This window comes from Rhyacophila brunnea, unplaced genomic scaffold (genome assembly GCF_057557595.1).
Source record: "Rhyacophila brunnea isolate RB1 unplaced genomic scaffold, BYU_Rbru_1.0 scaffold_9, whole genome shotgun sequence".
Taxonomy (NCBI): Eukaryota; Metazoa; Arthropoda; class Insecta; order Trichoptera; family Rhyacophilidae; genus Rhyacophila; species Rhyacophila brunnea.
The window spans coordinates 11,728,297-11,872,475 of record NW_028233361.1 but is presented as its reverse complement, the minus strand read 5'-3'; the positions used below and the strand labels follow the sequence as shown (position 1 = coordinate 11,872,475).

Sequence of the window (144,179 nt, the reverse complement as noted above, 5' to 3'; positions counted from 1 at the left end):
AGTATAATATATATACAGCGGATAAGATAGGTATATGCATTACAAAGAATTTAAAATATTAGACAAAGGGCGCGAAGCACGTGTCATTTTTTATACATTTTCGGTGATATTATTTTAATTAGTTTATTGACGTCTTGTGTGTGATATCCGGCGTAACTCCATATTCCATTGACCGTCTCTGCCCTACATTTGTGTTTATCAAGCTAAAATATTTTGTAGGTACTGCATCATATTAAACTATTATTGTTTATGAACCCTTATAAACTTGCCAAGTTTGGTTGGTATAACCAACTCTGAAACTTGGGATGTTATATAACAGTTCGGTCCTTTTCCATTCGTTTAACGACGTGGATATTAAAGAAGTTGCGGATTTTAGCTTCATATTTTATTACAGTGAAGAAAAAACTGTCATCGCTGCAATTTAAAACATGTCATTCCACTGCTGATTGAAGATATCCCGTAGCTACCTCCACCCTCCTCGGTTTCTAATTCTTTTCGATAAGGAGTGTCCGCCACTAAAAGAAGTTTCAATAAATGTATTACGACAAAATAATACAATTAAATTAATGTAATGCAATCTACAAATAAATATATTTGACTATAAAACAAAATCATACTATCAAATACAAATAAATGTAATCTAGCTTGTTGGCTTAGTTATTTCATCAACACGTTGCAGTGATGTTATTATGCTAATTTCTAGCTTTGATAAGCTAGACACACATTTTGATAATACTAACTAAACACACACAATGCTAGTCTTCATTGTTTGCTTTTGAAACAGATCTAAACAGTGCAGAGGATTTGGTTCACCTAAATCTGTTCACAGGGCTTCCCGTAACATATTGCGTAATACTCTATTTATCAAAATAATTATTATAAACATAATTTATGTTATTTATAATATATATCTAAAGTACCTAAATACAACGCATTGTAGTTACAAAATACACATATTTAACAATGATATTATAATATCTATATATATATAAAAATCAAACTACGTTTTTTTTGCTTTCCTTTTCCTACTTGGCCTCAATTTGCACCTATATATAATTATAAAAAATACAACGCTTGTTTGTACAAATTAGATGTACTGCCAATTCAAATAATAAATTTTCACGACAGATAAAGAATCCATATTTTGGATTAGTTTTTAATTTCTTTTGTTTAACTTGGCTGTCATAATTATTTTCATTTTGACATATTCTTAGATACATTTTTATTTAATATTGAAGAATCTAATTATTATTGTTATACCCCGTTTACACATGCATAGGTTTAATGTTGGCAGTAAGTATTATCAAGGCCATATCAAGACAATGTATGAGTAAACATGTATTATCCTGCAGTTGCAAGCTTGCATGCATGAACGAAAAAAGTTTCGAAGCTTCTGAATTTTCATGCGACAGTAGGATTTTGTTTTTTCGATCTGCGTCTGCACAGTAGAACGATAGTGGTGAGCATGCCGGCAAAAAAATTAACTACGAACGAATTTTCAGGTTGACCGATTTTCGCTACTTGTCAAATATTACGAAATAGTACTATCAAATGACAACATCACGTCTCGCTCACTCTTAAAGAATAGGATTCGAGAGACAGTCAGCACTTTTACATGTAAACGGTTAGTGTCACAATAGTTTAAAATACTCACTATTACTGCCAGTGAATCCACGCACGTGTACAGGCGCTAATATGTTTTTTTTAGAATTATTAATAACCATGTCCTTGTTTTTTCGTATAAGGTGGTTGTTAGTAATTTTGAACAATCACAAATACCAAGACTTTGAGAAAAACACATAAATATTGTGTGTCCTGACCGGGAATCGAACCCAGCAACTTTCGAGTGGAAGGCAAGCGCATTACGTACTGCACCACCATTATGTAATGTAAGATAAATTTACATTGATCAATGATTCGACCTCGTCCGAAGCCGGGTACTTGACAGTTTGATATAATACATTATTGGTTAGTTTCTAATAATTATTAGTTAGAAAACAGCTTTCCAAAATTCCATTTATAATATTTAATGAATTATAAAACACACTTCAATAATAAATCGGTGAAAAATAACATTGACTTTTCAGGAAGAATTACGAAAAATGTTTTGATACACAATACAACTTAAAATATTGTTTTCCCTTTTATTCAGTATTTAATTTTGAAGTAAATATAATTATTTACAAATTTAGAATAATTGTCTTAAACTGAATGAATTCTGAAGCTAAGAAGAGCAACAAAGCTAATCGTTCAGCTTTTCTAAGCGACGTAGAGGGTCTCCGACTTGCTACGCCACGTAGAGCTCTTAAGCTCATCACGACAAGCATTATGCGTGCTTTCCAGTGTCTTCCTTTGTTTGTTTGTTTGTAGTTACGTAGCTGAATGTAATATAAACGTATAAAATAATAAATGTTTTATGTATTGTTACATGAAACGCTAAAAGCTAGTTCTGGATCATTCAATGAATGATGTAGAAATGTGTAACAAATAAATTCTTGTATTTATAGTCTCAGTTTAACCTAAATCATTATACTGACGAAAGATATCTTCTATTTCTATCAACGTCCAGCTTCATTTATAGCAAACGAATTGTTTATCACAGAGACACAGGTGACAAAAAGGATTGGATTCAAGGCCTAAACAAAAACGAACCATAAGTGCGAGTAAGAAAGCATTCAGCACGCTTACATCTCAGTAATATGCGTCAGAGTAAGATAGAATTTTAGGGCTGAATTAAATATTTTATACACGTCGCCGGTAAATATTGATTTAGAAGACTACGTTCATTTAAAAACTGCTAACACGTGTTGTTGAAATTTATTGTTTTTATGTTAAATATAAAGTTAGTGGTAATTTAGTTAATTTAGTTGAAAATATGGTTAACTATATTGTGTATAAATTAAGTAGCCGCACTGAAAAGCAACATGATGGTATAACGTGTCATAGTTAAGTTAATAATAATAAAATTGAGTATCTACTCTGCGTTACACGCAAGAAGCACAGCTTTATTTTGCCGAACAATACCCACTCTCCATATTATTACCTACAGAAAATAATTGAAATTACCATGAATCATGAATAATAATTCAAAATTCTCTATCTCCAGATAAGACATTGATAAAACGCCAAACCAAAAATTTGATTTTTGCTACCAAGCAATAAGTTTTCTGTAAAAATAAACGAACGGAACTCGCGCAAAAAAACTGATATTAATTGTAATTTTGACTTCCAATAATTACTTTACCCAATGCTTCTCATTTTCTATTATTTATATCATGGACGCATGCTGTTTTCGTTTCATTCATTCTCTTGGTCGATAACCGCAAAAACAACAACAGTTTCGATCTTCTCTTCCCAATCCGAAGAAATACTTGAGTTGACACTTTCCATAATTGAATTGACATATTATAATACTAGGTACTCATTCAAAATGGTAATCAGAGAAAACAGAACGTGACAAAACAGAACGGCCAGAGGAAAAATAAAACATTCATTTATGAGGAATCTATTTATTCAATAAATAGACGAATTATATTATTTAATAGTTTTTAAATTTTCAATTTTTAAGTGAAATCATCAATTGTTTATTATTTACAAAACCGATATTTTAAAAATATTACATTTTTTTATATAGAGTATATAAAATTTTGCATGATAAGGAAGCTGATGACGCAGAAAGAATATTGGCAATTATTGGGAATGGTGATCTGCTCTCAGAATTAAACTAATTGCTATTTATGGAGACGGAACATTTGATAAAGCGCCCAGCATGTTTTATCAGGCATGCCAAGATTGGAAATTCATATCCTCCATGTAGGGATTTATTTATAATATAATGTAAAATAATAGTATACAATGTATATCTACCTAATAAACAGTTGATGATTTCACAAAATATTAAATATTTATATATATTTCGTTTATAAACTTAAGTTTATAAGTATTTAATTAATAAATAGATTCTACAAAAATGAATGTTTTATTTTTTCCCTAGTTATATTCTTTTGTCACAGTTCTGTTTTGTCATGGAACCATTCAAAATTTCGTAACGATGAAATCAGCGGCGACTCCTCTAATACCATCGAAGTGGCACGCACTGCCTGCATTTTTGAAGACATCACTCAACTTTTCATTGTTATTCGTGTATCACTCACTTCGCGAAGTAGAACATGTAGCAGTATTATCAAGACACCGGTCATGAGCGCAAAGCGATTGCGTCCAAATGGATTTTTAGTTTGCACAGGATTACAATAAGGCCATTGTATACTTCTTAAGCGGTAGTCCAATGTTCCTGTGGTAGCGTTTTGTGTAGCATTTTTTATACACTTTATGATCGGCGCATGAAATTAGGACTCTAGAAACAAAAACACCAGTTTTTGTTTTATAACAATGTTGGCGAGTTAATTTTTAACAATTTCACATTTAAGATTTAATGAATCGCCAAACTTTTACGAAAATACAAACTGCCGCATTTATTTCTAAACCACTCAAATACATTCAATATAATAAAAAAAACACAGCAGCACTACATGAGTAGTAGGCCGTAGCTGAATAATAAATAAGAACGATAATATAAGAGAAGCATACTTTTAATGACGTATAAATACATCAGAAATAAATCTGAGCTTGAAGAAACGCTGATTTACAATATAAATATTACCCACAAATGTTAGTTCATTTTATAATTTTACATAAATTAATAATAATGTGAAATTTAAGAAATAAACATACTGCACTATTAATAAAGTGACCTAGCGTACGTCTCCGTTTTTACGACGGTTCATATTTGGCTGACGCATTCATTGTTCGGAGCATAAAGCCATAAACCGTGACATTTATTTTTCTTTATTGATATTAAATCAATCTGTTTAAAAACTTTTTTAAGAAATAGAATAAATAAACAAAGACATTTTTAATTTACCTTTTGAGAAGTTCGACGTTTCAGTCATTGTACACTGAGATATTATCATCTTAGCTTATTGACACGGCAGCCTTCGGTGATTAAGGTAATCATGAAGAGACGCTTTACGATCTTTACGTGGCTAGGAGAAGTGTTCCTGATGCCGCCAAAGAGTGTGACACGTCGTACCCTTATGACACAGCCTCAAGGGTTCCGTTGCCATGGCCGGCCCTCTCTTACCCTGCAGCGGTACTACAAAAGCGATCAACGTGCTGTAGGTCTGACATGGCGGGAGGCGTAAGAGTTGGCGTTGGACCGAGGGAAGTGGCGCGAACTTGTGTTTGCCCTATGCTCTAATGCTGAGTATAAAAGGTAAACCATTGCGCACTACCAGAAAATGCTATTTTGAAGACCACTTACCGCCACTGGATGAAATCATTGACTGAATTTATCGGCGTGACCGCGTGTGAGCGCAGTTGACGTGATGGTAATATGTTCGCCTCATTACTATCACTGCAAATATTTAAATTAAAACAGCAAGGTAGTATCGTATTGTTTGTGCTTGTGTATGAAACATTTTAAAGTAAATAAATAAAGATGTTAATTAATTGTGATTGATATATAGTTAAACGTTTTGCTGGCTATATTCTTCTTGTTGTTAAAATATTTTGTTGGGAAAACCAGAAATTGGAAAGCAGATTTATTTACATCAATTAATTATATAGCAATATTTCGTCTCATTCATGTCATTGTCACTTAGATTTTTCATCTCATTCGAAGAGCTATTTTTAATTTGACAGTTGATAGACGGTTAACAATTAGCAAGAATTTATCTGGATTGGGCAAACAACGCGAGTGGAGATATCCAATTATCGGATCATTAATTATTTTGTTCGTATCATGTTTGATGGATCAATTAATAAATTATGAACATGATAGATGAGTTTTAAGATAACTAAATTAAGTATACATATTATTATAAATGACTCTCTACTTTTTTCAATTTGTTAATATTATCGCTCAAATGCTTGGGATAAAATATAAGTATTCGCTTAAATAAGTATACAGAATTTTATTTAATAATTATTCATATTTTCCATAAGCAATTCGTGTTCTAATAGATTTAAATTCAAATTCCATCAAGTACTTACCTTCGGTCGATATTATAAATAAATAATTCATGGATTAGGGCGTTTAGTCAGATAAGTCATAAAACAGTGAAAATGAGACTTTAATTTAATATCGTTCGTTGTGTGTGTGTATTTGCGTGTGTGTATGTGTGTATGTGTGTACGTGCACTCAGTTAAGTCGTGTGGTTCAGTATTGGAGAGGTCCATTTGCAGTCAAAACATTTTTTTTTTATTTTAGAGGGTGTATTGGCAGGTTACACTCACAATGACCGCCCGGCTTAAGCATCGGCCTATAATGTCGTGGGTCCCAGGTGTACGAGCCTGAGTATGGACCTTATAGGCTGAACAAGTGAATAACATCCATTTCTTGTAAAAACAAAATCTGTTAATATAAACCTCCCCCTGTGGAGGCCCAAGTAAGTCAAGTGTTAGAGAAATCATCATTTTTTTATGATTTACCTTACTATATTCGCGTTGTAACACTAGTATTGGGTATTGAAATAACCTCCAAATGTCAAACACAGTGATTGTTACTTTATCGTGTATGATTTTCAAATGTGTGAATATAACGAAGAAGATATTTATATTGATTACATATTTATAATTTATAAGACGGTTTTGTGTAGCTTTTTGTTCTCAAAAATAATACTTTAAACTATATACAAAAATTATATACAATAAAATTTAATTAAAATAACTGATAATACTAACTATTTATATCGGCCAATGGGTAGCCATATAAAGCAAATTCTATCGGGTAACAAATATTATGTTGGTGTTATTGACCATCTTAAATATTAAATTCATCTCTACGAGAGACGGTTCTAAAGTATTCATTGCCACCTTGACAATGACAATAAGTATGCATAGTTTTTTAACCGTCACCGATCCTTAAAAGAATATAATATGGGCCTCTACGGACTGGAGGTTTGTATTAAAAGTTTTTTTTTTGTGTTTTCGAGAAATGAATGTTAGCCACTTGCTCAATCTATTAAATGCATACTTTAACTCCAAACAGAAAACTACGTGTGTATTTTATAGACCCAGGATTCAAGCACGGGACCCACGACATCATAAGCCAATGCGTTATCCGCTCAGCCATCGTGTGCATTAAAATTTAGTAGTATAATTAATATTTGTATTATAATTAATAATAATATTATATTCTTTACCAGTTGATAAAGTCCCTTTGAAGTGAACGAAACTGGTACTGACTAATATTAACATAAGTGAAACTAGTACGTACTACATAGTATATGATATTTTAATTAATATTGACCATAATAATATATCAACTTTGAGTCTAATTATCTCAAAATACTCTTATGATTTCATTAACTTGTTCCGGAGTAGTTCTGAACGATTCATATTTTTTATCCTTTGACGTAGTAGATATTATATTAAATGTAAGTAATAGTTTAAAATGATGATGATTATTATATTAAATACAGAGTGGTCAAATTTAATTCTATATTTCACATTCTAGAAATATAACAAAGCATAACAATACTTCCGTATGGTAACAATTGATAATTCGTAACAATATATTGTATGTACCCATACTCACTTTAGAACATTATAAATAGGATTGAATTAATTTATATCTGAGTGAACACAACTTGATTATTAGGTACAAGTGAAATTCACGCATGACGGTGTACATAAGTTACTATTATTATGAACATTTGCAAAAGGTATTCCACATCCTCGGGGTTACATATATCCCAGGAACAGTGATATACCAAAAAGGGATTAAGCTTCATTGTTTCACAAAATACAAACTAGTAGCTACTTATAAACCTTATTATAAAAAAATCATTTTGATAATATCTGAGTATGTTTGTAATTAATTATATTATCATTCCATGATCAAACTTTACAACATTTATCCAACAGAGCCGTATGCGCAGGTACCTTAGAGCTAAATGGCCCATAGCCCCGTGGCAAAAGATGGAGGTAGGCTATTAAGATCCACCATAAATAACGCACACTAAACTTTGTCAGTAATATGTATTTATTTTCATTGAAATAAGACTACACTTAACTGATTATATTGATTTGTTTTTAAAATTCAATAAACCCTGCAAAAACCAAGCCATAATAGATAATAGTCAAAAAATACTTATCTTTCTATAAAATATCTAAAATTATCCAATTAAATCATACATAACTTTGGATATTCATAGATAGAATAATATTTGTTATCTATTATAGTTTGGTTTAGGCACGACAGTATGTGATATATTATATAATTCAGATATATATATCCTTAATCCAACCAAAACAAATAAATATGAATGAAAAAGTGTGCACAATTTAGTCGTATCGCCATAAATATATCAAAACTATTTTGGTTTGGATTGGGCAGGGTTTATTATTGATTGTGATTTATTAAGCAATTTTCATCTTATGTATATTGATAAACTATTGAATTCATCCTAATAAACGATGTCTTTTATTCAACGAATAATTCACAAGATTTGAGAATGTAACATTCTATATATTGAATAAACATAATTCGAAAATACATAATTTTGAAAACGTTTCTGAGAAAATATATCATAACCAATGGAAAAATCTTTTTTGAAAAAGTAAGAACCTGCATCTCGCGGGTTTCGCGCCCATGCACATAGACCACTACGCTAAAGGCGCCATACTTAATTGCGAAAAATTTAAACTATTGGCTTTTAATACTCTCTGAAGCGTTTTCCAAATTGAATTACTATTGGCGATTGGCTTTTGTATTTTATATCAAAGTAAGTATTAATTTAATTACTAACCGACGTCACGGATCACTCCAAGATTTTTGTTGTAACTTACTTGAACTTGCTAATAAATTTTAATTAACATTTTTTTTATTGAACGAATAATTCACAGGATTAAAGAATGTAATATTCTAATTATTAAACATACATAATTTTGAAAACACTTCTGGTAAAATATATTATATTCAATAGACAAAAATCTTTTTTAAAAAAGTAACACCCCGCACGATCGAACCTGCATCTCTTGGGTTTCATGAGTATGTTCGGGGGTATGTTCAATAATTAGAATCTTAATAATTTGAAAACATCTCATGCATATATATTATATATTATAAACCCACTAGAAAAAAATCCATTTTAGAAAAAAAAATACTACACCCGACTGGACTCGAAACTGTAAGCGCTTGATTCACGCCAGTGAGCATTTCCAATTAAGCTACAGGCATCATATTCAACGACGATTTTTATTAGTGAGAAATTCTTATCAAAATGCATTAATAATGTTGGCTATCGGTTTTTATAAAGTCAAGGTAAGTAGCAATTAAATTAAATGCCTTAATTACTAATTGACGTTACTAGTTTGCTATTGACAAAAATATAACAAAAATGTAACCGACTTTGAAACTTACAACTTCATATCAAATATACATCCACGAATTTTAAATGAAGATGTCGTGACTATTATTTAGCCAACAGTCATTTATGTTTTCAATTCCGTTACTGTTTAGTGGTGTTTCCACCCAAAAATCATGAGAACCTTGTTTATTTCAGCTGTTTCCCGTTAAGTGACAGTTAAAAGTATGACTAAGCATCTGGCCCTATACCTTTTATGCGGCGGATGTTCTCTGTTTTCCTTCTTCGGAGTCCTCGTTTACTTATGTAATATTGTAACCCAGGTAGGTGAAACGGTCGATAACCTCAAACTTGTAATTTCCGCTTTGGCCCACCCCTCTCCAGCTTTGTAGGCTTTGGACGATAAACTTAGTTTTATTTTCATTTTCTCGTAGGCCGATCTCTAAATTAGCTGATTGGATAGGGTCGAATGCCTCTTCGGCGACGTGTAGGGATTTACCCATCTGTCAACAGTACCAACTTCATTTCACACCATTATAATGGAATTTTACCTCGTAAACGCCAATCCATTCAATTAATTAAAACGTTTGTCTGGCGTTTTATATTTTTCATTCATGTAGATTTTAATTCATGTATGTATATAATATATGCACCAACATTACAAATTACCATATTTTATGCGTAATGCTACTGCGAGTAAATTTGAAAGCAACAATCTATTAATATGCATTTTATTGATAATTTTCTTTATAAATAATCAAGACATAATAAATGAAATGCGCTTTTGCAGTCGCGGCTTGGTCGCTCAAAGGGTGACGAAATTTAAATGTGGTCACGATCATCAGCTATGAGTATACGACCAAGAAGAAGAGTAATTTGAAGACGCTTGTGGATTACGGATCATGGGGGGAGGGTTTAAACAGTATGCCAGACACTGACCATTTATGTTGAGAGAGCTAGTGTGCGCTGGAGCTGGTTTGGTGTCCACGCACTGTTCGGACGATTTGGAATGTCACTCTCACGGTTTCACTTGTGTTTTGGGATAAATGTTGATGACAAGTTTACGATGAATGATAGACGCGACGTTCGCTCAAACCGTATCAGATTTAGCGGAACGAAGGTCGAACAGATGCGTTTTGGATAGTCACTACTCTGTGGCTAACGATGGCTTAGCTTTAATCAGCCTAGGTGCGTCCGCTGTCTTGAAGTAACTGAATATAATTCCCAATTACGGTCGAGTCATGACCCGTAACTAGCGGTCGCTTGACCTTGCGACAGTAATTGGGGATTTGAGGTAGGTGGGAAAATAAGGATTGACGGCCACCATAATTGGCCAAACCAAATGAATACATTAAAAAGTTTTTTTAGCAAAAAATTTGCTTTGAATTGCGTTTTTTGGAAGTTTTATTATTATTAATATATATACTTATATTATCATCGTCCGCCTGGGTCAATCCACTGCTTGACGTAGGCCTCTCTTAGTTCCATCCACTCTTCTCGGTCCCTAGTTCTTCGCTGCCACGTCCATTCACTGAACTTTATCGCGTCTTTGTTAGTGATTAGTGCCACTTGACGGCATTTTTCGAACAGTTGTCTACTCGCTGAGCGACATGTCCAGCCCATTGCTATTTCATCTGCTTAGTGACCTCTATGACATAGTTTACTCTTGTCTGCTGCCCCATTGTGGTATTAGTATTTTTTGGAATACTCTTACATTACGAATCCGTGTTTCACATATACGTGTGCGTGAGTTGCACATATTCGTTGAATACTTTACGCTTAGTTTAGTTATACGAGCAATCTCGTCATGCATACGTCAATCATTGAAAATTGTTGTCCGAGATATATATAAGTATAATATATATATAATAATATTTAATTACTATTTTATCATTTAATGTAGTTTGATAAGTTTTCCAGACGTTAATAGAATTATTTTTGAAAAATGCATTGTTAAGATAATATTTTCTTCGAATTTAAAAAAAAAATATTTTTTCAGGAAAATATAAATACGTCATATAATATTATATGCATTTCAGATATTATTATTCATAAATTACAAATATAATTTTTGAATGTATTATAAGATGAATGAAATTTAGTGTAAATCATTCAGTTATAATATGATTCAACTAATATTATTTATAAATCACCACTATCTCCTAGTTAGACATCACTCGGATTAAGGATATTGCTCATGTGAGAGTAGAGAGAAAGGATTGTTTCTAATCTCTTGACAAAACTGCTTTGTTTTCCTCTACGTTTTGAAACTAGCAGATACTATCTACTTACTATATACGGGTTGAAAGGAAAAAGCTAGTCTATTGTGCTTAAAGCTCTGATAGTACTCGTATGCTGGGACAATGAAAGAGTTTTATGGGTCGCTTCAGATTAGATTTTTGATCTCAACATCAATCAAATGTATACATTGTTTTATATTATCAGTTGAACTGATTTCTCATGGAGAGATATCCGATGTTTTTGCTCCATTTATCAATTTTTAGTGGTTGAATTTCGTAACCATGGATGCGTATTTTAAATATGTATTGTGTTTTTCTTACTGTCCTTACTACTTTCATTTCCCGAATATGACAAAAAGAAAATGAATAAGAATCGAGCTTTGCGAATTGAATTTACTGAAATATCAAAAGAATAAAAAATATATATGTATGCATTTTTATTAAAAGCTAATAACTTGTGATATATAATCTAAAGTTTAAAATGTAAATATAATACACATCATATAGAATTAAAGCAACAAAAAAGTCTAAGACGCAGTGCAGTAGACTTTAATGTAAATGTGATGGTGCGTAGATTACGGATTTAGGTCGGGTTTATACAGGATGCCAAACACTGACCTTTTATGTTGAGAGGACTAGCACGTGCTAGAGTCAGTTCGGTATTCACGCACTCACGCACTGGTAAACGGACGGATCGGTATGTTACTCTCACGGTTTCACTTGGTTTTGGGATGAATTATGATGAAAAGTTCAGGATGTATGATAGACGCGACGTTCGCTTAGACCGTATCAGATTTCACGCAAAGGAAGGTGAAACAGATGTGTTTTGTTTGAGTCACTCTGTGGGTAACAACGGCTTAGCTGTAACTAACCTATATGCGCCCGTTGTCTTGATATAACTCATTGTAGCGTCGAAAGGGTACTCGATGAACAAATCACCCTATATGCATAGCGGTTTATGAACAATTGACAAGTAGCTACTAGTTAGCGATGGAAAAGCTATAACAAGTCTGCACACGTCCGCTTTCTTGATGTCACTTGAGATAACTAAATTTTATCCGCAATCGCGGTCGACCCATGACCTGTAACTGCTGGTCAATAATAACAAAAAATAAAAATAAAATCTATTTTCATTGTGTTAATGAAATTTTATTTAAATAGTTTTATTAAGGAATCTCCGAGGGGAGGGTGGTTATTAACCTAGTACTTAAGCATACCTAAGATAAACAAATTAATAGTTTATCTATAAGATATTAAAATATTTCAAAAATATTATAGATATTAAATATATCAAAAATTACAGCTTATTCAAATCAATATAATCAATCATTTTTAAGTAGTTTTATTAAAGAATCTCCGAGGGGAGGGTGGTAATTGTCCTAGTACTAAAGCATACCTAAGATAAACAAATTAATAGTTCATCTATAAGATATTAAAATATATCAAAAATGACAGCTTATTCAAATTAATATAATCAATCATTTTTAAGTAGTTTTATTAAAGAATCTCCGAGGGGAGGGTGGTAATTGTCCTAGTACTAAAGCATACCTAAGATAAACAAATTAATAGTTTATCTATAAGATATTAAAATATATCAAAAATATTAGAGATATTAAATACCTATATCAAAAACGACAGCTTATTCAAATCAATATAATCAATCATTCACAGAAAAGTTTTCACAGTATTCTTAACCATTTCTTTTTCAACCCCGTTAAAGTCAGAAGGTAAATAGGTGTACGCAATATAGTTACTTAGTAGTAAATAGCTTTTTAATGAACCCCGCGTTTCTCAGGAGATTTGGCCCTGGCGTCAGCCAGGTTAAGCAGGTCTGACGGGAGGTCACCTTCTAAATGATTGATCGCTATATAAAGTCTAAATATTTTGTCTTATTTCAGACAATTTTCCGGCATATAAGCCAAAATAAAACATGCCGGAATTGCTTCACAAACAAACAATATGTAACAAGAATATTGTTAAGCGGTACAAAAGCGATTTCGTAAGCACGTTAATTTTAACGCTTACTGTTATGATTAATCTAATTGTATTTCGACCACTGCAACTTTTATGATACCATCTTTGAAAAGTCGACGTTCTATATCTGATCAATATTTTCTTTTTAAAATTATCAATGGTTTTGTTGACTCGCCAAACCTACTCGAAGGGGTGGGTTTCTATTGTTCATCAAGATTTACGCAAAACCAAACTTTGTACCATGTCAGTCATAGCGATTATAATTATTATGCACAAAACTATTTTATTCGGCGTTCTTGTTTAAATTATAATATGTATTTCTCCACCGTTGATCCTTTTAATAATTCACATATTTCATTTAAGTGCGCTATCTCTAAAATTTTATATAAATTGATATATATACTTATATTTAAATATATATTTTTTATGTTACTTTTTTTGTATATAATTTAATTATTCATTATTCTTCCTCATTTTTCTCATGTAATTTTCTTATGTAATTTCTTTATATTTATGTAATTCTTACTCTCTATCTTGTTAGGCTTAACTATATTATAATGTATACATGGAAACTTTGCTGGTTGCAATAACTTTTCATTAATATATTTCAAATTTTTGTAATTAATATGTAACTGTTTATTTCCTTAATTAATAAAATAAATAAAAATAAATAAATAAAAAGAAACTAAATATTTATCAACTGATTATTTTCATTATTCAAATTTTCAACTATCTTCAAAATGATATTCCGTTTATGAATAAAAATACTTCTTAAAACTAACCGTTGCAATTGCTATAAACTATCAAATATCTATAATGTGGTAGATCTCCAAAACCCATTATCCCCACACCCACTGGCAAGGGACATGTTAACACTATCAACACAGCTTCGAATGCTAAGAACAAACCCTAGATTCTTTTGGATAAGAAGTCACACAATGATAGCAGGGAACGAGGAAGCTGATAAATACGCTAAACAAACCACAACAGATAAAAGACCTTCAACTTACACACACTTTCCTCTAATTTACGCAAAACAAAACCTAAACGAAGACACAATAGAGCTATGGAACAACAGATACACAACATCCGCCACAGGATCATTAACGCAGAGGCACTCTTGCCAGGAACATAAAAATATCACACGAACTCACACAGATACTAACAGGCCACGGAGCAGTGCAAGCGTATCTAAAAAGATTTAAATTGAGGGTCGATGACTGTTGTCCATGTGACGGCTACACATCTCAAAATATGTGGCATGTAATCAACGACTGTCCTATACTAAAAAGGAGCAATGGACTCTCAGTACTCTATGTAGACAGCATAACCATAAAATTGACCACCAAAAACACATGAACACTACAAAAAATATTTAATTCTGCCCATAAAGAAAATTATAGATATCAATGAAGGAACATAATTAACTACAACATCAATGCAACTAACCCTCTCAACACCTTGTACGAAAAAGCAAGGGCATAGTTATTTATATATAAAAAATATATATAAGTGTAAGTTTATATTTTAATTTTCCGTTTATCAATATAGACGTCCAATGAACCTTTTTGCGGTCGGTCTAGGGTCACATAAATGGGGTAAATTACTAAAAACGGGTAGACACGATAATTTTGGGCCAAAAAGTACAAATAAAATTCTATAAAGAGTAAAAATAGGTTATTTAACATTGTCGCTTCTGAACGGATCATATTGGTCACCGCAAAGTGAAGGTTAAATTAACAGATTTTTACTAATAATCAAAGGGTGGACCACGTATTCAAAATTACATAAAATATGTAATAAAAATAATCAATATTTTTTGTATGTTTTTTCGAGTTTAAAAGCGGTTGTTACTGGATCCTTCACTGTATCAAACACATATTGAAAAAAACGACACGCATTTTGGCCAGAGGCGGTATTGAATCCGCAACTCACACCTTTACACACAGCCGCTCTACCACCCATATAGGTAGTACTGATACTGGCCACCATAAATTACATTATCAATAAAATAAACTAAGTGACATAGATGATAACATAAAATTTGTTATTTTAAGATAAATGAACCAGTACAATTTCCAACGACGATGAAATACTTTTTCAATTCATTTTATTAAATGTTAATCTAATGTGTTATTTATGTTCCAACATGTGTTTAGTTTTTTTAGTAGTAGTAGTATAGTTTTTTTGTTTTATTTATTCTTGACCCTGTGAAACGTATATTCTTAATTTGAATGTTAATTATTATATGGTTTTTTGTTTAATTTTCAAGTCTGAAACATGGGAGGGGGTTCAATGCAAATAATACTTTGAGCAATATACACAAAAGTTTCTATGGCCAGATATAGACGAAGTCTAAATGTTTGATATAGATGTTGCAAAGAGGGTTTCTATGAATAATGACTACCTACATTAGCTGTTAGTTACTTTGCATTGTAGATTCATTTGTAGAAACTACACACTATTATCCCTAACCAGGGAACTCATAAATAATGGGAACTGAAATACATAACGGTTAAGGCGATAGCAGGTAACCGACTTGAGGAAGGAAGAATCCGGGTTAAACTTACACACGTGTCAATAATACGTCTTACGTCGAATACTGAAAACTGCTCTCGGTTTATGCATTTACGCTCATTAAAATTTTAATGTTGGTGTATTACACACACTATTGCACGTGCATAATGCGTGCATCATTTTCGTAGGATACTCACACATTCAAAACCCGGCATCAACATGCGGCGTATTGAATATAGCCTATCGGTATTCTATTTATTATCTGTTCTGTGTCCCTAATATATGCCACGTCTCTCTACACCGCCGGTTATAGGATTTCTCACTAAAAGAATGAACTATCATTATCTAAATGAAAAAATACGCAAAAGTACAAAAAAATATATATAATTAAGTTAGGTACTAAAGAAAGGTATCTTCTGGGGGCAGTTGATTTTTATTTTAGTCCCAAACAATGCCATCGTAGAGGAAATTATTTTTTATTAAGTTACCAATCAATCATACTAAAAAGATATTCAAATTTCACAATATGTATATTAAATATATGAAACAGAGACACTGTGGTAACGCTTTTATGTGGACTGCATTTGGATTCTGGAGACTAGGAGAGGATGGTTTATACGGGATTCAGTCCAAGTACTATTGTTAATGTTGATCGCCTGAATTATTGTAACAGGTCCCGGGTTCACGTACTCTCACACTAGTATGCTGACTGTTCGATCATCACTCTCACGGTTACACTTTGGTCTTCGGATAAAGATGATGAGTTTACGATAGATGGTAAACGCGACATTCGTTCAAACCATAGCAGATTTAGTGCAACGAAGGTCGAGCAATAACTTCTGGATGAGTCACCCTGTGTCGCGGCGATCGACGCTCAAAATTAATGCCGGTAATAACGTCTCGACTGGCTGCAGGTAAACAGGTGTTTATACAAATAAGGTTGAACAATGACTGTCTCCTTAATAATAATAATAAATGGGAGTTAAGCCAGAAATTTATAGGGGATTAGACGATTATAGCTACCATAATTGGTCAAAACACATTATTTCACATAGCACTCAAAATGTAACACGTAACACCAGCCAAGTTATGTGATAGTTTAGTATTATCGCTAATTATTTTTGTGTAGTTTATTATTATTGCCACAATGCATTGCATTAGCAGTATTAACTTGGATGACCAATTTAGTAGCCGCTATCAAATCCTCTGCCACATTTGAAACAGTGATATTCCATGACGGATAATGCTTTGATAAACGACCATTATGCTCAGCTGCTAGTCATGAATGTGAGTGTTATATAATACAAAATGGTCGTAGTACTTACAATAGTAAAGATATTCAATATATTATGTTATTTAAAAATATATTATCATACCAAAGTATCTAAAATGTAAGTATGTAAATATTTAAAGTTAAAGTGTTTTACAGTTTAAGCTCATATGCTATTTGTAATATTTCACAACATATTCTTACCATACAAAACTTATTACTCACCATCCATAAAAGCAACACATCCTTATTTTGTTTCCTACATAAGCTTTTCTGCAAGAAAGCATTCCCGGAGCTTTCATGGAAGAAAATTGACGTCGCATGAAATTTATGACGTACCCGAGTTTCGGTTTTCAAAATGATTTGTGGCTTTCATACAACTTGAGCTTAGTATTCTGTAGGTATGTGAATATTATAATAATAACCCACTTTGGGCTATTTCGGTACACCGGGCAAAGTAATGTGACTTACCCGAAATATGTATTATTAATAACATTACTTTTCTAAGTGAATGTGGTTAAACTTATAGTCTGTTATGTTTTCTCATTTCATTTTCTACACCGTATAGACGTCTACTGCCGAACTTTATTAATTCCCTCCTCTATATCTCGACCTGTGATTTTTGCATGTAACTCAGTTCTAGGGTTATTTTAATAACATGCAGTTACTGAGAGCTTTGCAATACCTACTTCGATATAAATTGTAAGGCCTTCATGAATCTTTCCTTCCACTAGACATGCTTTTTACTGACGTGCTCAATATATTGACAATTAAATCTTACGACATGACAGACGATATCTCCTTGTTTCATTTTCAAGTCAATTACTGTGTCATTACGAGAAATATAATAATATAATGTTCAAAGATATTAGTTTTGAAGTAGGAATAGTGGAAAATCGGTAAAAATGACATCTACCAACTTAGTGAAAAGAGCATGAATGAATATTTAGCAGACCTAATTAACGAATCTCCTCTGCAATCGTTATAATATAATCCATGACAGCTAGTCAATGAACGGCAATCAAAGATTACATTACATGGTAACCGGACAAGACAAAACATGGTATTATAACAGGACACGAAGAAACAGAACAACGATAAACAGAACTATGAAAATTCGGAACAGTGAAAAAATAAAACATATATTTGTTGTATCTATTTATTAAAATCACTGCTGACCTTTTAATTACCACATTTAAATAACACGTTAATTACATCTAATGGCCCACTACTACAAACGCGCCAGTCGCGTGGCAATAAATGAGTTAATTCGAAATTATCAAGCAAACTCTTTATATCGTTGTAGTCACCCAAACATTTTGAACATATTAGATTGATTAAGGTGAGATATACCTAGCTTGTTGGCAACACCGAGTTAAGTCCCATTTAATTGAGGCTTTCCAGTGATTAGGAATGCACAAATTACATAATTTGATGTTTTACAGCGTATTGCAAACTTGTGTTATAAAAAATCTAGACAGATGCAACAATTTCAATATTAAATGTTATGTTTTTCCTCTGTCCTGAATTTTCACAGTTCTGAATTGTCATAGTTATATTTATCGCTGTTCTGTTTATTCACGGAACTACATTACATATTATATTCATATTGAACAATAATAACTTGGAATACCTCAAATATATTAATTATAGTTAATATTAGAAGAAAACATTCTTTTTTATATTATACATAAAATTACATAATTATTGGTGTATTATTGAACACATACGTATTATGTAAAAAACGTTAAAAACTCAAATAAACCTAATAATTCATGATATTTTCTCATTCCAAAATCAATTCCATATATTCGTTTTTAGATGAGCATAAATTTAAAAGAGTAAACAGAAAATTTCATATGCCTTTTAAAACGAAGCTTACAGTTTATCTGTGAAAGTTTCGACTCTTTCCGGTTCCCACGGTGCGGAAGATCAAATAAAAAAGCACTTTGTCGGGCCGCCGCAAAGGGAAGAGGCTACATCCACGTCGCTCCTGAGAGATAAGTGAGGAAATACCGGCGATGCGGAAGACAAATTCTCATTTGAAGACTGCTTTAAAGGAGGGAACGGCACTCGTTATGGGTGCGATGATGCAAAAATATAGGCCATATACTTATATATATAAAAGAACTTACGTCAATGCAATTTCTCATGGAAAGTGTTTTTAAAACTATGAAAAATACAAGGACGTTAAAATAAATCTAGATGTCTCTTAAATTATCTCTCATAGCAGGGATCGAGAACTTTAAACCTTCGGTCTTTTAAATGTGTTATTTTGTACAAATTAAAGCTTTTAATTATTTTTCATTTTAATAATTACAAGATAAAAATAACTTTTTATTTACCACGTTTTTTAATTTTCAGTTGAATCATATAAACTTGACAATTCTATGTATTAAAAAATACTTTTTTGTACTTGATAAAAATACTGAATAAATATAGAATACTGAAATGTCATTTTGACATTTCATATTGATTTCTATAGTAACGAGTAACGGCATTCTGGTCATAAAGAATTATATATTTATCGATAAAAAAATAGAGCATTTAAACTAGCGTATCACAGGAACAAAGGACAAACTATATATTTGAAAATAAATGTATGAGAGTAACAATCTACGAAGGCGTTTTATTTTCTGCTAGTTAAGTCTACCGAATACTCTCACCTTCTTCTTAGTCATGCACTCACGGCTGAGGATCGTGACCATGTTTGAATTTCGTCATCCCTTGAGCGACCGAGACTTTCCATCCTTCTCGATATTCCGCTTCTCTCAGGGCAGAATGGATGGAGCTCTCACCAATACAGTCTTAATTGGGCAACTGAGTGACATTTTTATAAGTTTATCAACTCAACCATATAATTCAAGCGTTTGCAAAATAAAAATCAAGTGTCATAACAGAACTAATGTATAATAATACTCATTATATTTATAGTCTTTGTACAAAGTAGGCTTGAAAATAATTGTAACAAAGACGAAAGTCATGTTCAACTGATTTGCGGGCCAAAAAAAGATCCTCATCAATGGCACTCAGTTCGAACACGTGAAAAACTACATCTATTTGGGACAACAAGTGTCTATTGATGGACGTATATTTAATAAAATTATTCGCAGAGCTCAAGCTAGGTATGACTGCTTTTGGCCTGAATAATGTCTTCAAAAGTGTCTTTCCACTGTGCCTAAAGCGCAAAGTGTTCAATCAATGCGTGCTTCTCGTAATCATATTATATACGTGTAAAACATGGACCCTAAGTAAAAGAGAGATCCAGAAACTAGCACAACAGAAGAAGCACAACGAGGTATGGAGAAGGGCATGATGGATATAACGCGAAAGGATAAAAAGAGAAATGAGTGGATAAAGAGTTTGCGATGTGATAGAGTTTATTAAAAGCCTCAAATGGAGATGGGCTGGATACATAGCTCGAAGAACGGACGAGCTGGATCGAAGAAAAGATAAATTTCTGCGGAAGTACGTGGCAACGCAACGTACAGGACCGAGAGAAGTGGAATCATCTTGGAGAAGCCTTCATCCAGCAGTGGATAGATTCAGACTGATGATGATATTTATAGTAAAAAAAAATGGTTAGTACAGATTAGTTAGATTTTCACAAAATAATGTACATACACTTTGAAGTGTACATATATAATAGAAGTGGCTTGAATGTGGCCTTACTAGGTTTAGGAGTTAACTTAATGAATCCTTCCAGCATGACAAAGATCCTGATTGTACTTAAAATTTATTTTTGCTATAAGATCGTAAGCACATTGATTATTATTGAAGTTTACAGTATAATTCTGAGTACCACAATAGAAACATGCAATATGGAAGAAAGTATTTCGTTGGAGAAAGCTTTCATAGGGACAAAGCAAAAATATATTAAATGTAGCTTTAATAAAGTTACAAGGCAAATGATTAAATTAGTTTCAAACCATTAATTTGTAGCAACTAAACGAATATGTTAGAATGAAAATCTTATTTCAAAGTAAACATTGTGGTTATGTTTATAAATAGACATCATCTTTTTCAGCTATTTTGGTATAATATATACATATATAAATAATTATAACTTGATTTATCACTACTACAGGCCATGAAACCCAGTGACATACGTGTAGTATAAATAGTAGTGTCGTAAAAAAATTAAGACATTAATACTATCGACCGAGGGCACTTGATTGAATTAGAATTTAAATTCTAATACATTCAAAATTTTTACTATTCACTTTGAGTTGTTTTTTGCGACCCGCGTTTAATTTTTTGGCATCTTCAGGCACTATGCGTACTCACCGATGATAGATACACACTGACTAGGAATACAGTTAATTCTAACTTATATAAATTTTAAATTAAAATTTGACATGGGGAAAACTACGAAGAAATTAAATATTAGAATTACATAGCATTTGTCAGTCCTAATACTGAAAAAGGATACATCAACATTTGCGAACCATTTAATAAAAAATCATATACCTATGTGGCATTGAAAAATGTGCAAAATACTTAACAGTCGTACGGGTGGCTATAAATTATTCTACTAAGAAATATTAAAGATAAATAAAGCACAGTTGCAGAGCCTACCTACCCTTAATTATCAGCTTTAAATCGATTAGAAATGAATACTTTGAGAGAATTAGATATATGTATTGTGAAATCCCCGGGAATCGAGTCCGTTTTCCCTCCTGGACTACGAGAACGTTTTAGAATATCCGTATGACATACATTACAATTTCTGTGGTTGCCCATCAGAATAATTATGTATATTTCTAATTATAATTCTGTACTTTGGAAATCTAGACTACCTTATTCCTAAAAATATCACTGTAGGTAAAACGAGTACTTAAGGCTATATTATTTTAAGAATTTCGAGTTATGAAAATACTCAAAGTGTTAATTACGTCTGACAGATAATATGATAATTTAGGTACGCAATCTAAGCTACAAATATTATTAAAGTGATTTCGAGTGCCTTTTTATGGAATAATTTAATCAGCCCTTGTGCAACGATGTGAATGTATTTATTTTGATACAAGTAAAATATGTTTTTAATTAGAATTTTTCAATCTGTGTATAACCTACTTACTTAGTGATTAATAGATAATTTGATTCATTCATAACAAATGCAATATCCCACGATCGCCGCGCGGCTAAAGCATCGGCCTATAGCGTCGTGGTCCTCGGTTTGAATCCTGGGTCTGGCAAGTACACATATTGTTTTTCAATTCGTGGAAAGTCAGAGTATGAACCTAATAGGTTGAGCAAGTGACTGACATCCACACTCCGTGGAGAATCTTATTAATATCTTATTAAGATCAGAAATGGTCGGAAAATTAATTTGAATGAATCTAAAATAATTGTTATTAAACTCTTGCAGTTTTTGACAGATTTTCACGAAAATAATTTATAACTTCATTCTCATAATATTTATATTCCATTTTCCAGAAAAGTTTTTTTTCAATGTCTTCAAATATAATGACTTTTGCCCATTGGCAGTGCTTTTCAGTAGACTGTAATATGACAGAATGATTCGGATGCTGGGGGGGGGGGATTATACTAAGGATGCCAGGCACTGACCTTTAATGATGATGAGACTGGCTCCACGGTCTGATGCTCACTCACTGGCACTACCACTCGCACACGCTAACTATTTATTGACTCACCACGTGCACGGCAATTGACGGTTATACCCCATTTACACGTGCATGGATTTACTGTTGACAGTAAGAAAATGTATGAGTAAACATGTATTTATCTGCAGTTGGCAAGATTGCATGCATGAAACAAAAAAAATTGAAGCTTCTGAATTTTCATGCGACAGTAGGATTTGTTCGATCTGCGCCTGCGCAGTAGAACGATAGTGGAGAACTTGACAGCAAAAAAACAAAATACGAACGTATTTCTAGGATGACCAATTTTCACTACCTGCCAAATAGTACGAAATGACAACATCGCGTCTCGCTCATCCTTAAAAAATAAATTAGAGAGAAAGTCAGCACTTTTACGTGTAAACAGTTATTGTTACGATAGTTTAAAATACGCACTATTCTTGCCAGTAATCCATGCACGTGTACAGGCGGTATTAAAACCAGTACACGTAATGGCGTTTTAATGTTTTACAGGTTATAGGTATTTACAAACACGTGGTTGAAAAATAACTGCCTGTTAATAGTAGTAGGCGTAACAAAGATAATTATGTTAGGTGGGTAGGACATTTATAGTGTATTAGGGTCGCCATAGTTGGCCCTACCACTCATCAATATCTATCAATATCATTTCACGAAAAAAATGGTTTGATATTATGTTTTTGCAAATTTAAATGAAAATGAGTCCTCAATTCCAAAAAGGTTTCACACCCATGTTCAACAGAAATTACTAACGAAGCCTAATAATGATGTTAACATAATCTTATCTATAGTCATGCTATCTATTATTATAGCCTGTGTTTTTTTTACAATGAGATAAACTTTGAACCCCGTTGACCGCTGGCGTCCTTGTCAAAGCGTAGTTAGAAAATTTTCGACAAGGGTTGAAGTAGGTGACATTAGGGGTTAGAGCGTTTTGGAATGTAAGTTTTTTATAACCGTCTGCCATGTCTACGTATGAAATTGATATATTGGATGATTTCTAAATGGGTTCAGTAATAGAAATATGATTTACGTCTAGTATGCCTGGGATTGTTTGTTAAGTTTGTAAAATTTGTTTAAGTTGGAACCACAATTAATAAAATAATCACTGCTGACAAGTATCATTCTTCAAACAACTTCTGTCAATTTTTTATCAGTTTTATAATACGCGTAGTTAACTTTTGACAGTTATCTAAGCTGGTCGTATACTTTCGTATTTGCCGCACCAATAAATTTGTGTAAGTCATAGTGTTGTGGATGAGGATGCCGAGATTTGGTGGTTACTCCGATGTATAATAGAGGAGCGAGTTTTATTTTTAGCGTAAACAGTCGGTACAAGAGTATGTTACAGTAGTTATGTTACAATACTTATGATACTGTTCCGAGGTCCGAGTATCAGTAGAATGAATACAAATGTATTCCAGGGTGAAATGTTCAACGAAGAACTCGTCATTTGATAAAATGTTATACGAACTCATGTATCACGTACTGCGGCGCACGAATAAGTGTCCCACGATGAACTGCATACGTACAACTTACATGTAATCTTATACACTAGCGTTAAAGACTGTTGAATCTTGAATGCACCACTGCATATAGTGTAAATAGTATTTAAAACAATAAACAAGAATTCGTGATGGTAATACCCACTCTTTTTGGGATTTACATAGAATCATTATTAGTGATTGGGTATTTGAAAAATGGTATTCCAATCACAATGGCATATTATGTGACGTTATTGGATTATTTACATTAAATATAATTACAAGAGAAAATAAACTTTTTATATACCACGTTTCTTAATTTTATGTTGAATCATATAAACTTGACAATTCTATGTATTAATAATTTACGACAAATAAGGCAATTGTCAACAAATCATTTTCTTGCTATTTTGCAACAAACAAACTTACAAATATAGAATACTGAAATGTTATTTTGATTTCCATAGTAACGCACGTATATATTAATAATTTAGTTGCTAGGACGACCCACTTAGCAACCAATAATAGTGGATTGGATTACGGATTTCTTCCGAAATAACTTTTCATACAAAACAGAATTAACTGAAAATTAATTCAATTCTACTTAAAGATGGCTAAAAGTATTAAAATAATGCATTGGCATCGTGTTTTGATATATTCTAAAAGTTTCAAATGTCTAGTTAGTCAGGAAGTTAGTTCAAAATCGATTGGAAGATTTGTACTGGATAAACAACCACCGGACAAACAAGAATACGAGCTAAGAAAAACGTGGTAAAATAATGGTTTCATTTACACAAGTCTTTTGTTATTTGGTTTAAATCAATTTATTTATCAAATGTGAGCGTGTTTTGTTTTTTCAAAAGGAACTTTCATTCGGCGTTTGAATTATTCATGTGTTTATTTTTGTAACATGAATGACAAAAATAGCTTGTTTACTCATTATTAATCCGCAAAACAATACTTTCAGGGAGATAAACATAAACATTACAAGCTGTCAACAAAAAATACTGCTCCTGTATAATAATAGCACTCTTCTCGACATATATTAAGTTGTTATTAGCTACGGTGGGAATGTTTCCACTGATATTTAAGTACAGACGGTTGCAATCCGGAAAATGTAACGTTTGGCTGTCAATACCGCCGACATTTTGTGTTTTGATAGTGGTTTAAATGTTCTAAATGGCGGATTTGTACTGGATAAACAACCACCGGACAAACAAGAATACGATCAAGAAAAACGTGGTAATAATTTAAAAAGAGGCAGTCAATATTGGCTTACAAAAAAAATAATCTTTTATCAGAAAAATGTGCCAAATTACATGCATTTGGCTTTCAATTGGTGTCTTATCTATTACAGATATTCTCAAGAGTTGGCCCTGCGCGACTTCTTCCGTTTCAAGCATTTACATAATTTAGCTCGGTGGATAGAATTAGGACGCTTTTTTTGTTCAACGGATACCATTTTTCAGTCTAAATAAAAAAATAACCTAGAAAATCGTGAGACAACAGAGCCAGCGTTGTCAATTTATCGTTTTTCTTGACAGATCTAATATTTTTCGATAAGCATCTAGATTGCTAAAAACGCATCTGGCTTGTAGCATTCTTACTAGCATTTTTTAATGCCTTAAACATCTTGAAATATGCTGAAAATACGCTAGATATTTAGTTTATTTTTTTTATGCGCATCAAATTTCTGACTATCAGATACTTACTTAATTCAAGGGGTATGTCGGTACCTATTTTAGTAGCGCGAGCAATAAAACAAAATAATTCAACACGGTGAAACCATTTATGAGCATTCACGGCCTTACAGTGAAATGGTATCATATCTTCTTTGGCCATATCCGCCCCTTAACTGGAGCATATGGACACCACGTGGCGCCTCCAAGAATCCCTGTCGCTCGCCAGTCTTCTTGCTTCGTTCCAGGTCAAACCAGCATCCCGTAACTCCGCCGTTTACACTCTGTAGATTGTATTTAGCGGCCTTCCAGGTCGCCGGAATCCGGTCGGCTTGAAGAACAGGCAAGCCAGGTTAAAGTTCTCTTCTGGCATCCGCAGCACATGGCCGAGCCAGGTCCAACGTCGCCTCTTCACTTTCAGCATGATGAGAGGCTGCTTGGTGCGTTCTCTTATCTCCTCGTTGCTCCTAAAGTCATACCACCGCACACCCAGTATTCGTCGCAAACATCTGTTTTCGAAGCTCAGTATATGGTTGTTTAGAGCCTTCGTAAGGTGCCATGATTTGCTACCGTCAGAATACAAGCGTCGAATAGGCGGCATTTGATTTTGACCGAGTACAATCGTGAGTACCAGACATTTCGCATCGAGTTGAATGTTGCTCCAGCCATTCCCATTCGGATAGCGGCCTCTTTCTGCAAAATGCCATCTCCCGCGATGTGTACCCCCAGGTACTTGAAGCTGTCGACGCTTTCGATGTTTTGTCCATCGCTTATCAAAGGGAAACCTGGATCAGGACAGATACTATTGCACAAGACGTTGGTTTTCTTCGCGTTGATTTTCAAACCAACGCGATAGGAGTTGTTATGCAACATGTCGATTGTCTCTTGAATGCCCTCGATTGAGTTGTCGAATAGGACAGCATCATCGGCGTATTCCAGGTCACATAGCTTCACCGTGGGGGTAACATGTATGCCTCGGTCGGGTGGTATTGACTTCCGTAGTATGAAGTCAAAGAAAATGATAAAGAGAAACGGTGCAAGGACACAACCCTGTCTGACTCCGGTCGTGACCCAGAACCATTCCGTGACAGTGTCTCCAATTCTGACACAGCATTTGCTATTCTCGTATAGGCTTTTGATTGTGGCAATGATCTTAGGAGGGGTCCCGTATGCTCCCAGTATCATCCAGACGGAGGGGCGGTGCGGACTGTCGAAAGCCTTCTCATAATCCACAAAGCAGCAAGCCATTGGACTGTTCAGCTCATGGCTCTGCTGGAGAAGATATCGAAGGTTGTGGATTTGGTCTGCACACGCTAGACCAGGTAGAAACCCGGCTTGGTTTTTCCTGAGGACGTGCATTATTGGGTTCCTTTTATGTGTACTTAAGTATGTGACATAGGTTTGACGATTATCGGCATGTCATGCAACGAAACTTAAATGCTGTTAACACAGTACGTCATGCATTCGTTGTTAATTTTGAATTATATTTAGATAAGTAAATTTACTTTTACAAAATCTAGCGTTTTTTCCTATCAAATAGCTTGTTTTTGTACCCGTCTGGCATGTTTTTGTCAACGATAGTAGTTGGCATAGGGCAACGTTGCATAGGGCCCTAAAACGGAACTTGATTGAAAAATAAAACGTGTTCTACTTTTTTACCAAACTTATTAAACTATCCTCAAATATTATAAGATACATATTATATGTATACGGTTTTTTATTCGTTTAAAACGTTTTTCTGGTCGGCGAAGGTTAGAGCGGATCACAGCTACTTTAACATTACTCTCATTGTAGCGACTTCCCTAAAAAGCGTCCCTAAAATTGGAATATTTTTTTTATTTCTAGATGGTGGCCACGGAAGATGGATCGCCGACGGCTACGGCCGAAGCGCCATCTGCCGGGACGTTTGGGAAATTAAGACAGACCTTGTCATCATCATTACTCACTGCACAAGACAGAGGTAAGTTATTAATAATTTATTGAGTACCTGCTAAGAACATAAGGAACGCAAGTGCAATGATGAGCTAGTTGAATTAATAAGCTAGTTCATTTGAAAATGTGCCTCTGAGGCGGACGAAACCGGTCCAAATTTATTGATTAAAAGTGTAATAAGTACTAAAAAAATTAAAACAACAAAACAATGCAGTTCCACCATGAATTGACAGTTAACAAAATAAAAGAAATTTACCTTAAATACATGATTTTCCATTTCTGCATTAAATTATAATATTCACTAGTGATATCCCTCGATTTCTTCCAAGATCCGGAAATAAAAAATAGATTACAGAATGACAAAATATACCGATTTGAATTTTTCTTTTCAATTCAATGAGATTGGCAACGGTTGGATCTAGATACGCGCCCCTCTACCCGCACCACACCTCATCACTCTACCGCAGATAACTGACCACTTTACCCATCCGTGATGAATTTTTGCAAGTACATAATTGTCGAGAAAGTCTATTGAATATTATTGACATGAAGGTTAAACTCCACTAAATTGATATAACCTATAAGTGTGAGTTACATCAATACTTTTACTTTCTTAAAACTTTCGTTATAACAGTAAAAATAGGAAAGAAAATACTTTATTTTACTTTATAATTTGTCAACCAGGACCAGGGTCTGGCAAGTGCACATATTGTTTTTCAATTTGTGTATGAGTCAGAGTATGGACATAATAGGTTGAACAAGTGGCTGACCTCAATTTCTCGTAAAAACGGAATCTGTAAATACAAATCTCCACTCTGTGGAGGCCCATATGATCTTATTAGGATCGTATATGGTCGGAAAAAATTTGTCAAAATACTTCATTTTGTACAAGGATCTTTTCAAATAGGTATCTATCTATCTTTCTGATAATAATACTATATCAAGATTTGTATTTTTAAAAAGAATATATATTTTTTAAGTGTATAAATTATATCATAACATTGCTTAAACATTTTATTAACTATACTTACTTATAATATAATAAATAATTTTGAAAAAACAGTAGAAAAACACATTAAAAAAAAACCTTCTGTGATTATGTGAAATAATTTAAATAACTACGCTATCTGACAAATCTTTCAAATTTCGTCAAAGTCATGTCATATAATATGTAAATCGAGGTAATGGTTTTCCTGATTATGAACAATGATCGGTATTAGCCAAAATTATCAGTATCGTCCTTATATTATTTGTGAATACTTATTAATTATTAATGCTGAATATGGAAAACAAGAATATAGATTGTTATGTATCCATAACTCCCCTCTTTGTTATTTTTCCCCAATGACAATAAATTTTCTTTTTTAATAAACCATTTCTTTTATTCAATTCACAAGATTTTGATAATATAACATTAAATATATTGAACATACATAACTTGAAAACTATTTGATAAGCATTTCATGTATGACCTACTAGCTTAAGTTGTCGTCATTAGATGGGAGGCTCGTAGCATAATTGGTTAATTCACGGATTGGCGCGACACCAATGGTTATACGGGTCCAAATCCCGTCAATTTATGTATGTTTAAATTGTGTTTTGTTTAATTCATTGACAAACCTAATTATGTATTTATTTAAAAAAATATTCGATTGCTGTGATTTCGACTATTGCAATATACCTACTCAATAATATTATATTATTATTTATCAACCCCATCTAGCAATATTACTACTACATAATAAATAAACGCTTCTACATGAACTAAGCATCACTTATATTTTTTCTTACATACTTACTTTTTTATATCTATATCATGATAGAATTGATTCCAATACCATTCAACTCATTCAATCTTAACTCAGTCTACTCTCCGAATTGTTTTACTGAAAATAAAACACTCCTGAGTTATTTCCTTTTTACTTATACAATAAATAACACTGAAGATTAACATTCACCGAGTCTTATTATCAACATAAACCTTCCACTGCACCACGTGAAGGATCGGGGGACCGTTGGAAAGGATTTCCGTTGCTGAACACAGAATAAGGTTATTAGATTTGAAAATACTAACCATTATTTCACACTATACGGTTTTAACCGTATGGAAAAAAAATCGAACGGTAAAAATCCGAATTGGCAACAAAACCAAAACGGCGCCATATAGCAGCCGTCCATTCCACTGTATTCACGGCACCTGTACGGCCACCGATGACTCGGTGGTGTACGTAACCTAATGCACGCTTTCACATTAGACGGTTTACATCGTACGCTCAGCAAACACTCAACCATAAACTGAGCTTGTGATGAAAAAAAAACCGTATAGTGTGAGTAAAAGAATGTCGCCGTTCGATTCTTTGCCGTACGGTCAAACCCGTATAATGTTAAAGGAGCGTATGAATGTGGAGTTTCTAAATTTTCTAAAAATACTTGGTCAAACTGAATTCTAATAAAAAATAATACTTAATATTATTATATCCAAAGAAAAGTTTTAGAGCCTATGATTATTTTTAAATAATATAGGCACTTTTAAAATTATTGTTCTTAAAATATACGTGATTTTAAATCTAAACGTACTTTACTTTTTTAAAAACTTTCTACCAGAATAATTCATTAAAGTAATTAATTAATCACTTTAAAAATAACTAAATTTAACCAAACTTTAAAATAATACAAAAAAACGATAGGTTACTCGTAATATGCAAGGATTGTTATTACATCTGTCTGTAAAGTTTGTCTTTGGTGTAATTTTAAAATAAGAACAATTTTCAAGAGTATTTTGCGCCCATTATCAGTTGGTAGTTGCCCGAAGTTTTCTGGCCTGAACCGTTATAATTAGCTTCATTGTTATATGGAGAATTGAGTTGATGAGCTTCTGAATATAATACGTATTACACTAATTACATCAGGGGGGTAATTATCTCGCAGTGATGGGTTGCACGCTATGCTATTAGTAATAACATGGTAGCTAAACTAATTGTGGTGTCTTCGGTAATTATATCTTTTATTATGTTATAATCGTGATGAACTGTGAACTCATCAGTCATCACGTTTCATAGCCAACGAGACCTACATCATCGTCGAAATTATAACCACATATATTGCCCACAATTACTGTCTAAAATTATTTTCAACTTCCCAAGACTAAACAACATGAATGTGCGATTGCAATCAATTCTTCAGAAAGTCGATTTCTTGGTATGAATTTAATTGATGTTGAATTGGTTCCTTATTTAACTATTTAATCCATTATACTTGAAAAAAAACCGAATTGAATAACTAAGCTTTTTTTATTTCCATTAAAATAGTTATTTTTAATGTTTTTTCTGGACATTTTTAATAATAAACATGTCCTTGCTTTTACGTACAAGGTGGTTGTTAGTAATTTTGAACAATCACAAATAACCAGGCATAAAGAGCATACTTCAGTGAAACGGCAAATAATTTTCAACAGTAGATGCGACGAAATTTCGCACTTGTCACCTGGACTCGCCAATCGGAGACCGACAGTCTAGGTGTGTACACCTAGATTTATTTTGTCATGGAGTCGGATGAATATATTCTTAAATCATGTAAAGATGACTAAAAAACTTTACGTATGTACTTGAAAAAGAAACACGTCAATGAATATACTATTATTAGTAATATATCAATAAACATAACATTAAATGGACGCATGTTGAATTTTTATGACAAATTATATTTCGATCGGCACGCGTCATTTGCACAATCCGCGCATCGCCTAGCCACGATCTTTCTTCAACTGAAGTACTATAACCTTAAGAAAAGCACATACATATATCAACACCTTACTATAAAACAAAGTCGGGTTAGTTACACCATTTATAACTCAAGAACGGCTGGACCGATTTTTATAATCTTTGATTCGTTGGATTTGTCTTCGCTCCGAATAGCAGAATAACTAATAAAACATTGGATAAATCACGGAAAAAATAAATTATGAAGAAAATTAATTTTCTCATACATTTTGTATGGAAAGGCTTTTGAATGACATCGATGAATTTGAACGATGAAAACCTCGCGCATTCGAAAATAAAATAAAATCGCAAAAAAATTAAATCCGTATACAACGCCATCTCTGATACATGACAGAAACAATAAAGAAGAAACAAACAAACAAAAGAAAGAATGATAGTCGAAATATGGTCGAAATGTCTAACTGTCAATGGTGTAGTGTGCCCAACATTTCGTGCTTCATGTCAACAGCTCAATTTGCTTGAAACGATACTCATTGGGATATGATAATCGCTGAAGCAATTGTTTCTGCATCTCCAAGTCAGATACGCACATTATTTGATATCATTATTTCGACATGCTTCCCATCGAATCCATCTGAACTGTGGAACAAGTGAAAGGATGACATGTCAGAAGACATTTTACATCGAATTTGTGTCAGTTCAGGGAATCCCGATCTCGAGGTGAATGAGGATATACATTACCAGGCTTTGCTTTTGATCGAATACATGTGTTACCTCATGTGTGGCAGTTTTTTAGTCAAGTTAGGAATGCCAACGCCACATCGTGGAATGAACGACACTTTCAATCGAGAATTGGAACGTGATCGTGAATATGATCGAGATGCATAGAACCAATCAGTTCGAACGAATGTACCACTGTTGAACCATCAACAGAAGGAAGTGTACGATACGTTAATGAAGGCAATTGATGATGGAAATGGTGGCTTATTTTTCCTCGACTCGCCCGATGGAACTGGGAAGACATTCCTCAATATTTCATTGATTTTGGCTACTGTTCGTGCGAGATCCGAAAATGCTGTAGCAGTTGCTTCTTCTAGGATAGCGGCCACGTTGTTAGAAGGATGCCGAACGCCTCATTCAACGTTGAAATTTCCGACTGAAAACCCGACATGCAACAATGGCCAAAGTTTTGTTAGCAAGTAAAATCATCACCTGGGATGGATGCACAATGGCGCATAAACGCGCATTGAAAGCACACTATGAAAGATCTGCGCTCAAAGAAATTTTGGAGGCACAATGATTCTACTATCTGGCGATTTTCGCCAAACACTCCACTTCCAAGATCGACCGCTGCTGATGAAATAAATGCTTGCCTCAAATCATCGACTGTGTGGTACTATGTGAAGACACCTCAGCTGACGACAAACATGCGAGTTGCATTGCTAAACGATCCATCTGCCGAAGATTTCTCCAAGCAATTGCTGACTATCGGTAACGGCCGTGTTCTTGTCTATGAATCGAGCGGATTGATTTCGTTTCCGCTGAATTTTTCTAATTTCTTCTCAACTAAGGTCAAACTCATCAACAAAGTGTTACCGAACATCATTGCTAATCACAAACATGACAATTGGTTGAGTGAACGAGCATTCTTGCGGTAAAGAACAAAGATGTGGATCACTTAAACTTCACTATTCAAAATCAAATCGTTGGTCCACTGCATTCCTTCAAATCTATCGACTGTGTAACAAACGAAGACGAAGCAACCAACTATCCAACTAAATTTTTAAACTCATTGGATCTGCTTGGCTTGCCACCGCACAATTTACGACTGAAGGTTGGCTCGGTAGTCATCATTGAATTGAAATTGAATTACAATATGTGAACTTACCAGACCCAGGATTCGAACATGGGACCTTCGACACTATATACCGGCGCTTAATCCACATGGTCATCGTTTTTAATTCTGAATTTAATTCAGCTAATAAGTTAACACAAGAATATTGATTCTGAGGCGGTACGAAGTTTGCCGGGTCAGCTAGTAAATTAATAAAAATAAGAAATATTGGAAAAAACAATGCTTCGCACTTTTAACAAAGTGATTCCACCATGTTTTTTAATGCATTTTATTTATTTTAATTGAACTTGTATTTGTTATCTTTTCATAAATAAATAAAACTGTTTTACTTTTACATTATTATTGATAGATATGACAATATTATTTACTCCATTAAACCTATGTATTTCCAAGATTGAACTTACACAATATTAACAATAAATGTCTTAAATAGTATAAATTATACTAAATTTTTATTTGACCGATTTTATCAACGTTATTTGTATAATTATATAGAAATTTTATATTAATTATTGAAAAAAATGCCAATCCCGGGATCGTCAAATCGTAACTACCTCACGTCACTACCCATGACTACCTTGAAATTCTGTCATCTTTTAAGAGACCGAGACTTTCCACTTCTCTCGATTCTCAGTTTCACTCAGGGTAGAGTGGCCTCGGGCGCTGACGCTCTCCCTCTGCTTTGCTTTACATGAAGTCTACTCAAAACCACCAGTATCTCCAGGTTATCTGGTTTACGCCGAACAATATGTTCAATACAGAATGTTACATTATTAAATCTCGTGGATTATTCGTAAAAAAATTTAAATAGTCGTAATGGATAAATTAAAATAGTATGGACAAATATTAATATTGCATAATAAGACGATGGATATTTTTAACATATTTAGAGATTTAGTAGATGAACAATCACATATATGTCAAATGTTTATGTAATTTCTACCAGAATTAATAGTCTAAGATGGTGTCTGTAAATAACCCGAAATATTTCAATTAATCAACTTAAAAATGCATCAAATGTTTTAATCCTAAAATTTGACAAGCGTCTCTCATGGGATAATCTCTATTTTGTGAATTTCTTTCTATGATTTTGTAGTGAAAAAAATGTTTCAGCAAAATGCACGCAAAGCAGAGAACAACTTTCGAGTCTACGTGACGCGAGTGAATTTTTTAGTTTTTTTTAGTTTACATTTAGTTCCCCAGCAAGTAATATCTTGACCTAAAAATATGCAAAATGCTTCTTATAACATTTACACTGAGTGAAATATGCACAGTAGTGGCAAAAACTTGAAATTGAATAACCATACTATCATTTAGTGAGATTTGCGAAGAAATATCTTCTATTAAACATATAAAATTTTAAAAACACCTCAGATATTATAAACGTCATTGTATAAACCACCTAAAAAAATCTTTAAATAAAATTGGACGCCCACGTGATTCAAACCAGCATCCACTTAATTCGTACCAAAATGCTTTACCAATTAAGCCTCGAGTGTCTTACTAATTACGACAACATTAAATAGTTTTTTTTTTTAATATTGGCATCATAAGCACTTGGATCAGTAACTTAATTGGTTAACCTCTCATCCGGAATGTGTATTCGCGTCCCGTTTAGTCCAAAAAAAAAATCACAGATCCCTTCCAATACATTTTATTTTTGAGACTTTTATGTATATTAAATGAAAATTTATGCTCACGCTGGTCAAACAGCTTACGCGTGAGTTTATAATGTCGTGGGTCTAAGATTTGAATCCTGAGTCTGGCAAATACACAATATATTGTTTTAATATTAATACTATTGACCGAAGGTACTTTAAATTCTAATGGAATTAAGTTTTGTACTGACAGTCAGTGTGTATTTGCCTTTTCGTCAGTGTACACAGTGCCTGACGATGCCGAAAGACGAAACCCGGCTCGCAAAAAATGACTCAAATGGAATAATACAAAACTTAAAACCAATAGTATATTGTTTTAAATTTGTGTTTGGAGTCAGAGTATGAACCCAATAGGTTGAACAAGTGGCTAATATCAGTTTCTCATAAAACAAAATCTGAAAATACAAACTTCTACTCTGTGGAGGCTCATATGATCATATTAGGATGGAACCTTTAACATTTCAGTTAAAAATGTCCCTCTGAGGTGGACGAAACTGGTCCAGATAAAACTAATTAAAGTGGAATAAGTACCAACTATAAAAAATCATATCCGGAAATTTGTACGTAAGCAGTTCATCGCAGGACACTTATTCGTGCGCTGCAGTACCTGTAACATGAGTTCGTGTAACATTTAATCAAATGACGAGTTCTTCGTTGAACATTTTTCACCGTGGAGTATGTTTGTACGTATGCTACAACATGTGTTGATTTTTATGAGATGTCTTTACTAGGTTAGGTTAGGTTAGGGTTAATCTAATTGGAACAGCGCTATTTGCAAACTATCGCCGCATTTTGTAAGATACGTACAAATGTACTCCACGGAGAAATGTTCAACGAAGAACTCGTCATTTGGTAAAATGTTATACGAACTCATGTTTCACGTACTGCGGCGCAAGAATAAGTGTCCAACGATTAACTGCATAGGTACGTAAAACTTACATGTAACCATAGAAATTTGCGTTGTATGAAATTAAATTTACAATACAATGAATTTCCACCATATTGACAGTTAACACAATAAAATAAATTAAAATAGAATGATGACAGAAGTGTTAATTATTAAACTAATAACTTCAATTAAATTCTATTAAATTCAATAACGCACACTTGCAGTAGATTACCAAGAACTAGTTTTAATTCTTTGTGTATTTTTTTGTACGTTACTCAATGACATAACATGTTCACTTCCTTTTACGCCAGATGAAAACTCGAACGTTGTTAGCGAGAACATTCCCGGGGAATCGGGAATTTCCGGGTTGGAGCATTTAGAATGCACCCCCGCTTTTCCCGCGCAAAATAGTCAAGTGAGCGGATGCGTAACTCAGCCACGTAATATGACTTTTCGCTCAGATCGCCCATTTACTGGAACACCGAAGATAATATAGTATGGCGACCCAACTCTTCACAATTTCAATATAGATTTTTTCGCCCACGCAGCTTTTGCTTGAAGTTGAAGTCTTGGGATACCATAAGTATATTATTTTTCATTCAAGTGCGCGGCGTATTTTACAACGTTTTTCTTAGCTCGTATTCTTATTTGTCCGGTGGTTCTTTGTCCGGTACATATATTGCAATTGATTGTTAACTAACTTCCTGACTAGCTAGACATTTGAAACTTTTAGAATATATCAGAACACGATGCCAATGTATTTTTTAATACTTTTAGCCATATTTAAGTAGAATTGAATTCATTTTCAGCTAATTCTGTTTTGTATGAAAAGTTATTTCGACACCATTATTGGTTTCTAGGGAGGGGTCTGGGGTCTTAGCAACTAAATTATTAACATATACGTGCGTTACTATGGAAATCAATATGACATTTCAGTATTATTTCTATCAAGTACAATTTTTTTTGATCGTTTATGCTAGTCAAGTAAAGTTTTTATGATTCAACAGAAAATTTAAAGTTCATTAAAAGTTCTTTTTATCAAGTAATTATTTTTTAATTTGCTTGTATGTTAGAAAACGTATAAGATAACATCGAAATACACATATATATTACAAAAAAACAAGCACCAATCAGCTTGAGACTTTTTGATATATTTTCAGAATTTGAGGTAGGTACTGTCATTTCCCTCCATTTTCGTAAGTGAAAACACTCTGTCACTTTGTTTCGTTGTATGGATTTTCGTCTGGATTTAGGACTTGGAGCTGGACAAATAATACACTGGAGTTGTGGTGGAAACGGCAAGGTATATTGACGTTAATATATTCTGAATGGTTACATTTTTATACAATTTTTTTTCAATTTAATTTTGACGGATAGCGAGGTTAACACCGCTTACTGCGATGCGGTCAAAATTGCTTCTCACGCTAAAACAAACGGTCGCTTACGAGCCGTACAAATGCGGCGTTGCCATTCGTATTTTTTTTAACGGCATTCAGACAATGTTGCCGGTCAGCTATTTAACATTATTTAATTATTTTCGCAATCAACCCTTACTATTTGTTGATTTGATATCGATTCGGGCCTCTCCAGATTAACAGAGATATCCCCAAATGGGGGCCATTTAGGAATGTGACAGTACTTATAACCCTATTTAATATTTGGGATTGTTATAACATAACTTTATATATTGTACATTATTTATTATTTTAATTTTTATTTAATTTTGACTCATATTTTGGTAGTATTTGTTTTTGTATTCGATCTCACTTCAATTGATAATATTGTTTATTTTATTATTTTTTATAAAAAAAAATTTGGAATGCAATTTTTTTTCCTGGACGGATTAATAACTACATATATTTTACGCATCTGAGCTGCGTTCCGGTACGTCCAGTCCATTTCGAGCTCTGTGTATATACCATCAACATGTATTTTTCCTGTAAAATATGAATTTGATCACATCAGAGGTTTTAACAGTTATATGGCGATATGAAGTAACTAATAAAAATATTTTTTCCGATTGCTATCTTGCAAAAAGCTACTAACACCCTTTTAAGACCCTTTTTACTGAAGGCAATATATACGAACCTCACCACAAATTATTCAAGAATACTACATTACTTACAGCAAATTTAATTTTTTGACCAAGTAACCATTTTCCAGTTTCAGATCCTAATATAAAAGCTTTATTCGCATATTACAAAAAAAAAGGTTTTTTTCAACATCTTTGAGTGTAACACACATCACGTGAAATGTGCCATGTAATAAATGTAGCAAAGTATTCACTCATATTTACTTGCCTCCCTCAAAACGCTTCACCGGCATAAATGCAACACAGCCTGCCGTCTGTCGCAAGCGAGCTTAAAAGCTGCCATTACATTACGTGCTTTTGCGCTAGCGGAAACAACCTAACTATCATCCCGTCAGAGCTTCCATAACTACTGAATATTCAGACTTGTGATTGGCGTTTAAAAATATCACAGTGAGCTTTTGATTCAGAATACACTTTCTACATTTAGTTTGGTAGAATATTTTTATTTTTCAATATGTGCGTACGAATTTTTTGGTGGAATAATATAATATGTAATTCATTTAATAATAATTGACACTTCCGTACAATTTTATATCTGCTAATCTATTTATAATTCTCATGTTAACGATAAAATTTGGTGCCGTCACCGTTATTTTAACCAATAATAATCCGAGTATCGAGATATATTTGTATTTAATAAAAAGTTTTTTGTATTGTGCGTGTATTTATTTATGTATAATTTACTATTATTGTATAATATAATAAATTATGTGTATTTGGGTATGTATGTGGGCGTATTTGTGGAGTATTATATATGTGGATTTTATAATTATAATAAGAATGGAAAAAAAAGTAGAATGTAAGAATATTTGTATAACTAATGTAACTTTTTAAAACCTGACATTTACCAATTATAGATTATTAATACCTATTATTATGTAATACTCGTAGGTACTGATTTTAGTGATATATCTCAATAGTTAACTCCGTTAAATTCCCAATACATTACCATTGTATTCCCAGTAGGTATTGACGATTTTACACAAATATTGAATGTATTATTCTTCTTTTCTTCTTTCTTACACTATTCATAATTTGTTTGTTATATTTTTTATTGTCATCCTTGACGTAATAGGTAGGTGATAAAGTTGTTACCTACTTTATTGTATGAATGTATTATATAAGTTAGAATTAACTGTATTCGATGTCAGTGTGTATTTACCATTGGTGATTATGCATAGTGCCCGAAGATGCCGAAGACAAAACACGGGTCGCAAGAAACGCAAATGAAATAGTACAAAACTTAAATTCAAATTCCATCAAGTACCCTCGGTCGATCGTATTAATATTATTATGTAGATACTAATATGTAGATACTCATAATAGATTAATGACGCTTGAGCCGTTGAAAAAACCCCCTTACTGTTTATTTCAAATAGAGAAAACGTTATACAATAATCATTACCTACCACTTTAAGAAATACGTATCAGTTCCTTACTTTATATAATAATACCAACAAATCGAAAATTTTCAACACTATTTTTATTTACCCATAACAACCGATACGAGACACAGGGTAAAGCCTTAAGCCACTTGTTTTATTTATTGATAGTGTCAGTTTCAGACTGTCTCAAAGACAAAACTCTGTTTGCTATTTTTCTTTGTTCATTTGTTTATAGTAAAAGATACAATATTTTTTTATTTCATATTATGTCTTATAGTAAACGGTAGAGTGCAGTACCTAGTGAAATTTTTCATATGTAATAAAGCTTTAAAAAGCCTTGTTCAGTGTGGGGCTTATTGCGAGTTTGAGATGTACTAACAGACTGGCGCAGTGGTTCTCAAATTATTTTAACCAATGTTCGAGTTCACTTAACTGAAGATAAAGAGTGATTTATAATTATTTATTGCTTTATTAATACCAGTCTTAGATATCTGAAAAAGAAAGTGAATCGATGGACTCTAGATGAATATATCCATGACCAAACTGATAATACATAGTATCATCTCCGAAGTAAGAGAGAGGAAACTTTGCGTACTCTCTCTTTCTGTGTTTTTTTTTAGAATTATTAATAACCATGTCTTTGCTTTTTTGTACAAAGTGGTTGTTAGTAATTTTGAACAATCACAAACACTCAGGCTTTGAGAAAAATATTGTGTATCCTGACCGGGAACCGAACCCAGGAACTCTCTGGTGGAAGGCAAGCGCCTTACGCACTGTACCACGAGAGCCTCCCTCTTTCTGTGTTTGATGTAGGATGTTATCATCTGCTGTTTGTTACTTCGGATGACAAAAAAGCACGGACGGTTGCATAGAAAACGGCGAGATTTAATTACTGGAGTAAGATTACAGTCGCTACATTATGACGAAAATTCGATGGTGACAATACTGCTGGAGCCGATCTCCAAAGCGCACTGGGGATTTTTTTACAAGCTCGTTTCTGCTAGTGCATAATATACACTAAATTAAAAATAGAACACGCCTCGCTCCAGCCAATCAAAAACGAGTAGGATCATCCCACATATCCGCGCCGTTCTTAATATATCGCGGATGCGAAACAAATTTTTATATTATTATTAATAATTAATAATTTCATTTTCCTTGCCTTAAAAATTGCTTTCTCGTAGTCATCGAGTCTCATATTTCTATAAGTTTGCTCGATACTGGTTCCGGTCTCTTTAAGGTTCCATGGAATTTAATCCTTAGGGGATGATACCTTTTGGCGGTGTTAGTAAATTTTTGCGGGAATCCTGACTGAAACACGTTTATTGCTTTCTCAACAATATGTTTACTGACCTATTTATATATAGACTCTCATCAGTTTGCCTTCACCGGACTCGTCACGTTTTTTTCATATAACCGTAAGCATAATAATAAGGAAAAATTGTAATATTTGTTAATATGGAAAATATCGGAGTAACAGAGAAGAGCTCTCTCTAAATGAATTAATAAAATCAAGAATTTCACGACCCTACTATAGATCCAAGAGAGGTGAATAAAAGATGTCTAAAAATGATGGTCAAATCATCCGGGACACGATCCTTAATCACGAAGTCTTGACGATGAACGGCTACTAGTTAAATTCATTACAAGCGTTCGCTAAGGATTATGGGTACCAAAAAAAAGTAAAGAAGCCAAAACGAATGAGCCCAGTTAGAAAGTGTTGGAGGATGGCATAAAAATAGGTGGAAAGGGTTTGATTGAATATCAAATACTGAAGATGCGTACCAAAATAAATTTTCGCTAAAATTCGTCAATAATTAAATTGAACTATTTTGAACAATCACACTATAATGAAATATTATGCAAGCTTGTAGAAAAAATGATGTTGAAATAAGTTTTACAATCTAAGATACGATACGTCATATCTATTACATAATTAATTAATATACTTTGTATTGTAGATGATCAAAAAAATGTCTGAATTTTCAAGCTTCGTATGTTTTACCGCTAGGTCTCTGGTAAGTGGACGATTCGGCTTAACTCACTTAACAACTAATACTCTCAAATATGTTCTTTTTAATTAAATAGTGTTTCGCTACCGAATTCTTTGGGAACCACTGATCTAACCTGCAGTGAAAATAACGCGACTGAAAAATGATAGCTGCTCACTGGCCGGGTAATAGCTTTAACGCAGTTGGGACGCGAAAATAGTATTTTCCTGCCAGCCCTGGTGGCTTGCATGGCGAATGTTGAACCATATTACGTCATATTTCGTAAAATGACATTTTATGAAACCGAATCGAAGAGGGCCACATTTATGTAAAATATACGATATAATATCATTCGATATGAGAATATTTCGCTCTGCCGTAATGGCGTATAGATATTATGTTATAACGTATAACATTAGTCAGTATATCCGCAATAAATGTCACTGAAATATTACATTAATTCGCAGTTTGGATAATAATCTATTATATATAAAAGAAAGTCGGGTTAGTTACATCATTTATAACTCGAGATTGGCTAGACCGATTTTTACGATCTTTACATTGTTGGATTTGTCTCAGCCCCGAATAGCAGAATAACTATTAAAACATTGGAAAATTTTACGGGGGAAAAAATTATGAAGAAAATTAATTTTCTCATACATTTTGACATTTTGAACAATGAACGCGCAATCGAAAATAAAAGAAAATCACAAAAAATTTAAATCCATATACAACGATACATGACAGAAAGAATAAACAAGAAACAAACAAACAAATGAAAGGCGTTGTGTGCATAATCTATCCTTTAACAGTTGATTCAGTTCAGCCTCAGATAATCCCGAAAAACTTTGTTGTATACTCCGGCGAATTTTGGAGGAAGTTGTCCTGCCCGAATCTTTTTTACTTCTTCGACAGCGTCCAAAAATAAATCCAAGGATAAAACTACATGATCTCATTGCTGGTATTGCTCATTATTTACCTACCAATTTAAAAAAAACCATCATTAGAACTTCATTCAACAATCGATCTACGTGAATAATCGAGCCGATTACCAGCTAGGTGCGCAAATAGCTATTTCGATCGTGATTTTCAAACGGTAAGTTGCCTTCGAAGATGTTTACTTTGTGAGGTTATCAAATTTGTGATTGTGTGTGCATCAATAACTGCTTCATTATTTAATTTTGAATTATGTGATTAATTTTCCAGTGTTTATCATTTGATGATTCGTCAAAATGCTGACAACTATTTGCTGCGATTTCGTCTATTGCTTAAAAGCGAGACGGAGCGCCTCACTTTCATTCGGTTGAACCAAGCCAAACTGCGACCGGAGGAGTATATTCATTTACGTGATGCAATCAGCACCGTAGGAGATGCAGCTAATGTTGGTAGATTGACTATTCTATCGGCGATGTACATTGGCAGTTCACGTCATATGCATGAATATGCGCAAGATGCAATGACATATGTTCGTCATTACGGTTGTCCAGATCTATTCATCACCTTTACATGAAATCCGAAATGAATAGAAATTATTCAACTGCTACTCCCCGGACAAACATCAAGTGATCGGCACGACATCACCGCACGTGTGTTTAAACAAAAAATTCTGTCGCTGATGAACTACATTGTTAATCATCGCGTCTTTGGGGATACTCGATGCTTGATGTATTCGATTGAATGACAAAAACGAAGCTTGCCGCATGCACACATTCTTATTTGGTGAGTCGAAAGAATTCGACCAGACCAAAAAGATGACATCATATGTGCCGAGATTCCTGATCCCGAAACCGATCCAGACCTGCATGATGTTGTAATTACTTACATGATGCATGGACAGTGTGACGCCATCAACCCCCAATCACCGTGCATGGTCGACGGCAAGTGTTCCAAGCATTATCCATGAAGTTTAACGGCGGAGACTATCACTGCCAATGATGGTTATCCACTGTATCGGCGTCGATCACCCAATGATAACGGTAGAACATCGAAATCACAACGTGAAACGATATCGTGGTCGACAACACTTGGATTGTTCCGTATTCGCCACTTTTTCCCAAAACATTCAAGGCGCATTGCAACGTGGAGTTTTACAATTCAGTGAAGTCCATCAAATACATCTGCAAATATGTCACCAAAGGCAGCGATATTGTAGTTTTTGGCGTTCAAACTCCCAATACCAACGATGAAATCACGCACTATCAAGTTGGTCGATATGTGAGCTGCAATGAAGCAATTTGGCGAATTCTCTCATTCCCCATTCATGAACGTTATCCCACTGCTGTACATTTGGCGGTGCATCTGGAGAATGCTCAACAAGTTTATTTCAACGCATCGAATGTTGCTCAACGTGCTGAAATATCTCCAGCGCCAACATTGACGAGTTTCTTTTCGATTTGCCAAAGCGATCCGTTTGCACGAACGTTGTTCTACTCTAAGATGCCACGTTATTACACTTGGAACGCTTCATCGAAGAAATTTCAACATCGAAAGCAAGGCGATGCGGTTCCTGATCATCCGGATGTGCATTCTACTGATGCTCTTGGTCGCATTTACACAGTTTATCCGAAGAATGGCGAATGATTCTACTTACGGTTGTTGCTGGTAAATGTTCGTGGGCCGACATCATTTGAATCACTTCAAACTGTCAATGGTGTAGTGTGCCCAACATTTCGTGCTGCATGTCAAAAGCTCAATTTGCTTGAAAATGATACTCATTGGGACATGACAATCGCTAAAGCATTTGTTTCTGCATCTCCAAGTCAGATACGCACATTATTTGCTATCATTATTTCGACATGCTTCCCATCAAATCCACCTGAGCTGTGGAACAAGTACAAGGATGACATGTCAGAAAACATTTTACATCAAATTCATGTCAGTTCAGAGAGTCCCGATCTCGAAGTGAATGAGGAAATACATAACCAGGCTTTGCTTTTGATCGAAGACATGTGTTATCTCATGTGCGGCAGTTTGTTAGTCAAGTTAGGAATGCCAACGCCTGATCGTGCAATGAATGACGCTTTTAATCGAAAATTGGAACGTGAACGTGAATATGATCAAGATGCATTGAACCTATCGGTTCGATCGAATGTACCAATGTTGAACCCCAAACAGAAGGAAGTGTACGATACGTTAATGAAGGCAATTGATGATGGAAATGGTGGTTTATTTTTCCTCGATGCGCCTGGTGGAACTGGGAAGACATTTCTCATGACATTGATTTTGGTCACTGTTCGTGCGAGATCCGAAATTTCTGTAGCAGTTGCTTCTTCTGGAATAGCGGCCACGTTGTTAGAAGGATGCCGAACGGCTCATTCAGCGTTGAAATTGCCGTTAAACCTTCAAATGACTGAAACACCGACAAGCAGTATTGTGAAACACTCAGTAATGGCCAAAGTTTTGGTAGCAAGTAAATTCATCACCTGGGATGAATGCACAATGGCGCACAAATGCGCATTGGCAGCACTCAATCGAACTATGAAAGATCTGCGCAATTACTCAAGATGTTTTGGTGGCGCAATGATTCTACTATCTGGCAATTTCTGCCAAACACTACCAGTCATTCCAAGATCGACCGCTGCCGATGAAATGAACGCTTGCCTCAAATCATAGACTGTGTGGCGCTATGTGAAGAAACTTCGGCTGACGACGAACATGTGAGTTGTATAGCTAAACGATCCATCTGCCGACGATTTCTCTAAGCAATTGCTGACTATCGGTAACTGCCGTGTTCCTGTCGACGAATCGAACGGATTGATTTCGTTTCCGCCGAATTTTTGAAATTTCGTCTCAGCGAAGGACGACTTCATCAACAAAGTGTTCCCGAACGTCATTGCTAACCACAAAAATCACAATTGGTTGAGTGAACGAGCAATTTTTGCGGCAAAGAACAAATATGTGGATCACTTAAACTCCACAATTCAAAATCAAATCGTTGGTCCAACGCATTCCTTCAAATCTATCGACTGTATAATAAACGAAGAAGAAGCAACCAACTATCCAACTGATTTTTTAAACTTATTGGATCTGCGTGGCTTGCCACCGCACAATTTACAACTGAAGGTTGGCTCGGTAGTCATCATGCTTCGAAATCTGAACCAACCAAAACTATGTAATCTATTTCATTTTGATTTGATTTTTGCACATTTATTGAACTTAATTCATTTTGAGTATTTTAATTCAGCTAATAAGTTAACACAAGATTATTGATTCTGAGGCGGTACGAAGTTCGCCGGGTCAGCTAGTAATATAATAAAATGCAAAAAAAAATTGTACTTATTCCACTGTTATCATAATATATAAAATTTGGACCGGTTTCGTCCGCCTCAAAGGGACTTTTTCATCTGAATAATATTCATAAAATAGGTATTTACCCAAACAAAATCATAAAGCCTTGAAGCGGACGAAACCGGTCCAAATGTATAAAATAATAAAAGTGGAATAAGTACTAAAAAAATTGCGTTTTCTTAAATTAATCAACAATACAATGCAGTTCCACCATGAATTGACAATTAACACAATAAAAGAAATTGTCATAATACACATACTTAATTCCATGATTAAATTAACTATTTAATTTATTTTATCCATCTAAACCCGTCGCAATTTTATAGAGATATGTATTATTATTATACAAATAAATAAAGCATTTTATTGTAAATTATGTAATAACATAGGTAATGATAATCACGTGGTATTAAAATAATTAATTAAATAATTAATACACTCCACTTTACGGTGACACCTATCTAAAAATTAAGAAAGCTATGGCGTCTATTTTTCACTGACCGGGGTCACTCAGTCCCATCCCTTCGCCGCGGTACAAATCTCGTTCTACAAAGGATGTGAATGCATTAGCGCTAGTATACGCATACTGGGGAGCAAATAAAATAACCCCCAGGTAAATGAAAATGCTCGCTCGTTGTTCAGAACTGATAATGGTAAGTCTATAATAATAATTATTATTATTATTACTTAAGTTAATATTTTTAAGCACGCTTCTTAGATGTGATTAAGACTCAGATATTCGTATTATTTATTCTGAAAAATTACTCATTTCCACATTAATACAAGCATATTATTATAATTAGCTTGATACATAATGTAAATTATGAGAAAGTAGGTAGGTATGTATGTTTAATAAGTAATGGCAAAACCCCACCATCTAGAATGTCGTCGAGCCGCCACTGATTACGCATGGTAAAATGTATTTAAAGTGGAGGTAACTGAAACGTTCAAGTATTATTCCCATGCAATTTATAATTATAAAATGTTACTTGCTTCTAAATACCGTTGGCAAAGTCACCGGCAAAATGCACAACTTATTCCGCTCCTCAATTAGCGCTAACAAATTACAAAGAATAAGCCAAAGTTTGCGCGCGTTAACATACGCCTTAAGTAACGCCTAGTTTATAAATCTTGACAAACTTTAAGCTGTGTCTAACCCTTCGTAATTGACACTGTTAAACTTTTGATTAAGCCCGAGTTAATTAAGCCGTGCTTATAAATAACACCAATAGTGTTACTCCGTGACAGGAAAGCTTGAGAGTATTGTCCTTTGCGATTTACTGGTGTTAACTTTGTTAGAGGTTTTAAACGGCCATTAGATGCCAATTATTATTTAACTGACTTATATAATATTCATTGGTCGATTATTCACTTAACCTTGTCACACACGAGCAATTTGTTAAGGTAGACACTTGAGATGGGTGGGCCACAAAATTATATGGACGACAAACTTGGAGAGAAAGAGAAATTTTGGAAGATCCATGATAAAATTTCAATAATAATCATAAAATATATTAGAATTAATATTTCTTCTTTCGACCATGTCCAATCCTAATAGGATCATATGGGCCTCCACGTAGTGGAGGTTTGTATTAACAGATTTTATTTTTATGAGAAATGGATGTCAGCCACTTGCTCAACCTATTAGGTCCATACTCTGACTCATACACAAATTGAAAAACAATATGTGTATTTGCCAAATACAGGATTTGAGCCTGGGACCCTCGACACTATAGACCGGCGCTTAAGCCATGCGGCCATCGTGGGTGTTTAGTGTATATAAATTCATGAGGTGCCGACCAACATGCCAAATAAAATAATGATTTTTGCAACGTCACTTTTACTTACTAATTATTAATAGTTGGTACAACTTTCAATATAAATAATATTACAAATAGATTTCCAAATAGAAAACACAGCGTGTATATATGTTGGTTATATATGTTTTTATTGTTTTAATGATTTAGAATCCATGTTCAATACCTAGACAGTAACAATATGCCCCTCCTTGGTTTCGAATTTTGTTTTTTATTGGTTAGGTACCTACCATACCCAAATAATATTTCATATCAATAAAAAGGATTTCAAGTTATACAGATTTATATTTTTTATAAAAATCGATGTTTTTTAAAATAAATATAAAAACTATTAAAACTATGAATTAGTCAAAAATCTAAACGTTAAAAAATTGAAAACTTAATCAACTAAATTTTAATAATAAATATGACCATAAAATAATGTAATAATAAGATGTGACCCTGCAACGAATTTACATTTTATTAATTTGTTTTATAATTGTTAGTTTATCTTTGAATTAAAAAAAAATCTTTTTAATGTTTTCAAATACATATTTATTAGTTAATACAGTTGAAATAATTGTAAATTATAAAAAAAATCTCAAATTGCAAGCTTCGTATTTTTCCGCTAGGATCTCTGTTGGCATATAGGATCCCCCTTTAATTGCAATCTATTTATGATAATAAATTTATTAAATCTATTTTGTCAATAAGGTTGTACTTCAGTTGAGGCACGGTCTAAAAAGATCGTGGCTAGGCGATGCGCGGATTTGCGGGTCGCGGGTGCAAGTGACGCATGCCAAACGAAAAATAATTTGTCATATAAATCCAACATACGTCCATTTTATGTTCTGTTTATTGTTTTATTAGTAACAATAATAATATATTCATTGACATGTTTTCTTTTTAAAGTAAATGGGTAACGTTTTTAGTCATCTTTACATGATTTAAGAATTAATATGCCCGTCGCTTTCACGAAACAAAGTGACGTGTTTCCAGCTCGACGTTCTCTCTCAGAATGCGAGCGAGTCCAAAATTTTGTCACGCCTATAGTTGAAAATTATTTGCCGTTTCACTGATGTATCACCTTAAATATTCTTAATAATTGTACTCTCCTTATCTACAAAAATTATTAACTCTGTCCATTCTCATACTCATAGTAACTGCTACCAACTACTAGATATCAAACTATTTTTATGTTTTATTGAATCGAACAGTTTTTACAACAATTATTACTATATTCTATGTGTTAACAGTTGGAGATATCGCATGGTAACCATATTACTTAACTTTTTTTAAAAGTAAAAAACTAAAATAATAATTTAATATTCTTTCATTGTACATTGTGTAATGAAAATAATACTGAAAGTAAGATTTCAAATTGAATTCAGTGAATTTCTACATCAAGAAAACGGCCGACGACTGCTCTAAATACATTTCTCCTAATCAAATCTACAGCATTACAAATTGAGATTGGCAACGTTTCCGAAAATTCAATAATGTGAAGCAGGAATTGCGAAAAGCTAAGAGGCCTTGATAATATAATTTAGGAAGTTTTGAAACGAATCGCTTCACGAAACCCGGACGAAAATGTTTTGACTTGTTCAACTTCACATTGAAGTGATGTACCAAATATTTTTATTTTTATAACTAAACTATAAAAATATGAAGAAGGTTTCATGATAGAATATTATCTAATAACTCTCAAGAATATCATCATTTATGCTCGTTGATCCTTCCCCTACTCCTGATATACCGAAATTATATTTTATATAAATAAAAAGTATTTCAAGAAACCCACATTTTTATTTTATATAAACCGGTGTTTTTTAACTTACTGTAAAAACCGTTAAAACAACGAATTAGTCAAAAAAATTTTGAGCGCATTAGGAATTATAAAATAATATGTAAGTATAAAAAGTATTTTTAAAAATAAATGAATCTAAAAAATCTTAAGACCACTGCCCATGGATGTCCTGAAATATGACTATATTCTAAAACATTAAATCAAGAGGTTTAAAAGAATACTATTTTATGCAATAAAAATATTTTATACATTCACCAAATGTTTAAAATAAATATAAAGGATAATGAGGCTTCAAAATTATATAAATAGATTATCTACAACGTTTAAGGAATGTTCAGGATCATGATCTGAAAATACAATAAAATCTCCATTTTGACCTACGCGGTGCACGTGGCCTGTTAATGTATTTACTAAATGTAAACTAAATTAATAATAATTATTCTATTTAAGTCAGTAGGAAAACGAAACTCGAAGTTGAAATTACTTAATTTTTTAACAGATTATCAACAGAGGAAATAAAGCAATTTTGAAATAAAATGGGCAATTTTCTTCCATATAAATTTAAAGTGTTCAAATGTCTGCTAAAAAATACTGGAAAATTCTTACGACATTATTTACTCGTAATAATTGATTGCACATCTTGAGCGAATTTTCGGTTTTTTTTTATTTCAAATGTAAAAAAAATCGTTTGGTGTAATTCTCTCCTTGCAAAACTTCTTAACGAGTATGGAACCGTTCCATCGTTCCACTCCTTAGTCCAGCGATTCTCAACTACGACATCCCGGCACATTGGTATGCCATAACCAGTTATCATATACGATTGGAGCCAGTGGCGAAGACTGCTTACCAGACGATTATTTCAGGCTACTTTAATAAAAATATTTTTGTATTATCAACGTATTTATATTAATAAACCATTTTTTCTTTTATTCAACGAATAATTCACAAGATTTGAGAATATAACATTCCACATACTATTGAACATACATACCTTGGAAACACCTCAAATACATACCCTCAGAGGTGTTTTATATATAGAATGTTACATTCTCAAATCTTTTGAATAATTCGAAAAACAAATACGTTTGACTAACAAAGTTTAGTATGCACTATTTATATCGGATCTTAGTAGCCTACCTCCACCCTTCGCCACTGTCACCAGAGACAATGTCTACGTTACCAAAGCGTAGTTGAGTATAGGGTTTTTGAGTATCTTTTAAGTCCCTGGTGTTTTTAATTCGGCAACATTGCAGATGGGACTAAAAATGTTGTAATAGACCAAAGATACAACTTTAATTCAGCGTTGTCAAATAATTACTCAATGATATTATTTAGCAATAAAAATTTAACATGTAAACATACGTATTTAAATATTCTCGGCAATGATTTTTTACTGTGGTTTCATGATATTTATTTGGTATACTTTAATTGGTATATTCGAAATCGTTATCCATTCGTTGCTTTTTATGTGTCGTTGTGCAGAAACGTTCGAAAAGCGCTGTTCAAGAAAACCTGAATTCATTTGCACTTAAACTTTTTGAGAGTTTAATAAGATAGCCCGTTTCGATTACAGCTTTCCTTAACTTTATGGGAGCTTTTAATTTTTTTATAAGACATTCCAACATTCGAGAGAATTTAATACCGGCCGTATATTCCCAAAGTTACTACCCACTTGTTTTACAAAACTTTACATAGGCACTTCACAGTTAGTAGTTTGAATGAATCTTGTTTATTTACCTCCGATAAAATTGACAATCAAATGGCTTCTGATAATGTGATGATTTCAAAAATCAAAATGGTAAATTGTTCTAACGGTTTGAACTGTTAATTCTTATTGAAAAAATAAATATATTATGTATTAATTTAAATAAAAGACAATATTTTACATGCTTATCTGCGATTTTTTAATATTTTTAAGCTGTGAAAAATTTCAGCTGAAGCTAATTTAACTGTAAATTTTTTAAACACTGTTATTATTTCATTTAGAAAAGATTAATGATTATAAAAACATATTCGCAATGGGTAGGTATATAATAGTACATGTTAGCTTAAATCGTGTAGTATTGCAATTTATACTTACATGTTATATTTTCTCAGAAACATATTTTAGAAACACAAAAACCCTTTTATTTTTGGCTGATCTATTAAAATTTTAACATTCAGTTATTAAGGGGGACGTGCGCCGCGTAGGTCAAAATGGAGTTTTATGCTATTTTCAAAGCATGATCCTGGACATTCCTTAATCGTTGTAGATAGTCTATTTATATAATTTTAAAGCCTTATTATCCTTTATATTTATTTTAAACATTTGATGACTGCATAAATTATTTTTATTACATAAAATAGTATTCTTTTAAACCTCTCGCTCTAATGTTTTAGATTATAGTCATATTTCAGTACATCCATGTGCAGTGGTGTTAATATTTTTTAGATTTATTAATTTTCAAACGCATTTACAAAACTATTAGTAAAATTAATGGTAACATTATTTAGTGACATATTCACGATAAAAAATTATATTTAATAATCTTTGTGATCCCAAATTTGACAAAAATTAGGCTTTTTATTATTAAAAAATGGGCACGATTAACACATTTTAAGATAATTCTAAAGATAATTATTATAAGCTATGTCTTTGAACATTTAAATGTGATTAACATAATACGAATAATGTTTGCTTTATAATAATTATTGACCTAAGAATAAGTTAGTATTTTTTTGAAATACGCCATTTATATTGGCATTTCCCAGTGGCTAAGCTACAACATACGGCCGTAGCCATAAATTTACATACGATAAAATATGAATATGGAGTAGATCATGTTAACGCGCGTGTTTGAACACGTACCTAACCGGAAAAAAAATATTTTTTTTAAAAACAGTCATAAAGCGGACATTGTCAAACATTAAATAACGTGGTTTATATCTTCATTATCAATTCCGCATTGACATATAGGATCATTTATACATATCTAAGGATTTTCCAAGTAAATGCTCTGCAGTAATTAATTGTCACAATTGTTTCTAGATCGAGCATTTTATTAGCATACGAGGCTTGGTTTTACTGGTGTAATTCAATTGAAAAAAGTTTTGCCTTGCTCGTTCAACGTATTTGCTGTTTTAGTTTTAGCTGTTTTTGCTGCTATCCACTGATTAGAAACTGAATGCGCTAACCTCTGCTCTAATGGGCTGAAAAAATCATGTGATTCTAGTAATTTAACTGTTGTATCCAAGGCATTTGCAGCACATTGATGTAAACTGATACATATTTAAAACTGATGTCAGATTTAAATTAGATGGCAATTGAATAATAATCTATAATAATCTGCGATATTCAAGTAAAACTGCGTAATTCTAAAATATCAACATTATTGGAAAGCAATTTTTGAAGTAAACAACTTATCAGTGTATACGTGTTCCTGTTAGATCCATTTGTATAAAAATAATGATTAATAATTAATTGTATTCACATCCACACACTTTAAGGCTATTTCCAGCTTCATATGTTATTTCATTAGGGCTAAATGCAGATATATCGACGTTATGTATAACTAGTTAATTATCAACCGTATGCATAATAATTATTGATAATTTAACATAAACTACATGGCAAATGCGATGAAAAGACCTGTCGTTTTTTAGCAATATTTTTTTAAATTAATATATTCAATGATAAAAGTACTAAAATTCCATAATATATTTTTTTATTATACATAAATAGATACTTAACAATAACCTTAAATAATATAATTTTAGCTTTATCAGTAGTGTATTATTTCATGCCCCGTGAATACATTTTTCTTAGCATTTTAACTAAACTGATTGAAATATTATAAGCATTGAAATGATTTTTCAATCGTTAAAATTCCCGTTTTTCTCAGTATCAATACATTCAGTAGTCGCAATGTGTTACACGCACTGAACACACACTTGTATTATAAACCATCACGTTATTTATGTGGTAGAGTATACGTTTTATAACATTACACTATTATGCACTGTTTACTACACTGATACGCCTCTTTATCTGATTATCTCGCAAAAAAATAGATCAAATGATGCTTAGTTGTATAATTATACGTAACTGTAAGTAAATAAATAGGTAAATATATAAAACATATATTTTTAGAATAACATTTACATACATTTCCATCATTGTCCTTCTAGAGCCGGAGAGCAAAGTTATGAAGTGGTAACTCTACTCTTACATGAAATAAAACAAAACATGTACCTAGTTGAATTCCTCTTTAAAAATGTAACTTTCAATAATTAAAATGTATTTTCTCTTCAACCAATATTTTTTATGCCTGTGGCACTTTTTGTGTATGTTAAAAAATGGAAGGCATTCCGTAGCGTTGTATGTTATTTAAATGCGGTAATTAAAAGGTCCGCAGTGAATTAAATCAATGGTTTCAGTTGAAAACATTCACTGATACGTTATAATAATAATTATATAAACGATTGTGTAATTTACAGAACGTATCCGCACACCATAGCTGAGATAAGATAACATAACAATTATTGGGAAACCACACAATAGCATGTCGTACACTACACACATATGAAAACTAAATAATTTGTATGTCTATACTGAAAAGGCTGTGTTTAATTAATTCGTATTGTTTCAGTGAACAAGATGTCCCCACGCCCCTCCCTCGTCCCCGACGTAGAAGCAGAGCCTCCCCCCACACCCGTAGTGACCCCCCCGCCACCGGCCAAACCAGACAACACCAGGTAAGAAAGATGCTTTTTCTATTCCATACATATGATAATTCGATAAAGCTTTCCGCACTGTGTGACGTCCATTCGGCAGCTTTTAGTAGAAATCATTCTTGCGAAAGCTTTACAATACGAACTAAATGCTATTTTCTTGTTAAATGTTATCAAATAACGTCTGGTTTGTGATAGGCGCAGAATTTTGAGTAGAGGTTTGAAACAGAGACGTTATCATTTTACATTAAATGAATAAATTATGTTATTGTCTCTAATACCAAACATGGTTATCTTACTACTTTGTTGTTTCCATCGACTTTTACATAAAAAATAGTCAAGAGATAAAATTAGTAATAAGTAGGTAAAAGCCTCGATAAATTTTGGTACGTATTTATACAAAAAAATAATGGCATTAATAAAATACCTGCATTTCTACTTTATCAAAATAAAAAATATTCAAACTACAATAGTTACCAATTAGTAATAATAACTGTATTGAGCTGTAACCTCAGACTTTTAAGTACTGCGTAGTATTAAAACTAGAAAGCTACAGTACCTCCCTTACAAAATGAGTACAAAAGTAGTAGAATAGAGACGCCGTATTTTATAGATTAAATAATCTTCATAATTGTTACACATATCAATCCACCGAACTGTCATACTAGACAATAAAATAATATGGCTGACCTCTGATAGGAAATAACAGAGTGAGAAGAAGACATACCTATAAACAAGGTTCTAATTATTATTATTCACTTAATAATTAATTTTTGACGTCCATAATAAATCATGGTTATCTTTCGTAAATAAATTATATTTTTATTTAGATTAGTTAATCATGTATCTTTTAATATTGAGAAGTTATCAAAAAGTTCATTAATTTTTTTTATTTAAATTCTGTTTATGGCATATTAAGATTAATACTTCAAAGAAAAGCAAATACGTTTAATGATTAAAAGTAAATACCTACCTCTCTTTAATTGAAAGAAGAAATCTGATAAAATTTTGCAACGTTCAACTTTTTCTTCATCTTGTTTATAAAATGTATATTAAGTATCATTTTATAAAAGATTCAGATTATTTTATTGGAAAAACTTTTAAATTAATATAATATAAGTAATTAAATAAACTATATTTGTTATTCAATAAATAATTCACAAGATATAAGAGTGTAACATTCTTTTATTGAACATAATATACATAATTTGAAAGTGTTTCTGAGAAATATATAACCACTAAAAAAAATGAAAAGCGCTTCAGAGAGGTAACTTCATCGCAATTATATAGGAGACGTATAGCTTAGTAGTCATAACTCATAGGTGCGAATTTCGAGGGGTGCAGGTTTTAATCCTGCTGGGTGTCGTATTTTTGTTCAAAAAGAATTTTTGTAGTCGTTATATATTTCTCAGATTTTTTTTCAAATGACGTATCTTTAATATATAATTATTCTAAATGAATACTAATATTAATGCATTCAACACGCATCGCCCTTGTTAAATTTAGAAGATATTGAATTTGCCATTATGGTTATTATTGATTCAATAAAGTTTCTTATGTCAATGCAATGAAAACATACCGATTCCCACCAAATTGGTGTATTTAATAGGTACCAGTAAATAGATAGGTACCCAAGTTAAAATTAAAGTAAAGTTTAATAATTCATGATTAGTCAGTCCAATTCTGAAGCGATGAAGTAAAAATGTATTGCCGTTTCTACTAAGAGTGATTAAATTCATTCAGCAATGTTACATTGAAATATTGTAAAATGTGCCTTTGAATTATGACCTGGGATGATCCAACGACCCGGTAGTATTTCATGTATCACTACACCACTGTATCGAGAGAATCATAATGTTTTTTTTTATCACAGTTTGTATTTATTTTTACCAATAACAACTTATATGAAATTAGTAAATTAGAATTATTGCTCTTGAACGGACCATTTTGACCTTCACACAGTAAGGTTTTTTTTTATATTTATTAACTTCTAATATAAAGGCGGAGTCACAAAAATTATAGTGCCGCAATACGATCACTATAATATGGTTACTGTAAGTGGGCGAAACGTCGAAGACCCGTCACCTACGGAAGCTTACGATTGACTGTCCAAAAAATAATTATGTGAACATGAAAAATATTTAATCAGTTCAACAAATACATCTATTTTTCAAAGAATTTATTCAACCTAACGGTTGGTGTAAATGTAGAAATGATTGTTTATTTAGCGTGTTATAATGTTTAACTACATTTGTCGCAATAATAATCTGGGGAATTTGCTTGCGCCTCTGAGAAATTGGCAAGTAAATTTATATCTGCTCTGGGCCAGACATACTGGCCCGATGAGCTGCCTACCAGAATTCATTCGGGCCACTATGTCTGGCCCACAGAGTAGTAAGCGTTCAGCCTTGCTCTGAACCAAAAACAATTTTAACCCATTGGCTGCTACGATGTTGTGCAAAATCCGGTCGAAGATTGCTACCAATAATTGTCGATAAATTAAAGTATTGTATTATTTTTAGACACCTCACCACTCTAATTGATTCTGCGAAATCGGAATATTTTGAAAACACGTTTTGTAACTAGTTTATCGTTTTGAATAGATAATGAGGCTATTAGATATCCCCCGCTTCATCTGCCTTTAAAATTAATTGAAATTCTCTTTCTCGCTCTATCATACTGACGACCACGTGTGCGAGCGAAACGAACTATCGAGTTTTTATTTTTAATAGCTATTGGAAACAATCGGTTACTTCAAAATATTATTTTAATTCCATTATGCACGCACATAATCTCACACGAGGGATAATACAAAATAGTGGAATTAGGAAATTACCCGGCCGAAAAGAAAAAGTTTGCATTGTTTGCAGTAGGAAAAATGGTGGCCCGTTAAAAGATCGCGTACAATATGCTTGAATTGTGAAAAAGGTCTTCATGGTGTTTGCTTATCGGAACATTTAAAATATTGCAAATGATTTTTATTTCATTATTTTTTTTATAAATGAAATTGTTTTTATATAGTATAAATCCACTTTAATTTAATAAAAAATCTACGGTCCCTTCAGGGAGTCATGATCCGTGTATTTTACTTTAGTAAATTAGAAATAAGTAAGTTAGTATTAAGTTAGTATAATCTTTAGTATTTTTAGGGAAACACTGTTCTAAAATACTTTTCCCAATAAAAAATTGTCATTCCACCCAGAATTTGCCTGTAAACAAATAAAAAACGAAATTTGTTTATATTGTAAACTGAAATTTGTATTTGAAATTAATGCTTTTATTATAAAAATGCTGATGCGATGAAAAAAAAAATACAATAGTTATAAGTTCTAACCCTACCCAGTCACAAAACATATAAATCAAGTTATATTACACAACAATAAAACTAAATATATCAAAAATGTTTCATACTGCTGAAGCAGTAGTACTATGTTCCAAAATTAACTTAACATTTCCGGCATCAAATGCAAAACGACGATCGTTGTGGCCAATATCAAAAACAGGTTTGGGGACGTGGAGGCTCTACGCTCTGACTGACCGATCCATTTTGACTCTCACGATGAAAAAAAAACCATAAATCTCATCCTTTAACGATTATTAATCATTATAAAGAATAAATAACAGTATAACAGTAACATAATAATATACATTATTTAATTTACGTGTATAAGTACGTATTATGAGCTCGTTTAATGTTAACTGCAGTGGTTTTGCTATGTGTGTTGTATATTCTCATCTTTTCTTGGTCGTTCTCTCATGGCTGAGGATCGTAACCACCCTAAAATTCAGTCATCTTTTAATCAACCAAGACCACCTCAGAGTGAAGGCTGGCCCTAGTCAGCTCCTTCATTTGGTCGCACCAGCTCTTTTTCTGCTTTGTGTTATCTAGAGGCTACCCAAAACTACCAGTCTCTTCAAGTTATCCGGTCCGCACTGAGAAATAATATTTCCAAAAAACTGCATAATGCATCGCTAACATAATATTTTCAATAGACGTTCCTTTATGTGTAGTCACAGAATAAATGACTCACATTTATATTAGTTGATTTAAGTAGATTGAATTTTGAATTTAAAAGGATACGCGAACGAGCGGGGCGGGGCGTATTGACCACATTGTAGAAAGGCGGGAAGACAACTATTTGATTATCGTTGCGTTGTTATCTGTGGTCTATCAATGACCACAGACAACAACGTGACAGTTTGTAGAGTGGAGCGCGAACCAAATTGAGGTGCATGTCACCTACTGTCACGCTGTCGTGGCGACAAATTTAGTCTATGGTTTCGTCATTTTGCAGAATATTTTGAACCATCGCATCTCCGTAAATTCACTGAATAATGCTACTGATGAAGAGTACCAACTATAATGTATTAGTAATTTGAATTATTATTAATTACTCATGCTAATTTCAATAAATTTTAACAGTTTCTACGTGTGGGTACGTTAAAATTACTTCCGACATGACATCCAAAGATAATATTTTGAACAGAACCCAAACTGCAGACCATAGATCAGACAATATTTTTATAGAAAAATACATAGTGCCAACCATTAAAAACAAAAAAATGTGATTTCGACATGACATTCAAAAAGCGTAGGCATGTGAGATATGATAAAAACGTTCAAAACGTCATGCAGGTGCCGATGCATTGCAGTTCAACGTGAGGTGACCTCATTGTTGTTTTAGTGATTTCAGCAGATTTTGCCAACTGATAACGTTCGTTTAAAGGTTCTAAATTTGCTACGGAATAGAAGCATCAGTCTGATAACATTTTAAACACCAAGAACAACGACATTACACACTTTTCCCCGTAGCGGCAGCCCGTGACCGTTAAGTAAGCGACATGCAACACGGCATACACCTCAATTTGGTTCGCGCTTTATAATACGAAACCTCTACACATGCACCAAGAAAAATCATATCTGACTAAGCAACATTCATAACAACTTGAAAAATCTCAGTTGAAAATGCCTCCCTATAAATGATGGGAAGCCAGTAATAAACGGAGGAGGAAAAAGGCGGGCGAACCGTAATCTTAAAATAGGTCACTATAATAATATTATACATTGCTGGGATTACGTGAAATTGCAGCCTTCGTGAACGGGGTTAACTTTGTCCCGAGACAATGTAAAGACACTTGTTTATTGCGTCATTATTTACTCTTACGGGGTGTGCTTATAAAGGACAATAAACATAAAACACCATTGTTGAGTTCGCCATAAAAACCCATGCGTAATAAAATCATTGTCACACTATATTTATATACTTTTTTGAGATACGTAAATTTTGGGGTTAGGTTTATTAATATTTTAATATCTTGATTTTGCATAAAATACTCTTAGAAAATAATGTAGAATTATAGCGCCTGTGCATGGAATTACTGTCGATAATACTGCTTATTTTTAACTATCGTGATAATAACTGTTTACACGTAAAGGTGCTGACTGTTCATTCTTCAAGAGTAGGTAAGCGAGACGCGATGTTGTCATTTTATACTACTATTTGACAGGACGTATTGAAAATCGGACCTCAAAATGAGTAGTTCGTTTTTTTGCCGGCAGGTTTGCCATTATCGTTTTGTGCAGGCGCAGATCTTACTTGCTCATAAAAAATCAGCACAATTCAGAAGCTTCCAAACTTGTTTGATTCATGCACGCAATCTTTCCAACTGCAGGATAATACATGTGTCCCCATACATTTTCTTACTGTGCACAGTAAATGCATGCACGTGTAAACGGGGTATAATTTCATTCTTTTAAGCCGTGCTCAGCGTGGGTCAAAATGGAGCTTTTTTCTATTTTCAAAGCATGATCCTGGACACACCTTAAACGTTGTACATAATCTATTTATATAATTTTGAAGCCTTATTATCCTTTATATTTATTTTAAATATTTGATGACTGCATAAAGTATTTTTATTACATAAAATAGTATTCTTTTAAATCTCTCGCTCTAATGCTTTTAGAGAGGTTTAAAAGAATACTATTTTATGTAATAAAAATACTTTATGCAGTCATCAAATGTTTAAAATAAATATAAAGGATAATAAGGAAGGCTTCAAAATTATATAAATAGATTATCTACAACGTTTAAGGTATGTCCAGGATCATGTTTTGAAAATAGAACAAAAGCTCCATTTTGACCTACGCTGAGCATGTCCCCCCTTAACAAGATAGCTGAAGCAAATTTCAGATTGTCATATTTCCAAGTTGCTGTGCAACAAACAAACCATGTTGTTTTTTTGACATTTGAAATGTTCTTTAAAAATAAGTAGCAGGGATGAACTTCTCTTATATTTTAATAAACAAAACTATCAGCTATATTTTAAATACATATTGTATTATTTACTTAACCATCCAGGTCCATGACCGACTGCGTAACCGTCATCCAGATAAATCTATCACGAGATCTCCCTCTCCAATCAGTCACACTTAAACTCTCTGCGTCCCTCTTTACGTTATCTACCCATCTCTTCGAAAGGCAGCTCAGAAGCCGATTACCTACCGGGGTTTCTTTATAAACATTATATAACCTCTAGATCCATCGCATCTAACAACGTGACCGGCCTTCGCGTCCTCAAAACATTGACTATAATGGGCTTTATTACATGTGTGCGTAAAAATTAGCATTGCTACAATATTATAAAGATTCCAAAGATAGCCTAAGATGAAACCTGGTTTAGTGAAACTTAATTCAGATTTAAAATCAGAGCTTTAAACTACTTTGTGTTTTTTGAATATATTACAATACTATTTAATATCATTGGCTTCTTTTTTAATCATAACACACTCATTTTCAGTGAAGTGTAGCTTTACTGTAAATAATTCCAAGATAAAAAGAACTTTTTATTACAACGTTGCTAAATTTTCTGTTGAATCATATTATAAACTTGACTTGACTAGCACAAACGATCAAAAAAATTTGTATTTGATAGAAATAATACTGAAATGTCATTTTGACATGTCATATTGATTTCCATAGTAACGCACGTATATATTAATAATTTAGTTGCTTGGACCCCAGACCCCTAGCAACCAATAACAGGGTCGAAATAACTTTTTATACAAAACAGAATTAACTGAAAATGAATTCAATTCTACTTAAATATGGCTAAAAGTATTAAAAAAATGCATTGACATCGTGTTCTGATATATTCTAAAAGTTTAAAATGTCCAGCTAGTCGGAAAGTTAGTTAAAAATCGATTGCAAAATTTATATTGGACTAATAAGAATACAAGCTAAGAAAAACGTTGTAAAATAAACTTTTTTAACTATTTCATAAGGTGTAGGAATTTTTGGTACAGCTCGGTTATGAGGAATACACCGGAAAACACATTTTAAAAATAGCCGATAAACAATTAATGAGGGCGATGTACTTAATTTTATTAAAAAAAACTAAAGAATACTCTCTCTTTGGGACCTGATTATGTTCCTACATTATTTTTAAAGGGTTGTATTGACTTTATCAAAGGCCCGCTATCATATATATTTAATCTCGCAATGGAGACAGGTATCTTTCCGGAAACGTGGAAGATGTCGAAGGTTACTCCAATCCATAAGAGTGGTACAGAGTCATCAGTGGAGATTTACAGGCCGGTAGCTGTTCTCTCTGCACCAGAAAAAGTTCTTGAGATGATCATGCACAACATGATTTCTCCAAAAATCGAGTCATTTATAATAAATGAACAGCATGGATTTAGAGCAGGCCGATCAACGGAAACTAACCTGATGGTATTTACCAATTATGTGTCATCGGCCCTGGATAGAAGCCACCAGGTTGACTGTTCTTACAATGACTTCTCGAAAGCATTTGACAAAGTCGATCATGACATCCTGATGGAAAAACTCCAACGTATTGGATTGTTAGATCGATTTATGAAACTATTCGGGAGTTACTTTAGGAACCGTCAACAATACGTATCGTACGGCCTTTATCAGTCACAGACCTTTTACACATTTTCTGGTGTCCCCCAGGGCTCAAACTTAGGGCCGTTGCTGTTCACGATTTTTATAAATGACATAGCATTGGTAATAAAAAATGCTATGTTTTTGTTGTTCGCTGATGACTTGAAACTCTTTTTGGAAGTTGTCACCTTGGACGATTGTCGTCAGCTCCAACTTGATATATATAATATATTAAATTGGGGCAGGCGTAACAAACTAGAATTCAATATTGATAAATGCAATCTTTTATCGTTTACCAAAGCCTCAAAAGTGATGTTTTTCCAATACTCGATGCATGGCAGAGTTCTGTCACGAATATTATCTGTAAGAGATCTTGGCATTACGTTTGAGAGTAAACTGACATTTATTAGCCATATAGTTACCATTTGTAACAAAGCGCTTAAAATGTTGGGCTTCGTCATGCGTACTTCCCGGTACTTTTCAGATGTTACGGTATTAAAACTTTTATTTAATTCTTTAGTTCGAAGCAGACTTGAGAGTGGGTCCATTGTTTGGGCACCGCATCAGTTGAAGTATGGCCTTATGGTGGATAGGGTACAGAAGAAATTCTTGAGACTCCTTTACTAGAGGTTGTATGGATACTATCCGTGGCTTTATCCAACTGACTTTCTCTTAGGCATGCTTACATACTGCAGTCTGCAATTTAGAAGAAATCTTTATTTAGCTACGTATTTTTTTCAACTTATACGAGGTATAAATGAGAACTCTGCCATTCTGGGCAGTGTTGACCTGTGTGTCCCTGATAACTGTCTTAGAAATAGAGACCACCAGTTGTTTATTCTCCCAAGGTGGAGAACAAACCTGCCACTGGCAATGCTAATTGGGAGGGCGATAACTATGTTCAACGAAATTGCTTTAGGTGTTGATATATTCTACCTACGTGAGAATGAGTTTAGGTGGACATTGTTTTGTAAATTCTTAAAATAGGGTCTGCTTAACTCACCCGGTGTACTTCCTTGTACCTATCTAATTTATCTACGCATCAATCTCTTTTTTTATGTAATACTATTATATTTATATATCTTTGTTTCTAAATGTCATGTTGTGAACGTCTTAAACTTATAATTTGTAATGTCCAGAATATGTTTAAAAAAAAAAATGAATTGAAATTGAAACCTAACCTAACCTAAGCTAACCCAAACTAACAAATAATCCAGTATATCGGGTATTTTCAAAATGTGTTTTCCGCTGTATTCCTCATAACCAAACTGTACCGAATTTTCTTTTGTGTTTAACATATAAAATTAATGAGAAAAAAAACAATGTAGGCACTTGTTGTTACCAATTTATAGAACATATAAAAAAGGCTCTTTGCATAAAATTTCAATTGGTGTAACGATCTATTCATGTTTCTAAATGTCAAGTGCCAACGGCAACATCATCATCGAGCAGTAATTAAACCCAGATGGCAAATCTACTATTATACAGTTCGCATTCTATCCAATTCGTAGGACTCTAGTTTGTCGCGTATGCAATCGGGTTAATTACTCGTCTATTTGCTATTTGCGCAAACACTGTAGTGACAAGCGCAAGTACTTCTATGTCTATATGTATCTAAAAGCTTTGGCGACGAAAGCTTTCATGTATATTAAAGTCAAATAAAAGCTTGGATTATTAATTAATTCTTTTCAATGAATTATTTGGTTTGAATTTGGAATTGAGCAAAAATTTAAAACTTTATAGTATTCATACATTATTTTAAATCTCACAGAATTTCACCTATCAGGAAAAATCCTACCAAATGGGATTAAACCCCACTTCTATTGCATTCATAAAATTATTAATTATACGGATATTTATTTTTTAATAACTATGCAGTGTTATTTTTAATTTCGTTCATCTTGCTAAAGTTTAAGGGCTCACATGCCCAAGGTAGGTCAAAATGGAGGTTTTATGGTATTTTCGAAGCATTAGCCTGAACATTCCTTAAACGTTGTAGATAATCTATTTATATAATTTTGAAGCCTCATTATCCTTTATATTACTTTATTTGCATAAAATATTTGTATTAGATATAGTAGTATTCTTTTAAACCTCTCGATCTAATGTTTTAGAATATAGTCATTTTTCAGTACATTCATTTTTTAGGTTTATTAATTTTTAAACGCATTGATAAAACCATTAGTAAAATTAATGTTAACGTTAACATTATATAGTAAAATATTCACGATAAAAAATTATATTTTATAATCTCTGTGATCCCAAATTTGACAAGAATTAGGCATTATTCAGAAAATGGGCACGATTAACACATTTGAAGATAATTCTAAAGATAATGATTATAAGCTAAGCTGATCTTACTCCCTACTTCAGTTATAGTGTGTCAGTTTATGGCTACGGCCGTATGTTGTAGCTTAACCACTGAATGCTAAAGATAGTATTTAGCGGCCTTCCAGGATGCCGGAATTTGATTGGGTTGAAGTAGATACAGACAAGCCAGGTTGAAATTCTCTTCTAGCATCCGCAGCACGTGGCCGAGCCAGATCCAACCTCGCCTATTCACTCTCAGTGTGATGAGAGGCTTCTTGGCTTATCTCCTCGTTGCTCCTAAAGTCATACCACCCGCACACTCAGTATCCGTCGCAAACATCTATTTTGCGTGTATATATTGGTATTCACAAACATCTGTTTTGCAAGCTCAGTATACGGTTGCTCTGATTCTTCGTAATGTCCCATGATTCGCTACCGTAAAGCAGCATCGTCAAAATCCAATGGTCGAATAGGCGGCATTTGGTTTTGACCGAGTACAATGGTGTGTCCCAGACATTCCACATCGAGTTGAATGTTGCTCCAGCCATTCCCATTCGGATAGCGAGCCATCTGCAAAATGCCATCTCTCATGATGTGTATCCCCAGGTATTTAAAGTTGTCGACGCTCTTGATATTTTTCCGTTCGCTAATCTGAGAGAAATCTTGATCAGGACAGGTGCTGTTGCATAAAACGTTGGTTTTCTTCGCGTTTGCCACTTGACCAAGGCATATCTGTTTATTTATACAATAGATGAAAATACATACCATAGATTAGACCTAACGAATAATTACCATTCCATATTCAAAATTGTCAGTTAAAAATCTTCCATAAGGGTTAGCAAGATTCACATTAGACTGTAGAGTAAGGTTAAAAAATTATTTCTTCAACGGTGTAAAAACCGTGTTTCTTGATATATTATAATAGTCAACAGCAGCTCTAAAAATCTTACAATGTGTCAAGGAATAAAAAATTACATGGCAATGACGTAGATAATCTACTTTGTTTGCGAAGGGGCTGTATGCGCGCTCGAAGAAATTTCGGAGTAACAACTTACGTACTACCCTCTTCAAAGAGGCTAATCCTCCTTTGGTCATGTGACGTCACGGCCAACTGCCTCCACTCAAGTGAGGGATGAATTAGTGATGTTCGTCTTATAATAGATTCACGGGAGCCGGTTCGTAATCTTTATAATCACGCCTCCAAGTGGCGTATATATAATTTATATTGAAACGTAGCATTTAACATTACGAATAAAACATGAATTTATATATTATATACATAATGTACACTATTTATATGAATCGTGGATACTAGTAGCGAAAGATGGAGGTAGGTTATTAAGATCCACCATAAATAGTGCACATTAAACTTTTTTAGTCTACAGTAAGACTACAATAATTTACAGATGGTGTTGGTTAGTTTTTAAAAATCAATTAACCTCTGCCTAATCCAAATTTAAATAGATACAAAATATTATTCTATCTATAAAATATCCAAAATTTTGTATGATTTAATAGCATAATTTTTGATATACTACTATTTTTGACTATTATCTATTATGGCTTGGTTTCGCAGGGTTAAATTGAATTTTAAAAACTACCAACACCATTTGTAAATAATTGTATTCTTATTTCAATGAAAACAAATACGTATGACTGACAAAGTTTAGTGTCCACTATTTATGGCGGATTTTAACAGCCAACTTCCACTTTTTGCCACTGGTGGATACTGTTATTATAATAAATTGTATATATTGTCATTAAGTGTCAATCTATTTCTGAATGAAGGCCTTCGATGACTTCTTTCATTCCTATATGCCCATTTAATTGTCTTCATTAACAGTTAATATCCGATATTTTTAACGGTATCATCATCATAGCCAACAGCCTGAATCTATACATTGCTGGATGTAGCATTGCTCTATGATGCCACTTCTCTCGGTCTTGCACATTGCGTTGCCACGTATAATATATTTTATTTCACCTTTTCTAGTCAAATTATTTAAGTTAACACTTCCGTTACTATAATATCACGTCAGGTTACCCAGCCCATTAAGGCTATACCTCAGTTGAGGCACGGTCTAAAAAGATCATGGCTAGGCGATGCGCGGATTGCGGGTCGCGGGTGCAAATGAGGCATGCCAAACGAAATCCTCCTAAAGGGAAGCTCAAGGATAAACATAAATAAGCGATCACCCGCAGTGCGCTTCGGCGACTCTGCTATAAAGTTTTCTCGAGAGGTGACCTACTTGGGGGTCGTTCTGGACGAGAAGCAGACCTTTTTGAAGCATGCTAAAGTAATTGTGGCTAAGGCCAACTCAGCCTATCAGAAGGTTGCTCGCCTGGCGGGCAACAATTGGGGCCTAAAGCCTCGGGCCCTGAGAATCGCCTACGAGGCTATATTCATGGGCATCGCTGGCTATGCCTCCAGCGTGTGGCACACCAAAGCCTCGCTGACAATTGTGAAGAGGGCTCTGCTTAGCGGACAGAGGGTTGCTCTGATTGGCCTTACTAAGGCCTATAGGACCTCATCTTCGGATGCCCTGGCGGTCCTTGCGGGGGTCTTTCCTCTCGATTTGCACGTTCAAATTAGAGGATCGATCACTCTCCTTATGAGGAGGATCAATACAACTCTCGCCGGTGTCCCTCTGACACCGCCATCGAGAGTGGAGGGCGTGAGCTACAGAAAAACTGTATCTGAGCTGGTCTACAAGACCGCATATGCGGCATGGCAGGCGAGATGGGTGGCCTCCTCTAAGGGCCGCCAGACTTTTCTATACTTTCCAGATGTCTCGGTGAGACACATGACGAGGAGACTGGTGCCTACCCACTGGACTAGTCAATTCATGACTGGCCATGGAAACTTTGCGGCCAAACTGCAGGGGTTTGGTTTGGCAGGACATGGGTCGGGTTGCTCATGTGGACACGACCAGCAGGACGCAGAGCACGTCCTGTGGGACTGTCCACTTATGGGCCCCGAACGAGCGGAGTTGTTTGCCCGGGTCCGACCCCATTCGGGCCCAATAGGACACGCGGACATGGTGGCAACCGAGGCCAATTTTGCGGCCTTTACTAAACCTTTACCAGAGCGTACGTGGGGCGGGACACTCTCGACTCCCCTTGCGACTCTTCAAACTAAAGTCACTCTGATAGTTGCCATATAAATTAACATCATGCATTCGCACTTCGGTGCAAGGTTGCATCACCAGTCCCGTGCGGCTCTGCTCGGGACAAAATGAGGGCTTAAATTCTTTGATCTGGCACACGTAAGGGTTATGTTAGCCGGCCGCGTATGACGTGGCTGCATATACATAACGGGAGCGGAGGTGGAAATTTTACACACCATGTTCTATTCGTAACAATAACAATATATTCATTGACATGTTTTCTTTTTCAAGTAAATTGGTAACGTTTTTAGTCATCTTTACACGATTTAAGAATTAATACCCCTGTCGCCATCACGAAACAAATTGACGTGTTCACAACTCGACGTTCTCTCTCCGAATGCCAGCGAGTCCAAAATTTCGTCGCGCCTATAGTTGAAAATTATTTGCCGTGTCACTGATGTATAGTCTTAAACTGCAAAAATTTCACTTAATATTCATCATTTTCATATTTTGGCTATTTCTAGAATCATCAATATTACATTATTATGAAAATCTAATTATTTTCAAAATCGATAGCAGCACCAGCCAGTATATAATATAATTAATATCTGTCAGATTTCATTTACCTGTCAAAATTTATTATACATGCACATTGCATACATAGCTTCTCATTCCTGTATGAAAAAAAGATAGATCTAAAAGCATTTATTCGACAAAGATTGACATACTCAATATTGTGAGAAACAAATTTGAAAATCAAGCTTGAGATCAAAATAGTATTACTACTTGTTGACGGCCGGGGTCAATCCACTACTGGATGAAGGCCTCCCCAAGTTTTTCTAACTCTCTCGATCCTATGTCGTTCGCTGCCACGTATTTCCGCCGAACTTTACAAGTTCGTCAATCCAGCGGCTTTTAGGGCGATCCTGTGGCCGTTTCCCCCTTGGGTACCACTGGATGACGGCATTTGTCCAGCGGCCGTCCTTTCGGCGAGCAATGTGCCCCGCCCATCTCCATTTCAGCTGTTTGGCAACGTCTATTACATCGCGTATTCCTGTCTGCTTTCTAACCCATTCGTTTCTCTTACGGTCCTTTCGCGTGATGCCCAACATACACCTCTCCATGCTTCTCTCGTGTTGAGGGTTCACGTCTCGCAGCCATACGTGAGCACGAGTAGCACACATTGGTTGAACTCCCTACAATAATGTATAGAAATTTTCATATGATTATAATTATGTTTTGATGCCTTTTTTATAATTTTATAGATAAAAAATTAGCAAACAATGATAATGAAACTTTATTAAGTTTGTTTATGTTGTCAAACTATGCACTTTCCTTTAACCTACCGTATTATTGTCAATCTCGTGCGGTAACCCAAGGTGTCATCACTGGAACGGTCAGAATTTATTAACATCGTAAAGGAAAGGTTGAAACCTTGAAAAGAGAGCTCACTATCTAAATCGGGAATAACTGAGTTAGTATTCAACTCAAAGCGGAATGTTTATTCGGTTGTAATTGGTCATAGCCATATGTATACAAAAAAGTCAAAAACAGATACTAGTAATGAATTTTGGGATACTGGTGAGTGGTGGTATAGTATGACTTTGAAACCAACACGATAAAAGAGCGTCTATGGAGCTTCTCATATTATTATCTATATAATTGGTGAATATAAGTAAATACAGTCTCTAAAAATACCATCCAGAAAATGCAGGAATTTTTCCAGATGCGTACCCAATTGGTTTACTATAGACAAATGAAACAACTACATACTAATATTATTCAGCTAATTGTTTAACATAAATATCTTCATTTGACGATATTATATTCCACGTAAGGTAGAATAGATTTATATTGACGTTGTTTTATAGTTTCTTTAAATACAGTCAAATCAACGCACTTGGTAAACTCTTCACTGTTCCAGCTTTTAAAGTTATACTTCTTTTGGCGGGTTTAGTAGAGGGTAAAATTGAAAGCTGCGCGCGCACACCGTTACAAAAGTGCGACATGATGAAGTTAGCCATGAACGTGATCGGGGTATACCCAACGCGCACGTGCGAATCAGTCAGCTGTATACAAACGCAAGGTACTCGGCAAAACACGTGGTTTTTTATTTTGTTTAATTGTATAAAAATAATTTAACTGTATATAAATAAATGTAATTTTAATTTGATTATGCTTTTTAATCAAAACTTTATTCATTCAATTGAATATCTTTCAAAATTTTCTACTTATTTGTTTTGTTTTTATTTATATTTTTTATTAATTTTGTTTTCATATAAATGTTACAAAGTTACAAAATTTAGCTTATAATGACGTATAACGTTCACAATGTATTAAAATAGATTAATTCATTATTTAATCATCTACATTTTTTCAAAAATAAATCTATATCAATTCGTCAACTAGCCATACCCCGCGACTTTGTCCGCGTGAAATGAGGAAAAAAAACAGGCAGATAAACAGAATCATAGATTTTTTTTCCAAATCAATTCGATATACTCGTACAACCGTTGAAACTAGGCGCGAGCCCCTCTACCAGCACATCACCTCACCGCTACTATCGAACCAGTTTACCTACTCGTAATGAATTGTTGCAAATGCACTATATTTCGAGAATCTTTTATATCAAGATATCGAAATGAAACTCCCACTAAATTGGCAGAAATAGTGTAGTCTATAAGATGTGCAAGCTTGCAAGCAAACTGGACAGACACTTAATTTTTTATTTTAGTATAGATAATGTATTTTAGCTGACAGCATTTTGTGAGACATCTCTAATTTATTATGTTCCGCTTTATCTAAGCCGCTTATCAGTTATCAAACGCTCGAAGTAAAAGTCCATAAGCAAACCTATTCATTTAATCCCGGGGGCGAGTCTTTTGACAAGCATCACTGAAATTTTGAATTTTGGTATTATCGTTTTCAGATGTCAAATTGTATGAAGACCGTTCCTTGTCTGACTGATTTTGTTGGTTGAACAAATTCAAAATAATATTTATAATATTCACATATTCTTTTGAATAATCGAAAATAAGTTGTAATCGATTGAATTCTATGAAGCTTGCAAACTAGAGAGCTCTTGAGATATATTTTTAATATATTATAAAAATATAAAGAATTCAAAGATTGCCATAATATACTACGACCCTAAAACTAAATTTATTTTAAGTACCTATTTCATTGGATATAAATGTTTAATATTTAGCTCTCATTTATGCAAATTTTCAATCATCAAAAAATACATTTAAAAACCGTCAAAAACTTACACATTTAAAAAATTCAAAAAAAAAAAAAAATAGAATCCATAATAATCACTTTATATACTAATACCGGGAAGAATGGGTGGAGAACTCACATGTATGCTGGCAGCGTTCTTCACGAGCATCACCTTGATTGAGGGTTGTGTGGACATCAGGACATATAATTCAAGATAAAACACGTCTTTGATTTGACGATTTCCCTGCGCAGGGACGTTTAATTACATTAACTTTTCATACATTGGTTGGATTACATCATTAATTACACTTGCACAGGAGTCTTAGATTTAGCTATCGCACAGTCATTATATGGGAACACGTGTTTAAACACATTAGCCGAATCGGCGCGAAAGTGTTTTTTGAGGACGCGACACATGGTTTGCTTTATTGGATTCGCGGTTTGCTTTAAGGGCAACTGTATAGATTATTATTCACGCGGCAACGATGAGGGGTGTCACTCTTTCTAAGATATGATAACTTTTGATTGATTGTTTTTAACGCGAGGATCCTAACTGAAACACGTGTTAAAGGTATCCGCCGCGCCAAAGACGGCGGGGTAATGTTTTTGCCGGCTTCACTGCCAGATCGGAACTGGACTTCACTTTCGAAAAATATCTAAAAATCTTAATGGCGAAGGGGTACTTTCTCGCCTTGAGGGCGCGATTACCGAGGGGTGCGGGGGGGTTGTTTGTCACAGCTTGGGGCTGTACATTTTGGACGTTATTTGTTATCTTGGGACGCGCAGGTACCCTGGTCTCGGTTCGGAAGGGGTGCCGAGGGGTCGCCTTTGTTTTGCAAAAAAAAAAATGTTTAAATTTTTATGTTTGTAGTGCAGGGCTGTTTAACTTTTACAGGGGCATTTTAATATCGATGCTAAATGCCTGATGCGGTATTCGAGACTGAGTATTTGGTAATAATACCGATAATTATCCAACTGACAATTACGAAGAACTCCGTTGCATTGTTTGTTTAACCTTTTTAAATTCTTATTTTGATATTTGTATTGAGTATTAATATTATTATTGACATCTGTTTCGAGCATCTTCATTATACCCATACCATGTCCGATATCCATATGAGACTCCACAGAGTAGAGGATTGTATAAACAGATTTTTTTGAACGATAAATAGATGTTAGCCACTTGCTCAGCTTATTTGGTCCATACTCCAAACATACATTAAAAAACAATACTTATGTGTATTTGCCAGACACAGAATACAAATCTGGGACCAACAAAACGTAAAGTACATCACTGAAAATGTCTATGTCTTTAGGGAGCGTATTTACTAGTCGTGCACCCCTCGCTAATAGTGCCTGATACGCCTCGAGGAAATAGTTCAGACCCAGAATAGAACATGGCTGCGACCACGTAGATAATAATTAACAGGCGCATATAAACTAAAATTCTTTTGGACGCCAGGATTGGAAACCATTCCTCGTGATAGCAGACAAAAATTACTCAAGAGCAATTGAACTACGAGATTCAAGAGAGTGAAAAGTGAGCATGCTTTGTAGAAAAGCAGTCGGAAAGTAATCGTTTGAAGAATTATTTAAAGGAAAATAGTTACAATAATAATTATAAGCTGACGCGTTAACTGCTCGGCCATCATGGGATTTTCGGTATGATTTAAATAATGTAACTCATTCTAAGGATGGATTTATAACAGGAATATTAAAGGTATTAAATATAGCAATAGACGAACTAATTGACAGATAATGAATTATATAGAAGACTTACTCAAATTTTGACAGTAAATAGCTACTCAGAGTTGACTTGTGTTTTATTTTATATTTTGGTACTACTGAAGTAATGTAAACCTGCGTCATTTGAGATATTATATTTACGCTCGGTACTCAATTTAAAAGCACGATTCAGGTAAATTACTTTCAGAGAAATATTGCTATCCAGTAAATTGGAGTGTAATGAAAAATATCCGAAGTAATATGAAATCAAAATTCAATTAAGAACAGCTTTTTTGCGTTCTCTCAGAAACCAATTTCAGACAAAACAGAAATTTCAATTAATAAATCGTATTACTCGTAATTTATTACTGGATTTTTTGGCCGTTTTTCAAGTTTTTTCTCTGATTTCCCGCTTGAATTTTCACACTATTACCTTGTTTTTTTATTAAATATTTTTATAAAATTACCCGCACTCCTGATAAAGCTAAGTTTCTAATATTAAAATTATTGATATCATAGGTGCCAACCCACAAAATTATAATATTATCTTACATTTATTGATAAACCGTCTATCTTTTATGGTTTCATAAATAATTCTGTGACTTACGACTGTACTCGGTCAAAACCAAATGCTGCCTATTCGACGCTTGTATTCTGACGGTGCTGCTTTACGATAGCAAATCATGGCTCCTTAACTAACATGGCAACTGTATACTGAGCTTGCAAAACAGATGTTTGTGAATACCAATATAAATCAAAATGGGAATCCCGCACACTCTAGTGCACGCCATTTATAAAAAAGACTAAGTGTATTAAAGAGCGCCTATAAACATAATCGCCTTGTTTCAAGGCGCCAAGGTACAAAATTTTAATTTCTCTATGGCTATGAATTCATGAAAAATTCCGCCTGTTAGACACCTGCATTCTGATGGTGCTGCTATACGGTAATGGATCATGGCATCTTACAAACGCTCAGAGCAACCGTAAACTGAGCTTCGAGAACAGATGTTTGCCACGGATACTGGGTGTGCGGTGGTATGACTTCAGGACTAACGAGGAGATAAGAGAACGCATCAAGCAGCCTCTCGTCATGCTGAAAGTGAATAGGCGACGTTGGACCTGGCCTGGCAATGTGCTGCGGGTGCCAGAAGAGAACCTCAATCTGACTTGTCTGTTATGGAACCCAACCGGTTTCCTGACGTTCTGGAAGTCCGCTAAATACTATCTATAATATTGTATACGGCGGAGCTAATGGAGACTAATAAATCAGAGAGTTAAAAGTTAAGAGAGATTTAATTACAATAATAATAATTACAAGATAAAAATATTTTTTTTACGTTTTTAAATTTTCTGTTGAATCATATAAACTTGACTTGACTAGCTTAAACGATCAAAAAAATTTGTACTTGATAGAAATACTGAATAAATATAGAATTCTGAAATGTCATTTTGACATTTCATATTGATTTCCATAGCAACGCACGTATATATTAATAATTTAGATTCTAGGACCCACTTAGCAACCAATAATAGTTTTACTTTTTACCGATTTCTTCCGAAATAACTTTTCATACAAAACAGAATTAACTGAAAATGAAATCAATTCTACTTAAAGATGGCTAAAAGTATTTAAAAAATGCATTGGCTTCGTGTTCTAAAAGTTTCAAATGTCTAGCTAGTCGGGAAAATAGTTTAAAATCAATTGCAAGATTTGTACTGGATAAACAACCATCGGACAAATAAGAATATGACCTAATAAAAACGTTATAAAAAAATGTCGTAAATACTCGTAAGTCATCGATTAGTCATGGCATATGGAAATGACATATGGAAATTGGAATTTAAATTCAATTATCAATTCATCATCAAACCATTTAATTATCAGAATGATAATAAAATATTAGTTATTTTGAAAGATACTTAACACCTGAAAAAATACAGTAAAAATATTGTCAGCGAAAAAAATAAGCATCTTAGTGTTGATACTGAAGAGAGGTCTTATTTTTCTTTAGTAGTATAGGTATGTGTCTGAACCAAGAAAAATGTCGCTACACCTATGAAGTGATGAGAGTTACTCTCTTCATTATTCTTAAAGTCATATAACTAACCACATATATTATTTCTCTAAAACTCAGTATACAGTTTCTCTTCGGGAGGTGCGATGACTTCTTGGTTATATGTAAATTGTAGGTAAAACATTTCACCGTGGCACAGTTCGCCGTGAGATTTTTATCGGAAAGAGATGACCGTATACTATAATATGGTCTCCAATTTTATTAGATTTAATATGAACATTAATTCACTTTTCATAGCTGATTTTGGCAAAATTCATGAATTCAAGAATAAAAACCTAACCTAACAAATAATCAGTTATTTTCAAAATTTGTTTACTGCTGGCTTCCTGTAAAGTTTAAACCGACAAGAACCGTGTTTTATGTCAGTACTATACGACCCAAAGAGTTTGGACGGTCTTTAATATACGGCCATATATTTCCGATACAACATTTCACGGTGAAGTATGATATGGCGAACTGCATACGTACAAGTTTCCGGATATGGACTTCTTACCGTAAATGGGCACTGACAAAATGCAAGCATCAATTTTAAATGCAAATACATGTAAATAATTCACATTATTTATTTTAACCATGATATTTTAACATGTGAGTTACCATATAATTTTTTTTTCTATTACTTTTAGAGACCCTACGAAGCCCCCAAGTCGAGCTGGTGCATGTCGGGTGTGCCTAAAATCTTTTAAGCCAGATGACTTCAGCAAAACATGCAGGGAGTGCCAGCAAAGGGTCTGTGAGGACTGCGCCAGCTATTCCAAACTGGATGAAAATCAGGATTCAGTGAGTGTTTACCCACACACCAACTTCTGATTCCGCATCGTTATTTTTTATTAACGGTATTTACGCGCACCTTAGAATAACAATATAAAATGCTGTTTCAGTTATAAAATAATAATAACATTATTTAAAATATTATTACATAAAATAGACAAAACATTTTAACTAACAAAGAAACGCCTTAACATATTATTATGTTATTTATTGTAATTCTTGCGTGTTTTAATGACAGCATTAAACATATCTATATACAAACTACTAGAAAGAACATGAATCCTTGGAATTTAATAAAGCTTTCATAACTTTTATTTGTTAAAATCGACGTGAAATGAATGAGAATTTTTTCGAGTGGATCTATTCGTCAAAATGGGCATCAGGCTTAAAAAATCAATTTTTAAAAAATAGAACCAATTAAAATTTATGAATGGATATTGATGGAATATGGAATGGAAACTTTCTTACCCAATTTGTATCACGTAGTAAATATCTTATTCATTTTAGGTATTCAATTTATATTATTAATTTGTTCTACGATACTGTGGAACAGATTGGGATACATTATTATCTACAAATTTAGTATTGTGTATTTGGATCAAAAAAAAAATCAAATAAGTTTACTAAACTGACATAATAAATCTGTTCTTTTAATCGTATGGCGACAGAATGTAGGCGACATCGTAATATTTAAGATGTTGAAACAAAACCACAGTCAAACACAAAACTGCACCGATAAAACCTGAAATGTCGATGTATTTTCATCAACTTGTGAACGACAGAGAGTCCCCCAGAAAAGCCCTGCAGATCTCAACAATATTCTCAGTGGTATAGATTTCTTCGCAGTCAAAATATTATATACTACGAACTTCGTGTACATCGATATGTCAATCTGTTATTGTTAAATGTATCCATATGGTAGAGGCAAAATATTGTGATATGTTTTTACAAAATAATTCAATAATTTACACTGTCCAGGATGAATGGCGGTGCTCAGTGTGCCGTCGAAAGCTGGCGTCCCGCGCTGCAGCAGCCGTGCCCCAGGGCTCAACAGATTCCCTCCTTGAGATTCCTGTGGTGGAGTCTTTGGCAAGGAGACACTCCGATGCAAGGCTTGGACCTCCGGGCTCACCGGCAGGGCTGGCACCACCGAGGAGTCCTGAACTCAGGAGGCATTCCGATGTATCACCGGCCTCGTTAAAGGAACTTGAAAAGGTTTTTTTCGTTTAATTTATTTACTCTCAACAGCATAAAAAATTATACACCCGAAAAAATTGACAAATTAATTCAAACACTTTATCGACACACTCTAATATTAATTTCCTTTATTTTGTTAACTGTCAATTCATGGTGGAACTGCATTGTATTGTTGTTTTTATTTAATAAAACGCAATTTTTTATAGTACTTATTCCACTTTTAATTAATATATTAGGACCGGTTTCGTCCGCTTCAGTGGGACATTTTCGACTGAAACCGGTCCTAATATATTAATTAAAAGTGGAATAAGTACTATAAAAAATTGCGTTTTATTAAATAAAAACAACAATCTAATATTAATAATTATTTAAAGCAATATTGTACAAACATAATTTTAAATGAGAAATATAAAACCATGTAAGAAAAAATATCAAAGTACCCATTCATCAAATACGTTGATGTAAAATACAAAAACTGATTGCCAAAATGTAACGCAATTTAGAAAGCGCTTCAGAGAGTATTGTAAAAACTACTAGTAAACTACCGCAATTAGATAGGACACGTATAGCTTAATGGTCAGTGTACATAGGCGTGAATCTTAGTGGCGTAGGTTCAAATCCTATTAAGTCATAAGTCATATTTTTTTCAAAAAAGATTTTTTCTAATGGCTCTATATTTCTTGGAGTTATGTTTGTTCAATAAAATAATGTTATATTCTTAAATCTTATGAATTATTCCATTCTTACACTATTCTTTATGACAGTTTCTAATGATGATAACCACTTTGTTTTGTTATATAATTGAATAATACATAATGGAGTAGAATCTTATAGACTTAAAAAAACCTATACCAATTGTTAAATGTTTACTACGATAGTTATAAATAATTACAAGATAAAAAGAACTTTGTATATACAACGTTTTTAAATTTTCTGTTGAATCATATAAACTTGACTTGTTGATAGAAATACTGAATAATGAAATGTCATTTCATATTGATTTCCATAGTAACGCACGTATATATTATTTAATAATTTAGTTGCTAGGACCCCCTAGCAAGCAATAATGGTATCGAAATAACTTTTCATACAAAACAGAATTAACTAAAAATGAATTCAATTCTACTTAAAGATGGCTAAAAGTATTTATAAAATGCATTGGCATCGTGTTCTGATATATTATAAAAGTTTCAAATGTCTAGCTAGTCGGAAAGTTAGTTAAAATCGATTGCAAGATTTGTACCGGACAAACAACCACCGGACAAATAAGAATACGACCTAAGAAAAACGTTGTAAAAAAACAGTTGACACTCGCTATTTGTCATCGATTTTTTATGCAAATTTATGATATTTCGTTTCTGGTGAGTTATAAAATAACCTATAAAAGTCGAAAGATTGGATAAATTTGAACGTCTTGAAACACAGCGATTTTTTTTAATTAACTCATATTTCCATGGGAAACTGAAATACCTAACGGGTAAGGAGTGGCAGGTAACCGATCTCGAGTAAGGAATAATCCGGGATAAACTTTAACACGTGTCTAGAATACGTCATACATCGAATACTGACAACTACTCTCGGTTTATGCATTGACGCCTATTTAATATTAGTGTATTACACGTGCATAATGCGTGTTTCATTTTTATAGGACACTAACACATTCAAAACCCTGCATCAAAATGTAGTGTATTAAAAATTGCCTATCGGAATTCCATTTATTATCTGTTCTGTGCACATTTCCTATTAATCAATAGTGTATGCTTAAACCATGATACTATACCAGGTGTAGGTTAATTGAATGTTTAACAACACGGATGCCAAAGATAATTTAATTGTAATATTTTTTTCTTCGGTTCAGTTAAAAGGTGGCACCCAAAACATGAAAGGCTCAACTGCAGACTTAGACTGGCGCGGCCGTGGAGGTGGAAGCCGAGCCTCAAGTCCGCCAAGAACCCCAGGATGCACCATAGGTCCTGGCCCCATCGCCGGGGCTGGTTCCCGCCGAGGGTCCCGCGTACCGAGGCAGAGATCATGCGATGACGATCTGACGCCAGCCGGTGTCCCGCCTTCTTCAAATGCTGGACAGGAAGGAGGGGGTTTGGGACTGCCATCACCCATGCCGAGAAGGTAACCATAGTATTAAATTCTTATATGTCTTGGTAACATTTTAAAAGCTGTACAAAACCTTCATCAGACCCTATATTAAACTATGGGCAGAAACAACGTAAGATAAATCTGAGTGTCTTTAAAATATAGATATTGAGAAAGACTTCAAAACTGGACGGAATATTTATTTTAAATAATGCTCCCTCACATGCTCTAACTAAGGAGCGGAGAAGAAGAAAATGGTGACATGTAAATTGTACGTATCACAGTTCACCGTAAACAGTCGTACAGAAAATAGATGGCTAATCAAAAAATGACGCGTTGTTTGCGGAACATTCATTGCATACAGCAATATCCCAATTTTATCAGATTCAATAAGAATATTAATTCCATATTGATTGAAATCAAATATTTTATTATAACGCTGTCATTATTATTAGATGTTTGATAAGTATGACTTAATACTTACAAACATATGCTTTTGAATCATTCAGAATTTGATAAATATTTATATGATATGATTATAATATTTATAATTTACTTACCTATCTATTTTCTTCAGTCTAGTATTGCGATTATTTTTATTATGTTTTAATTAGACATAAATTTGATCTCAATGCTATACGGCCATACGCCTACGATAGCCGAACAGTTACGCATAAGGCAACTTATAACTAAACTGAGGTTTGGCAAAATTTTACATGTTGTTTTTCAATGTATGTACCTAATATAGTGACTAATATCCATTTATTTTCCCATAAAATGAAAATCTGTTAAGAAACCTTTTCGTGGCCAGCCCAGATTCACAAAGGACTGTATAGCCAATTAAAAAATTAGCTATACGGTCATTGGTTTCCGATACAACAACTCACTGTCAACTGCAATACAGCCAATTGGCATACGTACAATTTTTCATAAAGAGTTTCTAAATGAGAATGTTAGTTCTGTACTTATATAATATAAATTGACACAAAGGCAACAGATAACTGGAAAGCATAAATATAATATATTGTTTATAAAGTTTTATTTTTATAAAATTTGTATTGTTGAAAAGTCTTTGTTTTACATTCTGGTTAATTTCCCAGTGATACTATTTGAGCAAACGCCTCGCTCGAAAAGTTTGTTTTAAAATATACAAAAACCCTACAGAAAACAATTTCAAATTTAATTTCACCATTATATTACTTCTCCGGGTACAGTCGTACTTCTCTGAGATGAAAAATCTTAAACGCTTCTTCACAGGGCATCTGCGTACGACGTGTTCGCTCCGGGCGTAATGGCGAGCGCTGCTGCAGCGGCGGGTGGGGGCGGAAGCGCAGGGTCTCTGGCCCCCGGGGGCGGCGGTGGCGGCCCCCCTTCAAGGAGGGGGTCGTTCAGAGTGGCCCCTGATGATGAGCCCTGCAGCCCGGACAGGCCTCCCACGCTTCTCGTCGACGAGGACAGGCGCCTCCGAAGGCGCGGCAGTCAACTGTGAGTTTCGCCAATTATTGTCTCGCTCTATTTTCATGCATTTGCTAAACGTTTGTATTAAAAACTGCATACCTAGTAATAAAATTACCAGAATTGAAATTAATGGTAATTCTAAATATTGTAGAAAAATATAGATTCATATTACAATACAATTTGTTACAAACGTGAACGTGAATATTTAAAAAGATCCTATGTACATAATATAAAATATTTATATCCCCTACAATTTTAATATAATATCAAATGTGTTGAGGCAAAAAGGATTAACCCTCACACAACAATTTTTACAGGAGGCACAAAAAACGTTTTTTGAATGATTTTGGTTTAATATTGCAACATAAAATATGCACAGACATGGAGTGTATGGTAATTAATGAGTTGTATTTAATTTTTTCGATCTCAATCTGACAATAATTCAAAATTTTATTAACGAAAAATCATTGAGAGCTGATTCCTTTTTCCTTGCATACACAGGATACAAAGGCATTAATCCCGAAGTAATCAGTACCTACCTACTAGTATAAGAGTTTTAGTAGTACTATTGATAATAGTATGTATTTATAAATATTATTATTCTTTATACACATTACCCAATGGAAAGGTTTGTCATACATCATCCATGTAATATAATCATATTATGATGTGCTTACTCTTGAAAACATCATACACAAATAATTATAGCATGCAAATAGTTTGTTGGTCACACACTAATATAATAATATATATCGATCCACCAATTCTGAAAACATTATGTCATTATTTTATATAAATAAATCTTTTAATGACTTTTTTAATTTAGTTTTCCTAATGTTATGAAAATAATTAATATAAGTTATGTATTCATACGATACCTTTTAATTTTTTAAACTGGTATGTGGTATTTTAAAATCCATATATTATATAAAAGTTAAAAATATACTTTTGTTTAATTTCGTTTTCCAACTGACATCTCTATATTATAATAAATACAAACGTTCCTTTGTTCAAATTACCTTTCAGCAAATTCCAATTTTGAATTTTCACGACAAATATAATTTTGATATTTTGCACTCGATTTTTTTTTTATTATTGACTTGGCTGTCAGAATTATTTTAATTTTGACATGCATAGTCATAATTATGTATGCCTAGATACAGATATTGTAATATTGAAGAATGTAATTATTATTATTTTGTTAAATAAGATAAATGCATATCGATCAATGAATTATACTTCAGCTAGTAACTTATAAAATACGTTAAAATACCTAAAAAATACTTAAAAACTATCAATATTTCTTTATATATCATTTTATACCGGAACATGATATTTCATGCAGCTCCATCGTCCAATATTTGTATATAACTTTCCCTGTGAAAATGAGATGCGTGCAGCAACCCCTTATGTCACCGCATCAAAACCATCCATACCGTGCACTAGTTTTTATGTGCGGTGATACTAAGACTCATGTTTATTTAAGTCCCGACATCGCCGCTCTGGTGAACCGTGGAGCCCTCGGAGGCTCGGCCGCGGGGGCTGCGGCAGCTGTTGCCGTGTGCCCTCCCCCCAACTCGCCCCCTCATACGGCCTCTGCCAGACAACAGTCGATAGATGGAGAAGCGATACGCATCGTAATCCACGATGTCGACAGCGCTGGAGCCTCCAGGCGAAGAGTTCTGCTACGGAGGGATCCCGCTGACAAAGCCCATCGCAGTGAGTATAACTTTTTCACTTTCATATTTTCAAGTTTCTTGTCTAGTTATTTCCCACAGAGAGTGGGAGGAAAGTAAAGTCATGTCCGATTTCGACTCCGTAAACGGAAAGAGCAGTATGCTTCGTTACAGTTGGATTATCATCTGAATCAGCGTATTAAATTATTATTACCTGGGTTTATTAAAATTTACGAATATCTAGTGGCGCCCGTGAGAATTAATCACTAGACCCACACTTTACACAATCAGTAGCAACTAGAGGTCTGAAAGCATAATATTACAGTGTATTAGTAGGTACCCGATAAATAAAAATGCGTTGGCTTTCAACATCTTGACGACATCGCTTCTCAAGTTTATTCAACTTTTCTATCAGCAGCTATTTGGAGTCTCGTTGTTGAGCGATGAGACCGCTGTGATTAGGGATAACCAGAAGGTGTAGTTGGAGAGTCGTCAGGAGGAGAGATGAGAAGTCGAGATTTGATGGTTGCTCCGTTGGATGGAGGAGCGAGTTTTATTTGCAGCGTAAACAATCGGTACAAGAGTATGTTACAAGAGCGTTGTATTATAATACTTATGATACTGCTCCGAGGTCAGAGTCTTTGTGTAACATGTTGCGGTGCAGAGCGACTGACACGAAGCTTACTGATTAAGATTGATACTAATAGGTATTTAGACTGACTAACGCATCAACTAAGACCCGCTAATTATAATATGCATGAATATTCGGTAAATTGCGAGTCATTGCTGATGAAATTAGTTTGCAATTGAGAAATCTGCTGGCCTCTGCAATATTGCACTTCGAACGTTTCGATCCCATCGAAGAATGTCACGCGTGTAGAATATTCTGACTATAGATGCGACAATTGTGCGATAGTTTGAATGACTTGCTAATTCTTACACTGTCGAAATAATGCTGACTTGGCCCGAAGTCATAGACTGCTACAGCTACAGCATAATTGCAACATGGTTTCCGAAGGGGACAATTATTAATTGAATTAATATTAAACTTTTAGCTACGTTGTTATATAGCAAGAGAAACGGTTTGTTCATATTTTAGCTCAACTAAAATACCAATATAAATCAAAATGGAAATCCCGCACACTTTAGTGCACGCCATTTACAGAAATATTATATTAAATAGCGGCTATAAACATAATCGCCATGTTTCATGGCACCAAGGTGCATAATATTAGTTTTTCTATGGCTATCAATAGAATTAAAAATGTAACCTATTAAACGCCTTCATTCTAACGGTACTGCTTTACAGTAATGAATCATGGCATCTTACGAACTCTCAGAGTAACCGTATACTGAACTTCGAGAACAGATGTTTGCGACGGATACTGGGTGTGCGATGACTTATTAATTAACGAGGAGATAATAGAATGCACCAAGCAGCCTTTCATCACGCTGAGAGTGAATTCCAGAAAAGAACTTCAACCTGGCTTGCCTGCTCTTCGAGCCAACTGGATTCCGGTGTCCTGGAAGGCCGCTAAATACTATTTATAGAGTGTATACGGCAGAGATACGGGATACTGGTATGACCTGGAATGATAAAAGAAAACTGGACTGGTGGTATCCATATGCTCCAACTAAGGGGCGGTTATGACTGAAGAGCAGACCATTCAACCATTATGAAAACACTTCTGAAAAAATATATTATAACTAATGGAAAAAATCTTTTTGAAAAAGAGTAAGACACCCCCGCAGGAATCGAACCTGCATCTCTTATCAGTGAGTACTAAAAGGCCAATAGTTAAAATTTGTCGTAATTAAGTATGATTCATTTAGCACAGTTGACTAGGTGCGTGGGCGCGATACCCGAGAGATGCAGGTTTGATTCCTGCGGGGTGTCTTGCTTTTTTCAAAAAGATTTTTTCTATTGGTTATAATATATTTTCTCAGAAGTGTTTTCAGAATTATATATGTTCAATAATTAGAATATTACATTCTAGAATCATTTTGAAAACGTTGGAAAAGCACTGTAATGTGTTATAAGATAAAAATGTAATAGGAATTTTCATTTACACTCTTTTGACATGACTTAAATTTATAGTTTAAAGAAAAAAATCTAATGCGGACTGAATACCTACGATGTGATGAGTTTTCCTGTTATATATTACCTAACGACATCTCTTGCGTGAAAGCTGGTGTCACTAAACCGCCCCAATAAGGGCCTTAAGGATCTCGTCGGCTCTGACGTAATATAACACAATGCAATAATGCCTGCCGCAAGTGACGCTAATTGAAAGTGATTCCGCAAGTGGTCCCTCACGCCACATGCCGCCACTGCCTCTCCCGAGGAGTCAGTTTTTCTTAACATACTCTAGAATTTGCTCACGATAACGTTTTACGACCAGTGGTGGGGCATGATTTTATTACGGAATTAAATTAAAAGATACTGTTTATTTATTTAACAAAATATATGGATACATTTGTGCGTTTTAAAAAAAAGACACGTTATTTGTTTCTGTTTAATGCAATTGTAAAATTAATTAAAGTATTCAAATTAAATTTATATTTTTCATTTTATACTGAATATTCCTTTAATTATGTCCGATCCTAATTATGAGCATCCACACAGTGGAGGTTATATTAATAGATTTTTGTTTTACGATAAATTGTGTAATAAATTAGTAATAAATTGTAAACATGTTCTCTTTTGTCCGGTTACCGTCTGAATATACCTAGCCATAAACGACATTATTTATGAATATGAGATTCTTGTTAAGTAATGAAAATATTTTCAATAACAAAAATCTAATATTATAATTTTGATATTGCGTATAATATTCAGTATTTAGAATCAAATAACTAGTAATTATTTTCAAGAACAAAATAGTCATTAAAAATTTTGTAAACACCAACTGATGCCATCTCTAATCATATTAGTTATAAAATTACCTTCATTAATTACAGAGCTGGTTACCTTGTAAATAGAATTTAAACACCTTTATTATGTAATATAGTTATTAGGATTACTTGTCATGTCTTATAGGCAAATCGGTAGAACTAAATCAATAAAACCACTCACCTGGAGAATGAAAGATGTGAGTTTTAATCCCATACCCAAAAAAATATAAAACGTCATTCATATAAACTTCTAGCAACAAGAGCAAAAAGGCTGCATACTTTCTTCAGTCATATTTCCCGTAATAAGAATGTTATGCCAATGTCCTTCATGAATATTGTTGTTCGTCTTTTTCTAAGGGGGTTACCATATTTTATAGTGGTTTGTTATTTTAATTTGGTATGATGTCCAACTATTTAGCTTAGTTTTATATTATGTACATAATTTATTGATAAATAAACACTGAACTGTTGTATAGTTCTTTATTGTTTCATATATATTTTAATATTATAATATGATAGTATGGCTTTTTCATGTTGATAGTTTAATGTCCATTGCGGACACAGTATACAAGGAACAATTATTTAATTAAGAGATTATTTGTGAACTGCTTGGTTGAAAGGTTTGATATCGACTACTCATTATATCTAATACAATGTAATATGACAAGTTTGAGTAACAAGTACATAACTATTGACTGAAACCTTTAGTTATATGTCGATAGATGTTCATTGTTGACGATGATAAATTTCAGATTGGTAGCAAATTTCCAAAATGGAAATCTTCGTTAAATTGTTAAATAAAATTTTACAGGTAAGACAAACCATGATCCCTGATGTTATTTAAATATCGTTAGATATGTTCATAGCCCACCTTTTAGTACATATGACTCAATTGACTCAAAATTAATAAAAAAAATATTGTTTTAAAACGATTATAAGTCCTTCTACGGAAACGCAAATTCAATTAACATACAAAATAAGATAATTGTACTGAAAATAAATAAATAAACCTCTCCCAAGGTCAAAATAGAAGACAAAAAACAGACATACCAACTGACATACTGTCAAATGTCACCACGAAATGGGAAAAATGGTGTTGTTTAATTTTTGATAAAACTTTTATATTGTAATTAACTATTTTTTTCATTCAACGAATAATTCACAAGATTTAAAATTGACAGTTAATTAAAAATTATTAGCAAGCCCAAGTAAGTTACAATAAAAATCTTGGAGTGATCCGTGATGTCGGTTAGTAATTAAAGTAATACCTATTTTGATTTAAAATATAAAAGCCGATCGCCAATGTAGCTCAATTTAGAAAGCGCTTCAGTGAATAATAAAACCGATTAGTTAAAATTTGTCGTAAGTAAGTATGACTACTTTAGCATTTTGGTCAATGTACGTGGGCGCGATACCCGAAAGATGCAGGTTCGATTCCTGTGAGGTGTCTTATTTTTTTTCAAAAATATGCATTATAATATATTTTCTCAGAAGTGTTTTCAAAGTTATGTATGGTTTATATTGTATTTTAATATGACTGTTGACTTATGTTTTTTTGAATTCATTGGCCTTGATTTTATACCATGTATCCCTGCTACTAGGCATCAGAACATAATCAAATAATATATATTATGTAGAAAAAAACATAATAAACATGAAGTATTGTAATACTCAGTACTAAATTTAATTTACTAAACATTTTTATTCGATACGTTTTAATACGAGTCGTTCTTGCATCGTACAACAATGATTTTCGTGTGTATGTGTGAGTTCTGGCCAGCGAGTAATAAAACCTGTTGCTCGCATAAACACGCGTCGCTCCCAACCACCCTGACCCTTCCCAACAACCCCACTTCCTGCCGTCGTCGTGAAAAATCGACGCCCACGCCGCGACGCCGGGTTCGCTAGCGTCGACCGTTTTTCTATCTGTTCGCTTCGCTGGATGAAAAGAACCCTACTTGCTTATTTCTAAAGCGTTCACTTTGTGCTAAAACAGCGCATTAGAACTGATATCATTCGTACGAAAACATCGATTTGTATTTGATATAATACTATATAGTATATAAAGCCCCATTATCGTTTCAAATACACTTATAAATATTATAAAAGAGTACCTAATACGCCGTCATTACAGAATATATATTTCATTTTTTGGATAAATAAATCTTACAGATAAAGCTTTAATATAAGAAAGTGACGCTGGCAACATATTGTATTTAAGCTATCGAATATCCATTTATCTCGAGATATATTTGACATGTTAAAATGAATCGAGTTAGTGTTTTTTTTTATTTAAAGAAGTTTTTGTACATCATTGTGGACCTCGGGTTTTCCTCATTAGTTTGTCATAATTACGTGGTGTTTTTCAATGTGTCATTGGTTCCAAATTAACTCTTCTTCGACCATATCCGCCCCTTAGTTGGAGCATATGAACACCACGAGGCGCCTTCAAGAATCCCTGTCACTCACCAGTCTTCTTGCATCGTTCCATGTCAAACCAGCATCCCGTAACTCTGCCGTATACACTCTATAGATATTATTTAGCGATCTTCCAGTACGCCGGAATCCGGTTGGCTTGAAGAACAAGCAAGCCAAGTTAAAATTCTCTTCTAGCATCCGCAGCACGTGTCCAACGAGCGCCTCTTTACTCCCATCGTGATGAGAGGCTGCTTGGTACAGTAACTAGTACCCATTGACAAAAAATGTGACGAGGCCAAGATCTACATTGGCTTGTAGATCCAATAAAAATATTATTACTTAGCTGAACAATCACGTATAAATTTAAATAACAAGAAATAACTAAAACAAATTACCAACGCACAACATCTATTCGTCGCCTTCTATTCGTCGACTCTATCAAGGTTGTTCAAGAAATAATAGCTGTCAGCTGGACATTAATTTTATTTTGCATTTGCTAAAAATCAACGTAAAGGAATCTACCGTTATATGCAACCGTAGACTAATAATTACCTTTTAATCTGCGATGGACAGAACATTGAAATGTATTGACAGCTCCGTGTACTTGGTCGTGCATATTGAGTCGTAGCACTTCGCAAAGAGAGTTCCTTTTCTGAATGTAGATATGGTTGGTGCAGCATTCACTTGAGGCTATACTTCAGCTGAGGCATAGTCTAAAAAGATCGTGACTAGGCGATGCGCAGATTGTGCAAATGACGAGAGCCGAACGAAATATAATTTTTCACAAAAATTCGACATGCGTCCTTTTAATGTGATGTTTATTATTATATTCGTAATAATAATAGTACATTCATTGCATTGTTTTCTTTTTCAAGTACATACGGAACGTTTTTTAGTCATCTTTACACGATTTAAGAATATATTCCTCCAACGCCATCACAAAACGAATTGACGTGCTCACAGGTCAACTATCGCTCTCCGACTGGCAGCACGGCCGAAATCACGTCCCATATACTGTTGAAAAGTATTTGCCGTTTCACTTATGTACGCTCTTAATACATAATATCGTGAGCTCCAGGTTAAAATAGTTCAATGTTTGCGCACTACCGATGGTATTTTACGGAGCCATTTATGGCACATCAAAGACTCATAGCCCTTGTATACATGCATGGATTTATTGGCAATAGTGCGTATTTTAAACTATCGTAATAATAACTGTTTACACGTAAAAGTGCTGACTGTCATTCGAATTCATTCTTTAAGAGTGAGCGAGACGCAATGTTATCATTTTATGTTACTATTTCGTCATATTTGACAGGTAGTGGATAATTGATGAACCTGAAAAATTGTCCGTAGTTCGTTTTTTTCCGGCAGGTTCACCACTATCGTTCTACTGCGCAGATCGAATAAATCCCACTGTCGCATGTCGCAATCTTGCCAACTTCTTGAAAGAATCTAGAGCCAACTGACATGAAAAAAAATCTGACATGACCTTGGAAAACGCAAAAGGACTGACGAGTAATAGATATCCTTGGATGTGATGCGTGGTGTAGTACGTAACGGTTACATGTAAATTGTACGTATTATATTTCACCGTTGCTCGCCGTGAGTTTTCTTATCGGAAACAGATGACCATATAGTTTACGGTCATCTCTATAGCACCGAAAATTACGCGTTGTTCTGTATTTCTAATTTAATTACATAAGTACCTATTTTCTAACGTCTTTCCCTTGTATTTTGGCAGTGTTTATAACGTATTTTGTGTTTTAGGTACAAGTCGGTTAACAGGAAGCCAGGCGGAAACCGCGCCAATCTTCATAGCTGATTTTGGCAAAATTCATGAATTCAAGAATGAAAATCTAACCTAACCTAACCTAACAAATAATCCAATATATCCGGCTATTTTCAAAATTTGTTCCTGTAAACCGACAAGAACCGTGTTTTATTCATACGTAAATTTTATCTCAGTACTATACAACGCAAAGAGTTTGGACGGTCATAATATACATACGACCATATATTTACGATACAACATTTTACGGTGAATTGTGATACGGTGATCTGTATGTACAAATTACAAGACAGGGTCCATTATCCACATACACAATGCTAGAAATGTAAATAAATTATGATGAATAATAAACCATGCCTATCACCATTCTACCAAAGATTTTACAAATCATCTCATGTGAAATACGATCTTACTTAATTTATAAAATGTTTTTTTTATTAAGAGCATATTTTTCTTTTCAGCATCATTTTGTCCAATATAAAAACATATCCTGACAAAATGGCTTCCAGTTGTAAATACCATAATAATTTTATGCCATCACATTTGTGGTATAATACTCGTATAATATCTGGAAATGTTCGGTTGAGTTCGTGAAATTGAGTGATGAAAATGTATTTCAAAATTATTTGGTCAGTCATTCCTTTGGACATTCGTTAGACTTCAGGGTCTATATTTGCTGTCACCCTTAATCCTTTCTATGCCGCAATTAGTTAATTGATAGTAATTAACATAAAAATTGGTGTAATTAGGGCGTCAAAAGACGCTTTGGGCACTTAACCGGTTAAGAAACGTCAAAGTTTTTTTATATAATAAATTGTCTTGAAATTTATACGTTTTATCAGTATTTTAAACACTTTTTAAATAGTTCAATGTAACATTATTGGAAATTTTTATGTTTTCCTTCTTGTGCCATGTACCATGTGGTGCTGCCACAATGACTTTGACTCATTTTACATTTATCACTAAGAAAGAGAGTTGAAATTGTGTACACTGAATGCAATGAAAACCCGATATCTTCAACAATATAAAATTCTTAGAGCTTGCTTTTTATTTAATATGCTATATATTATAATATCAATGAAAAGGATTTCAAGTTATACGTAATATTCATATTTTTATTAAAATCGATAATTTTTAAAAACTATGAATTAGTCAAAAATCTTTTCAATACAATATAGAAAACTTAAAAAAATATTTTTTAATAATAAATATAACTAAAAAATAATATGTAAAAATAAGATGGGTTCCTTTAACAAATTCACATTTTTTAATTGTAAGTTTATCTTTGACTTAAAATAAAAATATTTTTCATTTTTATGTTTTCAGATACATTTAAATTATCAAAAAAATGTCTCAAATTGCAAGCTTCGTATTTTTCCATTAGGTGCCTCTGGTAGGTAAAGAATTCGCCTTAATAAGCAAATATTTATTTCAGCTTTGAAACGTTTTAAATATATACCATAATAAGGAAACTGTACCAAACAATGAATAAAATAATGTTATAAAAAATATTAAAAATAGTACTATTCGGTATAACTTCTATTAAAATGTTTCTAAAATTTCATTTTAATTGATTCATATTACTTAAATTCTTGACAAGAAGCATCGAATTTATGTAATTTTAAATGCCTTCCTGGAATCAGTCCTAATAAAGAAAAATGGTTCTCAATAAAAAAAAATCCTTTCTTTTCTTTACAACAGTCTAAAAGGCGTACTGACGGTAGTATATTAATAGTTAAATAGTAATTTAGTAATAGCAATAAAACAATCACATAAACATTCAGACTTCAATCACATATAACAAATACCTAGCATTTGGCAATTGCCACTCATATAGTGTTAAATACCAGGGCTTCGAACCGGAACTGAACCGAAACAAAAAACCGTTATTTTAGTAGGAACGAAAACCGGAACCAAACCGGAAAAAAATATCAGTTACCCCACTTCAGTCTTCGTTCATGTATGCTTACATGTATTATTTTAAAAAATTATGGCTACGGCCTTGCGGTGCAGCATAGCCATTGGTTTTGGAGCGTGGCGGTGGGCTATCACACAAGTACCATAAAATGTTCAAAATAATAGTAGAAGATATTTTTTAATACAAATAAAAACATTTATAAACTAATCACTCGGATCTGAACCGAAAACCGGAAAAACCGTTTTTATAATATGTTTTTACTTGAACCGGAACGAAAACCGAAACGAAAGAAAATAACGGTTCGAAGCCCTCTTAAAAACCATTGTCTCGCAACAATAATTTATATTTTTTTTTGTAGAAAATATTTTGTAGTTCTGTGTAAAAAGTCACTATTTGAAAAAAAAATTACACCCAAAATTTTCTATAAACCCATTCAGCACAACAGTACCATAGCTGTTTGTAGGGTCGAAAGAATTTATTCAGTATTAGGAATCTATCCATATATCAGTAGGTACTGTTCTTTTTGTTATTATCTATTTTTGAAAACTCACTTTAAATGTCTTTTTTAAATAGGCATCGCTCATTCTTTTGAATCAACCTAAGTAACGTTCCTTCCGTCCACAATACTGACCATAATAAAAAAAATAGGCAGACAATAAAATCCTGTTTTATTATCATACTGTGATATAAAAATGTCGTAAAAGAGGATTGTATTAAATAATTTGTGTACTGGCTTGCATTATTAGAATCTACACACATATGTATAAAAAATTATGGAGACATATTATATTTATCAATATTATATAACCACTGGCTATTGATTTTATTTAATCTATTTTTTAATAAATGTTCACTATTTATCCTGAAAAATAAAATCAAGAGAATCCTGAATTTTAAATCCAGTTCAATCAAACATTGATTGGCAATATTTACATATTAAATTGCATTGCATTAAATTAAATTATAAATAAAATAGATATATCTTATCGGAATACTTCAGATAGTATAGTTTATTAAAAATTGTAATACAAGAAAGATACATTGATTGTAATTTTAATTGAATAAGATAACTGGACAAGAGGCGGAATTGTATTTTAAAACGATATTACTCTGGCTTTTACTATTATATATAAATTAACTACCAAAGAACAGATTAATAAAATAAAAATTCGAAAGCCAGTCCCTACGGACCAAGAGTTTGAAGTCAGATTTGATGTATTGCTTTGTGACGGTAAGGCCATTAAACGCGAGAAATATAATGCGCTTCTCGTGTCCTCAAATATTACCAATACTAAATGCCCATTTCGTTCACGTGATTAACATTCACGTATATTACGAAACAAACGTAGCTGTTGAAAATAATAAATGTTCTTTAACTCTCCCTTTCCTATGTGTCACCTTGGTACCCAGTCCATTGAACTGCAAAATATTTCAGTCAATATGCATTTCATCATTTTCATATTTTGACTATTCCTAGAATAATCAATATTACATATAATTAAAATGTTATTCGTTTTTAAAATCGATAGCATTATACAGTAAATACAGAATATAATTGATTGATATCCGTGAGTTTTCTTTTACCTGTCATAACTTACGAGGGTGGGTCAATAATTCCTTAGAAAAAAGCATAAAAACAGTTTTTATTTTTGTATTTTTTTTTTATTTCTCAACATAATCTCCTTGGAGCTCAATACACTTGGTTAGACGTTTCTCAATTTTTTTTAAACCGTCAGAAAAATAAGTTTTCGGAAGGTCCTCAAAATAAGCATTTGTCCGATCGATGACTTCTTCATTTGCAAAAAAACCTTGTCCACTTAGCCATTTTTTTAAGTTTGGGAAAAGGAAAAAGTCACTGGGGGCTAAATCTGGCGAATACGGTGGGTGGTCGACCAATTCGAACTTCAATTCTTCAATTTTAGCCATTGATCGTAAACATGTGTGAACACGGGCATTGTCCTGATGAAAGAGGATTTTTTTCCTGTTTAAATGAGGCCGTTTTTCTTCAATTTTGTTTTTTAGCTGGTCCAATAAAGATGCATAATAATCCCCTGTTATTTTTTTTCCTTTTTCCAAATAGTCAACGAAAATAATTTCACGTGCATCCCAAAATACAGTAGCCATAACCTTACCAGCTGATTTTACGGTTTTCGCCTTCTTTGGACATGGTTTGCCTTCGCAATCCACTGCTTTGACTGTTCTTTAGTCTCGGGAGTATAGTGGTGTATCCATGTTTCATCTACAGTCACAAAGCGACGAAAAAATTCATCCGGATTGCGTTGCATGAGCGACAACAGGCTTTAGAGGCCACCACCCTATTGCGTTTATTGTCGACTGTGAGCAAACGCGGCACTCATCTTGCAGAAATATTTTTCATGCCCAATTTGTCATGTAAAATAGAAATGACGCTACCTTTTGAGATCCCTGTAACCTCAATTATCTCACTCAACTTTAATCTTCGGTCACTTAACACCATATCGTGGATTTTATTGATCATTTCTGGTGTAGTCACCTCTACAGGACGTCCTGAGCGTGGTTCATCCTTTGTTGATGTACGACCACGTTTAAATTCATTTAACCAGTTATAAATAGTTACAAGTGAAGGAGCAGATATGCCGTGAACTAAATCCAACTCATTTTTTATATTAAAATGTTTAATAACAGCTCTAAACTCAATTTTCTCCATTTTTGTAAACAAGCAAATTTTTTTTTTAAATGTACGAAAATAAAAAACAACAACCCGACCAATCTGATTGAAACTTCGCAGCATACTGAATCGGTAGTGCCGCTGCATGAAAACAAACCGCTTACAGTAATAGTCGCGCCACCTGTCGGCTTTTCTAAGGACTTATTGACCCACCCTCGTATTATAAATACACATTGCAAACAGAGCATCACAATCAATTACGATCAAAAAACATGTATCTAAAAGTATATATTGCGACAAAGAGAGTCACACATAGTGAGATAGTAAGAGGTGAAATCAAAATAGTATTATGACTTGTAAGCTGTAAGAATGTATAAAAATTCTCGTATGATTTTAATTAAGTTTTAATGTTTTTTTGATTATTCTATCTATAAAATAAATCGTAAATAATGATGATAAAACCTTATTAGACCTATTTATGTTGCCAAAATCGATATCTTTACCTTACTATTAAAACCTTGTAAGTCCGATATTATGGAAAAATGAAGTTTGTTCGACAAAATTAAAAAAAAAACATTTTAAATCAAATCAAAACCTCGGTTCTCTAGACCTAGACTAACATGCTGTCCATCTATCGACAAATTTTAAAAACTCGTAGTTCTCGTGGTTTCAAACAAGAAATTAAAACCTTGTCTTTCACAACCAGTGTTAGCAGATTCATCGATTAGAGAGGTGTTTAAAATATTGTTTTTATTACGTTTTTCCCTCCCCTCAATATTCTTCTCAAACACATTAACGAGGTTTTAATAGTAAGGTGACGATATTTTCCTTTTACCTACTGTAATATTATCAATTTCGTACAGTAACCTAATCAGTGGCGCGCCCAGGATTTAATATTGGGGGGGGCCAAGGAGGAGAATGTAAAACAGCCTAATTTCTCGTTGTCTATTGCACTCGGTGTACCTACACCATGGTACCCACATCCTGAAACGGGCCCTCATGCTAGGCTTTGCAGGCCCCCTACCTACCGCTAAGATTAAAGGCAGTGTGAAACACTACATTAACGTTTTTCAAATTGTGTTTTAGTTCAAATTAAGGGTACTTATACATAAGAATTGTCGATTTTCAATACATCCACTTTAATAATGGAGCTGTTGAGTATCGACACATAATAATCAAAAAATATATTGCACAATTATATAAGTAATTGAAAATTTTCATGGCCAAGAAGTGTGTTAGCGCCGCAGGCGACTTTTTTTACTATTAAAGCTAATTTATTATGTGTGTTTATCTGGTCAACCCGACACGCCAGGCCCCCAACAGCCTGGGCCCCCAAGCTAGAGCTCTGTCAGCCCTCCTCAGCCATGACCTACACCACTCCGGAATTTGGGTGGACACCGAGAATTTTTTGACAGTTCCATTAGGGATTGGGTTTCTAAAAAAACCTGACATTAGTGTTTCGAAATTTTTGTGTTTTTTTTGCCAGTGTTTTTATTTGTCTAAGCCCAAAGGCTTATTGGCTTTCAATTTCAATGGTTAAAATCATTCTGATAATTTTCATGTTTGGGGGGTGTCAGGGCCCTTTCCCCCCCCACCCCCTGGTTGCGCCACTGTAACCACCTCACTTCAGTGTGAAAAATCAAACAATCGTACTTAGTTTCCATAGAAATGCAAAGTTTTTTTTTAAAATTCCTGTTTTTAAAGGTCTGGATTAGATGAAATTTACCATGTTGGTCTAGTACAGGTTTTAGCACTGCTGTAATGTTTTCGAAACTATAGATTCCCTGTGTAAATAAAACAGTGCGCAGATATAATGTTAGGATTTCTTGTCTTTGCGAGGGTAACAAATCCTTTAAATGAGCCTAACATTGACGGAGCACCATCCATACAAATTCCTCCATGATATTTTAGATTTTAGACGCGTACGATCGATTCGGCAACATCAAAATCACATTAGATCTTTCATCGGCTTTCAAAATTTCACGAAGGACTTTTTCGGTTTTCGCTATTTCGCGGATTTTTCTGCTTTTATCATTATTTTCGCGGTGCACATGCAACAAGCCAGCGGTGCACCGGTTAAGAACCACTGGTCAAGAGCCACAATATTTATTTATTTATTTATTTATTTATTTATTTATTTATAAAAAAGAGTATTACGGCAATACAGCTTTTGACCAATGCGCCATAATACATAATACATACAAATATATAAAAATATCTTAATTACAAATAACAACTAATATGACAAGAAAGTGGAAAAGACAGCATGTGTAAATATTAAAGAAATATGATAATATATACAATTATAAATTTATCCTATTTAAAACGTCTACAAACATTATATAATTAATAAAAAACAAATCAACCTTTATGGTGCCATCAAATAAGCTAATTGCACGATACACAGCATCATGAAACATAACATCTGTCCTGCGACGAGGTATCTTGAAGACCGTGGAGCTGCGAGTGATATTGGTGGGAACATGAAAATTAATATTTGCCAGTATATGCAGATTGTAAATGAACCCACGAAGAAGTAAAAAGAAATGCTTTAAAAGAACAATCACTCTTCGGGTAGACAGGGATTGCATTGATAGCATACCCAGAAGAAAACGAGTCGGGAAATTCATTTTATTGTCATTATCATAAGGAAAGAACCCGTATGTTCTTAAGTAGAGAAATCTAAGAAATCTATTGTGGACTCGATCCAGCTTAATTGTGTGCATGAACCTATTAGGACTCCAAATAATGCTGGCATATTCAAGAATACTCAACACAAATGATACGTATAATGTACGTAGCACTCGGACGTTTTCGAATGATTTTGAAACCCTCATAACAAAACCAAGCATTTTGCTAGATCTAGTACTGATGTTAAGAATATGCTGATTGAAAGTGAACTTTGTATCATACAATACTCCCAAATCTTTTATCTCCGTTACCCTACTCAATATTATACCAGACAATGTGTATGGGAACAATAAGGTGTGCCTTGAACGATTGAATGAAATAATATTACATTTGGAGGTAGCGAATTCAAGTTTATTTAAGATAGACCATTGCGAGATAGCATCTAGGTCAGACTGCAACATCGCACAGCATAATGGGGTTTCAATAGTTTAATAGAAAAAGTTTAAGATCATCTGCGAATAGCAAACAAGAAGAATTGGTTATAACTTTGACAATATCATCAAAAAATATTAAAAACAAAATTGGGCCAATACTTGAACCTTGAGGAACACCAGAGTTTGTTCTAAAAATCCGCGATTCATTCCCATGGTAATCAACAAATTGACGGCGATTTTTCAAATAAGAAGCAAAAAAACATATTATACTATATGACGCGCCAAATGTACAAAGCTTTTGTAATAAAATATCGTGATCAACACGATCAAATGCCTTGGAAATATCTGTGTACACAGAATCAACTTGAATTGACTTATCCATAGAATTTGAAATAAAATTATTATACACTATAAGATTTGTTACTGTGGACCGCCTAAGTCGAAAACCATGCTGCGAATCGGAGAGGCGAGAGTCTATTTGACGGTTGATGTTTATATGTAATATCGATTCAAATAATTTACATGGAGCCGAAAGAACTGCTATTGGCCTATAGTTAGAGATCTCTGATCTAGATCCCTTTTTATGAAGCGGCCTTAGGCGGGTTATTTTCCATGCATCAGGAAAAGTGCTGGATGCTATGATTAAATTAAATATATGTTTAAGCGGAAAGGATATATGTTCGTAACAGCCCTTAACCACATAAGGTGGCAAGCCATCTGGACCAAATGAACTTTTGGGAGACAAATTTGAAAACCCATATTCCATATCTTTCTCGTCAAAAGCTGAGATTTGAATATCTTGCGTTGCAGACGAAGGACCAGCAGAATCGGGGTCAAGTAGCGGTTCTATTGAGCTATAAAGTGATTCAAAATGCTTAGCAAATGCATCAGATATAACATGGTTCTCTATAGGATCATTATTCAACGTCATCATGGCATTGTCTTTTGTAGTACTACTGGAACTAAGCGAATGAATATATTTCCAAAAACAATTAGGATCTGAGACAATATTTCGACCAATCGACGTTAGATATGATTTGTGAGCCGAAGAGATGTCACACTTCAATGAGTTTCTAAGACAGGAAAATTTACTATAATCTGCAGTCCGTCTATGTTTTTTCCACAGTGCATGATAATATGCCTTTGACCTTAGATTATAAATAATTTCTGGCGTAAACCACTTAGGATATGAGTACTTCGGTAGATAAACGAGCCGGCGAGGGAAACAGGAGTCCAGACTATTATAAAATTTATTATAAAAAATAGCTAATGCCGTGTTTACATCAATTTGTTCATATAAAGAGGTCCAATCTGTAGTACTCAAAGAATTATACAGCGCTAAAAAATTTCCATTTGAAAAATTCCATTGCGGATTATGCCTATTCAGTGGAGGAATCGACGAATCATTTATGTGCGATACATGCTTAAAAGATAAAATTGTGCAAGTAGAGGGATGATAGACATCTTCAGGAACGAGAGGCTCATCACACGCGCTGACCACCGTGCAACCAACGTTAGATAGCACCAAATCAAGCGTCCGACCGAGACTATTTTTCACAGAAGAAAATTGTTTTAAATTAAATAAATTATTAAAGCTGGTATAATCAGATTCAATTATACCAGCGGAATACAAATTAAAATCTCCCAAAATAATTAGTTTTTTGTTGGGCAGTACCAAATTTTCTATTATGTGAAAAAAATCACTGTATGTAGTCGCTGAGCTGCCGGGAGGGAAGTATACAGCGGCCAAGTACAGTGAACAAAAGTTAAAATTAACTTTACACAAATTAAAATCAAAATCATATTCAGTTAAATTTGATCTGGTTGGATATAAAGTTTGTGTGGATAATGCTACCCCATTTCTAATTGCCAGCAAAACGCCCCCACCTCGTCTACCATTTCGACGGTCTGTTCTATGCACAGAATATTCACTTCCGAACAGCTCATTGGCCGATATGGTGTCGTCGAGCCATGTTTCGCTTAGAGCAATTATCGATGGTCGGGCACACAATATACCCTCTTTAAATGTATTTACTTTAGTTTTTAGGCCTCTTACATTTTGATAATAAATCTCGCATGACCGAGGTGCGGAAGTTGTTGAATGATGCTTATTATAAGCGAGTCATGCTGAGGATGGGTGAGGGATTTCTATTGAGTAGTCCGTCATTGATCGCTCCCTCTGCTCCGCATACAGGCGAGCCGGACATGTTGCACTATGGGTCGGGTGGTCATATGGCCGCTTGTGACGGCGGCAGGCAACGCATTTTGGTGAAGCTTCCTTCACGGGGCAGTCCGCACGGTCGTGGCCTGGTTCGGCACAGTAAGAACAGGTGACGTCTTTTGCCGAGCATGATTTGGCCATGTGCCCATATAAGTGGCATTTATTGCACTTGGTTACCCCTAGATAGTTCTGGAGTGGGAAAGAGTCCCATCCCATGTACAGTCTGTCATCTGCAATGAGAGCAGACCACACCGCGGCAGGTACATACGTGATATAATGGCATCTGCCAGTCCTGGGACCCGCCTTGTGGCTGAGGCGTACGGCCTGGTAGGCCTCCTCAGATAGACCCGTTTGCTCTCTTGTAGAGTTGTAAATTGCCTCCCGAAGCTGGGGTTCTGTAGTGGAAGCCGACATATTAAAAATAATAATGCGAGGCTGCTTTTTTCCTGAAAGTTTAACACTCAGAGCAGTCTCTGAGGTCTCCAGAGCGCTGACGAGACGCTTGGCCTCGTCCTCAGAGCGGGGGTGTACGATAACACCTCCGTTTCTGACGTTTCTAATTTCCGTTATTTGTACCCCAATATCCCTGGGGTTAAGGGACTTCTTGATGAGCTCTCTTGTCGTTTCCGATCGTTTTTCTCCTTCTCCCGTAGGGAAAAAGAGGACTCCAGGCCTTGGTGCTAGCGGCAACAGCGAAGGAAATGCTGACCCGGTGACAGCAGGTGCCGTGAATGGCGCAGCTGCCGGACGCTGCCGCCTTCCTAACGCAGTAGCCCAGGTGGTATCAATAGGGGGGGCAGTGATGGTAGGCTCCTTGTTGATTTGTAATGTGGCAGTTTTGAGAGTTTTCGTCTGCTCTCTTAAATCAGCAATGGCCAGGTTTTGATTTTCAATGCTTAATTGCTTATCACGAAGTTGAATCTGCAGGCCCTTAATCTCGCATTCCTGCGCTACGACTTTTATCTCCAGCTTGGCCATGCACAAATTCTGCCTTCCAACAGCCTCGGAAAGGCTTAGTAGGGCATTATGTAGCTTATCTTTAGAGCCAGCCCTAAGGGAGGAGTGCACTTCATATAAGCACGTTTGTATGTCATCATAGATGACATTATTTTCAGGCTCGGTTGTGGTGTCCGATACTGCTGAATCTATAACGACGTTGCAGTCGCTTTCGACATCCGACGTACTCGGGGGTGCAGGCTGGTGGCTTCTTTGTTTGGTTTTCTTTTGCTTTGGCTCTCTTTCTCCATCTTCAGCAGTAGAGGCCTTATCTTGTTGTGATTTGGGGCTCTTCGGCGAGCGTTCCTTTTTTGACCGCTCGCGTACGCGTGTTCCGATTCCTGAAGCAGTTTTTGCAGGGCCTGGAATGTCCGGTAGCGATTCTGAATGCTGAATTCCACCGAAAAAATGTTTTTTTTTTAAATTTAAACCACCACCGACTGTGGTGGGCATGGCCCCCACATCATGAATGTTTGGCGGGCCCCCTTACCTATCACCAGGGTTAAGGGGAATGTGATGTTCTACAGTAGTGTTCCCAAATGGTATTCCGTGGATTTATCTATATTGTTAAATAATTCCCTTGAATTCTTGATTTGTCGGACCTCATATCATATTATCGATCGTTATCATACTATAGACCACTGGTCACGACCCCCTCTTGTGGTAGCCAAGTTGCATTCAACCCATCGATATTGGATAAATAAACATTTTTATTTTTCTAGAAACACTAAAAATAATTGTAATATAAAATGATACACGTGAATTATTATCATGTAGTTACGTATATCATATTATTTTCATCATACTTCATATTTTTTATGTTAATTTTGATGAAGTAGTATCTATAGCGCCACATGTGATTTTTTTTTATAATATAACATATTTCTGGTGTGTGTTTATCTCACAATTAGACGAGCCACCACGCAGGGCCCTCTTAAGCCCGGGCCCCCAGGCTATAGCCCCGTCAGCCCATGGTGGTGGGTGTAGTCGTACTTTTCGCCGAATTTTTATCGTCGATTTTGGGTTTTTTAATAGTGAAGTTCCAAAATATTAATTGAAAATGGAAAAAAAAGTATTATTGCATTTAACTTATAGGTGCACAAACCTACCCAACAGAACACAGCCTAATTTCTCGTTTATCGGACTTTTGTCTATTGCACTCGGTGTACACCACTCCGGAATTCGGATGGACACCGAGAATTTTTTGACATTTCCATTAGAGATTGAGTTTCTAAAACAACCCGACATTAGTGTTTCGAAATTTTTGTGTTAGAAATTAAAATCTAAGAAATTTTTCTAGAGGGTGCTGGAGAATTTCAAATATTTTTTTGCCGTGTTTTTATTTGTCTAATCTATTGGCTTTCAATTTCAATGTTTTTGGGGGGGGCAAAGCCCCTTGCCCTCCCCCCTCCAGGGTGCGCTACTGAACCTAATGTAACATCACCGGAACGGACGGAATGTATTAGTATCGTAAAGGGAAGTTTAAGAATTTTCAAAAATTAAACCTTTTTATAGCCTCAACCAGAAAGCTACTCACGTACCTTATTATTTTGTTTTTGCTACAATATAATATTAATTTGTATGTGCGTTTAATGTATAATTTATTTTTTCCTACAGCCCGTGGCTTTGGAATGCGAGTGGTGGGAGGTAAAGTAGGCCCAGATGGGCGGCTCTTTGCCTACATCGTTTGGACCGTCCCTGGTGGGCCCGCAGAAAAGGGTGGACTGCAACAAGGTGATAAGGTAAGGTTGAGATTTTGCCAATGAGAAATGATTTGAACAACTAAATTATATTACACAATTCCTACAATATTGTATAGACTCATAGTTTTCGCGTTAGGGTTGGAAACCTACTAAATTTAACCTGATACCATCTTGAGTAGTATTTCAAGAGGATAAATTTACTCAAAAGACCTATATAATCTTATATTGTTAAAGGTTTTGGAATGGGGAGGAGTGCCACTGACAGATAGGAGTTTTGAAGAAGTATGTTCCGTTATGGACAGAGCTGGTGATATGGTAGAATTGCTAGTGGAGCATGCAGCTGACCTCCGAATGTGTGATCTTCTTGAGGAACCAAGACGAGCTGATGGCTCTCAGCCGCCTCCTGGACTAGTAATTGGTAAATAATAATCTTATACAAAACAACATTAATAATACAACCTACATTGTGCATGTAATTCTGGACCAAAGATTTTATGAATGGATTATTAAAACACCGAACTAATTTCGAAAGGTAAGTGTAAAAACACACAATATATCATACCGGACCCGGAAATTTCCGTGATCAATGTTTATTCCTTTTAATACCGGACCCGGAAATTTCCGGTTTTTTTCGGGGCCGTAATTAATCTGATATTTTCAGCCATCTATTGACTTTTTCGAAAAACTTTTGATGCAGTCAAGTAAGCGAAGATTCAAACCACTCTTCCGCATCGTTTGTTAGTAGATACTACTACTATCGACTGGAAAACTTGCCGGTATTGATTGGTTTAAAATAATGAATTACCTTGTTATACTTACAACAATAAAATAATGACCCTTAGACCTAACATTAGATTAAGGCTTGATTTCATAGTGATGCGTGCAGAGTAAACAGTGTCTGTGCACGTACATGGGCTTACTGGCACCAATAGTGTGTGAATTCTACTTTCGCAATATTAACTGTTTACACACAAAAATGCTGATTGTCGCACCAATCCCATTTTTCAAATATCGGCGAGACGCGTTGGATATTGTTGGATTGTTGCGTACGTGTTTTGTGTTCTGAGAAGTGTAGTCCAGTAGATTCGCCACTACTGCAAGTTGCAACTCGAAACTCACGTAAAAATTCAGAAGCTGCTAAACTTTTTTGATCCATGCATGCAGTTTTGCAGCTTGCACAATAATGCGTGTTTACATTATCGTCAGCTGAATGCAGAACATTTACTCACGTTTGAAATATTTTAGAAGGAAGTTCTTTGAAACAACCTACTTAAATTATTTATTATTTGTGTAGATAAATGTATAATCGTATATCATATTTTAATTGAACTATTTATAAAAAAATATGCATAAATGTAGCTATGTATATAATAAATAACTTATATAGGATGTTTCAAAGAACACTTCTGTAAAATATTTTAAATGTGGGAAAATTTCTGCATTCAGCTGACGATTTGCATTTCATTGATATAATCGAGACAATACGTACTGCTATCAGTAAGTCCATGTTTGTGTAAATGGCTATTAGAATGTATTTTTAGTAAGGGTCGGAAACATAAATATGTACCATTTCTTCTATTCAACGAATAATTCACAAGATCTATATTTTGAAAAATCTCTTTTGAAAAATACTCGGGTGTCGTGTTATTACGCGTATATTTGTGTGTGTTTTCAATAAAGATAAAATTGCTGAAATGATGTTAATCACGATGTTTCTGTTTATAGAATATGAGACCTCTTCCGCAACCAAAACTTAAATCTTAACCTCTGAATAAGAGATTAAAATATCTTTACCGTTCCTCTCTAATGGTATATTGAAAAACATTAACTTAAGCTACTATTACAAGATAAAAAGAACTTTTTATATACGACGTTTTTAAATTTTCTGTTGAATCATATAAACTTGACTTGACTAGCTTAAACAATCAAAAAAAAAAACCTACTTGATAGAAATAATACTGAAATGTCATTTTGACATGTCATATTGATTTTCATAGTAACGCACGTATATATTAATAATTTAGTTGCTAGGACCCCAGACCCCTGGCAACCAATAATAGTGTCGAAATAACTTTTCATTCAAAACAGAATTAACTGAAAATGAATTCAATTCTACTTAAAGATGGCTAAAAGTATTTAGAAAATGCATTGGCATCGTGTTCTGATATATTATAAAAATTTCAAATGTCTAGCTAGTCGGGAAGTTAGTTAAAAATCAATTGCAAGATTTGTACCGGATAAACAACCACCGGACAAATAAGAATACGAACTAAGAAAAACGTTGTAAAATAGCAAAAGCACTTTAAAATATTAATGCTTAAATCTGTTAACTGACTATTAGTAATGAAAATAACATTGTCCTATGAGTAGTAAATACAAAACAATAATTAAGTATTGAACACTCACCAAAATCCTTTGGAAATATTATAAAGGGGATAAATGTGTAGTCAATGAAGACATTTATTTTATTATAGTTGTATTTTTGCATGTATTTTTACACAGAATAGCCATAAATAAATTGTGTTTGATTAATAATGCATATTTACGTGTATTGGTTTGAATAGGTTTATTATTTATTTTGACACTATTGCACTACGTTTCTTTCATTATATTTGAATGAAATTTAATGTTTTGTTATAACAATAGTATTTATCGAATTCAAATATTAATAACTGACTCTTGTCGTTAATGAAAATTTAATTTCCTGTATAAGTACGTAGGTACTACTCAACTACTGTATTTATATCGGTAAAGATGGTCCCACAGAAAATTATTTTATAGCTGCTTTGTTGAAATTTATTTATTTGCTATTATTTTATAACATGTTTTTACATTTTACAGATAACGATGCAGACAACAAAACTCCTTCATCGCCAACCCGACGAAAACTTCCAAAAACTCCGGTATAAAAAAAATAATGCCAAATATTTTTCTAACATTCAGATATCAAAATATGATAATTCGTTATAACATGTTCAGAACATCTTCGATGATGCAGAGTAGCCTTACAGCGGTATTCTACCAAATCTAAGCTCTTCCGGAAAAACGCTTTTTACCAAAAGGGTAGACTTATAGATAATGCTTTAGACCTACGCATAAAATATATGTAAATTTACATTGTTTTTGTTTATGATAAGTTCTGCCAGAATTTTATAGACAAAATACCATAGTTAATTAGTGTGTGATATTTTTTAACCGAATAAAAATTGCTAATTTCAATCGAATGTATTTTTATGACTGTTTTCGGTACTTGTTACTTCTAATAATAATTTTAGAAATTGAACTGGAATTTCTGTGGTAGATCTTCGTTATCATGATATTATTATATTATCTACAATATTCAATTTACATTATTGATGTTGAAATGTGTTTCAACCTGCAACCCATCATCTGAACGATCTAACGAGAGTATTACCATTAGATATTTTTAAAGATTGTAACATGTAACAGGAGATGGATTTTATTGTAGAACTACTAACAAAATTTTTGTTTCAAAATAATAATCTCCTTGTTTTAAATTACAAAACCATAATATAATTATATCTACATCTACGGCTTGTATAAATATTATATTTTTAATACGTATAATAACTGACAGATGTGTTAAGTTAGAATTACATAATAAATCATTACAATAAATTATTATTATTTACGTATAACCAAAAATTATCTTAAGCCATTGGTTCTTCCAATCAATCTACAAGTATGTTGTTGGGAACTATGTGTAATATAGTTGAAGAGAAGTCTATATAATATATGCGTGCATCGCTTTTGATAATATTTATTATTTTATTTTATTTAATAATATTAAATAATATTTATATAAATAATAATATTATATAAAGTATGTGTTAGAAAGGGGTTTTTTTGTACCACTTCTATTTAATACGTTCGACTTTTGAAAATATAAAAAATCGTCTGGTGCAAAGTTACCCCACAGATAGGTAATATAATATTATTATTAATAAACATGTAAATAATTCAACAATATCAAATGAATTCTACTAATTTTAAATGTATTTTTTTATTCTTTATTGTAAGATTGTATCATTGTTAACAGCAGTTTTGTGGTGGGGTAGATATCTGACTTTTATAAAAAGAAAAATTAATCTTTCAGACCTATATAGTATTAGTACCTAAGTACGTATATTCTTTTCAGAAATATACATAACATAAATGGATATAATATTATATTATATCATCATTAACTGTTCTGAACTACTAGTATAAACATGTTACTAATTATCTTATCCTAATAATGTTATTATGAAAAATTAGCTCTCTTAATATTGTTGATGTTACCATGTTTAAAAAAAAGTTGTATGAAAAAAATTACTTATTATCAATAAATTAGTTTGTAATAAATGTAAATAATAAAAAAAAACATTTGAAACACGTTATCAATATATACCTACCAAGAAATAAATTATATTAAAAAAGCGTTTTAAAATATATCTTATATTGTTAAGAATAATTAAATTGAATGTTGGAATATTTAAATGGGTTAGTCTTAGATAGGTTCTCGTGTTCTCCCTTATTGTTTATGGTAATGTAAAAACAGACTATTTCAACAACATACCTACTAGTAAATTAAAAACAAGTATGGATACAATAGATAGGCACCCACTAACCTGTGTAATTTGTATTATAAGAAATATTAATTTTGGTATGGCACTCGTTAAAAAAAATATAAATATTATCATAGAATCTACAAATTATAGAAATAGGTATAGATAGATTGTAAAAACAATCATTGGATCATACAATAATAATTAAAACTGTATAGAATAATCTTTAAGCCTAGTGAATAGTATTTTTAAGAATATCAAAAGAAAGATATTATTATTAATTGTGTAAAACTATTGACTATCTTGATAGACGTAATTTAATATTTAACTCTTTTATATCAACAAATCTCACATTTTCTTACTGTCGATTCATAATCATACATAATATAAATAAATCAGTGCGAAATATATAATAATAAATTTTACTTTGTTTTTTTATACATTATGTAAAATCGTATATATACTTTATTACATTACGGCGTTTTTCCACGACCTCTGAATCCGTTATCTGAGATCTGTCAGTCCGATATCCGTCATTTTTGTCATATCGGATCAACCGCCTGATCGGCCCGAATTTTCTTGGCTGGCGTCGAATATCTTCTTCATTTTTCTATGACATATTTAATTACGACGCATTTTACTTTCATAGAACTAGTAAAAAGCAAGCCATTTGTAGGACAAAAAAAACAAATAGGTATAAAGAAAAGATTTTGAGGAAATACGCATTGCGGAAAAAATGTCAAATATTAAATCAGTCCAGTCAGTACAGTACTTCAAACTTATCTAAAGAACGGTCAAAAATGGAACTACGAACTCTCATATCATTATTATGGACGCCATTTGAATGTCAAATTCTGTCCAGCTGCGAGTCTTGATTGGGTAGTTTTCGACAGTGGCTCCCCCATCCATTCTTTAGATAAGTTTGTAGGTCTGTACACGTACATGGATTTACTGGCACAAATAGAGTGTATTTTAAACTATCGCGATAATAACTGTTTACACGTAAAAGTGCCGACTGTCTCTCCAACCTCTCATTCTTTAAGCATACGCGAGATTTTCATTGTATGGTGCTATTTGACAGGTTCGTAGATAATCGTTAACAGCAAAATATTGCGCGGTGTAGTTCGTATTTCTTCCGGCAGGTTTGCTACTATCGTTCTATTACGCATGCACATCTGCCATGTAAGTACCAATTATTCCGTGAAAATTCAGAAGTTTCTGAATTTTTTGATCCATGCATGCAATTTTGCAACTTGCAACGATAATACGTACTGTCAGCAGTAAATCCACGCACGTGTAAACGGGGTATTGTACTGACGCCAAATAGTCCAACAAAATTATAATTTTAAAAGATTTAAAACCAAAAATTTTCCGTGTATTAAATTTTTAAATGCTACAATTTTAGATCCTTATACTATAGTCACCACAGAAAAGGGTGGCAAAACTAGAAAGTGGCGACAAGCGGCATATGGACAGATAATATGCAAAATGAAGAAAGAAATTGTTTTGATTTGATTTTTTCAAATCAATGAAATAAACAACGGTTGGATCTAAGCGAGTGTCTCTCTACCAGCAGCTCGCCACCACCGCTCTATCCCACCATCTGACCACTTTCCTCCTTGTGAATGATTTTTTTGTAATAGTGCGTTAGTCAACAACATATTTGTATATAGGTACTTACGCACTTCTCTACCTGCACCTCACCTCACCAATTAAGTATAATATGGTTTCGAAGTCGGACGTAGTGAATATACGTTTTCCGTCGTCCGGATGGTAATTTACGTCATCCGGACTCAGACCGGACCGTGGAACAACGACGTTACTGTAATAATTTTTTTATAAAAATACATTTAAGTTGCCTACTTTACCAACACTGAAATAATTCTTTGGTCCAAATTAAACCCATTTTATATTTTGTTCTTTTATCTAGTATTATTATCTAATAACACATCGTGGAGTAACTGCCAAAAGTTGTTAAGTCCCGAAATCATGTTATGAAGTAATTGCAATTTGAAGTTTGACATGCCCTCTAAAATCAAACATAATGCTAATTTCTTTATGCTTTATATGCATGTTCTATAATATCGGATGATCTAATTCTAGCATAGGTACATATTAACTAGACACATAATCCGTTGTCAACTCTAAATACTTAAATTATCGACTTAACAAATTTTAGTTGCAACAACTGTACGATATTTTCTGATAAGCCTAACTAAATGAATGCAACAATCAATATACATTCCATAATAAAAATACACTTTTTATAATTACACTAATTTAAAATCATTACATAACCAAAATCGATTATCAAAACTAAATAACTGCCATATTTCTTTGGATTAAACATTTAACCTCTACACCTCATTAATGATTTCATTCATACAAATACATTTTTATCTGATTTTCTTTGAGCTTGTGTCAGTTGGGAAAAGTAATCCATATGAATATTTCGTAAATGTGAAAGAGATAAAATCGTTGGGTGCTAAATTGTGTGTGACTGTTACATTATTATTATCCTCCCTAAGAGTCGAGACACACTGGCCATAAAATGCCGTCGATACGAACCAGAAAAACATGACCGGTGTCATTTTCATACGATTCCCAATTTTCTAACATACGGTCCTGTTTTTTTGGTCCGTATCGAATGCGTTTTGCAGCCAGCGTATCTCGGTTGACTCAAACTAACAAGCGACGTGTTGTAAATATTTATATCTGGAATTGATTTTCATATCTACAGTATTGATTCTGAATAAAGGATTTAAGAAAAACTTAACATTTTTTTTTCAGATATTATAATATATGTTTACACGATTTATAGCAAATATATACAAAAATTTAACTATAAAATAAGATTTATATTATTTTTTATGAAATCTAGCTATTTATGGTAAGAATGAATACAAAACCTCTGTAATTTAGAGTAAAGTACCTCTTTCACGGAGTAAATTTGGAGTGTAATAAATATCTATGACATCTAGTAACATAATTACAAAGCTTGCAATTATATACAATTATTTTGACACAATTTAATACACATGTCTCTAAAATACAAAGATTATAATATACTCTTTTGTAAGAGTAGTGTTAATAATGGACGGAAACTATTAATTTTCCAAAAAATGATTATTATTTTATTATTGAATCATGAATTTTAATTATTATAAACTATGTCAAAACTAACTAAAAATGTATTTATACATAAACGTAGAGGCTCGGTGTCGTTTTAATACATAATATATAAATGTAAAACACATGTACTATAAAAATAGATGATTTTTTTAGTCAGCATTCGAAATGGAAAATTTTTCGAACCAGAGCGCTCGTTAATTTTTTGAAAATATTAACATAGTTTTCTAATTTTATATGTGTTTTATAAATGTAAGTGTGTTTGATTTTTTGTTATGCGGCCATTTTAGCTCAAATGGTAAAAAATATTTTTTCCACGAGACGGAACGACAGTGTTGCCGATTTTACGACCCGAAACGGCGATCCGGTGTGCTCCGGTCTATTTCGAATCCTGTTTTTAGTTTAAAAAAAGATTTACAACTCAAAATTATTGAAAATTTTCTTTGATATATTTGAAAAAAATATTATACTTCATTTGCATAAAATGTGAAAATAAGTATATTGGGTCGAACAAACACTTTTTTCAAAACATTTTATTTTTAATATTTTAATTTTATTATGATTTTTATATTATAGGTAACTCATTGAGTAATTAAAATATTATTAAGGGGGGACATGCTCGTCGAAGGTCAAAATTGAGTTTTTATTGTATATTCAAACCATGATCCTGGACACTCCTTAAACGTTGTAGATGATCTATTTATATAATTTTGAAGCCTTATTATCCTTTATAGTTATTTTAAACATTTGATGACTGCATGAAGTATTTTTGTTACATAAAATAGTATTCTTTTAAACCTCTCGCTCTAATGTTTTAGAATATAGTCATATTTCGGTACATAACTGTGCAGTGGTGTTAAGATTTTTTACATTTATTAATTTTTAAACGCATTTATAAAACCATTAGCATAATTTATTACGAGATAATTTTTGTAAAATATTCACGATAAAAAATTATATTGATAATCTCTGTGATCCCAAATTTGACAAGAATTAGGCATTTTATTATTCAAAAAATCGGCAAGATTAACACATTTCAAGATGATTCTAAAGATATTTATTATAAGCTATGTCTTTGACCATTCAAGTGTGATAAACATCTTATGAATAATGATTGCTTTATAATAATTATTGACCTAAGAATAAGGTAGTGTTTTTTTGAAATACGCCATTTCTTTTGTCATTCCCTAGTGGTTAAGCTACAACATACGGCCGTAGCCATAAATTGACAAACTATAATTGAAGTAGGGAGTAAAATGATATTGACGCGCGTGTTTGAACATGTACCGTTTAAAAAAAAATAAAAAAAAATTCGGTTAGGTACATGTTCAAACACGCGCGTTAACATAATTTTACTCCTTACTTTAATTATAGTTTGTCGTTTTATGGCTACGGCCGTATGTTGTAGCTTAACTACTAGGGAATGACAAAAGAAATGGCGTATTTCAAAAAAACACTACCTTATTCTTAGGTCAATAATTCTTATAAAGCAATCATTATTCATAAGATTTTTATCACACTTGAATGGTCAAAGACATAGCTTATAATAAATATCTTTAGAATCATCTTCAAATGTGTTAATCTTGCCGATTTTTTGAATAATAAAATGCCTAATTCTTGTCAAATTTGGGATCACAGAGATTATCAAAATAATTTTTTATCGTGAATATTTTACAAAAATTATCTCGTATTAAATTATACTAATGGTTTTATAAATGCGTTTAAAAATTAATAAATGTAAAAAATCTTAACACCACTGCACAGTTTTGTACCGAAATATGACTATATTCTAAAACATTAGAGCGAGAGGTTTAAAAGAATACTATTTTATGTAACAAAAATACTTCATGCAGTCATCAAATGTTTAAAATAACAATAAAGGATAATAAGGCTTCAAAATTATATAAATAGATTATCTACAACGTTTAAGGAGTGTCCAGGATCATGGTTTGAAAATACAATAAAAACTCAATTTTGACCTTCGACGAGCATGTCCCCCCTTAAGGGTAATTTTTCTGTTAATTGTATTTTATTGCATGTTTCATAATTCCGTCATTAGTATCCACATAATATTATTACACTCCTTTTTATTCAATAAATATATTCAATTTCAAAGCTCACGTAAAAACGTAAATAAATAAATTAAAGAACAAGATATTACAAATGTTTAATTAAAATTATTAATTTAGAAATTTTTTATTATTATAAGGTATGAAAAACACGATAGTAACACTGTTATTGTAAGTACACCAATGAAATATATAAATATACTTTAGTAAATACACTGAATTAAAAATTACGAGCTCGTTTAAAGTCGATAACTATTTGCGGGTTACATGTAAATTGTACGTAAAACATTTCAACGTGGCACAGTTTGCCGTGAGCTTTTTATCTGAAAGAGATGACTGTATACTATATGGTCTCCAATTTTATTAGATTCAATATGAACATTAATTCAAATTTCCATAGCCGATTTTGGCGAAATTCATGAATTTAACAATTAAAACCTAACCTAACAAATAATCCAGTATATCGGCTATTTTCAAATTTTGTTTGCTGCTGGCTTCCTGTAAAGTGTAAACCGAAAAGAACCGTGTTTTATTTAGACATGAATTTTATGTCAGTACTATACGATCCAAAGAGGTTGAACGGTCTTTAATATACGGCCATATATTTCCGATACAAAATTTCACGGTGAAGTGTGATACGGCGAACTGCATACGTACACGTTTCCGGACACGCTTTTGGAATGTCATCCCTCTACTAGACAAGTTTGTCTTGGTAATTTTAACCGATAGCCATCCACTTAAAACTATTTTGTTGTAGTATTTGATTCCGTGTTGTTACTAATCTTTTATGAAATGGAATTCTATTTCAATCAATATAGAATTTCTGTTATAAAAATAACCCTTTTTATACTTACATACTCTCATTTTGTTATAGCACCTTCACATTTCCAAACACTTGTATTGAAATAATCGGCTTTCTTTTATAAAACATTCATATAATCAAATTGCACAAACATATTTTAACACGCCTAGGTATGTTCTTCGGTGACTATTTGTTTGTTTATATTAATGAATGCTGTGAAATTGGAAGAGGAATGTAATACCCTGCCTGAAGACAATAAAATCTATGGACAAAACGGGTGAGACATCTTAACTATACTAAAGTAAAGCACGATAAATTGACTGCATAATTTTTAAACTATGATTTTAGTGTTATTGACAAAAGTTATTCACTTGCCCTGCATTGGTTGTCCCAACTGGCACGAAGTTGCGAAGTGTATATAAGTGGTATATTTTCATTATTTGGTCTTATGTGCAATGAAGGTAGAATTCATGACATCACGATTTCTTCATCCTCATATTTAAATCATTATCAACATAAATATAATTATGCCATAATAATTCTATTATCGCTAGATCAGGATGTTCATTTACTGGACAAACTGTCATTCTCAAATCAAATTCTCAGCGTCTGGCCACACTGAACAGTAATATATAAAAATAAGAAAAAAACATTACATTGTCGCTATTGTCCGCATTACTTTATAATAGTGTGCCGTTGTCTATGACAATATATACATGTATAGCGGGAAATAATAACAATGCAACTTTATTCAATTTTCAAAAATTCGCTAGTGGCCAGTTCCCTCATATCTATTTGACCTATGAAATCAAAATGGCTGACACCGAACAGCTGTTTTTTTACATTAAATAAAATAACAAATTATAACTTATTATGTACGTAAATTCAAATAGTTTGAAAATTCGATAAAATAAGACCTTCTGTTTGATGATTTATAGATTACTTTCACTGCACATGTTTTAATTGCTGACCATTTATTTGCTCGTGTGCTTGTGGTAGCCAGTAATTTGACATCCTGGTCTGCCTTAGTGAGTTTATGGCACGTTGCACGTTTTAGATACTTATAATATTATACCTATTATACAATAATGAATATCTCATTCTGGAATTGGTTTAGAATTGTCACCAAGACGGGTCCATTGGTATCCGAATGACAATTTCAACTATTATATATCACAATCATGTAGATTGAGCATCTACTACTAGAAAGAGAAAATAGAAGAATGTAGTAGTAAAAACCTTGCCAAAACCTTAAAAATAAACTTTAGATGAATTGACCGAGCGAGAGCTCTAATTACTAACCTACCGACCTGGGTATCTTTCTTGTAGATATTTTAACGATAACCGAAGATGTTTTTCAAATTCCGTCAAAAAAATTTCATTTTAAATGTTATGTATGGTATTGGTTAAAAACTATGGTATTGGTTAAAAATATGAAACTAAAATATACCTAGTAGTATTAATTTACAACCCCATAATATACGATATATATTTTAAGATACAATTGGCTTTTGCTACAAAATTACTTTAGACCAGATAGGCATATCTAGTTATCAATATTTCGCTTATTAGATACTATTTTCACCTGATAATGCTTTGCAGTTTACCAACTGAACAGTATACTCACAATAATTTTAAAAATGTAACAAGTTTTGCTTATAAACGTAAATTTAATACATAGATTAGTTAGTGATTGAACGATTTTACTTTAACCAAAAAAACTTCCATCAAAAAAGTAAATGTTAAATCAACATATACAAAAATATATTATTATCTTTTACACCATTAGATGTACCTATATTTTTCGTAATTATTAAATCCATCCTCTTGTCTAAAACAATAATACTCGTCATATTATTATCTTCAAACTTCAGGGCAGACCGTTTTTCAAAATGGTCGCCACAATCATATAAGTTATTAAATTTATTAAATCGAATGAATTAATGTATCAGCGACAAATTCAAAATGACAGTTCATGAATATTAATTAATAAATTTTGTTGCTCGCTATTTTATGCTTGATAGATAATGATAATGAAATTATTAAATATATCGATGTTTTTTTCTCAATTATTTAAAATACCTACTTATTATTATTATATTATAACTGTGTATACCGTAAAGATGTGACTATAGAATGGTGTTTAGGTATTGATTGAAAAACACAAGCTCTCCAATAATATTCTAATAGTTTTTTTTTTCTTAGTTTTATAATAACAATTTGGTACCTACTAATTCTAGTGCCTATGTATTTCTTATTTCTGCAGTTTGATATATTTCCAAATTGTTGTATACCTTCCCAAGAAATACGCGAATCGCTTAAAATAGTTTAATTAAATTCATTTTTACAACCTTATAAAATAGATACAACAACATTGCATTTGCATTATAAAAATATATGTACCTACCTAACCCAACTTTTTGTTTTTGTTTTTGATACCAACCTACATAATGCTGAAATGTACAATTTGACTAAGTGAATAAGAATACGTATGTATCCACTCCATTATTTGGCAACATAACTCTTGTTTATGCTACAATATATTAACAGCTATTTAAACGAATAAGGACCCAAATAAAATAATATTATATTATAAAACTAAAATTCAAAAATACAATAATGTAATATCAAAAGGTGCTTTCTCCTAATTGTATTTTAAAGTATTTTTTTTTACTTTCCATACTATTTAATTTTAAATGATTTATTAAAATAACAACTAGCTTAGTAAATTAATAATATCACAGATTTTACTCTGATATTTTTAACTAAAAAAATATTATGGATCTCTAAACTGTGGAGAAATTATTAATATATTTTACCAGTCATTCGTTCAGAGTCCTAAGTTTAAAAAAATGATTGATTTTAAGCTAACTCAGTCATATGTTCGAACCCACGGCTTACTGATCAGTGAATGATAGTCATTTTCATTCAATAGTGGACACAAATACTTAGTTCTATTCACTTTTTCTTTGACATCTAGGTAATTGTACATCAAATAAATCACTTACCTAAATATTTTATGCATATAAATAAAATTAATCTATCTATCGATCACACTTAATAATTAACAGATTTATATTATGCAATATATTAAACAAGGAATTTGTTTATCCCGTTTATTAATTTCTTAAATATTATATTGTTTTGGGTCTAAAGATAATTATTATGATTTAGTTTTTAAAGCCAAAATACATATTAAATGAAGTGTTTGCTTTTACTTTCATTCTTAGGTAAATACATATACGTCCTACATAACCTCTTAAAACAGGGGTCGGCAACTAATACCTCATAAATAGTTTGCTATACCAACGTAATATTCGACCCGTACGATGAATAATTATTGCGATAAAGAAGGTCTAAGTGCATCATATTATATGCTGCAAATCTGCGACCATAGAGAGCCCGGGACATTAAATTTCGAGTTACGATGGTAGTGGTAGTTATTTACTATGTTCGAAGTATGGTAATTTGTTCGCAGTAAATAACGATTTTTGATTGTATATTTCGTTCAAATCAATTAACGTATTATATTTTATTTAAATTTAAAACACTCATCATTTTCTGCAAAGCGTTTAACATATTTTACTAGAATTATGAGCAATAACTAGCTCTACTATCGAAATTTACATTTTTGTGTCACGGTCTGATTATAGTAGCTCTGTTAGGTGACAAACAATACAAAAAAATCACTTTCGCTAGTAATATTGAATATTAACAAATATAATGTTTAAACTACAATTAATGTTTTAGAATTCACTAAATTAATAAACACATGACATACCAAACCATCTACAGATTGAAAAAAATTAATTTGTAATGCCACTTTGAATATTTTTTAAGTAAATATAAATAAATCGGTCAACAGGAAACATCCACAATATTTGAATTATTTGTAAGGAGATTGACAGTGGCGTATCTGGAAATGTGTACGTATGCAGTTAGTTTTATCACAGTTCACTGTGAGCTATTGTATTGGAAACTAATGGCCGTATTGTATTAAGATAAAATTCATGTCTAATAAACCACTCAAGATATTAATACTATCGACCGAGGGTTTTTGATGGAATTTGAATTTAAATCCTAATGTTTTTAAATTTTGTTCTACCTTTTCCATTAGAATTCAAATACAAAACTTTAAACCATTAGAACTTAATACATAAATACATAGTAAAAACCACCAAAACGCAAAAGAAAAACAGAATAAAATAGTCAACGTAAAAAAATTAGAAATTCCATCATATTGTATATACCTATTTATATAAAATTATAGTAAGTGCTCGTCAATATCAATGCTTACCTATAAAATATCAGCTTTATTATCAGATATTTGATATCAATCAATAGCAAATTAACGTTTTATTGAATTTAATAAAATTGGAACAAAGTTTTATTTTTCATCTCAATGCTATACGGTCATCTCTTTCCAGTAAGACAGCTTACGATTAGCTGTGCTACGGAAAAATGTAATACGTATTTTGTTTTTATTTGTTTTTTCATAGTCTCATTTTTTATCTTATACGAATGCATTCTTAAAGATTAGTGTAATAAAAAAAATAGTATTTTTTACACTCCACGTATTTTCTCTTAACAGTAAATGTTGAGTGTGATAGTGAGTCTGAAAAGTTTGCCGAACCCTGCTTTAGAGCATTTACTTACTTATTAAGACAGGCAAATACTTCCCTTATAATAATTTCATAGTATTTTACACTATTATAAAAACACAGGTACTTACAATTATTGGTATTCCTTACTTCAATTGCCATCTTGGCATAATGATGACGATTTCAATATACAAGATTTTATTATTAAACACTGAATAGAAGGCTTAATTAATAATTCCTTTGTAGAGGACTTATAGCTAAAATGCTTTGTAAAAAAAAACAAGCGAACTCTAGGCTGAATGTTGTATGAAGCAATATTAATAAGAAATAATGTGTCACTTAGATTGTATTTTTAACAACTGCATTTTGAACATAATAAATTTGACTTCTACAGATTGTTATAAGTATTAATGAATTATTGTTATAATATAGATAAATTTTATATCTTCATAGCATAGGTAGAGAACTATTAAAACAGATACTGACTGTTTACTAAACTTAATATAGTACACTTGATAATGTTTAAAAGAATTCGTTTTTCCAATTAATATCGACTGTGCAATTTTGTTCAAATATTGCAACCTTTTAAATGCATTATAAAACTCTGTATTGCATAAATCGAATTATGAATTCAATCCTTGGAGAAATAATTCTGTATGGGTAAATAATACACTTATTAGAATGTTACAATAGTAATACCTACGTCAAGTTTAGTAACACCCGGTAACTAAAGTTAACACTCGAGTCATCGTGATTCAAAATCAATCTAAACGCCAGTTTTTGTATTTTTTCAAAAAAAAATATGTAGTAATGTTTATGTAGTATTGCACCCGTGGTAGCTAAATTGATAGAGCGACCGTCTATGAATCCGCAGATCACGGAATCGAACCCGCTACCGATCAAAAAATCCATGTTGTTTATTTTTCTCAATATGTATGTTTGATCCAGTAAAAGGACCCAATGGATTGGGTGAATGGCTTATAATTCATTCATAGATTCCTTCATAAAAATATGTGAAAATAATTTACACTTCATAATGCTTCATAAGCTATGTGTCCACATAGAGTATCAGATATCATAAAAAAGTCACTAAAAACTTTATAAAAATTTACCTTATTTTCAAATTTGCCCTTAATTCATTGATTATCAATATATATATATATAAATTTATACGGCCAATCATCATGTCTGCGTAATTTCAAAACCAATATAAATCCAGTTTGAAATGAGTTTCATAGTATAGTTATATCCATACACTACAATCATGCCAATTAAATACAATTTTTAAATCCAAATATCCTCCAAAGTATTTTATGTGTGTCATATTTTTTGACATATTCATTCCAAACCAATTTAAATCCAGTTAAATGAGTTTTATAATATAGTTAAATCCATACACCACAATCATGACCAATTAAATATAATTTCTAAATCTAAATATCCTACAAAGTATATCTGTGTCAATGTTTTGACATATTATTCATTTTTATTCTCTTCGTATTGTCAAAAATTTGTTTCTTGGATAAGTATGGTTTTGAAATGCATTGCTTCAGTATTATCACATATTGTTATTTAATTAGTTTAAAAAAGACAGTAGAATATAACAGTAGGTTTGTTTTATTAAATAAATTGAAATTTTCGGGTATCACCAAACATTGACCGGTAATACTAAAAAGAATCTAGCTTATAATATAGTATCCTGAAAAATAAAACAGATGCACACGTATATCATAAAATTTTATTTTGAATACCCACTTATATCAAATTCACAGTACAGTGAACCTAATTGTTTTTTTTTCTATTCCACAACAACATAGTTTAAATAAAATCTTACAAAAATTATTTAACTATACCGTAATATTGTAAATATTATTATTTAAAAGCTATTATTTATAATTTGTTTTGCATCTTATATAAATATACCCAAAATTATTTCTCCAAGGTGAAAAAAACAAACCTTTTGTATTGAATAAATGTAATCGCATGCATTTGCTTGTCGATTGGATGCATAGCATTTACCTTATTGTATTCAGGAAGAAAAAAACATAACCTAGGTTCTATAATATGTAAATTTTCCAAAAAATGTACCTACTTCTTATTGAACTATTTTTATTCAGTACACTCGTTACTCTGCAGAAAATTTATTCATAAGCATAAGAATTTTCTACAATATCTACGTTTGTATAATCTTTTTTAAAGAGTTTTTATACACTGATCCATTGACGAGTAATACTGTCGATTTTGTGGTATTTTTATATCCATTAGAATCCGCGGTATAAAATATTGACAGCCTAACCATTGTTATTGTTTGCTGCAAGAAGGTGATCCACTGGGAAACCAGTGACTAAGATTATTATTTAGTGTTTCATTTGAAAAATACATTAAATTATATACCAGCATATCATAATAATATAATGCTAAAGTTTTTTTTAACCATAATAATATGTTTGAATCACCGTGATAACTAACGGCATTTATAATCTTCTTCTTCTTCTTTCACCCTGTCACGCCACAGCATTAGAGCATAGGGGAAACGCGAATTCGCTTCCTCGGTCCATCGCCAACTCTCGCGCCTCCCGCCATGCCAGACGTGCAGCGCATAGATTACTTTTGTAGCACCGCTACAGGTTAAGGGATTGCCGATCACGGCGACAGAACCATTGAGGCTGTGCAACAAGGGTACGAAATGTCGCACTCTCTGGCGGCATACGGAACACATGTCCAAGCCATGTAAAGCGTCTCTTCGTGATTACCTCAATCACCGAAGGTTACTGTATCGGCTCACGAACCTGAGTGTTGGTACCAACGTACCCCTAATATTCGGCGGAGACATTACAATAATGATAGTATAATATAGTTGTCGCTAAACTATCAGGTTATTTCTATCGATTATAATGGTAAACTTCTCATCAATCAAAACAGACGGATATTCTATAAAATTAAATTTTGGCCACCATCTTAGTATTTTATTAGCATCCAACTGCAACATTTCTGGGTTAACTTCCAGTTAGTTTTCAGTACCATAAAATACATGCCTAAACTTAAAATCTATTAACTCACACTGTGGGTAGTTATAGAAAATGGAAAATTTATACGTCATTTTAGAATTTAACGATTAAGCCGCTCTACATCCTCAAAATTACTTGAATAATATACCAATTTTCATACATTAATACGAAAGTGCACGTTTTTTTGGATTTTCCGAGCTATGTAGTGCGGACTCAATTTAACTACTCAATTACTAAATTTTATATTGTCAATAACGTTTTTTCTTACATCGATTTCATAATATCGTTATCATTGGTGTCTACGTAAATACTAATGTCATATTTTTGCTAATATTATCGACAGTTATCCCGTAAATATGACTGCCCAGATGTGTCCTATTTTTGTCAGTTTATCTTTTTTTCCAATAAGCATTATTTGCCAATGCTGGAAATAAGGTAAGTACCCCAAACTCTACAATTTTACTCGTCATTGGATCATCGCGATAACTACTTAACTAAAAAACATGATTTCATTTATATTATAAATTTAATCTAAATTCTTTCGGGTAATAAGTGATACATAATTAAAATAACTAAACATTATAAAATCCTAAAATATAATTAATCATTATGGTAAACACACTTAATGATTTTTAAAAAAATCTTTGTATTCATTGAACTAATTTAGGGTTTTTTAACAGGAGCAAATAGCCAGAGCGAAGCTGGTGACAGGCAGAGCACAGTTGCAGGTGTGGTATCATGGCGAAAGGCGGGAGCTGGTGGTAGCGTTGATGGCGGCTGACGAGCTGGCTGCCAGGGACAGCTCCAATGGACATGGAAGTCTCCCGGAAGCTTACGCACAGTTGCGGTTACTTCCAGTACAGTGAGTCAATTATTACAATATCATATATATTATTTATAATGCTACGTGTAGAGCGGCTCTCGTGCTGCAGCGCGTAAGGTGCCGGCCTTCCACCCTAGAATTCTGGGTTCGATCCCGGTGAGGACACAATATTTATGTGTTTATCTCAAAGCACCTTGTACGAAAAAGCAAAGACATGGTTATTGATAATTTTAAAATAATGCACAGTCCAAATCAAGGTATATCTGTCTGTGAACAAATTACGAAAATCTCTGTAAGTAAACATAATGTGCACCTACAATCATAAGAATCCATGCGTCATTTGTTTGAAACTAATGCACGTCCTTACTACGTACACGGCTACAAACATTTCCACCAAATGATATATTGTTTAGACAGTCTACATCCATTAAATTTGTGTACTTTAATCAAAATAAAAATAAATAATGATAAAATATTTTTAAAAATCCTCCGACACTTACTTTTTTGTCAGTATTTTTTTATTTTCGAAACATTGAAAAAACATGGACATTATTTATTTATTTGTATTAAATAATGTTCTAAATGTTCTTATACAATTCTTTTCGTTTACAGTGTACAGACCCACAAACTTATATGTAGAATGGCCTAAAATGAAACTACGAACTACCATAGAACGCCATTTTGAAAATGTCATTCGAATGTCAGACTTTGTCCAGTTATGAGTCTTGATTGGGTAGTTTTCGACAGTGGTTCCCCCATTCCATTCTTCAGATAAGTTTGTAGGTCTGTAATACAGTTTGCTAAAAATCTAACGTGGTTATGTTCTGGACACATAGCTCGAAAAAGTGACAGTTACTGGACAAATCAAGTCATTTAGTGGTATCCAAAAGGCAGAAAACGTCCAAAAGATAGACCTATAGGTTGCTGGATCAACAAAATGGCAGTGCAAGGTACATGGCTAAAAAGGCAGGAATCATTTTTAAGGTGTCTTCGTTCAGCAGTGTATAGATACTGGCTGAAGGTGATAATTACACAAATATATTTTGTATACAGTATTTATGCTATGTTTATCATGATATAGACTAGGTTTTACGGGTGTTCATTCATGCGAAATATCTTTGGTCCCTTTTCTGAGGAAAGGTTTTGATGACATCGCAACAATTATGAACTCTATTAGTTATTCGATAAGCTTAACATCGTCCGTTTTATTACAACCCAATTGTCGGTTGGCGAAGCGACAAATAGATATTATGGATGATCACACATCGAATGCAGGAAGGTTACGAATTTGGTGGTTTGATATTATAAAGTATAATTATTTGGAAGCTTTGGAAACCAACTGGAAATGACGAGATGAATATCAGACAGAATAGAAGTGTCTGGTTGAGGATGCTAAAGTTCACCTCAGACTCTAGCGTTGTAAAAGAAAAATGAATACTGTTTATGCCCCAGATATAACAGGAAGACGACATTTTCAAAATTATTAATTCTATCGTGATATTTCAAAATTCATATAAATCTTCTTTCCATAGTCAAAATTCTTTGGTTCAGACTGATAATTTATTTGTATTTTATTATATATTTTGTTATCAGTGACCTAGTGTTTCTTTAAAATAACTTAAATTATGGATATCTTTATCTAATGGTTGCATTTTGACCGGTTAAAAATACTATATAACGTAAAAAAATAGAAAATTATATTTTAATTCTGAGCGTCTAGTGCGAGCACGTTGGGCGAGCACTAGCGTAATGGTCTATGGTCTCGAACATTTGTAGACGAATGCGTTCGCTAGCTCACAAACCAAACGCAAGGCACGCTATTCATTTAGCAATGCAACGGGTGGCGTCTAGATGTATCTATAGTCTAAGGTTCAGATACTATTTTCTTTTCAAATACCACAGTCTTAATACGAGTACGATGATGTGTAGTGACATCATTTGGTGAAAGTAATAAATGAAAGCTCGAGAGGTAATACAGTTTACTGCATTTTCATTTGTTTTAAAAACAAATGAGTCATCCTTTCACTTTTTATTATACCACGTTTACACGTGCATGGATTTACTGTTGACAGTAAGAAAATGTATAGGTAAACATGTTGGCAAGATTGCGTGCATGAATCAAACAGGTTTGGAAGCTTCTGATTTTTAACGCGCAAGTAAGATGCGCCTGCGCAGTAGAACGTTAATGGCGAACCTGCCGGTAAAAAAACAAACTACTCATTTTGAGGTTAAGCGATTTTTTATACGTCTTGTCAAAATAGTACTATAAAATGTATCGCTTACTCTTGAAGAATGGGATTGGAGAGACAGTTAGCACTTTTACGTGTAAACAGTTAGTTATTGTCACGATATTTTAAAATAAGCACTATTACCGACAGTAAATCCATGCACGTGTACAGGCGCCATTATTTTTATTTTGTTTTGAAACAAATGACTAACTTTTTCACTTGTTCCGTTTGATTTTATCATTAAAAACGTGAAAAATTGAAAAAACTTCTGTGATTTTATTGTTTACAAATTTAATATTCTTCCACACAATAAAAATTTTAACTAGTTGTAACTAAAGAACACTGCAGATGGATTGTATCCAATTCGTAATAAAAAACTATAGAACGTGAGTTTTAGTTTCTACCAAGTTTTTGAATGTTTACAGGGATGACGGTGTGATGCAAACGGCAATTGCACCAGCATCTCAGGGACCAATCTGGAATGCGACCCTCACTTTTCCGGGAGTTTCCGGCGCTGAACTGGCCGGGCGCAGTCTGCAAGTCACCCTCTGGGATCTATGTCCTCAGTCGGAGCCAGTATTCTTGGGAGAATGCACGGTAATTTTGCAAGATTCTTTAATATATTTAATATATAATACACTAGGTAAATCAAGCAAATACTAGGTAAATGTAATAGGTAGGTAACGGAATTAAGAGACTTTTAAAATATAATTTACTAAAAATTATCTATATTAAAATGTTTTAATTGATTTAAAAACAAAGAAATAATACATATTTTTGTAATTCAAAAATACATTTATTATTTCAAAAACAAATTCAATAAAAATTAACGTTATATTTACATCGGTATCTCTATTTTGCTACCTACAACCTACTAAATAGAATTGTACTGTCTGTCAATATCCGCTTCCGTTTGTTTCATTATAACTCAAAAACTACTTGACCAATATTTATAAAACTTGCACAACTCATATTATGTTACATTATTGATACCAACTTATTGTAGTTTTATTTCCGAAACCTTCATCTATATATGCCTCATGGTCGGTTTTCAGATGAAAGTGTAAATAAGTGCGACTCGTCGATTTACTTTTCGAAATAATTGACTTCAAACATTTTATGATTTTATAGGTAGTTTTTCAATGTAAATTTTTACAAGTAAAATTAGTTAAGTTAAATTAAATTAAGCAATAATAAAAGTAACGTTATGTTAATGATTATTTTTATCAATTAAGTTGCAAGTAAAGCTAAAAAAACTTTAGCTACTGATTATATTAGCTCGGAACTATATAGAATTACAGTTTCATCTGTTGTAAACTTCACATTATCTACACACATATTATCTCTTTATCTCATATGTTTCAAAAAACGTAAGACTTTAACACACATTTAGATTCACTCAATCAATTTGCATAAAATATGTAACGTGCAAATATTGCCAACATAAAACCTGGAGCTTGATTTAGATGAACAATCACGTTTACATGCCAATGCTGTACTGATATTGAAACGTCTTGTATTAGTGTTAAAAAAAATGTTTGTACAATGTCATCAAAATTTTGATAAAAAATCACAAAAGCTCGCATGTCAAAATATATCAAACTTACATTATAACGAAACATTCATTAAGGTGAAGCACTTACTGAGCCTTTTTTAAAGAGGCATCTAGCAGAAAAATACGAAGCTTGCAATTTGAGACATTTTTTTGATAATTTACAATTTCAACACTGTATTAATTAATAAATATGTATCTGAAAACATTAAAATGAAAAATATTTTTTATTTTAAGTCAAAGATAACCTACAATTTAAGAAAAATGTGAAGTTGGTACAGGTTTCGAAGTTATTATTCCATATTTTTTTATAGTCATATTTATTATTAAATTTAGTTTATTAAGTTTTTTATTTTTGCTGTCGACATTTTTGACTAATTCATAGTTTTAATATTTTTTATATTCATTTTAAAAAACATCGATTTTAATAAAAATGTAAATGTGTATAACTTGAAATCCTTTTTATTCATATCAAATCATATTTAGGTACAGTCCCAATATCGAAGCTCGAATATGGAATAATAAATTTGAAACAATATTGAAATCGTCATCGAATGTAATCCTTCCCTCTACTTATGGTACAAGCTCATTGTTTCAGATCGACTTAGAAAAGGCATTCCTGGACGACCGTGCCGTGTGGTACTGGCTGGATGACCCTCGAGGCATTAGAGCAGCCGGAGTAATGGGCATGTGCATGGGCGGTAAATCCCCGTCAGTCTCGCCCAGAGGATCTATCAGTGGACCATCTGCTATTCCAAGACGAGGAGATTTCGCAGGGCAACGTTCTATCTCCGGTATATACTCAATTAGTTAATGATCGTACACTGTAAATACACGTCTTTTTTACGTTGGCCCATTTTATTGTTTTCTGTTTGTTTAAAACAATCTGTATGTATGATTTGGATTTAGTTATTTATATTTTTGTAGATATTTCCAAAAATATTTTTAATATTCTTATCAGTATGTCATCAACCCATAGGCAAAAGGCATAAACAAACTTGGCAGTGAACGACAAAACATCTAGATGATTACCATCTTGGCGCCAGTAAAGAATATTAATGAACAAAAACAATCTTTTTTTTTATTTTTTTAACTGTCAATTCATGGTGGAACTGTATTGTAATGTTGTTTAATTTAATAAAACGCATTTTTTTGTAGTACTTATTCCACTTTTAATCAATAAATTAGGACCGGTTTTGTCCGCCTCAGAGGGAAATTTTTAACAGTTAAAATGTCCCTCTGAGGCGGACGAAACTGGTCCTAATTTATTGATTAAAAGTGGAATAAGCACACAAAAAAATTGCGTTTTATTAAATTAAACAACAAAAACAATCGTGTTTTACGATTTACCTACAACAACCATTATTAAAGTTGTAAAACTAGTGGCATTAGCATCAATTCATTGACAATGATCGATGTTGACTATCAGTTAATGTTATATACGTGTATCTCAAGTCCAAAAAAAAAATTACATTTTAGACCTTAATAATATAGACTTACAACTTTCATGGCCCCCACAAGGGAGGACTGACACATCATAAATTAGCTCTAATAGTGAAAAAAGTCGCTTGCGGCGCTATTTTACTTCAGGAATATTAAAAAAAAAATTATGTGGTTGTAGGTACGATGCAATTTTCGATTATTGTCTGTACACTGGATACTCATCCACTTACCTCCCAACACCATTTTTTGGAAAACGCTACTGTAGAATGTCAGTTAAGGTTTCTGTTATTCTTCTTCTTGGTCGTGCACTCATGGCTGAGGATCGTGACCACATTTAAATTTCGCCATCCTTTGATCGACCAAAACTTTCCATCCTTCTCGATCTTCCGCTTCTCTCGGGGCAGAATGGATGGTGCCCCCAGTCAGCTCTTTCACTTGGTCGCTCCATCGCGCAGACGCTCTTCCTCTGCTTCGCCTTCCCTGGAGGCTACCCAAAACTACCAGTCTCTCCAGGTTGTCCGGTCCGCACCTGATAATATGTCCAAAAAACTGCAGAATTCTTCTCAGACATATCGTCGAGAGCCGTTCCTTTATCTTCAGTCTCTGGATGATTGACTGGTTCGTCTTGTGCTCCGTCCAAGAAATACGAAGCATTCGGTGCCAACGCCACATCTCAAAGGCATCAATTGCCTTCCGTTCTCTTGCCTTCAGGGTCCACGACTTGACTCCGTATGGAAATATCGAGAACACTGATGTTTGCACAAGCATCATTTTTGCGGCAATCGAAATTCCCCGATCCTTCCATATAGTAGTAAGGCGTGTCATCGCATTCTTTGCAATCTATGTTTGCCTTTTTATTTCCTTTTCGCATCCGCCCTTTCCACTAATGGTCGATCCAAGATATACAAACTCGTCGACTGTTTCGAGGTTTTGGAGTGTATTTGGTGTTGGTAGAAGGTTGGCCCGATCAACAACCATTGATTTGGTCTTATTCATATTTATTAATAGGAGGCCGTTTTGCGACTCTCTTCTTCTACCCGGTGTAGCAGCTCCGTGAGTTCTCTTTCATCAGCAGCGATTAGTGTGGTATCATCTGCGAATCTTAAGTTATTTATTTTCTGGCCACCAATTGTTATTCCGCCTTGCCAATGATCTAAGGCTCTTCGCATTATTCGAGGGTATACTGACAGAAAGCATTAAGTCATTCTGAGTTCTGAGATAATCGCATTAAGAGCTTTAATTTTTTTTCAAAGCTTTCTCCCACCTAGAATGTTTTATGATTTATATATTTTTTTTTTCTACATTGTAAAGAATAACATTTTTGGCATACAAAACATAAGATTTGATGTTGATAAGTTGTATGGATATTTTTTTTTTAAATGTAATTGTAATGTGACCGCTGACATAATGCATTCTGTCAGTAACTATTCGCTAACTTCGACGTATTATTAGATAAATGATAACAATGCAATATTGTTATAATTTTCATGTTAATTATTAGATTGGTATAATATAAATTAAAATAATATTTTGAATGAAAATAATATCATTTATGTTAAACATTGTTTATTTCAAATTAGAAAAATATAGAAAAAATACAAAGAAAATAATAATAAATCACAATAATTTTTAAACAGATTTTTTTTTAAATTAAATTAATCACCATAAACTACAATAATATTTCTCTGAAGAGTATGTAGATTGGATAGTATGACACATATTAAGACTAGTTTTAATTCTGATTGACATGCTTTGCATTTCCTTGCACTTTACACCAAAACACGAAAACAATTAGATTAGTATCAGTATTATTTTTTATATAATTGTGGAATGTTTTCAATTTCTACAAAACAAAATTGGTTGATACGCGAAGCATTTCTAATTTTTAAAACGTTTATTGCTTCGTACGCATCACTAAAATTATATTTATATTGAATGGTACATGGTTTTTCCTTTTCATATTTAAGATATTTAATTTTTAGCCAAGTTATCTTTTCTCCACGAATGTTTAAGTTTTTGTCTTTTATTAACTGATTCGATAAAAATTTGAGGTCATAAAAGTCAGTATATTTTATAGGGAACTCAGAAATAATAGGAACTGAAATTCATAACGGGTAAGGCGATAGCAGATAACCGACTCGAGTAAGGAAGAATCCGTGTTAAACTTACACACGTCTCAAGAATACGTTTTACGTAAAATACTGAAAACTGCTCTCGGTTTATGCATTTACGCTCATTTAATGTTGGTGTATTACACGTGCATAATGCACGTGTAATGCACTATTGCACGTGCATAATGTGTGCTTCATTTTCGTAGGACACTCACACATTCAAAAGCCTGCTTCAACATGCGGCGTTTTAAATATAGCCTATCGGTATTCTATTTATTATCTGTTCTGTGATATTTTAGCTCGTTTGCTTAAATAAAACGAGATATTCTAAAAACATTCAACCAGTCATTGGCACAATAAATCAACGCATATTTTTGCCTATTTTCCATGGCACTATGCATAGAATCGCATTCCATATAGGAATGCCCACTTTCCAAAAATTTTTGCTCCATCACTTTCAAATGTGTCACTTGAACAAGATTCATGAAAAGAGCAGATACTTTAGCAAATTTCTATTATGGCCTCCGCATGTATCGGAGAAGAGAGATATTTCAGTTACACTCGATGGAAGCTGCTTGAGATACCACATGAGACAACTTCATATTTCGCAACTCCCTCGCTTTCGATTTATTTCGGTCCAAGCCAAACAAAATCCTTTATTCGGCTTTGGACCTTCGTAAATAGTTTAGTTAAACATATTTCATTTTCATTTATAATAGAGCAGTGAAACCTTTGTAGATGGTATATGTAACACACTCTGAAGATCGTATGTTACAGTAATGAATGAGGAATCATTATTGGACATATCCTTATCTTTTTCTTTTTCAGAATGACATTCATTTTTCCTTTTCAAATGACTCTGAAAATCCTCTTCCATTATGATTTTGTCTTCGGGGCAACTTACTTTGTATTTATTATAAAATGTGCACTGGTCCTTTTTTGGTTTGAAAAACAATAAATTATAATTTTTTCAGAACACTCTGAGATAGGTTATCTGTGTCACTGGTGATATATGTCACTTTTTCTGTCTTTACATAGGCTATACATTTTGCAAATTGTTAATTTACTGTCTAAATATTTCCTTGTAGAGTCTTTTCTCATGTAGTGTCCATAAACGGGAAGGATTCTATGTGATACTTTATACCTGGATGATTAAATGATGGATTAAATTCCCATTGCTTGTTTTCTGAATAGGGGATGTTTACCTCTACGATCGTGTAACGTAACCTGTCCTCCCACGTCCTCTTGTTCTTTAAATGCTTGAATTACTGATCTATTTGAAATGTGTAATGTACTCAAAAAAAATTCCAAGCTCTGACTTTTTGTCCACTCTTCAAAAAGAAATAAGAACTCTTTAGTTTTGTCTGGATTTCCTTTTTTCATTCCTTGGTTTTCTATAAACGGGAATTTTAATCTCAACATTTTTTAGAATGTAATCTTTTTTGCGATCATAAGAACAACTCCAACACATCTTTAATATATGTTTTGCTCTTTGAGACGAAGGCATTCTAATAAATTCTTCAAATTGTTCAATGTATTATTTCACTAATCACTAATGACAGATGAATAAAAATTGCAAAGGTATGGCCTATGCCCTATGGTGACAAAATGTGTACTGACAGAATGCATTACGTCACACTTAATGCATATGCCATGTTACAAGTCCTGTATTTTGTACACACAGAACGCATTGTAGGTCATATCATGCTTTCTGTCAGTATAAAAAAATAACAATATGACTTAATGCAGTTTCTATTTTCTCACCAGTGTATCCTATGACTAAGTGCGTTTTACCAGAACGTAGAGCGTAAAATTCTAAGAATTTTGGCATTTAAAACAGAAAAATAGCAAAAACGCACTTAATGCGTTCTGCAAGTATACCCTCGAATTATGCTCTCCATATATATTGAATAACTGGGGAGATAAAACACATCCCTGACGAACTCCTTTCTCGGTTCGGAAACTCTCAGAAAACGCACTATTTACTTTTACCTTTGTGTGGCTATTGTTAATAGACTCAAAATAGGAAATAGTTGATAATTAAGATGTAAAATCATTATTTTTGGACAAATCGGAAGAGACAAATTTACTTTGAGATATTACATAGTATACCTTATTAATTATTTACTCATAATAACTAATTTTATTTAGAAATATTATGGACATTAACATTGATATTGAAAATTTATGGTTCTTTGGCACTGTAAATATATGTGATATATATTTTTTAAATAAATAAAAATCGCAAAATAAAATATATGCCCAAGAAACATAAAACTCATAATGACTAAATTGCGGTTTCAAATCCGTTGGATCGACAGGCCGATAAACTATAATATAATATAAACTATAAATAGCAAACAAAATCTGCGAAGATACTCTCATGTATCATTTGCCAAGAAGTGGATACTGATAAAACTACATATGGTTTCTCATCCCTCTTTTTTTATTTTTTCAGATGACGTTGACTCAATAGGTGACGGTACTTCCCTTCTCCATCCTGACCATGCTTGGGTAGCAGGGTCTAGAAGAGGTTCTTCGCAATCAGAAACATTGGAAGTAGAAGTCTACCAACTGGGAAAAGACTTTTCAAGATCTCTACCTGGCTCCAGACGGTCTTCATTCCAGCAACAGCAAGATAAAGGTTCTATATTGTCAATATTATTTTACTTGACCAGTGATAAAGACTGCCTTCTGTGTGGTGGTAAACAACTAGTAAACAAAAGGCAATAATCACTAGGATAATAAGCTACTAAGCCACTATATTATAATAGTATTACTCGTATATACCTGTAGCGTAAGGCGCTGGCATTTCATCCGGGGGCTCCGGTGACGCCTCATTATATTTGTGATTTTCTGAAAGCCTGTATATTTGTGTTTGTATCACTTCCGTTACTTACTACACTACTATTTCACAGTAAGCCAGCGCTCCACCGGCGAGCCAAAAGTCCGAAGACAATAAATCGTCCGATTTGTCTATGCTCTGCTACTGATCAACGAACGAATAAAAAAGTCGAGCTGTCAAAAGTCAAAAGTTGCGATTATTGGAATTTCTTCCGATAATCCTATAAGTTTGTGTTATTTATATGTTGACTTGCATAAAATAATATAGCAATGAAAACAACACAAGTTTTACGTTTTATTTTATGAATTTCGTAAATACAATTAAAAAAAAAAATTGATAAATCTATCATTTTCTAATGCGTAAATTGTTAATTTTGTTAAATTATACAATGAAAATGTTTAAAACAATTACCCAGATTTTTTTCGGTCCAAATTATCGCGTATTAATGTCAAATCGAATTTGCATAGAGATCGACGGACGAAGTCTGGCAACTCGGAGAGTAAAATATCAAACATGTTTGAAATCCAACGAGCCTGGTCTGCGGAATAAAAAGTCCGCAGATCTGGGCTGATCCACGTGAAAAAAAAGTCCGAGGACTGTAAATCGTCTGACTTGCGTGCCAATGGAGCGCCGGCAGTAGAGTTAAAAAAAATAATTACAAGATAAAAAGAACTTTTTATGTACAACGTTTTTAAATTTTCTGTTGAATTGTTATACTCAATATGCTAAAACTTGTACTTGATATGAAGTAAATAAAAAACAAACAAACAAATAATATAGAATACTGAAATGTCATTTTGATTTCCATAGTAACGCACGTATTTATTAATAATTTAGTTGCTAGGACCACCCACTGAGCAACCAACAATAGTGGATTGGATTACGGATTTCTTCCGAAATAACTTTTCATACAAAACAGAATTCACTGAAAATGAATTCAATTCTACTTAAAGATGGCTAAAAGTATTAAAAGAATGCATTGGAATTGTGTTCTGATATATCCTAAAAGTTTCAAATGTCTAGCTAGTCGGGAAGTTAGTTAAAAATTGATTGCAAGATTTGTACTGGATAAACTACGACCGGTCTAATAAGAATACGAGCTAATAAAAATGTTGTAAAATACAAAGATATACTACAATTATCACGCCGTGGCACGAAACTGCTAGTTATTGCTTATTTTTCGAATGCAGCAATATGGTAAAATTGTTTGTAGAACATGATGATTGTTTCATATTAAAAAAGAATAGTAATACTTTAATTAATTTAAACGAAATATGCAATTGAAAATGTTCATTTACTTTATTCATTTGCAGTTCATTCTCCGTAATGCATTTGAAGCGAACCAATAACTTACTAGTACTACCATCGAAATTTGCTATTTAGTGCCGCGGTCCGAATATAGATGGCCTTGTTATAATATACAGCAGTGTTATTCAACCTTTCAACACCCGCGGCCCGGCAAACATTGGAGAAATATTTCGCGGACCAGTATCAGTCAGAAATAAAAACTAATATAAATAGATATAAGTATGTAAAACACCCAGATATCAGTAGATTTCTTGGATTTCAAAAATTCAGTATCTATATTGGCAACAATATCTAGTGGAAATATGCAAATCGTATAGTGGTATAGTCGGATAAAAGCTTTCGCGGACCACCAGTTGGAGGCCACTGATATACAGTATCAGGAACGAGTACCTACGTAGATTATTACTTTTATTTCTTTAATAGTTCGACATACGCTTTTGATTTTCATTTGACAAGACTTTTAAAAAAAATTGACAACTGAACGAATACTATATATTACGCTTCATAACTTTGCACTCCGGCTCAAGAATGAAAATGGTGTAATATGTACTAAAAAAAATTTTTTTACTTATATATTATTATCTATTTATTTATTTATTACTACTTATACCTATTAATACAAGTAAATATCATGTGAGCCAATTTTATGCGAGGTAATCAGGTAAAGAGGCGTATCAGTGTAGTAAAAAGTGCAAAGTTATAAAACGTATACTCTAATTGCTCTGTAAATAGTATACTGGCATGTCTCATAATTCCTTCAACTTCTTTTCAACAAAAATTCCTTCAAAAGTTTTAGTGCCTTTTACATTCTAGCTTGAGCCTACCTCATTCAGACAGCCATTTGGAGCTTCCATTTGGAGAGACTCCCAAGTTTCCTCAAGGATAAAAACGTTCAAGAATATATTCAGGTTTCCTTTTTTAGAAGCAGCAGGTAGCGGAGAAATGGAGATTCCAGCTCCGATTGTGTACAGACCAGAGAGACGTAGGTCTTCAGTGGCGAGGCCTAGAGACCCTGACGAGATCCTCAGGAACCTGAAGCAAGTTCGAGGAGAACTTGGACGAACCATGAGTCTTTCGGGCAAGCAGCAGTCGCGACGTTAGTATTATTCTGCTTATTCTATCTAATCCTTGCTATTAGTTAGTATTCCCAGCAATCAATACAATATTTTTTGTAAATAATTGCATAATTATATATATATATATTATAATATTTTTTGTCAAAAAGAAAAATTTTATCTACGTAAAAATGCTAAAAAGTTTAACTTTCAAGAATAGTCGTAATTATATAATTCTCGTAGGTACTCGAATAATATTTACCACGTGGATAGACTCAATAACTTTTAGTCATCGAATAAAACCAATATAGATCACATAAATTTGTAGTATTCTGGTTCAAGGATAGTTATTGCAGATGAAAGTGGTTGTTAGTGATGATGCATGAGGCAAGAATTTATTTACTGTTTCAAATAACTACAAGGGTACAATCATCGATGCAATATAATAAATATAACGGTAATTCGGTGCAATGTGTCTTCGGAAACTTGTAATCGAGTGAGATGTCTAACCGATTCTGACCCGCTATTTATTGACCGGCGCACTATGAAATAATAATATGTTGAAATTATTAATTAATAATACGGTCGGAGTGTCTTTTTCTAAATTAAAAACCAGTGATGTGTTTTCTATTCATCTTTGAAAAATATAAACATAACGTAAATGAAATATTTTAACGCGCGATAATTTTTCCGTGATTAGTTTTTTTTTAATTTACTGATACATTATTATGTTATATTTATTTTTAAAACTTTACTTATTGTCACATTACTTATAATTGTGTGCTTTTTACGGATTTTGATAAAATTATTACATAATAATGAGAGATAGATATGCGCCTCAAATGGCCATAATATGATCACTAAATATTTGCCATTAATTAGCGATTTTGATAAAATTAGAATGATAAATGGGAAATTTGTTATAGTATCTTAATAAATATTATTTGTAACCTAACCTTTAACCCAATCCATCCTTCGCTTTTTAACTCCAACCCGGGTCAAAATTAGTTGATGTGGCAAGCACTATTAATTATATATTGGTATCCAACGCACATACTATTATAAAAATATGCCCTCTAACTTAATATATTAACCCTCTATAATAATGCCTATATCTGTCTATATACTTAGTATTGTATTGTACAATTATATGCCTTTCGTTGAAATTTATAAATTAATAATATTTCTTAAGCCGGGTACTCATTAGCGAGCCGCAACTGTGACCGTTGCAGATACAGTAACTTGTAATGACTCCAAATAATTAGTTCGCAAGCCTAATAAATAATTCTTTCGCATCTAGAATTGATATCTGATAATTGATAAGTTAGCCGTCTGAACTGTCAAAACTGTCTATCTCGGTCCAAAATTTATCACAGCCATGAGAGGTGCTGTTAAAACATAGTATTCATTGTAATAATTATAACTAAAATATTATAATTGTTACAATAAGTGTAAATAATTCGATACTTTCCTACCCTATTTAGCTCCCGTAGCGGACAAAAGGCAGGCTTGTGTATAGAATAGACCCGCAGGAACGGTTACAGTTACGAGTCGCTAATGAGTACCCGGCATTACATTACATTATTTTCGTCAAAGTAAATGCAGGAATGTGAATCCATTTATTAAAATGTTTAGTAGAGACAACAATCCTCTTGACTACACAGGTATGCTTTTGCATTTCGTGTAATTCGAATAATATGGTTTATATGGTTCATAATAATAATGGTTTTTCAAGCTTCATCAACCATAAAACTATTGCACCAATAAAACATAATATTAAAAAAAACAACTAAGCTCTTTCGCGGTATTGCATGTACACTGACGATTAACTATCTTAAAATTAATATTATGTAATTTTAAGTCTGTTCAGTTAAAAAAAACTGTTTTTAACTGAATAGAATATAAATATTTTTAAACTATTGCATGTATACTACTTACTACTACTACTTTAAGAATATTATTGGTTTTAATGTGACAATGGAAGGCATAGCAAAATGATTTATTTTTAATTTTACACATCGTTGAAATTTACAACATTTGTAGAATTTGTCGTATGTAATTATTATTAAAATTTATCACAACAGATTTAAAATTATTGTTATATGATTTAAAACTTCTTCTTCCACATACTAATTTAGTTGTATCCATGAATATATTTTATTTTATTCAAAAAACTATATCCAAAGAGGTGGAATAAATATTTTTCCCTACTTAATAATATAATTTAATATATTATTAGAGACAGTATAGTGTAGAAATATTATATTTTTTACATTTCCCCACGAATAACATAATTGCATGCAATAGATGAAAAATATCTTTATTATTATCATTTGTGCATGACAAATTATTTATTCAAGTGACAACAACTACGTCTGCTGTGAAGGTAATGTTTCAAATCAAAAAAAATATATTTCCTTTAAATTTCATTTTCAATAAGTATAAAAAAATAAGTCATGAGTTTCTATTAAGTACTTTTAAAATATTATCTACAATGCACCACAAACACAACAATATTATTGACATTTCTCTATTATTTAAAGATTACAATTAAAGATTAGGACACATAACTAATTAAGCACGTCTTACACTTGGCGAATTTAACTGGCAGGGGGCCTAATCGCATTACCAATAATTGGGCTCCCTATAAAAGATACATTATTTTTCCTTGGCTCTATAATCCGGTGTGGATCTTTCCGTAGATCACGTGACAGATTTGTTACGAGAAATTTTCATATATGTCCGTGCGACATGTTCAACGTTGAAAAACAAAATGTGAACTTTGCCATACTCGGGATTCGAACCCGAAACCCTAGACTTACTAACGGGTACGTCACGCTTCTGTCATCGAGGACTTATAACAAAATTAAATTAATCACATACAAATTGTAAACGATACGAAAAGACATTTTTAAATAATTATAATATAATATTTTTTTTTGTAATTTTTTAAATGTAATAAATTTAACAAAAAGTTTAAAAAATGTTTATTCTTTTGTAAGTCAACATACTTCAATATATTTCAAAGCATTATTATGTCGAAATACCTGAGTATTATACTTGGAAGATCATACTATGTAATCTTTTCGTGGTGTTTTTTTTTCTTCAAATTAATGATTTAGAGAAAATTAATGATTTAGAGAAAATTAAAGATATATAGAACGACTATTTTTGCACATTGTGTAATAAGTAAATCATTAATATCATTCACATTGAAATTAATGGTCCCTCTAAATTACATCTGGTTTTAGCTGGACCCTACGTTTGTTGTAAAGCATCAGCAATTTTTATGACTGAGAATGTTTTAGAAGCTGTTACCCTATACTGAGGTCAGTATGCACCCATGCGTACTTTAACTAATTATAAAGATTTTGAAATAAATGTTCCTAAAGAAGAGGAAGGCACAAAGGCGAGACATAATAAAATTGTAAATTGTAAATATGTAAAATTGTAAATTGAAAAATCAGTATGACACCGCAAATTTTCTAAACGCAACTAAATTGCCCTGGGGTGTGGTTGGTAGCTCAGGTCGGATTAATATGCACAGGTGAATTTTTTTCCGTACACAAGATGTCGACGGGGTTGATGTTCTTATAGTTTCTATCGCGACTGTTGTATCGCCTGCTGAAATTATTGAATATTACTGGTTATGCGGTACAGTTAGTTTTTCGTCAAAACGTAGTATTATTCCTGCGTGTACTCACCATACCGATAAATTCGGCCCTGATAATACAAATATTTATAAAGCAAACTTTAGAAATATTATTTGGGATTAAATTAATTGTTGAAACGCAATATTTATAATCGATCACTAAACTAATACCTTGTAAGATTAGTCATAATAATGGCTTGTTTACACGAGATTTTCGTTTTAATCATAAACACTTGCATTGATACCGACACGCGTAAACATACTAATTGCAGTAATACTTATTAGTCTTCGGCCTGTTAGTGATACTAATGAATAGTACTAAGCCCGTGTAAACAAACCTCAAAGCTGTTTCAAGCATACATAATATTATTCTTCAGAACACACTTCGTAGTACTTCACACTACAGACTTGTACAATCTCCCAGTAGTAGAAAAGTATTTATAATGTGTGCACCTATAAGTATATATCTTATTCTTTCTCTCAATTGTTTCTCTTCTTAGCTGCGGATCTCTAGCCCGGTGGTAAGATTATCTCCCCAAGTATTTGAACAAATCACTATGTAGTATGATTGTCATTAGTGTATTTTATTATTGTCATACGTATTTTGTCACTCGACTTGCATTGGCCCTACTGTATCCTCTGTGAAAATAACCTGCCTCCTCCAAACCTGCAAGCTCTGTTCCATCTTTGTCGGACCATCTCATGGCGGCGTCTTGACAATTATTTATTTACCGATCATCTGTGTACGGATCTCATATTGTGTTTGAAATAATCATGCAACGCAAAAGCTCATCGTCATAACCTGGAATGAAATACTACATAGTGTATCACATCCCATTGCAAGTGCTACTTCAGCGTCATATCGAAATGTTACCAGCGACATATTTTACGTCATTAAATAAAAATTAATGTCATGCTATTATAGACAATATCTCAATCTTAAAGTGAATAATGCCTATGAATCAAAGCCGATTATATTTAGGCCGTCGCACTGAATTGCAAGCAATGATGGTAGTGCAAGTTATTGGTTATCTTCGAATGCAATGCAGTAGTTAACCTGTTCGCAATGGCTGAAAGTTTTCGATTTCATATTAAATTTCAATCAAATTATTATGATTTATTTCAATATGCAACAATCATCATTTTGCTTACCATATTGCATGTGAAGTGTGGGCATTAACTAGCACTACCATCGATGTTTACGTCCTGATTATAGTGGGCTTTGCTTCGAATTAAGAAATGTATGAAATTAAAAATGTTTTTCTTTTATTAGCACGGTTTACATAGCATGTATATATATATATATATATACAAATTTTATGAATATTCCGCCAAAATTTAAAGATCATCATATATTATTATGGATCCATGTAATGTATACGAAGAAAAAATGACTGAAGACTTTAGAAAGATTCACAAATGTGCATGAAAGCGTTCAGGGCGAATAGAGTTTTCATCAATCAGCACTTGTCCGAAGCAGTAATTCATACGAATTTAGAAAACAATAAGTAGCATTTATTAAATTTAATTTAATTTAATGAGAATTATATTCAACTAAGACTAAATTAGAGAATTGGATACAAGTATTTGATAATAAATTCTTACTGTCGCACGAGAAATTGTGATCGAGGAATCTCGTCTCGGGAAATATCGAATAATAATGAGAAAAGGCCAATCTCGAAAAATTAATTCTCAAAATTCTCGACAAATCATCAATGAAATTCTTAAGAAATCGATAAATTATCATTAGGTAAGGATGCCCGAGAAATTTTGTAATCTCGCTTATATTGGCCACAAGAACTTTAGAAATTCCTGCGCTAATTTTTTTTAGCTGAAAAAAGCTCTAGATTTTAAATCTGAAAAGATTTTATGATTTTTTTACAAATTAATCTTGTGAACGGATTTTTTTAAATTTCTCAAGAATCTAGGAAATTCTCGAGAAATCAAAAAACCAATCTCGAATTTTCAAGAAAATAGATCTTCTTGATTTTGAGAATTATTCTCGAATCTCGAGAAATGAAAAAAGTCTAGAAATCACCAACTATGTGTTACTGCCATGCTCGAATGGTTAAATTTAATTTTTGCTTCAGAATCAGAGTGGTGCGGGTTCAAAAGCCGTGCCGGCCAAATTTACATATTGTTTTTGTATATATTATGTTTGGATCTATAGCATACCATTTAAGTATCATCTTTTTTTAATTATTCAGTAGAAGAGATCACTCACATGAGGAATCTTTGAGTGATCCAATTGTTATGTCATTATTTTAAAATAAATATCGTATCTCAAACAAATCCTATTTACTTTCAACACTCGTAAAAAATTGCCGTTTTCTGCAATTGCTGACAGATGACACTTATATTTGGCTTAATATCTTTTTTTCAATTTGTCAATCGAAATGAGGGTTTCGACCAAATGTATTTCATATTAGTATTTTCTAAAAATACCAAACACGGTATTATAGTATCCATACTGTGAATTTTCACAATCTTAGTGCTTTCTTGGTTTTAGTTATTGTCATTAAATTCAACATTATAATATGTGCAATGTTTCATATTCATATTTAGAATCATGTTGGGTACTTCCGTTTATCCTCGTAGAATCACGAGATTTGAGTAGGATGTTGATTTCATTTCATAAAAAGTGAAAGTCTGACCAGTTTCAATTCTAGCCAGGATCAAAGCTGCATGACAATAATTATAAAAGTTATTAGTATAATAAAACACATGCTTTACTTTAGACAGAAAAATGTACTTTGTTATATTGGGAGACTTGGTTTTGAATGAATGTTTACTTTCCAGGATCAAGCAGCATACGGGGTGATTATGGACAAGGGATTTCGGGAGATGAGAGCCCCCCAGAGCTAGGACCATTCCAACTGGCACCTCGGGGACGTATTCCTATATCTCGAGCTCATTTGCGTCTCGCATTGCATATGACGAAAGGGCAACTAGAACTTGAAGTAATTTTTTTCTTCTTATTACATATTATTTCTTAACTAAATCATCAATGCCGCCTTTATTATCCTTGATATCTTTTGGGTAGGTATTACTGAATGATGTGATGCATCTAACTATATGGCCTACCCATCTTCACTTCGAGGTCTTGATACATTGTATCGTTACTGTACAGGCCAATTATTGGCGTAACCCTCACTTTTCACCGAAGTGACATTTTGATGGCAATGCATTTATTGCATACTCTTACATGAACTGACGAAATCCCAAAAAAATATTTCATATCAAAATAATTCCAAACTATTTTTTAAGCCATTTGAAACTTGACAAAAAATATTCCAGCCAAATGCTGTAACCCTTTAAACCAGGCATGTCCAACCCGCGGCCCAAATGAAGACTTATTGCGGCCCAATACCCAATTGAAGTTTTTAGCTTTCTATATTCTATATACACCCACGGTGGTCGCGCGGCTTGAGCGTTGGACTATCACGCCGTGGGTCTCAGGTTCGAATCCTGGGTCTGGCAAGTACACATATTGTTTTTCAATTTGTGTGTGAGTCAGGGTATGGACCTAATAGGTTGAGCAAGTGGTTGACATCCATTTCTCGTAAAAACAAAATCTGTTAATACAAACCTCTACTCTGTGGAGGCCCATATGATCCTATTAGGATCGGACATGGTCGAAAAACAAAATATTTTTCATTTTGGTAAATTTGGAAAATTTCAAAATCGTAAATTTAACACATTTATATTATATTTTGTGAAATTATAACTTGCTTGTTGTGCTGCGTGCTAGTACCTGTTTAGCTCCACACACTCCATACTTAATACTGACCGTAAAGATTTTTTTAAATATTCTAATGAAATCACAAAATTAATTAAAGAATTGGATACCAGATTCGCATTTATGCAAAAGTATGAGGAAATGTTCCAAATATTCTTAACTCCATTTAACATGGAGGTGTAATCAGCAGTTAAAGTGCATGTTTTAAAGGAATGAGTTTGAGTTTTATCAGAAATATATCCTCGAAGATAAATTTCCAAAATTTAAACGACTGGCAATATGCATTACAGCAGCATTTGGGACTACATATCGCTACAAACCGTTATTTTCGAAATTAAATGTAGTAACAATGAAGTACCGCAGCAGGTTGCTCGATGAAAACACGACCAATCAACTGCAAAGCGCGTCGGCTAAATTACCAGTAAATATGAAAAAGATGTCAAACAATAACATATACAAAAACAAGTGTCACATTAATTATAATGTAATAAAATATGTTGAATAAGTTCTTTGTTTTATTTTTTTTATATGTGTGTCCCACCACCTCAGCTCTGTAATATATTTTTTGGCCTACCAATCGATTTAAGTTGGGCACCTCTGCTCTAAACGCAAGCCATTAGTGTGTCAATTAAAGAAAATTCTTAATTTGTACAAAATAATATATATATAAAATAATAAATAAATATTATATAAAATAATAAGTAAATCCAATGCCTACAATTTTTTTCACTTCCTGAACAATTTTATATTTTGAGGGTTATGCCAATTTGCCTGAACAGTGACGGTATTATGTTCGCTATTTGCCAAGGGCGGCTGCCATCCGGGTGCCACCCCATATTACCAATACACCTGTTCAAACCAATTTGCCTGTTTGAGTAGGTTATAAGGGATTTTCGTGGTTAAATTACTTTGTCCCAACTAAATCCGTTTATTAGTTTGATATCAGATATGTTGCTTTTGTGTGTGTTACATATTGTGTTTGGGACAGAGTTGAATAATACACAGTCGTTGGCATTTTGTATCGTTTATATTATGGCGCACATTAACTTGTTTTGTTATTACACGACAAATGACATGGTGTAATATTATATCATGTCGCAAATGTCTACATGAATCTTTTAACTTGATAATTCAGCTAAAGGACTGGCGAATCTTGTAACCTCTACTACAACACCGGAAAGAGGTTTCTAGATAACTGTCAGATTGGTGTTTCCGCTTCACCACTGTCTATGCCCCAGACATGAGCATAGACAATGATGTGGCAGTTGTAGAGTTGGGTAAAACCTCTACAAGGTACATACAGTGATTATTAATATTCATTTTTTAATAGGTGCTGGGTGCCAAAAATTTAGTCCCTGATGATGGAGACATCTTACCCGATTCGTATGTCAAATGCTATCTAAGAGACGGGGAGCGTTGGCTGCTCAAAAGGAAAACCAGAGTGGTCCGTCACAATAACGAGCCACAGTTCAACCAAACGCTTAAATATCAGGTAAATAGTAAATTTAAAATTAATTTGTATTAATTTAGCAATAATATTTATCACTTTCGCTCCTGTGTGGAGCATATGTCCGACCATCTGCAGAATAGAGGTCATACTTTTTTTTTACAAATAATGGTAGATACCTATAAGTCAATACATCGGGTTCTTGTAATCAGCGTGGCCAATTTAGCATTTTTATTGACAGATCTAGCATTTTTTGACTGGCTTGTGGCATTTTTACTAGCGTTTTTTTTTATGCCTCCAACAGCTTTAAATATCTTGCACCAATTTAGTACCAATTTTAGTAAGAAATTAAACACGATGAAATAATTTCATGCATTATTTAATGTTTTTGTATATTATTCCGAATCTTCGCATATACTCGTATAAAATAATAATTTGACAATTATTCATCTATTCTAGAAGGTACGTTCTTTAATTATATATGTCTGTCTTACAAAAAAGATGCTCCCGTCTTCCATGAAACGAAACTTGAACGCCGTTGCCACAATATAGGGTTGTCAATTTTGAAACATCTGTTAAGGCGAAGTCTTCACTGAGCCTTTTTTAAAGAGGCACCTAGCGGAAAAATACGAAGCTTGCAATTTGAGACATTTTTTTGATAATTTACAATTTCAACTGTATTAATGAATAAATATGTATATGAAAACATTAAAAATAAAAATATTTTTTATTTTAAGTCAAAGACAAACTTATAATTGTAAAAAATGTAATAAAATGTGAATCTGTTCTATCGGTCCGCACCCTATTATTACATATATTTTATGGTCATATTTATTATTAAAATTTAGTTTATTAAGTTTTCTAAGCATCACTCAAGCGATTTTTGACAAATTCATAGTTTTAATATTTTTTATATCTATTTTAAAAAACATCGATTTTTATAAAAAATATAAATGTGTATAACTTGAAATCCTTTTTATTTATATCAAATCAATTATTTTTATAAATAAAATAAAATATTAATATAAATAAAAAGGATTTCAAGTTATACACATTATTTATATTTTTTATAAAAATCGATGTTTTTTAAAATAGATATAAAAAATATTAAAACTATGAATTTGTCAAAAATCGCTTAGGTGATCCTTAGAAAACTTAATAAACTAAATTTTAATAATAAATATGACCATAAAATATATGTAATAATAGGGTGCGGACCGATAGAACAAATTCACATTTTATTACATTTTTTACAATTGTAAGTTTGTCTTTGACTTAAAATAAAAAATATTTTTATTTTTAATGTTTTCATATACATATTTATTCATTAATACAGTTGAAATTGTAAATTATCAAAAAAATGTCTCAAATTGCAAGCTTCGTATTTTTCCGCTAGGTGCCTCTTTAAAAAAGGCTCAGTGAAGACTTCGCCTTAAAATGTATGGTTTTTACAAGTATCGACGTTTTTTCGATTTTCGCACTTTTTTCGACAGGTACGCGAAAGCGAAAGTATTGACTTCGTTCTTGGTAGAATAAGTAAATTTACTTGCAATTGTATTTTCACAAAATCTAGCGTTAATGTGAGTTCATATTATTATATATTTGACAACATCCACAAGGGCAAGCCCGTGGATATCAGACTCCTCAGACTCAAGGATTTACCAAGTCATGTATTTATTATAAAGATGTTCAAAAATACCCTTATTTTATCTCCAAACTCGTTAGCTATAAAATATGAATTGTTTTTATCATCAGGCTTCTGAAGTCCTCGGCCGCACGCTCGTTGTAATGGTGTGGCAAAAGGCAGGAGCTTTGGAACATAACGTTGCCCTTGGAGGCTGCGAGGTGTCTCTGGAGAGACTTCCAGCTCAACCCCCTACTCCGGCCTGGTACCCCCTCTTTCCGGTGCAACAGAGAGCCATCGACTCGAGCGATTCTCCTTGACATGTGCAAAGAGTAATACGACAAAAAGCTTTCCATTCCGAAGCCACCCAATGTGGTTCCGACTGGTGTACGTCAAAAGGGTGCCAATTTTTCAATGCATATTTCAAGCGAGTTGAACAAACCGTTCTGTATGAATTATTAGGCACAAAAACGATGTGTTTTCATATTAAATAATGGCTGCCACTATTGAATTTATATTCTGCCATCTTCTCATTTGAGTTGGCCAGAAGAGAAACTTGGATATGTCGTATTTTATTAAATATAAGACGCATAATTGTTGTTGTCGCATAACGTCTTATAGACCATCCAATTTTATTTAATATTATGTGACTATAAAAAAATGGAATGAGGTTTCATTCTGGTTATTTTAAAAACTAATATACTTACACATTT

General features: G+C 33.1%; 1 protein-coding gene across 1 annotated transcript; it reads left to right on the top strand.

Moving 5' to 3' along the window:
- The first annotated feature begins 54,200 nt into the window (after positions 1-54,200).
- Positions 54,201-143,903, top strand: Fife (regulating synaptic membrane exocytosis protein fife). The gene is made up of 18 exons (XM_085960019.1): positions 54,201-54,298; positions 75,241-75,394; positions 76,364-76,600; positions 78,441-78,709; positions 79,931-80,158; positions 81,618-81,850; positions 101,377-101,501; positions 101,697-101,880; positions 104,304-104,365; positions 120,320-120,496; positions 122,292-122,302; positions 123,116-123,287; positions 124,841-125,036; positions 130,255-130,440; positions 132,872-133,045; positions 139,456-139,616; positions 141,726-141,887; positions 143,598-143,903. The coding sequence occupies exons 1-18, from the start codon at positions 54,201-54,203 to the stop codon at positions 143,784-143,786; spliced, it is 3,018 nt and encodes a 1,005-aa protein (XP_085816145.1). The 3' UTR covers positions 143,787-143,903.
- The last annotated feature ends 276 nt before the right edge of the window (positions 143,904-144,179 follow it).

What these genes read in the sequence shown, in the direction of transcription:
- Fife (XM_085960019.1), top strand. Translation starts at nt 54,201, where the DNA reads ATGTCCCCACGCCCCTCCCTCGTCCCCGACGTAGAAGCAGAGCCTCCC. An exon ending in GCCTCCTGGACTAGTAATTG is followed by an intron (nt 101,881 to 104,303) that starts GTAAATAATAAT and finishes TACATTTTACAG; the next exon opens with ATAACGATGCAGACAACAAA. An exon ending in TATTCTTGGGAGAATGCACG is followed by an intron (nt 123,288 to 124,840) that starts GTAATTTTGCAA and finishes TCATTGTTTCAG; the next exon opens with ATCGACTTAGAAAAGGCATT.